At 38.6% G+C, this 113,870-nt stretch overlaps 6 protein-coding genes, 1 long non-coding RNA gene and 2 pseudogenes across 15 annotated transcripts; 6 read left to right on the top strand and 3 right to left on the bottom strand.

Moving 5' to 3' along the window:
• Window positions 1-5,995: 5,995 nt before the first annotated feature.
• On the top strand, window positions 5,996-11,414 carry LOC143847920 (hydroxyproline O-galactosyltransferase GALT6-like). Its single transcript, XM_077356706.1, has 7 exons — window positions 5,996-7,113; window positions 7,533-7,765; window positions 7,859-8,149; window positions 8,237-8,365; window positions 8,467-8,640; window positions 10,598-10,705; window positions 10,796-11,414. Exons 1-7 carry the CDS (start codon window positions 6,264-6,266, stop codon window positions 11,000-11,002), a joined length of 1,992 nt encoding a protein of 663 aa, XP_077212821.1. The 5' UTR covers window positions 5,996-6,263; the 3' UTR covers window positions 11,003-11,414.
• A 2,531-nt stretch (window positions 11,415-13,945) lies between these two features.
• Window positions 13,946-16,230, top strand: LOC143847912 (thaumatin-like protein). Its single transcript, XM_077356699.1, has 3 exons — window positions 13,946-14,041; window positions 15,332-15,601; window positions 15,701-16,230. Exons 1-3 carry the CDS (start codon window positions 13,975-13,977, stop codon window positions 16,147-16,149), a joined length of 786 nt encoding a protein of 261 aa, XP_077212814.1. The 5' UTR covers window positions 13,946-13,974; the 3' UTR covers window positions 16,150-16,230.
• A 2,839-nt stretch (window positions 16,231-19,069) lies between these two features.
• Window positions 19,070-26,783, bottom strand: LOC143847905 (beta-glucuronosyltransferase GlcAT14B-like). Its single transcript, XM_077356692.1, has 4 exons — window positions 25,841-26,783; window positions 25,670-25,745; window positions 25,435-25,550; window positions 19,070-20,162 (listed from the first exon to the last, which is right to left on the bottom strand). Exons 1-4 carry the CDS (start codon window positions 26,415-26,417, stop codon window positions 19,648-19,650), a joined length of 1,284 nt encoding a protein of 427 aa, XP_077212807.1. The 5' UTR covers window positions 26,418-26,783; the 3' UTR covers window positions 19,070-19,647.
• Window positions 26,784-32,390: 5,607 nt separating this feature from the next.
• LOC143847898 (HIPL1 protein-like) lies at window positions 32,391-48,436 on the bottom strand. Its single transcript, XM_077356688.1, has 7 exons — window positions 48,063-48,436; window positions 47,790-47,947; window positions 41,707-42,498; window positions 41,334-41,550; window positions 39,408-39,586; window positions 33,196-33,437; window positions 32,391-33,064 (listed from the first exon to the last, which is right to left on the bottom strand). The coding sequence occupies exons 1-7, from the start codon at window positions 48,142-48,144 to the stop codon at window positions 32,665-32,667; spliced, it is 2,070 nt and encodes a 689-aa protein (XP_077212803.1). The 5' UTR covers window positions 48,145-48,436; the 3' UTR covers window positions 32,391-32,664.
• A 4,738-nt stretch (window positions 48,437-53,174) lies between these two features.
• LOC143847892 (putative sugar phosphate/phosphate translocator At5g11230 pseudogene) lies at window positions 53,175-54,626 on the top strand (annotated as a pseudogene).
• An 8,255-nt stretch (window positions 54,627-62,881) lies between these two features.
• LOC143860105 (uncharacterized) lies at window positions 62,882-69,709 on the bottom strand. 9 transcript variants are annotated; one of them, XR_013239602.1, is made up of 6 exons: window positions 69,537-69,709; window positions 67,976-69,166; window positions 67,778-67,862; window positions 67,527-67,588; window positions 66,618-66,716; window positions 62,882-63,455 (listed from the first exon to the last, which is right to left on the bottom strand). It is a non-coding gene; the product is annotated as an uncharacterized LOC143860105 (long non-coding RNA). The 9 variants fall into 9 exon arrangements; XR_013239594.1 differs by lacking the exon at window positions 62,882-63,455 and adding an exon at window positions 63,490-64,199; XR_013239592.1 differs by lacking the exon at window positions 62,882-63,455 and adding an exon at window positions 65,813-66,512.
• A 3,173-nt stretch (window positions 69,710-72,882) lies between these two features.
• Window positions 72,883-76,104, top strand: LOC143860094 (LOB domain-containing protein 27-like). The gene is made up of 2 exons (XM_077370619.1): window positions 72,883-73,906; window positions 75,850-76,104. The coding sequence occupies exons 1-2, from the start codon at window positions 73,218-73,220 to the stop codon at window positions 75,947-75,949; spliced, it is 789 nt and encodes a 262-aa protein (XP_077226734.1). The 5' UTR covers window positions 72,883-73,217; the 3' UTR covers window positions 75,950-76,104.
• Window positions 76,105-82,068: 5,964 nt separating this feature from the next.
• LOC143860089 (LOB domain-containing protein 27-like) lies at window positions 82,069-85,094 on the top strand. Its single transcript, XM_077370605.1, has 2 exons — window positions 82,069-83,090; window positions 84,812-85,094. The coding sequence occupies exons 1-2, from the start codon at window positions 82,402-82,404 to the stop codon at window positions 84,909-84,911; spliced, it is 789 nt and encodes a 262-aa protein (XP_077226720.1). The 5' UTR covers window positions 82,069-82,401; the 3' UTR covers window positions 84,912-85,094.
• Window positions 85,095-95,072: 9,978 nt separating this feature from the next.
• LOC143860081 (LEAF RUST 10 DISEASE-RESISTANCE LOCUS RECEPTOR-LIKE PROTEIN KINASE-like 1.5 pseudogene) lies at window positions 95,073-97,128 on the top strand (annotated as a pseudogene).
• The last annotated feature ends 16,742 nt before the right edge of the window (window positions 97,129-113,870 follow it).

Below are 113,870 nucleotides of genomic sequence, written 5' to 3'. Positions count from 1 at the left end.
TACAAGAAAATGGCATGTGATGGGGCCTTGGGATGCTTCCATTTGTTTTCCTTTTTTTTTTGTTTTGGCTGAAGTAGGCAGGAATTTATTAAGAAGAAGAAATAGATTCCTTGGAGATGAAGGGAAGACCCAAAGAGCTAAAGCGGCAGACCAAAACCAAGACCCAGTAAAAGTAATAGAATATAAAAATCGACCAAAGACTTGAGAGACCCAGAATAGAGAGAAGACACATACAACCCACGAGGCCACGACCCAGAAAAAAGTGGAGGAGAAAACACATTCCTTTGATTTAGACACGGGTGATTCTATCTTGGGGAGGGAACTTCTCATCAGTGGTTCTACTTTCCCATTGATTATCAAAGTAAGACTCTAATTTTGGCTCTATTCTGGAAATTGATATTCATTTTTTAATAATGACACTTTTTACTTTACTAGTGGTTCATCAGCATAAAAAAATAATAATCATATATGTTTGTTTTTTCTATCAACATGGATCAGTGCTTATATCTTGAGTGCCTGTGCAAATGCCATCAATTATTTTATTTTGTTTCGAAGATGATCATTGCCTATCTATTTTAAATTATGACATGATAGTCATATTGAAGAGACTTGCAAAGGGTTTTCATTTGCTTTATGATCATATAACATATGTAGTATATATACTATTATATATCAGACTCTTCATGAAATGTATGTTTGCTGACAAGCATACTATTATATTTCAGATTTTATTAAATGTTATTTTATTGCAAATAAGTAGAGAAGTGAATAAAGGTAAAAGGGAATAGTGGGAAGCAAAATATCCTTTTGAAGTTATTTTAATGCATATAAGGATAGAAACCCTAAACCCTAAATCAAAGAGAATGACAAAAAATGTCTTAAAAGGGTTACAATAAAATGAGTAATGCTAAATTCAATGCTTAATATCATTCAATAAATAAATTGATGGGATGCAAACATCCTTCCCAGAATGGGCAAGCAATCTATTTCATGAAAAAAAAAAAAAAAAGGTACACCTAAATTATTTGAGAGATGACACAAGAAAATGACTCTAATTCTTCAATAATAATTGATGATAAAAACTACTTCAATATGTACCATTCACTAAACAAATTGGTAGGAAAATGATATACTGCACTCCCATACTATGGTGATGAATCTACTGTATTTGTAAACTTATCTAATTGAGGTAAGCCTGAAAGTTCTCAAACTCAACAATCAGATAAAACAGGGCCTTGTGCCAATCTTATTGATTTTCTAGTGAAGTTTTAGTACATAAATACTACTAATATGCATCCTAACATTTACCCACTAATATAAAATTTTAAAAGCCAATTTAGAACCAACATAGCAAAAAATATGAAACCCAAAACATGTAAAAGTGTTAATAAGTTCATGTAATTAAATCCCTGTGTTGTCTAAGACTCTTTAACGTGTGCCTATAGCAAACATGAATTATTATATAAATCTCATTTTGGTCAGTAGAAGTCTATGTCTAGAATCATAGCAATGTGATATCTCTTTACATGGATCCACCTGGTGTAAGCCCATGTAGTGAAGTATTTTTCAATAAGCCGGTAGGGGTCCCCACCAAATCCAGATTACCTATTTAAAATGTAGAGAAGTTTTTTTCAAAAAGTATTTTACGGCCTACACCAAAGGATGATCCAAACCGTCCATTTGATCATTCCCATATGATGATCCCGTCCCTACGATGTATAGAGGACTGACATATTTTGGAAACCTCTATTGATCACTGGGTTGGGATCATCCTATGGAAATGATTTTTGGCACACAACCTATGGTGTAAGTTCGTATAGTCAAATATATTTTAAAAGTATCGTAATAAGGGACTATAAGGGCTTATTTTGATAATGACACCCTGTCGTGCTTTCAATGGGAAATGTGAAATGTCTACGGGGAATCGAAAGCAGAATCAACACAAGACAGCAAGCATGTAAATCCTTCTATTGATCATGACACCCATTATGAAAGCAAAGGAGTGTGGATATCATTTCTTCAGCCTAATATCACCAATTAAATATTTGACGGACCAGATTTTCCTCACCAAATGACCAATATATTAGCCCGCTTAGATAATATATAGACGATTTAACTACACCCTTGTATTGATAATGACACCTACTTTTTTGAAAAATAAGGGACTATATCATTTCCACAAGATGATCCCAACCCTTCGATCTATAGAGGTGTCCAAAATATGCCTTTCATCTATAGATTGTAGGCACATGATTTTTGGTACACACCCTATCTATGATGGGGCCTTGCAAATGAATGGTTTGGATCACCACAAAAAATGTGGGAGCCATGTGTTTGGGCACTCAAGCTCATATAAGCTTAAATGAGCTCAAGCTTACGAACATGAGTTTTTTTAACTTTTTATACAGTGACCATCCATCAAGGTCATATAATTTCTCTAAAATGGGCTGGTAAAAAGTTAAAGAAGTTGGTGAATATAAATAGGGAAATGTTATCCGCACTACTGTATTTTGATGAGGGCACTCCTCACTTTATTAAAAGTACGGTATGGCCCGCACCATAGGATGATCCAAACCGTCCATTAGATGGGCCACGGCATAGGTTGTGCCCCAAAAATCATTTCCATAGGTTAATGCTAACCCCTCCGATCTTAATGTTAGAGGGTTGATCCTAAACCTCTATAGATCGGATGCTAACCCCTCCGATCTAAATGTTAGAGGGTTGATCCTAAACCTCTATAGATCGGAGGGTTAGGATTAACCTATGGAAATGATTTTTGGGGCACAACCGGCCATACATACTTTTAATAAAGTGAGGAGTGCCCTCATCAAAATATAGTAGTGCGGATAACATTTCCCCATAAATATCCACAAATTGAACGGTTAAGATTATCCTATAGAGAAGAAAAATGCTTGTATGTATATAAACATCCACAAATTGAAAGATTAGGATTTCGGTGAATGAAGGAATAAATAAGGGCGGTGATAAATTCACCCCCTACTATTCAAAATGGATTGTACAACCCACAACATAGGATGATCCAAACTGTCCATTTGATGGGACACATATTAAATAGGTTTTGCCCAAAATCAATTCCATAGGATGATCCTAGCCCTCCGGTCTATAGAAAAACTCCATATAATCAAACTTCTATAGATTGGACGGCTAGGATCATCCTATGGAAATGATTTTTTGGGGCACAACCTATTTACATTGTGACCCATCAAATGGATGGCTTGGATCATCCTATGGTGTGGGCTGTCAAGTCGATTTTGAAAAACAGGGGTGAATATTGTAATAGTCTAATACAAGGAGATGAATTTATCACTCGTGATAGTTTCGATAAAGGAAGGAAAATAGGTGGCAGGATACGAACAAAAAGGCATTAAAGCAGGATACAGTTGGCTTGGTAAAAATCGGTGTGAACTGCCAAGACTATCCTTAAAAGGAAGCAACAATTTTGTTCAAAAATCATTACGGGATGAAGAAAGTGCCATGGGATATGAATGGATTTTTTGGCAAAGAGTGGAATGAATTGGTAAGGATTCAGACTTTGACGTGTCTGGGCAAACATAGTCAAAGTTTGGAGTTATCTTTGAGAGACAAAATAGGGAATTGCTAGGGTATTTATTGCCCAAATTGAGTGCCGAAGACCCTTGGGCTCTGTTCACTTGTTTTCCCGCTACAGGAAAGGAAAAGAAAGGAAAGGAATCTGACGTGGCAAAATGGAAAGGAAAGAAAAAGAAACAGTGATTTTCCCCCGCTTTCTCGCTGTTCACTTGCCCAAAGAGCGAGGGAAAATCACAGTTTCCTTTCCTTTTCTTCTGTGAAGTAAAGAGGAGATTGCAACATAATAGAGAAATCTGAACCCTAGAGGGTACATGAAATCCAACCAAGAAATCCGACCCATGAAATCCGACCCAGAAAACTACAGATCAGAACTTTCGGTTCTTAAAAATACATTTCTGCAAAACCCATTTCGCAAAAATGAAGAAAAGAAACCCTAAGAAGCAAAAAAGAATGAAATAATCAGAGCAGAGAGAGAAAGAGAGGAGATCAGTACCTTTGCCGGAGTTTGATCGGCGGTGAAACGAGCTTGGTGGACACGAATGGATGACCGGAGAAGATGAGCGAAGAGAAAAAACCAACCTTACAGTGCAAAGAGATAAAAGAAAATAAATCCACCTAAACACAGCAAAGAGAGCAAATAGAGAAAATCAAAGAGAGTAAAGAGACCAAATACGATGAGACCCTAGATCGAGAGGAGGAAAATAAAAAAATCAGAGCAAAGAGATACCTTACTGGCCGGAGAAGAGGTAGATGGTGAAGACACGATGCCGGAGTATGATCGGCAGTTAAATGGGCTTGCCGGAGGCAACTTGCTCGCCTGAGAAAATGAGATGGTGGTGAGGGGTAGGGTTTCTTGGTTCGTGGTCGAGAGAAATATGAGCGCGATTTTTTTTCTCTTTCTCGGGAAAATAGGTTTCCTACGCTTTTAGTCGGAAAATATATCGCGACTTTGCGAGAAAATTCCAATTCCACATCTTTTTTTTGACTTTCCATGTCAGTATTTATTTTCCCTCGAGAGAACAAGAGAACGGCGAGAATTTAGCTTTCTCTGGAAAAAAAACCACGCTTTCTTTTCTTTTCCTTTCTCGAGACAGCAAGTGAACAGAGCCTTAAGGAAAATCAGAAATGTCAATGCAAAGGTATTGTGCTGGGCTGTGGGACATAAATAGAAATAACGCAAAAGTGAGGATGACTTTAACCCCTGATTGCATGTCTCAATCTTGGGAATGATATCTCAGTGTTTGGAAGGGAACCGTAGATCATCTAAGTTGTCCTACTAGATCAACGGTCCTGATTACCTGCGCACGTGTCATATGTACGGATATATTCCCTGTATTTTCTGAATATTGACCGGCTGAATATTGGATACAAAGTTTGAGTCATCATGTGTGAAAATTGCGTAATGTGATGACCTTTTGATAGGATCTTCATGTGGGCCCTCTTCCAGTCTTCCTTTTTCTTAACAGACTTTGATCTTCATGTGGGCCCTCTTCCCTTACTTAAAGCTCAATCCGAATTCCCAAAGACCAACCCGAGTTGCACCACTATAATATAAATGGAGAGGGAATTATTTTTTATAGAAATGTAAGGACAAAAAAGTAAATTAGGGTCCACTTATTTAGATGATCAAAACCGTTCATTTGCCATACGGGATAGAGAGGGGCTGACACGTGGCACCACCACGGCTTAGAAGATTCCGACGTCTCAATCTTATTTATTTTTTTGCCATGTAGCAATCTATGGTGGGGTCCACAGATGGATGGTCAGGATCAGCGATCGGACTCTGGCGAAGACCGATATTTTTCTTGTGTAGATTTATTGAACATTCCGAATGCATATGACAGATGAAAATTGCCAATTTAGCCGTTCACGAATAAGACAAGCGGTTTTGAAATAGCTGACTCATCATTCCACCACTGCCAACGGTCTATAGAAAAGCTTCCTAAAAGTAGACTGAGGTCTAATGACACTGCTAGGCCCACTCGCGAGCACAACTTCTATGATCTCACATGCAAAACATACCGTTGCACATGTGGGAGCCACCTTGATCTCAATCACTCTAGAGAGAGTGGGAGTAGCAATCCTCTCAAACCTTTTAATACATATTAATTAGATGTAAATATGTAATTATGATACTTAAATGGTACATAAAATATTCAATTACCATAATTAAATAATATTAATAATAAAAAATATATAAAAAAAAACAGGAAATCACCACCTGGCAACTTCACTTTCCAGATTTCCTTCCTAGTTGAACGAATTCAATGAAGAGAATGGCTCCAATTTTGCTACAAATTTCCCTTCAAGTAAAGGGAGATGATTTTTTCGCCCCACTGTAGGATTACGCGCTCCCCTTGTCACGTGAATTGTGGCAGACTTTAACGATTTTGGACGTCAAATCACGTAACAAGGGGGGCGCATAATCGTAGGCGGGAGTTTTAAAAAATAATTGCCCAAGGGAAAAGATCTCCTTCTCTCTGGTTTCACCTGTCCCTTTCCTTTTTAATACTTTGAAATTTCCGCAACGATCAAACCCCAAACGGTTCTCTCTTCTTCCTTCCCATATCTCCCAATCTAGGGTTAGGGTTTCTTCAATCTAGGCCTCTAGGGTTAGGGCTTCTGAAGAAACCGAAGAAAAACCCCCTAGTATAATAAAAAAAGAGAAATTTATTAGGGTTAGGGTTTTGAAGATGAAGAAGGAGAAGCTAGATATGGTTCTGTATATTGGTCGGCAGAGATTTTTCCAGATTTTAATTCCCTTGTGTTTGCTCTACCTAGTTCTTATGAGCTTAGAAATCCCCTTTGTATTCCACAATAGCGAAAAGATCAGTTCTAATGATCCTTCAGTTGAGTTCCTCACTGATTCCTTTACACACCCTTTTCATCTCCAAAGCAAAGAGGAAAGGCAAGAATTCGAAGCCCCTGTTAGGCCTCGCAAGGTTCTTCGCGGGGCTCCATTGAAGTCTTATTCGAATCAGCAAAAGGGTAATTACTCCATGGTTTCTGGTCTGATTTTCATGCCGAGCTCCGGTCGATTTTCGGGGTTTTCAGAGCTGCAGAAATCTGCGAAAGAGGCATGGGAATTAGGGCTAAAATTGTGGAAAGAATTGGAATCAGGGGTTGAATTGAATAAAGAGAAGAAGACTGAGAATCGTACGGAATCTTGCCCTCCATCAATCTCTCTATCAGGAGTTGAATTTCGAGATCGTGGGAGGATCATAGTGTTGCCATGTGGGCTGACGTTGGGATCGCACATTGCGCTAGTGGGAAAGCCTTTCCCTGCTCATGCTGAGAATGACCCAAAGATTTCGTTTTTGAAAGAAGGATCGCAGTCGGTTATGGTGTCACAGTTCATGATGGAATTGCAAGGGTTGAAGACTGTTGATGGAGAAGACCCGCCGAGGATTTTGCATTTTAATCCGAGGTTGAAGGGTGACTGGAGCGGGAAGCCTGTTATTGAGCAGAACACTTGTTATAGGATGCAGTGGGGATCTGCTCTCCGGTGCGAGGGGTGGAAATCTAAGGCTGATGAAGAAACTGGTAAGTGTATTTCTTTGTTTTGTATGGTTAGATATATAAGCTTGATTTGAGTATTTGGTTTAGTGCTGAATTTTCTATTTTAATTGTTTTCTAGACAATTCAAGTCAATTCCACATGTTGGCTGTATCGTTTATTGAGGTTTTTCAAAACCCAATTGTCTAACAAAGTAATAAACTTGCCAATTACACCAAACTGTTGGAAATTCTAATTGTTTTCATAGCAATTCACATTAGTTTTACCCAATGATTGTATGAATTTTATATTTTGTATTTTGTAACCAGAATTTTAGCATAATTTTCTTTACAAACTTTGCCACTTCATCTTCTCAAAGTAAACAGTGTGTTGGTACTGAATCAAATGGAAACCTTATGCTTGTGTGAAATGGGGCGTCAAAGTAATTCTCAAGATTGAATGTGCAGTTGACGGACTAGTAAAGTGTGAAAAATGGGTCCGTGATGATGACAATCGCTCGGAGGAATCGAAGACAACATGGTGGCTGAACAGGCTAATAGGTCGAACAAAGAAGGTCTCAATTGACTGGCCTTACCCTTTCGTAGAGGATAAATTGTTTGTCCTTACTATTAGTGCTGGCTTGGAAGGTTATCATGTCAATGTCGATGGGAGACATGTCACCTCTTTCCCTTATCGCACTGTGAGTACTGAGTACAACCATCAAAACCTCTGGATTGGTAATATTGGCAATCTACAAGTTTGAATTGTTTCTCATCTCTCGTAATATTTGCAGGGATTCGTGCTCGAGGATGCAACTGGGCTATCATTGAATGGTGACATTGATGTCCAATCCATATTTGCTGCCTCCTTACCCACATCACATCCAAGTTTTTCCCCGCAAAGGTATCTCGAGATGTCAAGTAAATGGCAGGCCCCACCTCTTCCTGGTGGCCCTGTGGAGCTCTTCATTGGCATCCTTTCTGCGGGCAACCATTTTGTGGAGCGAATGGCTGTGAGGAAGTCTTGGATGCAGTCTAGACTAATTAAATCTTCAAGTGTGGTGGCTCGGTTTTTTGTTGCCCTGGTAAGGACCACTGTCATCCATGTGTTACTTGTTCAATCTCTAATTTAGAAAAAACTAAGCTTTTCTTTTTTTCATTGTTATGTAAAGCATGGAAGAAAGGAAGTGAATGCTGAGCTGAAAAAAGAAGCAGAGTTCTTTGGTGACATTGTTATAGTGCCTTACATGGATAGCTATGATCTTGTGGTCCTTAAGACTGTTGCTATCTGCGAGTATGGGGTGAGTGTAACTACACTATTTGGAAGTCTGATGTGCATATGCTTCACCTATGTAGCCTATAAGGATTATTAGGATGTGATATAGTTTGTTCATTTGCACAGGTTCGAACGGTATCTGCAAAGTATATTATGAAGGGTGATGATGACACATTTGTCAGAGTTGACTCAGTGATTAATGAAGTCAAGAAAGTCCCCAGTGGTAAAAGCTTATATGTTGGAAACATGAACTACTACCATAAGCCCTTGCGTTATGGTAAATGGGCTGTGACATATGAGGTATGTGATTACATTTAGGTTATGTAACCCTTACAATTAAATGGATTTTTATTGTAGTTCGTTCATTTATTATGTTTCTTTATTGGAATCTCATATAGTATGTATAATGCATATAACTTTATAACAGATATACGTATCTGATATAGGGTCTTGCATTTCTTGATTGTTGATTTCTTTCAACTGGTTTTGTACTTATCTTCACCCTGTTTACCATGGAAAGAGTTTTTCATTTTCCATTCACAGTGTCACTGATCAGATTCTTCAAGTTCAAGTCTATGCTTATGATGCATGAGTTTTGGACTTTTGGTATTATAACATTTCAATTGTGTTCGTGAAAGGTGATTTTGGTCAAACTAGAATGTCAATTCTCTGATAGGAAGCAAAATAGGAATATGTGTAGGTTTAATGCACAAGCGGAAGATAGCCCTTCTAAATTCGGATACAACAAAGTGACCATTTACTAGTTTTTCTTGTACAATTCTGACACCAGCAACCTACTTCTTTAAGAAAACTGTCCAGTGTAGAAATTTAGTGAAAACAGAACATATCATGTAGAAAATACTGAGCATGCTGTTAAAACTTTGCTTGAAGCTATGCTTGAATCTTTTCTTTCTTTTTCCTGTTTGGCATATAATATAAGAAACTGATGGTTATTATTATAGAAGATTGTGCAACAACTGTAGCCTAGTTTTTTATGCTAATTGTGTGGGGCACTCTTTCTTGATTGTTAGAGCATTTGTGTTTGTGATCCAAGTTATTTTGCAAAACATATCAAATGATATTAGCGTTGAGGCCCCTTTCAGTAGTGAATGCAGTAGAAATAAATGCATTGTTATTACCATTAAAAAAAATGCATTATTATTGTCAGCCGGGGGCTCCTGTGAAATGATAAGTAATACCCCATGTATTGACACTGGCCTGAGGGAAAACTAATAGCAGTGCGGTTTCGGTACGAAGCTTTTTCCTGTAAGCATTACACCAAAGTTCTACTTAAATAAGCACTTTCTGTGATACAGAAACTGTGGAAATTGTTCGTACCATGTATGCCGTCTTCCTCATGATATCAAAATTCTGTTTTGATCAATGCTCTCTTCACTTCATTCTTTCTGACATTAATTAAAATGATGAATGTTATTATGTTGGAGCTTGTCTCAAGCAATGCAGCCTAATTCTTGTATTAGTCACATGTCACATGCATAGTTTTAAAATATCGCTATTTCAAAATATCATGATATATTGGAGGTTTAAAATAGGGAAATGATTTCAGTGCTCCAATGTTTTGATGAAGATGCGCGAGGCATCTTGTCATGTAGTATTTAAAGGGCTTAAAAGAGCTTTTTGAGAACTGTAATATTTCACTGAAAACCCTTTAAATACTACATGACATAATATTTCACTGAAAACCCTTTAAATACTACATGACAAGATGCCTCGCGCATCTTTATCAAACATGGGAGCGCTGAAGTCATTTCCTTTAAAATATTGTGATATGCCGATACCGATATTGTCTATTTAAACCTAGTCACATGGGATTCATTGTTTTAATTTCTATTAAATGAGTTCCTATTCCCTATTCAATTTGCTAAAAAACAACGAACTATATAAGCATTAGACTTTTTATTCCAACAGTTTATGCTAGGAAGCATATCATTCCTTACTATCTTGTGATGTTATGGTACACTATCCAAAGTCTAAATAGTTCACTGAGGTTAAACTCAGGTGCAGGAGCTTAAGGCTCACTTAACACTGAAATCAAATTCAGGTGTCCTGATAAATTTGAATGCTGTTTCTCTCGGGATATTAAGTAGCTGTCAGTTTCATATGCCAGTGTTCGAATAATTTGATCACCAACTGCACGTCAGTTTGATTGCATTTGTATTTGGTTCCTCAAGATTTGGCATTGAAAAGTGTTTCATATCTTCTTGTGTACCAAAGGATTCCTTTTGGTGTATTTCAGGAATGGCCGGAAGAAGATTATCCACCTTATGCAAATGGTCCAGGCTACGTCGTATCATCAGACATTGCACACTTTGTTGTATCAGAGTTTGAGAAACACACATTACGGGTATGACACACTAACTTCTTCTGATCTTGCTTTGCTCTTTCTAACCAGATGAAAATGGTTGTTGGTGTTGACAAATCGCTCTAAATGCAGCTGTTCAAGATGGAAGATGTGAGCATGGGCATGTGGGTGGAGCAGTTTAACAGCTCAGAACCCGTAGAGTATGTACATAACTTCAATTTCTGTCAGTTTGGTTGCATTGATGATTACTTCACGGCACATTACCAGTCACCTAGACAGATGCTCTGCATGTGGGAGAAGTTGCAGATGGGAAAGCCTCAATGTTGCAACATGAGATGATTAGTTGTAACACAGGATGTGAATTTTGCAGTCATAGCCAGAATCGTATCAGCGGTGTAAATTTCTGATAAGATGGTGGGTTGTATGACTAGAGGTGCAACTTGGGTCGGGTCGGGTTGAGCTTTTGCTAAAAAATGAATTGGAATCAACCCGAACCCGACCTGATTTTATGGTTAAAGCTCAACCCTAATTCCCAAAAATCGACCCAATTTGCGCCCCTATGTATGACCCCCCTGCAATTCATTCATTATTTATTTCTGTTTTTTTTTCACCTTTTTGTGTAGAATAGTGAGGGGAGGAGGAGGAGGTTGTTCACTGGCTTGTATGGGTAAAGAACTTCCAACTTCTTATGCTTTTGTAATCTATTACTTACACTATAGAGGCAATGAATGGATATCATTAGCTTGAGAAACTAGTTGCATTATCCCCATATACAGGGTTCTAGGGTTCCAATGAGATGGTGATGCATTAATGTGTTAAAAGCTTTGCAAATACTTGTTCCTTGTTTTGATATACACTCTTCTTTATTTTGAACTTATTTAATTGGGCTGTTGACAGCTTAGTTGGAAATTTTGGCACCCAGTTTGAGAGATTTTGAATAAAGAGGTAATAAAAGACACTGCCTGCCTAGTGGTCCTTGTGGATGGTTTAGAACTTTAAGGAAACACAAAGCAATGAGCTAGCTTCTATGGGCAAAAAGTCTTCCATTTAGATGGTTAGGATTGTCAGTTGAGAGGGGCTATGGTGGGATCCACCGTGCAAACAGTCCTGATCAAGTTCATTCTTAGGAAAAGACAAACACAAGAGGGTGGAAATGCGAAGGTGGTAATATCATTTTCTGTGGGAAATGGGCTCCTCATCATGCTGGATTGTGAAGCATATATTCCCATTTCCATAAGAAATCTATTACTATTAAAATATGTAGGGGATCGAACCCAGTTGCACCCGTGAAAAATGTGTACTGACAGTATGTTCTAGCATATGCCTTGTCCTGCTAGCGATCTTAAAACTCAATAAAATGAGAGAGAAGAAAGTTTTAATGTTATATGCTTAGTTAGCTCTCCCGCCTGGAAAGATAGTTCCTTTTATAATCTTTACAGCCTCTACCACCTAAAGAAGAGAAAGATCTAGCACCACTTAAGATGTCCTTATAGGTAGATAAATTAAGTTTATAGTCTTATTTGCAAATGGGGGCATTACGGCCACGTTTAGAAGCCATTAAATAAGGTAGATATAAAAGTATGGAATACACTTTTCAAAACGGAACTTCTGTCTGAAGATAAAGAAGAAAATGGAAAAAGCCATTATTTAATAAAAGTCGTTACCCGATGCACGTGGTTTAAGGGTGATTGTGTGCATCATATGGATTAGTCCCGCCCTAAAATGGGGTGGGGATACGTTATGCCATCAAATAAAAGTATGGAATACACTTTTTAAAGATAAAGAAGAAAATGGAAAAAGCCATTAAATAATGTAAATATAAAAGTTACAAGTAGACACCCCAGTGGTTTCAATTTGTGTAAGGTAGACCCCCTCAGTTGACGGTTCGTCCACATATTGAAGGGTTAGGATGATCCGATGGAGCTGATTTTTTTGGCACACCCTATCTATGTCAGGGCCCATCAAATGAACGCTTTGGATCATCCAAACAATGTGGGCCCACTGTGTTTTTGGTAGTGTTTGGATTCGGATAAGGGGTTAGGAGGGGTGTATGGGGTCTTAGTGTTTCAAAAGAGGGGGGCTACCTAATACAAATTGAAACCAGAGGGGGTCTACTTGTAACTTTTTAAACAGTAGGGGATAAGTTGAATGTGTCATAAACCACAGGGGGTCTAACTGTATTTTTACCATAAAAGTATGGAATACACTTTTCAAAACGGAACTTCTTTCTGAAGATAAAGAAGAAAATGGAAACAAACCTTGATTTGGTCATTTTTAGTGTTATCTGAGCTTATGGTAGGGGTGCAACTCGAGTCGGGTTGGATCAAGTTGAGGCCAAACCTAACCCAGCCCGAGATAGCATTCCCTCAACCCTAACCCAACCCAACCCAACCCGAGCCTCGGATTGAGGATGGTCAACCCTAACCCAACCCATCTAACCTGAAATAGGATCGGGTTGAGTCGGGTTGGTTTAGGTTCAACTTGGGCCAAATAGAAAAATACAATAACCCAAAGAAAATCAAGATAAAATTAGAGGACGGAGGCCGGGTTCGGAACGGGTCGGTTGCCAAGGCCTCAACCCAAACCTGAAATTAAATCAGGTTGGCTTTTCCCAATCCCAACCCAACCCGAGGAAATGCCAACCCAAACCGAGCCAAAATCAGGTTGAACCCGTCGGTCCGGGTTGAGCCGACTCAAGTTGCACCCCTAGCTTATGAGGATTCGTGCCCTCTACTTTGTTTTCTTGTGCACATGTCACGATAGTAGATATCGTCTATTTTTACAAAACGGGTTTTCGTTTTGTTAGCATCCCTATAAAAGTATTAGGGATTTGCTAGGGACCAAATTGCAGAAGGCATTTCGCAGATGGTCTGCCGCATGTGAGACCAGCCACAGAGGCTCACTTTTCAGCAGAGTTTGTCATCATTCACGAGGTGGCTGGTTAGACATGCGACAGACCATCTACGAAATGCCTTCTGCGATGGTCCCTAGCAAATCCCAAAGTATTAATAAGTCCAAGCAACTTTACTAAAATTTTCAGATGCTTCAAATGCCATTGATACTTGACTTGTACTCTAAAGTATTGTTTGAAAGTGTCCATAATAGTATTAGCCCATTGGCTTAGTTTGCCAGTGAAGAACAAAATAATATATAATTCTAAGAAACTTCACATGACTCTGCGTGTCTCCAAAGAGAGTCAATCTTTTTAGAACTTGAAGTACAATGCAAGAATCACACCACTATTTAACATTCCCTACTACAAAACCCATTAACACTACCTTAACTTCTTCCACTCCAAACCCAAATCCCAAATGAAGCAGCCAAAGCGATTCTCCGTATCCTTTCTGCTTCTCTTCTTATGCCATTTCCTTTTGTCAGGTAACATTCCATTTCCTTTTGTCAGGTAACATTAATTAATACATATTATAATATGGAAATGATCCCCGCACTTGTTTTTTTTTAATGGCACTCCTTCACTGAACACTGTTTTCAGTTTTGACTAGTTATTGGTAGGACTGTCAATCAGTCCGAGCTTGGGCGGGCCTGAGGTGCTCAAGCTCAGCCCATTACTATACAACGGGATTCGGGCAGAGTTCGGGCCTGACTAAATTAGAAAATTTACTTGCCCAAACTCAGCCCAAACTCCACAACGTGCTTCGGGCCGAGTTCGGGCTTGCCCATCACGTCTTATTTTCTGCACGAGAAAAGACTATAAGGCAAGCACAGAAAAGCCAATTTCATATAAAGCCATTAAACTTGCTGGCTTTTGCATGTGAGAAAAGCCACACCGATTGATTTTTTGCCAGATTTTGTCTTATTCATTTAATAAATCTGAGGTCGAACTATAGCCTATAGGATACGATGATCCAAACCGTTCATATGGAGTGGGCTAAAGAGGGGGCCAATTTGTATACTTCAATAGTTTGGATCATCATATTAAGTGGGCTGAAGAGGGGCAAAATAAAGGAAAACAAAAAACCTATTTAATGTCGAACTATAGCCTATAGGATATTAATGTTTAAGTAACCTATTTAATTAATATCTACTGATTTTTAAGGGCATAACAAATCTTGAAAAATTATATAGTAAATATATTATAGGGCCCGGGCCTATAACAGGCTGGACGACCCTTGATCAAGCTCAACCCAAATTAGAGCTCGGGCTTCAACTTTTGACCAAGCTTGGTTTGGCTTGTTCTCATTTTAACTATGGGCGGGCTTTTAGCTGGCCGAACGGGCAGGCTTCGAGCTTGCCCATCCCGATTGACAATCCTAGTTATTGGTAGTTTGGGGCGGATTATAGCAGTCTTGTTAACAGCTAATTAGAATGTGTACGATAAGAAAAAGAATTCCATTATTAAAACAAGGGTGCAGATATTAATTCCATATAATCTGGGAAACGCATTTGGTTAAAAGAAATATAATGTCCGTGAACAAGACCTTATATAAAGAACCCAACCCTAATCTCAAGAATACAGTTTCACCCAAACACAAAAACCATGATTTCCTCCTGACTAGATACTCCTATTATATGTTCCTACTCTTATTATATGTTCCGCGGTTGTGTGCCTACATTATGTTAGGGCCCTTTGGGCCCATTATAATCACAAGGGGCATATGACAAAATCACCTTCCCTTGAACTTACAATTGTAAAATTTGTGTTTTCAGGTTGTACCATCGGAGAGTCGGTTGCATTCTTCGTGAGTAACAAGTGTCCATTCCCAATATGGCCGGCGATGGCATCAAACGCCGAATATCCGGTGATAGCAGATGGTGGCTTCTTCCTCCCATCGGGACAGACACAAAAATTCCACGCTCCGCACACATGGAGTGGTCGACTCTGGGCTAGAACTGGGTGCAACTTCAATTCTACTTCCAAACAGCCCTCCTGCCAAACCGGTGACTGCGAGGGCCGGCTCGCATGTAACGGAAGCATAGGTGATGTAGCAAAGAAACTCTTTTGTGGTTGAGCATTGCTCTCATTGTTTAATTGGCCATTCTTCCTCAAGTTCTCTTGTTTGTTTTTCCTATCAATAGGCCTCCCACCGGCGACATTAGTTCAAGTCTCATTGCAGGCGGATAAGAGCAAACCAACTTTCTTCGATGTAAGCTTGGTGGATGGATATAACCTCCCAGTCTCCGTTTCGACTAAGCCACTTGCACCCAATTGCTCTATTGGGGGATGCACGAAGAATCTTAACACAATGTGCCCACAAGAACTTAAGGTGGCAGGCCTAGATGGTAGTTCGGTGGTTGCGTGCAAGAGCGCGTGCTTGGCGTTTGATCTGGACATGTTTTGTTGCCGGAATTCTTATGGGGTGCCGGAAAAATGCAAGCCAAATATGTATTCCAAGATGTTCAAGGATGCCTGCCCCTCATATTTCAGTTACGCCTATGACACTCCAGCACCTATGATGAGTTGTTTTTCTAAGGAGTATGTGATTACCTTCTGCCCTTCTAAATGGGGTGCTCAATTTGCCATGTAAGATTAAGGCTTTTAATGTGTAAAGAAAGGAAATAAAAGTTATTGCTTTGATTATTGTAGTTTCATTGCTTGATTTGGCATTCATGGATTTTCTAAGAGGGGTGAGAATACAAAGCAGGGTGGGGCTGATGAGCGTTAATTTTTGCAATTAATCTTACTCTTCACTAGACCTGGCAAAAGCAACCCGTGCCCGTGGGTCAACCCGACCCACCCGCAAATTTGCGGGCACGGGTCTGACTTTTAGTGACCCGTCAAATTTAACCCGCGGGTTGACCCAACCCGCAAAAACACGGGCCGGGTCGGGTCAACCCGCGGGCACCCGCATTTTTAGAGTAATTTTTAAGAATTTATTGGAGAATGCTATCAGCACTTGGGAAATCATCCTATGGAAATGATTTTTGGAGTATAACCTATTTTGGCTATGGCCCATCTAATGGACGGTTTGGATCATCCGATGGTGTGGGCCATACCATACTTTTAATAAAGTGAGAGTGCCCTCAGTAGTGTTGATAACATTTCGTTTTTTTTTTTTTTTTAATAGGTGGTAATACTTTGTGCAAAGATCGCACATGGGCGAAGGTTCCTAGCAAAAGTAAAAAGTAAAAAAAACTAATCATTACATAAAAGTAAAATAATGAGTTATAAAGTTTTAAATGAAAAATTACGGATAAATGGTTATGAAGTTATAAAATTACGAGAAAAATACAACAACAACATGTGTAGAGTTATTCCAATTACGGGAAAAACTTTTACGGTGCGGTCATATCACGTCAAATCAGGAGAATTACAATCCCATATTATATCATATTATATTTGCGGGTGACCCGCGGGTTGACCCGGCCCACCCGCGAGCCGCGCGGGCCACCAAATTTCTGACCCGCAAAAATACAGGTCACCAAAATTCTGACCCGTGTGACCCGCACCCGCACCACCCGCAGGTTGATCCGGCCCGACCCACCCGTTTGCCAGGTCTACTCTTCAAATTGGATGTCGAGTGTTACATCTTTTTGTTAAGAACCCATTCATCTGTGGGGCAACAATTGGAGGGAGAGGATCATTTTGTTGGTGGATCTTTTTCATTATGGCCCATTCAAGGTAGGGCATGGCCCTTGTTCAAGATTTTAGTTGTGGTTTCTAGAAAAGTTGAAAAGCTCCAACGAAATTTCTTATAGAAAGATAAAGAGGAGAGGAAGAAGCAGAAACATTTGGCAAAATGGGAGACTGACTGCTTATCGAAGCAAGATGGAGGTCTTGGCATTGGCAACTTGAACAAAAAGAACAAGGCTCTCTTAATAAAATTAAAGCATTTTGGGGGAAAAAAAGAGTGTTGTGCAGTAGAGGAAAATTGGTGAAATAGAGGACTAGAAGTGTAGACTTGGGAGTGATACCTTGCTTGGTTAGGGTCTTTTTGTCCCCCTATTTTTCGAGCCTCTATAGGATTGGAAGATTGTTTTATCTCTTAGGTGGAAAAAGCTAGCAATAGGCTAATGGGCCTCGACCACAAGATAAGCAATTTTGTCTAGGCTTTCTTGGAACATCCGTCTCAATACTGTGCGAATTAAGAGTTTTGGGATTATTCTATGAGTAAAGGGTTCCTGCGCTCGAGTGCAAAAACAGGAGTGGGCCCACATTGTTGGGGAGATTCAAAGCATTCATTTGGAAGGCCCTTTCATGGATAGGGTGTCCACAAAAAATCAGCTCCATTGGATCATCATACGGTGTCCATTTGGTACACACCCCATCCATGATGGGTCCTTTCAAATGAATGCTTAGGATTACCCCAACAATGTGGCCCCACCGGTGTTTCCCACACTCGAGCACAGTTAAGCCTTTCTCTTATTCTATTGATGATATTCTCAGAAATTAGAGTTTTATCACGATGGGTAAAATTCCGACACTTGAAGCTTGTCTCCATTGGAAATCTCCTCCTTTTTAAGGCTCATAAGCTCAATGTTGAAAGATGCTCTCTTAAAAGAGTTTTTATATAATGCCCGACCGTGAGATTTACAAGGGCTATGTGGCAAACCACGCAGCCCTTGATTTTTGATCCAAAACACTCTGTTTGACCAGATAAAAATCAAGGGCTAGGTGGTTTGCCACCACCTAGCCATTGTTACTTTGACGGCCGGGCATCATATAAAATCTCTAAAAGAGTTTTTATATAATGCCTGACCATGAGATTTACAAGTGCTAGGTGGTTTCAAAAAACCACCTAGCCCTTGATTTTTTATCTGGTCAAAACACTCAAAAAAGGTGTGTTTTGACTGGATCAAAAATCAAGGTCGGACATCATATAAAATCACCTCTTAAAAATCTTTCCAAAAATAAGAGGGTATTAGAGAAGCCAAAAAAGATTACATCATTGTTCACTATTTTTCAGGTCCCATTGGCATTACATATTTGGCAAAATAATAGGAATAGGCACAAAAGAACTGTTATATAATGTGGCTGTTCTCCACGGGGATAGAAATCCTTGGACAAGCTGTTCTTGGGACTGGGCTACCCTACTTGGTTAGTTTGAACTGAGCTACCTTGCCCATTGGGGCTGTTCTAGACGTGAATGGAGGAGGATAGCAAGCCTACGAGGTTGTTCTCCGTGGGGATAGCAAACTGAGGTTTATTTTATCCTTCGACAGGCTTGCTAACTTCTGTTCACATCGAGAACAGCCCCAGGAGATTACAAGCTAGGATTCTTGCTACCCTACATTCACGCTAAAAACAACCCCAATGGGCAGGATGTGCCGATGTAGTAGCCAATCTCAAGAATAGTTTATCCAAGTATTTCAACCCCTGTTGAGAGCAACCCCAATACGAACTTTATTTTTTTCTGAAAAATTGCCTTCAAAGAGCTTTGTCTAAACATCTGAATGCAAAAGCAGCGTGCAAATCACACCATGAAAAATTCCAGAATAACCCCAATAGAGAGATGAAAAAACAATGAGACATAACAGATAATTTTAGCCTAAACAATGAGATATAGGATAGGAATTGGGCATAAACAATGATACAAGCGATAAATTGGCCACAAAGCAACAATTTACCTTTTTCGTGTTTTAGTTTTCCTCCATGCAGGAAACTGAACATACAAGCATCAGCACCAGTTTGTGACAGAGAGCTGGGAGCCATGAAACCATAGAACGAAGAGTTTGTGTAGGAGTTTGGACCACAGAAAACAAAGGGAGACTAGAGCTAATGTCACTCCCTTCCTGTAAGGCCGATGCAAGGGAGATGAGTTCCTTCAATTCAGTCCCCAAAATGTACCATATATTATATTACACCAGTAGAATCCGAATATCCTCCGAAACCCACACTCTTAGCTCCCCCCTCTGTCGTCCTTTCTTTTATTGTGCCCAAGAAGGGATCTTTATCCGTGGTAAAAAAGATCAAAAACAGGTTGCCCTGCTGCTGCTTCATATGAATATATATATAACTACCAAACTGTGATGACCTTCCATACTGCTGATATGAACTGCAACTTTGTTGTCTCACATCTAGCTTACTACTGACACTGTCTTGGACGGAAGCTCTCCTTCGAAAGGAGCGAGACGGTTAGGCGCTCTAGCCTTGCAGCCCCAGGACCTGGCTTTAGGACGGTTGCATCACCCACGACCGAACACGGGTCAGTTTTATTTTCCCGTGGTCCAATGCACCAGCCACCCGGTACAAGCATGCCTTGGCCACGAAATAAGAGTTCTGCATCAATTTTGTCAAGTACTGGGTCGTCTCTATGGAACTTCCTTGCAAATGGTGCATTGCTATCAATCATGCCGGACATGTCACTTATAGTGAGGTAGTGGGGATGTTGCTTGGGCGGATTGTCCCAGGATATAAAGTGTAAATCATGGTTGACGGTGGTGTTGCGGAACTCTTGTGCATTGCAGATGACGGTATGGAAGTAGCCTTCTGGTGAGGATATGAAGTTTGCATAGTACATGAGAACTGTTCGTGGAAGGTTGTCCCATCCCCATATGCAGTAATCGATGAAAGGCCGGGACAGTGCCATCCAAGCAGAACCTGTCATAGAAGTATAGAACCAAGCGCCTAAATTTCATATGATATATACAAACAAATCACATGATATATGAAAAAACACCCCATGCAAAAGCACAAATCACTGCAATTGAAGGGGACTTGAGTGGAAGTGCTAATAACGATTGATGGCCCATAAAAGGCTAAACCAGAGGCAAAATTCTCTCATGCCACCAACCCAAAAGAAGTTTTTCCCTCCTTTTTTCCCCATGGGTAAGCGATGTGGTACAATCTTACATAATTGATGTTTGTGACCCAGGGTTGGAGCCACAACATGAGACAAAGAAATGTAGGAAAAGTATTGTTAGTGAGGGGAGTTTTGATGGTGATGGGGCCCATTTCAAGGCTGCTGTTCGTGTGGAAGCTGTTTTGATGCAACTGGGGCCTACTCTGATGTGCTGCAGTTGATTTATTACCAATAGTGTTTTATTTTGTTTATTTCTACTGCTAAGTTTACCATAGATTAGTATGGACCATCATTGGTTTAAGTAAGCAATATATGTTTATGATTTGCTTTGGTGGAGTGTATTAGCTATAAAATTCGTAAACAGTAAAGTGAACAATAACAAAAAGGTCTAATTCTATTAGAACTCTATTAGGATAGCAGCTAGGGAGGTTGTATAATATGTGTGTGTGTGTGTGTGTGAACAAAAAGTTCTAATGGGACAGCTGAAGAGTATTTTGTGGAGGATTGGAAGCCGAGGAGTATTTTGACCAGGTAACCACTGTGGAAGAAGTTATTGATTACAAGGAGATACTAATGCATAGAAGGGTGTCGTTAGTTGCTTTGAGGCCGAGGTTGTGTGGCAGCGCGGTGTCAATCGATGAAAATTCAAAGGACACAATTGTTACAATCACGGTTTTAAATTTCGGCCGAAATACCGAAATTTCGGATTTCGGCCGGGGCCGAAATAAAATCAAGAAAGAAGCACAATGTAAAGAAGTATAAGAAAGTACAATGACCAATCTCTCTCTAAGGACCCGACTCTATGTCAATACCACATAGAGTTACTTGGTATTATTGGTCCCATGCCGATATGACATCCCATGCATAAGACACAGTTACTTTGTTGTGCAGTTCAATGATGTTGCCTACCAAATATCATTCTCTACATTAATGAAATGAAATGCAAATAATAACATATTTCCGTTTTCTCTGTTGTTTCAACCATTTCAATCGAATTTCGGGAATTTCGATTGAATTTCGGGATTTTCAATGAAAATTTCGGGGAAATAATGACGTAAAAGGAAATCATGTAGATTTCGTTTCAGTGGGGATGAAAATGGAAGCATTTTGATCATTTCAGGTAAATTTAAAACCATGTCCCTTCCTCCTTTCTTCTTTCTCCTTTCCCTTCTTTTCTTTCTCTCCCATTCTACTCCCTGCTGTCAGCCAGCACACAAACAAAGCTGCAGCTGGCAGCCTTGCACCCCCTTCCTTCCCCTCGTTTTCCCTCTCTTTCCTTCTTTCCTCGCCCTTAACCTTTCCCTCTTCTCTTGACAGTTGTAGCAGCTGTCCTTCTTTTCCCTCTGTTGCGTCACTGCTATTACACCAATGGTTTTAAATTTCCACCAAAACCGACACGAAACGACCGACATGTTTACGTTTCTATCTCCACCGAAACGATATCAAGATCGAAATACATACCAAAACCAAAATTGCATTAGTCATCTACTGTATCTGTATGTTTTACATAATTATATTTATATGATTTGCATGTGAAATGTGATGTATGTATTATGTATAAATATAAATACGAATTTCATGTGAAATGTGGTATGTAATGAATTATCAGACATGCATGACTACACATGTCGCTAAGCATTGATATTCTTGTATTATGACTTAAACCAATATGGATGGCTGTCTTACTTATGTGATGATCTGTGTGTAAGTGATTATTCTTGTATTTCCTAAAGTTCCATCTTAAAATTCCATTATTTCCATATGTTTCCATGATTTTACAGGATTTCCATTGAAATTCCCAACCGAAATCAAAATGTTTATGTTTCTGTGGTGACCGAAATCGAAACCGACACCTCCCATTTTCCTCCCTTTTGTCACCATTAAATCTGTTATTTTTAACAGCCTTTCTTCTTTGTCTTGCCCTTGTTGTTATAAGTGCAGTTACAACTTACAACAGTTTCTTCTTCTGTATCCCTATCTAGCTGCTGCCCACTGCTGTTCCATCTTACTCCTCAACTTTCCCCATATCCTAGAAGCTGGAACAGTGCCTTCACTAATCGTGGCTACAACTATTGCTCCAGCAACTTTCGGAGGCTCCTACAATATGAGGTTCGAACCTGAAGCCTACACAAACAAAGTAATGGTTTCCCATACACCCTGCTTCATCATAGTTTGTTTTACTGCCTTTTTATGAGCTTCATCATTGAATTTATAGCCCAGTTTTTCTTGGACAGACTCTCCACATTACCATATCACCATACCCTTTGACTCCCCCACCTTTATCCCATCACACCTAGTTACTTTGGGCCATAGTTGGATACTTTATGATGTATCAGTTTGTGGATAGATTGTTCAACCCTTATTTCCTATTAATTATGGAGATGTTTTCCTTGGTTTGATTATATTGTTTGCAACCTACTTGAACGAATTTGCTTCTATTAATGAAATATTTCAAAGGCTAGGAGTCTTTGTGAAAACCTGATTGTCTTTTGACTATTATTGGCTGTTAATTATGTTATTTGAATGTGTGATAATGTTTACTGATGTTATAACCCATTTATGCTCCAAAAGTTCCCAATAAATGACTCGTGAACCCTAAATTTGCACCAGTTTCTGAAGCCCAAGTAAAAGCTAAAGCCATTGAAGAAATTCAAAAGAGTGTCATTTCGACCTCCATTTCTAGGCAGCAATAGATCATCTTTCTCTCCAGCCTCTAATGTGCATCAACAAGGTCATAATCAATGTAATTCTGAGGCCTCTAACCTTACAATAATAATTCCATGGAATCAAGGATCCACAAGCAATTTGGTCCAAAATAGTTCCTAATAGTCTCAATGTGAAGTGTTTTCCGTGTGGAAAGATGAAATAGATTTCATCTTAATTTCCTCAAGCTTGACAACAACTCCTAGCACAAGAAGAAATGGGACAGCAAGTCAGAGAGAGAATTTGTTGAAGACAATGGAGGTGTTTCAGAAGAGGAAGGTAATTCTCTTTATGAAGAATCTCATGACTCTTGCTTGATTAGTAGGAGACTTTTCTATACTCCTAAGGAGAAACGACATTGGGTGATACATACATATTCTCTAACATGTGTTCCATTGGAGGACATAGCGCCAATATTATCATAGATTCAAGAAGTTGAAAGAATGTGATTTCTCAAGAGGCATTGAAAAGGCTCAACTTTAAGATGGAAGCACATCATCAACCATACAAGAAAGCGTGGTCGAACAACTCCAATGAGGTAAGAGTCAACGTGAATGCATGCCCTATTTTTCTTAAGAGAACTTGGAAATTTGATAGGAGTGCTTTACATATGATGGTAGAAAAATGTGATGGAGTTGTTTGATAGGAGTGTTACAAATGATGGTAGAAAAATTTGGTCTGATGGAGGTCAGCTAATAGTCAGGCGGACAAGCTTGCTAGAGCTGGAGTGGACAAAACTGCGATGGAGTTGTTTGATTTTCTTCCTCCTTGACTTTATTTGTTTTTCCCTTCTTGTTCAATAATATTGACCCATTTCTAACCACCTTGGTGTTTTTTTATTAATAAAATCGCGGCCACTAGAATAAGACAGTATGTAAACATATTTGAGCATACGAAAGCATTTTTTCCAGTATGGTGCAACTTATTGTAAGACCCACTCGAGAATAAAGACACCCAATGATATCACTTACAGAGTTACAGGGAAAAGAGAAAACATATCACACGAAAGGCTGCTTAGCTGACAAAGAAGACAACTTAAACATGTAGCATCCATCTGCAAACATACAATAGCTTCTACATCCTTTCACAAGAAGTCTTAGAAAGTTGATTTCTATATTGTTTTGCTCAAGGTTAAAATACATGTTAATTAACTTGGACAAGCAAATAGTAAAATATATGCGTCTTACACAAGAATCCGTACAGTTACGGTTTGCATATGCTCTTAGGTAATCAAATTCAATTATGAACCCCATGAACAATGAAAGAAGAATATTTTAAACGCTTCATGTGCAAAGGAGTGGTCATAAAATTCTTGTGTTATCTAAATGCATTTGCAGCGGCAGTTTTGTCCTTCTCAACAATCACGGTTTTGAGGCATGGCCATTAATGTAAATGATGGACCAGGTTTAGCTCTCTGGAGTCTGGACATTAAAATAACTGGAAGTCTGGACCATCCATTCACAATCTAAAGGCCAACAGTCCAGAGAAAGGGTAATGATAAAAAAATAGACATGGATAATGGTAAAATAGAAATGAAAAGAAAAAAAAAAGAAGAAAAAAATTAAGCCTGTGAAATTAAATTGAGTACTTTTTATTTAGCAGAAAGCGTGCGATCTGCTAAAGAAATAGGGGGAATCAAATGGGTACATCAAGAAAGCAGAATAAAGTGGAAATGCAGGCATAAAAAAGTATGGAATAACTCCTAAGACAAGTAAGTGAAATTAAAAGAATGACTCTAAAATGTCAGACATTAAGATAACACTGAAATAAGCCTGGTTAAATTACTATTAAAAAAAAAAGACCTATGATTAACTAAACCACACACCCACAAACTTGTACACACAAAAATTAAAGAGGCTTACGGATGGAGAGCAAGGCAAAGTACACCAAGGTATCAATGAGTGAAGAAAAGAGTGTTAAAAACTCATCAGGAAAGTTTAATGATCTTCCCCTTTTGCCCATGTTGGGTTCACTTGTGGCAGAGGGAGAGATGTTAAATGTTATAAAATGGGTGCACTAAAAGAAATCAAGGGTTTGAAATTATATCATTCATATAAATGAAATTCAAGACTTGGTGTCCGTCCTAGATGACATTGCCTCATGTTTTAAGAAAGGCAAAAAAGTTGCTGATTCTGTTGAAAATTGAAGGGATCCTGAGGTTGATATAATGTATCAGGGAGTCACTTTACCTTCCACAATGTAAATTCCCTTCTATATTTGCCTCTTTAATAGCAAGTTTCGTACTTATCAAATATAATAGGAAAATAATTCTAGGAAGAAGAAGGAAAAGCACAGAATTGCCACCAAAAAAAAAACAAGAAGGAAAAATAGCATCCGGATCAATAATAAGTTAAACCAAAATTTCACCTGTAAAGAGTTTGAATGCGGTAGGAACACTTCTTCTCTGTGTAATCCAGAAAACATCAGATTTTGTTGTCATATACAACCCCGGATCAATAATAATTGGCTTCGCACGTTGAAATCTATAAGAACCAAACCAAACTAATCTCAATTCCCTTGAAATTTAACAAAAGAATAAAACCTAAAAATCAAAAAGACAAAAAGGAAGAGAACCCCAAGTAAGAATGACAGATTCACATACTCCTTCCAGCCAATGTCACTGGTGTGATCAATGAAATTGAGATCTCGAGGAAGATACGAAAAAGCGTGCAAAAGATCTAAATTCAAACAAAACTACATATATCAATCAACTGTCAAATTCACAAAAAATCAAATTAAAAAGGAAATTGTCTCCAACATCCAAAACACTCACCATCTTGAGTTACAAGGGGGTAATCAGAGGCACTAAGATTGATAAACCAATCCCAATCCCCTCCTTCCTTCAACAAAATAGCCGCAGCGTGAAGCGTATTAGCAACCATGGTAGGACCCCTATACGTAACCAGATTTGCCCTAGTGATCATCCTCACATTCCCAACTTTCGTAAAGACAGGATGATGGGTAACAAATTCATACAGATCACTTCTCTCCTTTGGAGGAGATTCAAGATCAAGATGAACAACATATCGATTAATCGGATGGTAAAGAGCGAGGAGGGTCCGTTTTAGCATCTCGCCATCGCCATTAGATCCTGAGATTAGGTAGGCGAGGCGAGGGGGTGGTGGGAGGGTGGAAATTGGGGTAACATGGAGCTTGGATTCAACGAAGATGGGGCTTCCAGAGGCGGTGTGGTAGGCGAGACGGAAGGGGAAGAACCCTAGGCCGTCTGGTGTGACTAGGGTTGTGAAGAAGAGGAGAAGGAGGGAGACTAGTGAGCCTATGGCTAAAGGTAAGATCCATTTTCTTTCCATGTTTAAAGCTCTGAATGGGAGAAGGCTCATGCTCTTCATCTCCTCCCTCCTCTATAACTTCAATTTTAGAGAATTGGTTTGGTTTTGCCTAGGGTCTCGACATAGATGGATAGGAATGTGATCTGGAAGAAGAGAGAGAATTGGGTGTTTTTGTTAGGGTTTTTGGATTTTTGGGGGGATTTGAGCAGTGTAACGGGGAAAAATTAGGTGTATAGAAATCTGATCTGGAAGGAGAACAGAGAGGGAAATTGAGAGAATTAGGGTTTGATTGGAGTGATTTGGAGGTTTTGAGGAGTGTACGAGAGAGGAGAAAAAATATGAAGTTCTTGTCTGACCTTTTTCTTTTTTTGCTGGTTTTTGTATGGCGTGTAGAGAGACGTGGTGGTGCAGTTCGGTCGAAGAGGCTATTGTTAGCTGTGGAGGACTTTATTTTTTCTCTCTTTCTCTATTTTATTCAACCCCCTCTTTTTACTTTTTGGCACCCCCCACAATCTTTATACGTTTCTTTGGTGTTATTTTATTGGTGAGATCGGTATCTTGGAAGTTGGAATGATCGTCGTCAAAGACACGCTCGAATACAGGTTGACGTGGGTTAGAGTCTTACTGATGTGAAGCACGTTGACAGAATTGAGAAAAATAGGGGAAGGGGAGGATGGGAAGGAGAAGAATGGATAAGCTTGATTTGGACCTACCCAATTTATGAAACCATGATCTGGGCCCTTCATCTAAGAAGAGACCCACCAAAACCAGCAGATGACTTTTGATCCAAGTCATTTTTTTTTTCCAAGAAAAATAAGGGTGACCAATACTATAGCTGGAGGCAATTTTTCAATAATCCTAACCATTCATTCATTGGGTCCACTCTGTTGATAGATCATCATTGAAAAAATGGAAAATCTTAACCCTTGATTAATGTAGATTTTCACATTTTAGTGTGAAAGATCGTGGCTCCTACACTCTTTCTTGACCCGTTGTGCCATGACCATATGCTGGGCCAAATGCAATTGAGAACACCTTGATTAGATGATCATAAGCCCATGATCCATCAAGTATTGTTTAAGGTTCTGCCAAGAAGAAACCATTGATTTTTGTAGTCCTTTTATCTTATGAATGGGATGTCCATTCGGCATCCGACATGTGGATCGCCTCGTAATGTTCTACAATATCAACGCCCTATATGTAACATATGTCTCAATGGGGACCCTCCACTGCTTAGTTGTTCTCACCATGGTCCCAAACAAACTATAAATACAAATAGCATCAGGTAAAGGGGTTGTTTCACTACAAATCAGACTTCCATTCTTTTTGTGAAGGGATGTGATTAATCTCAACCCTTGGCTAAAGACTGGAAGACTGATTTATGGGTGGGTCACTTAGTCGTGACTCGTGACTAGGTGAAACTCTATGACGGAAATGGTATTTCCACGGCCTTTCCCAGCATTTCCACTCCCTTAGTTTGTCTTTTTCCTGCAAATAACTCTTTCTAAGAAAGTACAAACAAATGGGGTAGGCCCACATTGTTGTACTGGGACTTGGAAGCTTGTTGAAAGCCAAGTCCTCCCACCTGGTCACCTCGTGCTTATACATCTCCGCATCGTTTTCGTAGAGCCAACGGGGTGGAAGCTTGTGAAGGGCAAAACACCATCTCGCCCTAGGTAGAAACGACCTTGAATCCACAAGGATAAGGAGAAAAATATTTAACCCACAAGGGAAGATAAAAAGAATTTTATTCAATAAAAGATAAATTGTACACTTACATACGTCCAGTATTTATAGATTTCTCCTAACTTCTTATCCCTACACAAACCAAAAGATCTCTCCCTATCAAACTCCCTCCCAAAATCTCTATCTAATCCACTCTAAGGACAAACATATTTCTTTTTAAGTAATCCTAATACAAACCCAATGATCCTATGGTTAACATCGGCCGCACCACTGATTGTGGAGATGTGAGAGCTTGGGAAACTACACACGGATCGTGGGGATTGCGGATGACAACCGTTGGATCACCAGGTTTGCTGTAAACATCCGGCCTCGTCCCTGTGGCCTTACGAGAAGCTTCTCATCACCACAACTTACTACGATAGATGTTGTTGAAGACAAAAGAAGAGAATAGGAGAGGAAGAACAACTTTAGGCGGTTCTTTTCATGCAATCTTATTCTTACAATAAGGATAGGGAACAAAAGATACTAACTATTGGTAAGACATGGATGCTTAGAGTGAAATGTTGCATATAAAGTAGTGACTTGTATATGTAAATCTGGTGTGACTACTGGTCCCATTGTAAATTTTGCTGGTATGAATATATTTGTCAATTTAAAAAAAAAAAAAAAAGTATTTAGTTGTGTGAAAATTTATTTTAAATAGGGACTAAGTAGTAGTTTAGGTACATAATAATAAGGCGCATCTTGTAGAAAAACCCTATTTGTATGATGTAGATACTTTTATTTTTTACTTTTGCATCATGTTAGATTGGGGCTGGTATAGACACCCTTTAAATAAGCCATGACACCCATGTCAGTTTGCCATATACAATGTTACTTAGTAAAGAAAGTAACAGCAAAGCAAGACTGACATGATAAGAAACGCCTAAATTTTTAAGTTTCAACCAATTCCCTAGATAAAATTAGTTGTTTAGGTCATTTTAAATTGGCTATCGTCAACCCTTATTTAGGTCACCTATTAAATTGGCTCACCTTAATAAACCGAAGGGCTGAAAGACGGTTGACCAAACACCCTCTTATCTACTGCTATTGCTATTGTCAACCCTTATTTAGGTCACTTCCACTCAATTTCTTAGGGAAATGATACCCCCACCCCCCCTAACGGTTTCTGTGAGAATGGTTCACCGCTTGAGGATAAATTCACCCTCTTTAATGATTTTCTTTGCCTTTAAAACTTACGTTAAGGGGGATTTTATTCGTCAGAAGGGCAAATATCATTTCCCTTTCTTTATTTTTAGGGAAATACTTCTTTTTTGCTTTTCTTGAGATACGTACCCGCTTCTTTTATTTTATACACAGGTGTCACCATAGAGGATCCTGTGTTTTTTTTACAGCACAGGATCCGTTTTCCTAGCAAGCCTCATATTTTTAATAGGGGTGTAACTTGGGCAGGTCTCAATTTCAGCTCGTGTTTTGGTTGGCATTTTCTTGGGTTGGGTTGGAAAAAGTCAACAGATATAATTTCAGATTGGGTTAGGGTTGAGGCCTTGGGGATCCGAGCCTAACCTCGGTCCTCTAATTTTAATTTATTGTTTTTTTCTTGTTTTATTTCTATTTCTGCCCTAGACTAACCTGAACCGAACCCGTCTCAACATACCTGATTTGGTAAAAATTGGTCAGGTTTAGGATTGCGAGATTTAAACACTTGTTGGTTTAGGGCTGACCATCCTCGACCCGAGGTTCGGATTGTAGGTTAAGGTTGAGGTAATGCTATCTCGGGTTGGGCTAGGATTGGCCTTAACCCTACCCAACGTGGGCTAAGTTGCATACCTAAATTTTAAGCGCACACATTGGTTCAACAGCTCATTAGAATTGCAGCTGATAGTGAAGTAAGAATAATGATATGGTAACCGAGGGTAGAACTGATATTTTCCCCTCTCTTTTTTGGCTTTTTGTTTCCTTAAAATGGCAAAACTAAACCTATAAAATAATCTAGTATAGAAGTAAAGAGGGAGTGCCATTAATAAACAAGGTGAGTGAATTTATTAGTTCCCTACATGGTTCTGTATATCCTAATTCCTAAGCATGGTTTTAAATCTAGGTTTCGGTATGTATTTCGGAATTCACCGAAACCAAAATTTCAACCGAAATTATGAAATTTCAGTCGAAATCCGGTACACCAAAAAAGGGGATATTTTATTCATTACCAAATATCGGCCAAAATTTCGGAAAATACAATATTATTTAAACAAAATTTGAATTTAGCTAAATTTATTTCGGCCGAAATTTGGTAAGTCCGAAATTTCGGATTTCACCGAACCAAAACCGAAATTTAAAACCATGATCCTAAGGCTGTCGTGGCTGCGCATCTCTAAGGCCCTGTAGTCCAAAACCAATTATTAGACTCAAAATTAAACGGCATTCTTCAACTCTTTTCAATTTCCATTCTATAAAGACTGCTAAGCGGAATTGTGCGGCAAGACTTCGCTTTATTCCGAAAAGACAGGTCAAGAAATAGGCAGAATGTGCCGTGTAAAAATGCCATTTTCCATATTTTTTTTCAATACCTTTTGCCTAGCAAGGTTAAAGGACGTACCAATTCAAAGTTCTTACCAATAGGGAAATTAAGAAATCTAGCAGCAACGGGTTCTCCTTTGGTGAGGATTGAGGAAAACCAAGCGCCCATGAAATATAACCAACACATCTGGTGATATATTGGTAAAGGAAATGATATTTCCACCCACTTTCATTCGTACTGATGATAAAGAATTAAAGATGGCCTGCAATCTAGAGAATCTGCACATCACATGTGTAGTCGCAGAAACCATTAATGTAGAAACTTGAAATCATTTTAGACCTCTAAATACGGAGGAATGATAGACTGAAGGGCGCCCTTGCAAAAAACCAATTACAAGGGCGGCCCTATTGGTACACCTTGTGGGTGTACATTCATTGGCACTTTATTTTTTTATTTGTCAATGCCATTTTCACAAATTTCTGTACCCTAATAAATACACTTTCTTTAGATGGACCCATGGGGGCGCCCTTGTAATTGGTGGAACACGTTAGGGTACCATTAAGGATCCTAACACAACTTCATATCAGATTTATCATTGGAGTTTGTCTTAAGATCAAAACATGGCAATGCAAGAGTTGGACTGGCTCTTCTCGAATCGAGCCGTTAGGAGGTCCGGTTGCCTTGAATCAACCTCTTTCTTCCTCTTCTCTCTTTCGATTTTGTTTATTTGCGTTACGGCCTATTAAGCATGTAACATGGACCAACAGGTCACTCTCAACAATCAACCTTCAGGTGAGTCCCACTCAAAGAAATGTATGAGGCGACTTAAAATGAGAATGAAGGGTTACGAAAGTCAACAATTTAGTTCTACGGAAACTAAGAGGAAATGTGTCGGCTAAAAAAGAGTGACCCTATGAAAGCGATAGCCCTTGATATCATAAAATCGAGATCCTCCCGTCTAGAAATTGATTTTTGCACCTCTTTCCTTAAACGTTATTATGGCACCCCTTTCCTATTTTATTCATTTTCACCCCTAATATTGATATCCGCACCTCCACTTTGTCTTGTTTCAATTCAAACCAGCCGAATTGTTCGACATACCCCTCTTCCCCCACTACCATTTTACCTCTCTTTTACAGCCGAATTGTTGTCAGCCTAATATTGAACAAATTTTAAGTTCCACCTCAAATTGATAGTGTTTCTTTCAATTTGAGAATGAATTTTATATCCCTTTATCTCGTATGTACAAATGAATTTTACGTCACTTTATCTCGTAAAATTTTCAAAAGTTTATAAAAAAAAAAAAATACAACACATTTTTTACACCCAAATCAGGTGACATATTTTACAGCGTAAAATCAGGTCTCACAAATTTTAAAGTCTCACATGTTATCATTGGACTCCATTGCTATATCATTAAGGCGTAAAGAGGGCTCCAATTAGCTACTCCAAGAACCAAATCAGCACTCCACAAGCTTCCCACCTGTGAAATTATGGGACTCAACCATGTATCATGGATACCCTGCTGAACACAAGTGGGTCCCATTGTCTCCTCTTGGAGTAACTTATTTGACACTGTCCTAGGGAAACTAAGCAGTCCTTTAAAATAAATCAACTTAGGAATTGGGATATTGGAAATGTAAAATAAATGGTTAACCATAGGCTCATAGTCTAAGAATTGAGAGACTAGTCCTATAATAACTACCATGTCTAGGGAGGTAAGAAAGACAAATTGCACATAGATAACAAACAAAAATACTATGTGAGAGTCCCAAAAAAAAAAAAAAAAAAAACTTGGTACTAAAACAATACTTCCCTCTCTAGGAATGTAGATAATCCAATGGCCTTGTTGATTCTTCACTTGTACAGAGTATCCTCAGAATTATACACACTCCATAAATCCTCAGAATTCCACTCAAGCACTCCATAAACTCTGCTAAATGCTTGCTAGCCACCAAGTCCAAGATACAAAAAAAGCATACTCTGGTATCGAGAGTGACGATTGCATGTGTTTCTTTGCTGCCCATTTCTCTTACAGTTGAAACTTTTCCAAACATTTATCGAACCGACACAACATGTAGAAAGCCCGATCTCTCAAAGAGCTTACAAGCCAAAACACAATAGAATTAGGATGGGAGAGAAAAAGAGCAACCATTCCTTTTGCAAGTCTTTCATTGGCCATGCAGATGATGGGGAAGGTATGGGAGATGGAGTCCCACTAGCCGAGATGTTTTCCAAAGAGCAAGTGTAATTGCAGCGACTTGGAGGGACAATTCTATATACACCACTGCTTGTTAAAAGATAAACATCCTTTCTGTTGTCCTCCCCAAAAGAGAACACGTAGCCCAAAGCGGGGAGAGGACTTCCAGCTATGGAACTACATGGTATCGGAGAGTTTTGAGTGCAACTGAAAGGAATCATAGCGCTGCTGAAATTTCCACTGTCTGGGGGGTTTTCTATACCAGACCATATATAACTTCCATACAAATCTCCATACAAGTACCTGGAGTTCCATACGCAAAACAGATTTTAAGTCAGGCCAGTTCAAAACCAATCAATCATATATAGGCATGAGAATTCTTAAGTTTTCATACGACTCGAACTGGTGTTCTGATTTAATGGAACTCCGCTCACCTTCCGGTCATGCATGGATCAGTCGTAGAGCGATAAACATAACCACCAGTGATTGAGGAAGATCCTTCTTTTGGATTCACGGTCGAGTGATAGTATCCCATTATCGGGAAAATGGCATTTATGGATCCAGGAGCCGTATTTCCTCCAGGAGATTCCAAAGGAGTGAAGAGATTATAGCCCTCGTAAACACGCCATCCATAGTTTCCACCCTTTAAGATTATATCCACCTCTTCATATGTGTCCTACAAACTCTAATGACCATAAACTTCAGAAGTACTTGGCATTTCAAATAACAATAGTTCGTCAACCGTAAATTTCAACTCTAAATGAGAATGGGAAAAATTCGTAACAGCATGACAAACAAAGTGTTCAAATCAATTGGTATAGTCACCATCAACACAGAAGCAAGTGTAATACTGTATATGTTTGAATATGATAAAACATTATGGATGCAGTTGGAACACGATAACAGAAGAAATGAATATCTGATATTGTTCATGAGTAAATGTATGACATAAGGAATAATAATAAGACAAGAACGATGCTTTTGGTCCATTGTTGGAGTACATGAATGTATGGCTCAACTGAATCTAGATGTTGTACTGTATTAAAACTGTATTATTCTTACGGTGCTGGTATAGACACCCAAAAATTAGGCACCACATCCATGCCATCCTATATGTAAAAAAAAATTAAAAGCAAATCAAATAAGACACTTCCATGGTGCTAAATGCGTACATATAATAGGAGTGTCAATACCAGTTCCCATTAACTTATTATACCTTATATGATTAGAAGGGATTTGTGAGGCAATTTCCCGGAAAGCCATTTCACAACTCACTTTTGTAGGAGAGAATAGACGGCCATTCTCTCCTGCAAAAGTGAGTCATGAAATGGCTTTTTGTGAAATTGCCTAGCAAATACCTAAGTAGAAATATCTAAATTCAAAATAATTGTGCATGATTTTTTGTCAGTGTGGTGATGTTGAGAGGCCACAGAACAAATAGTGTGACGGATGTAGCCTAGAAAGCAAGTTATGTGCATCTATCAGCCCTGTTTAGAAGGTTTATGCTTAAGTGTGATACAGCAATTACTGTCTTTAATTAACCTTCCTGTGGCCTTCATTGCTCAATGTATGGATAAATATATTTTTTTTCATGAAAGTGCTTTCGGCCTAAAGATGCATTAAGTGTGGGGAGATGTGGCATCGGGCTAATGAATGCAGGAAAAGTGGCCGAGAGGGGGCGAAATGCTTATTGTTGTTAAAGTATACAAGATTAAATAACACCATCTCCAATGACTTAAGCTTTTGGAGTAATTGGTTGTTTAACATGTTATCAGAGCAAAGGTCTTAAGTTCAAAACTCCTTGATATTAAAAATCCACGTGTAATGGCCAACCCAAAAGAGGGGCCACATGTGCAATGTGTAGGCCAACCCTAAAAAGAGGGGGCACATGTGAGGGGGAGTGTTAAAGTATAAAAGTTTAAATAACGCCATCTTCAACGGCTTAAGCTTTTGGAGTATTTGGTTGTTTAACAAAGATGTGGGTGCCTTAGTGGAATACTATGCACCAGCAGTGTTTGATGCCTATGATGATGATGTTGAGGAGGAGATATTCTATAGTGATGTAGGGGAAGCACTTGGGCCAGGAAAGTGTTTCTGATGCTGAAAGACGAATTTGGCGTTGACTAGCTTTGCAATAATATATTCCATACTACTTGCACGATTGGGGAAAAAGTATGTCAAAGGTAATTGACAGTGGCTCATGCAAGAATGTGGTTTTTGAGGAGGCAGTCACCAAACTAAGAAACATCCTGGCACCGTGGCAACTATAAGTTGGCATGTTTGAAGAAGGGTAGTGAGGTAGCCGTGACACAACAATGTTTGGTTCATATTTCTATACATAGAAGATACAAAGATCAAGCATGGTGTGATGTGGTGTATATGAATGACTCTCACTTGTTATTAGGTAGGCCATGGCTGTATGATTGTGAAGTGACCCACAAAGAGATATAATATTATAATTAGAATTTGTATTATATAGTAATAGAGATATAAAGAGGAGATCAAAGTACAGACCTCAACATCCTAGAGTGCATCGATGTTATGTAGGATTGGGTAGATGAGAAAGATGTTGTTCTCAACAAAAACGAGTTAGGTTGGCAATTTGTGGAACAACCTAGTGTTGTTGCTACCAACGGGGGAGAGTACGAGGACATCGATGATGAGGCTCAAGGTGGTGGTGGTGTTGGTGGTGGAGATGTTGATGAGGATGAGTGGGAGTGGGAGTGGGAGTGGCCAAAGTAGGAGGAATGGGAGAATGAGGCTTCTAAGAGACTTCAAATTTGATAACATTTATGAACTATTTCATACTTGGAACTAATTAATGTTCTACAATAATTAAATCTGGAATTTGGTTATGTAAGTTCAGGTTCTATAACTATTTCATAATTTTTTATTGTGAGTGAAACTCAATTGACTTGCGATATTAATTAGGCTCATTTCATGGCTAGACACATTTGATAGATGTTTTAAACATTTAAATGTGTCTATTTGTTAAATTTGGTTGATGTGATGGTTTTGTGAACACCCAAAATTTTGAGGCCCAAAATACCCTTACTCCAAATTTCGTGCCCCTTTGAAAGGGGAGGGTGTTTTTGTCTTTTGAAAACCCATTAGGGTTAGGACTTTTAGTAGAAAACTATAATACATCCTTTAGGGTTCTGAAGAACATAACTCCAACCCTAATCGTTTCTGCAGCCGTAGAAGAGAGAGAGAGAAGCAAATCGAAGGAGGCGAAGATCGAGGCCAAGAAATCGGAGACGCGAATCGAGGTAAGAAATTAAACCCACGTTTATAATTCGTAGGTGTAATTAAAGAAAACTAAAACAAGAAATTGAAGGATTGAAAATAAGATTAAGATGTCGGGATGATATACGATAATCTAAATGATGAATCTATAGGTCCCTAAGAGATTAAGAACGTGTATAGAACCCTAAGAATTTAGTTTTGGACTTAAGCTTAGATTAATTTTGGTAACTAGATCTGAGGATTTTATAGCGTGAAATTGGATTAGATGGATTCCTCTCATCGATACGAATCCAACGGATCCGACCTCGAGCGAATTGGAGCTAAAACGGGAAAGTTATGACCTATAGAAGTTTTGGAAAAATCGGGGACGAATCTTGAATTTCGAAAAAACCCAGTCTGTGTATGAGGAAGTCCGAAGAATTGTCCAGACTTCCGACCGTCGGGCGTCCGAAGATTTTGAGTGGGTGTCTGAACACAGGAACGCAAGAGGGGTTTTTTCTGGAAAATCTCAGAGGTGTCCGAAGGAGGCATCCAGACTAGGGCTGCAACTCGGGTCGGGCAGGTCGGGTTTTGGAGAACCCAACCCTACCCGAGAAATATCTCGGGTCGGGTCGGGTCGGGTTTTTTTTCGGAAAAGCCACGATTCCCAAACCCGGCCCTACCCATGATAAATCTCGGGTCGGGTCGGGTCGGGTCGGGTTTTTTCACGTTGACGCAATTTTTTAAGGAAAATTCTTGTTTGGCAAGGCAACTCAACTCATAGAAGTAGAAATTACACTCACAGTACACTTGAATCAAACAATGATGTAATTACACTCACATTACACTTGAATCAAACAATGCTATAATCAAACAATGTTGTAATTACAATCAAACAATGCTGAATCAAACACTTGAATCAACTCAACTAATAGAAGCAGAAATTACACTCACATACAATAACAGAAGGTGTGTGGGTTTTCACTTTTAACTTTTAACTAACAATAGAAAAAAATGTACATACTATAACTTATGTAACTCGGGTCGGGTCGGGTCGGGTCGGGCCCCTTCAAACCCGGCTTGACCCGAGATTCATGCGGGCTTTTGAATGCTCAACCCGGCTCGACCCGAAACCCATGAAACCTGAACCCAACCCCGGCTTTTTCGGGTCGGGTCGATGCGGGTCGGGTAAAACCCGGCTCGAGTTGCAGCCCTAGTCCAAACGCAGGAATTTGTGAACACTTTGGAAATTCATAACTTATTCGTTTCTTGTCCGTTTTAACGCTCTTGTACTCTACGGATATCCCGGAAACGTGTTATTTCTGTTAAAAATAGTTTTAAGAAGCTTTGGAAACTTTATAATAGTGATAATTCTAAAATACTAAAAAGAACCCTAGGATGGGTTACCGTGTCTTTTTCCGATTGGACACCAAAGGGTGTCTTGTGTCAGTGGAAAGGTATATATGCCTAATAGGACTGATATTAATAATGGAACTCATGGAGAATGTTCATAATATTGATTGTAGGTAACCAAGGTGTCCTGTGAAAAGGATTTCAAACTTCAATCGAGGTGAGTAATAAGGGACTATACTGATGGGTTACCCCAAACCCTTTTGACAATACTCTTATTGTTCACATGCCTTACTGTTTGAAAACCAAATTCAGATTATTGATTATTGCATCCTATTGAATGTTGAAAACCATGATACCTTATAGATTGAGACTGTACACTCATTATGAACCTTTTTGAACTACATGCTATTGAATACCTAACCCTTTTGAATTACCGAATCAGTTTTTCTTAGGATGCTAGTTTATTTCTAGACCCTTAGCCACTGGGGGAATGCATAATACCTTTGGCACTTAGATACCATTGGCCAGTGTAATTACTCTCATATAGTGGACAGATATCGAATCAATAAACATAGCACTATCGATGTCTCAAGATACTCTGACTTATCGAATTTGACACCTATATCGAATATTGAAATTGAATGATGCCTTATTTCTGAAATTGATGCCCATTAAACTACCAATTACTGTTATCATTGAATGCCCTATTGCCATTTGACTATTGTTGTCTTTGAAGCCATATCTGTTAGTGTAGTTTCTTATTATCTCACATGAGCGCGTTTAGCTCACCCTTATTTAACAGTTTCAGATCCTGCGGAGTGATTCCAACTTGAGGTTGGAGCGGAACGGGAGACTTCTGGAAGCTCCAGTTATTTGCTTTATTTACATATTTAGTGAGTATTTGCTTTTAGTAGGCATTGGATAGACATAGATTTATTTTATTTCAGTATTTGGGATGAGAGGAGACTGAATTTGATGTAATAGACTAGACATATGTTGGTTGGATAGTTATGAATGATTAAGAATTATGGATCTTAATTTATTATGGATTGAGCATGGTTCTGTTTTATCATTAGCGTTGCATGCTTGTGAAGGCAACTTTACAGGTATGTGGCGTTGTCACACCTCTAGGCCTTGTGATTGTAAATTAATATGTTTGTGAGTGGCTTGGGGCGTGACAGGTTTCCTCTTTTTTCCGAGTTTGTAGCATCTTTTCTAGAATGGAACACTATAACGGGATTGGAACACGGGATTGGAACACTATAACGAGAAGAACACGAGAATGTTTCATTTTGAAGAAATCAAAACAACTAAAGCGGAAATAACTAAGCTACTGAGACAGAATTTAGATGATGATAGCGATCTAGGTTTGTTATTTCCATTTTCCAAGAAAAAAAAGCATGGTTTTGACACAAGACATGCTGGATTAGTTGGCTGCAAGAAGATTCATGGGTTCCAAATGGATTATGTTTGATCATTCTAATGAGTAAGATATCCAAGAGGACCTAGACTATGTGTTCCTTGATCATGTTCGTCATATGGTAGCCTAACTATGATTGAGACCTCATGCATGGGCTTTGTCAAGACTCAAAGGACCTCTGAGGGATGGATTCCGCTTGAAGTAGAAAAGGTCCAATCTCAACTAACACTTCAAGAGTAGTTGAAGTTATTATGTAGTGATCACCTTATTCTTTAGGTAAATATTTATATTGAGTTAAAGATTTATACAGTGCTCTAATTACAACTTCTCCAATTATTTCTCTGGTAATTGTTATATTGAGTTGACCTTTTGTTTTGCTTAACGGGAAATTATACTTCACATTTCTACTTCTCATGCTAAAATCCACATAAAACTGAACGAAGTGTCACAAAGAAATGGCATAAAAACAGCCTCGAACTGTAAATTGGATTAGATTGCAAAAGGTGGAGTAACATACTCATGCAAATTGTCAAGAAGGATCCCATTTATGATTGTGCTTTGAGAATCTAAGCCCAGTCACTAGAAAAATAAGCATAGCAATATCTTAAGACATGTGAAAGGGCATTAGAAGGGAAATAGTATTAAAACCTCGCCAACATCTGCACAGAAAAAGTAGGATGGCCTTTCTGAATCAAAACTGCAACGCCATGGATTTCTGAGTCCTAAGGCCCAGATTTCAGGCTGAAGTTCTTTATCTTCATTAACTGGATTATCTCTTGGAATTGAATAATTTCCCCACATACCAAGATTATTTATTTGCACTGCACCTGGAAATACATGGCAAGGGAGGGAAAGACATGGTTTAGAAAATAAAAGTGATAAGCTAGGACACTAAATAGGCATCCATTAGTACTTGCTTGATAAAATAAAAGTGAGAAATATTCATCGATGTCAATGAGTACAGTCAATGCATGCAGAATCAGTAATAAGATACACACAAATATATATATATATATATATATATATATATATATATATATATATATATATATATATATATATATATATATATAGATAGATAGATGGGAAAACTATTTCTGAGCTCGAGCGTCAAAAACTCATGTGGGCCCACATTTTTGGCGTGATCCAAAGCATTCATTTGAAAGGCCCTTACATAGATAGGGTGTGTACCAAAAATCAAGTCCACAGGATCATCCTAACCCATCCAAAGGTGGAGGGGAAATGGATAGACACTGTTTCTCCACAAATATGCCCATTTTCCCTCCACAAATGGAAGGGTTAGGATGATCCTAACCACAAATGTTTCTGAAATTGCATCCCCTGTTATGTATAACAGATTAAATAACGCCATCTCCGACAGCTTAAGCTTTTGGAGTAACTGGTCGTTTCACATGGTATCAGAGCAAAAGGTATTGGGTTCAAAGTAACCTCCCTGATATAAAGAAATCCACATGTAATGAATACTCCAAAAGAGGGGCCACATGTGTCACGTGTAGGCCAACCCTGAAAAGAGGGGCCACACGTGAGGGGGGTGTGTTAAAGTATAACAGATTAAATAACACCATCTCCAACAGCTTAAGTTTATGGAGTACTGGTTGTTGTTGTGAGTCCGTACTGGTTGTTGTTGTGGGTCCATCCCCATGTAGTAGGCCCCACCCACTCATGCAAGTCTCTTAAATAAAAGTCGTGAGTGGGGCGTTGTGGGTTTCAACGTGTGCAACAAACAGGAAAAAAAAAAGCATGAGAGAGGAGAAGAGAGAAGAGAAAAAGGAAAGAGTTTCTCTTGGTTTATCTAGAGTTTTGCTTTGGGGGGGCAAATCCTAAAGGGGTTTCGTCATCTATTGGAGATTTAAGTCTTTGAAGGGCAAGAAAGAAGAGGGAAAAAGAAGCCAAAACCTAGGATTTTGAAGTGGTTCTTGGAGAAGAAGAAGATCTCTGACGCTTGGTTCTTTGAGGTGGGAAAGCGTTCTCTTTCAAGGGTTTTGTGAGGTAACCCATATTTCCTCCAAGATTTTATTGTAATTCTTCTATTTTTGTTGTCTGTCTCAAGTTTTGGGAAAACTTGAGAAGAAAGACTTTGTATTCCTCTTTCCTTAGTGGATTTCTCTCGGATTTTGTCCCGTGGTTTTCCCCTTCACACCAGAGGGTTTTCCACGTTAAATCTTGCGTTCTTGATTTGTGCTTGGTAGATTGCTATTTTGTGCTCTGTGGGTTGTTGTTCTTGACTAGTTTTTTGATTCACGGGTAGAAGGGGAAAAATTTATCCGCTACGGTCTATCCGTGTTTCCCCAATAGTTTTTCCACAACCCCTTATGTAGGAAAAAGTTAACTCTCACCCTCCTCATTAATTTCCACTAGACCTGATTAATTTCTAATGGTAGCGAGGGTTGAATATTTATGTAAACTCACCCTATTTCATTATTTCAAATAAGCTTCAACTAATAATGCATAATGATTTGAATATTCATGAGATCAAAAGTGAAATAGATATTGATAATAATAATAAAACAATGATACTCCGCTTAACAGATTCTTATCAGTCTTGATACTCACTTGGTATGTTATCTATGTCAAACCGCATAATCTTTCCAAGCAAGGATTTTTTATTTTGGGCAAAATTATAAGGATCTCCTTTGTTTCCACCATCCCCCATCATAAAGTACAAGTATCCATCAGTAGGTCCGAAAAGAATCTGCCCAGCATGATGAGTTGTAAATGGGAGGCCCATGGTAAATATCCTTCTTACTTCTGATGGATTGGAACTTGTTGCCTAGAAAACAAATTAAGACCAAATGTTAGCAGAATGCTAAAAAAAATAAAAAATCCTCTGGTGAGAGTCGTCACATATTATATGAGAAAGTCTGCTAAAGAAATATAGCTGGAAAGATTAGTCAGCGGTTTCTCGAGGAAGCATATGGATGTATACCGAGGAAGGCGTTGATGTGGTACTGTTAACAGTGAACTCTGCAACAACACTTTGATATTGGCATGGCGGGGAACCATTATCAGAACCTAACTTTGACGGATCACAGCCCACATCTGAATTACATGCACATCTTCCAGAACAGGTCACTGAGGCAGACTTATCACAATTGAAGGAAACGAAAAAACGTCCATTTTGCAAAAAGTCTGGATGGAAAGCTAGACCCATTAGTCCAAACTGAGTATCGAAATGTACTTCATCAGTTAAATCCAGAAAGGGATTGGACTCATCAAGCTCTAGAGTTCCTCCCGATGCCTCTTCAGGAACAGTTGCCAAAAATATCTGACCAGGTTGGTTAGACAAGAAAATACGATTAGACCCATCGGGATGAGGAACCAAGTTAAGGTAAGATCCATTCCCAATTTTCTCAAGGCACATACCGCTAGGAGGAGGCGGAACTTGAGTATTATTTAGGGAAACTGGCTCTCCGTCAAAACATATCGAGTCATTACTAGAAGACCCACCAAATGCTTTACAAAAGTCAGTTTCTGACTGCCAGTGATCAGTGAGCTTGGAAGAAGTAGAATTAGAAACCAGTCCAGCACTTCCTTGTAATGAAGGTGCAAATGGAGAATTCAAAATATATATGTTTTGGCAAGTATCCCAAACCTTCGCACAAAATCCATTCAACGTACTATTGGATGAGTTTACTGGAACAGTTGAGTTGCACAGAACAGGAGCAGGCCGGGGCTGTGATTCAATTGTAAATAGCTCTGCTGAAAACTTATCACATTCCTGCATGCCACAGTAGAATAAAGTATCATAGGGTTGAATAGTTTTCTATAAGCATAATGCATGCAATGATAAAACTAACGGTTTGATTGGGGTATCTAACATATTAGGGCAATAACTGTCCTCGTGTTCATGTTAACATCAAGGCTAATCAACCTCTCAGAAGGGTTTCAGATGACTATCCACAGATACTTTTACAGACACAAGAAACAAACTTGCAATCAGAAAGATAAAACATTCAGGAAGTTTTTTCTCAAGTGCATTATCGACAAGTTATGCATAAAACTAACAAGGTTATGGATAAATTTATACATCTTTTGATGATATTGATCACTGCTCACAAATTTTATTGCTTGCAGTTCGAGACGGGGAAAAATGTTGGCTTTTTGAATCTGAAATTTTTTGGCATACTTTTTCTGAAGTACTTAGAGACAGAAAATTTCTGAAACTACATCATCGGGAAATTCCGTGACACATTCAAGTTCGAATTAGACCCACGGAAGGAGTCACATGGACCACCCTGAAGTCCAAACCACCACCGTTAGATTGGAAATCTCTAACTATCTTGAATGGTCACAATCTACTAGAATGTTCATTGGAAAATGTCCAAGTTAGGATACCTCAATGGGAAGATCATTGAGCCTAAGAAAAATGACCCCAACTATGAGAATTCAGAGTTTGAAAAACGCACTGTTACGTATTGGATGCTACATTCTAAGCAACCTAACATCAACAGGAGTCTTCTTTTCTTGTGAACATCAAAGGATAAGTGGGGTACTGTGGCACAGACATACTCCCATAAGTATGACATTGCCAAATTCTATCAACTTCATAAGGACACAGCAAATCTCACCCAGCGGGAGATGATAGTTGAAGAATATTATACCACTCTCAAAAGTAAGTGGGAGGAGTTGGATCATTACCAACCTATCGTATTGAGCTCAAAAAACATGAAGAAACAAGTTGAGCAGAGACGGATTTTTGAGTTTTTAACAGGATTGAATCATGATTTTGAGTTACGGCCTTACGGGGGGTCAAATTCTTGGGAAGGATATACTTCCACAACTTGAACCTACCTACAACTACATCATAGATGAAGCTAGCATCGGACACAACTCTAAGATGATTCGAGGTATTGTGGCCCAACCTGAACGAGCAGCTTTCGTTTCCAACTCTAAGATGATTCGAGATAGTCTCTTTCATGACCTAAAAATGAGGAGTCATGAAAGTGGTGGCAACTATGTCCTGGATCCCAAGGACCGTCTATTTCTGTTGCTCTTCATTTGAAATCAGTTACAAATAAAGATCAGGTAATACTATGCCACCATCACCTCGGTCACATTTCTTTACCTAATATGCGGATCTGTTTCCTTCTTTTTTTTAAATCCAATAACGTAACCACTCTTCAATGTGAGACATGCCAGTTATTTAAACATTGTTGAACTTCATTCTCCTTTCACAGTGATAAAAGTTTAATTCCATTTCATATCGTGCACTCTGATGTTTGAGGGTCGTCCCTATCGGTTTATATATTTGGCTATTGCTATTTTGTATATTCCATTGATGATTGCTCAAGAACCACTTAGATTTATCTTATGAAGACTAGAGATAAAGTTTCTACCATTTTTCAGATCTTTCATAAGATGATTAAATTAAGTAAAACCAATACTTAAATTATTTCCTTGGGCAATGGAGGTGAGTATACATCTCACAACCTCCAGAGTTATCTTGGGGAGAATGGTATTGAGTTCCAAAGTTATTGTCCCTATACTCCTCAATAAAATGGAGTTGTAGAGAGGAAAAATCACCATTTACTTGAAGTCACTAGATGTTTACTTCTAGGCATGAATGTGCTAAAATCTCATTTGGATGAAGCCATTATTACTGCCTCCTACCTACCCCATCAACTGTAAGCTTCGTGAATCCTCAATGGGAAATCTCCACTTCAAATTCTTAAGCCTCAAACCTCCCTATTTCCTATCATACCTAAAGTTTTTGGTTGCACTTGATTTGTTCATATTCTTGGTCAGAGCAAGGATAAGTTGAGAGCTCAAGCTATCAAATGTACCTTCATGGGATAATCTCATTCTCAGAAAGAATATAAGTGCTAATCCCCAGATAGCAAGAAATGTTATGTTTCAATGGACATGACATTTCATAAGGAAATTCCTTATTTTTTCTTTAGCTGGAAACATATTCATCTACATGATGTGAAGAATGCATTTCTTGACAATGGCCTACATGAGGAAGTCTGCAATCTGCATAAACCTTACACCTGAATTTCAGCCTAAAAGGGAGACAGGAAAACTGTGTAGGCTAAGGCAATATATGGCCTCAAAACAATCTCCTTGTGCATGGTTTCAAAGGTTTAGCTCAGCATTGAGGAGAAGATTAGGTTCAAGCAAAGCTGTGGAAGTCATTCTGTCTTTGTTAACAATGATAGAGGGACCACCATGATTTTGGTAGTGTATGCAGACGGTATAGTCAAAAGTGGTGACAACAATAGAGATATCTAGAAATTAAAAAACTATCTTGGAAAAGTATTTGAGATCAAGGATATTGGTCCTCTAAAATACTTTCTGGGTATTGAGGTAGCAAGCTTGAGACAAGGCATCTTCTTATCTCAACAAAAGTATGTTCTTGACTTGCTGAAGGAAACAAGAAAGTTAGGGGCAAAACCAGAATTGCCCTATGGAGCCAAGTCATAAGCTAGATGATCAGCAAGGAGAGTTGAAGACAGATCTAGGAGCATATTAGAGATTGATAGGAAAAACTTATTTACCTCACAATCACTCTTCATGATATTGCATACGCCGTAAGTGTAGTTAGCAGATTCATGCACCCAACTCGATCTACCTGCTTGGAGGTAATTCATAAGATCCTGGAGCATTTGAAGGGAACACCAAGAAAAGGTGTTTTATATGCCATAAGGGAGACACCGCACAATGGAAAGATATGCGGATGCAGATTGATCTGGTTCTCCATAGTTTCAAAAACTCCCTCGCATCCAGGGGCAGAGGCACATATAGCATGGGGGTGGCCATGGCCGCCCAATGACTTGCAAAATCCCTTTTATAGTACTGATCCCTTGGCCAAAAAATTAGTGGCTTAGCTAGTTTAGTTTAAATTCCTGGCACCACCCCTGCTCGCATCATCGTGAACTCCCCCGAGCTGACACCATTTTATCTTGGCTGCATTATTGTCCGAGTCCACGTTTTGCCCTACAAAGTCAGTCAAAACTCCCTTGACTCTCTCGAGTTATAACCGCTCCAACAGAGTACTTTTTTTTTTTTTGAAATGGTGAAAAATATCATAAAAAGAACAGGGGGGGACCGAGATGGACCACACCCGAGAATACAGGAAACAAGAAAAAGAAAGAAAAATTACAAAATAATACTCACGGAGGGAGAAAATCAAACCGTTCCAATTCCGAACGACTAACTCCACCCCTAGCCAAACCATCCGCCTCTCCATTAGCGGACCTCCGCACATGATTAAACACAATACTCGAACCCGAGATTAAATCCTCTATTTCATCAAAAATAGAATAGAATCTCCATGGAGGCAACACCGCCCTACTTAACCACCGAATCACATTGAGTGAATCACCCTCCACAACAGAGTACTTAGCTGCATCAACTACATACTCGACCGTGTTGTGCAGAGTCGACTAGGATTTGCTCTGGTCGCATTTGACCCGCATCCACATTTTGAAACACTATGGCACTGATCATTGATCTATTAGTGGCTATTGCACCTTCGTTGGAGATAATCTTGCCACATGGAGGAGCAAGAAATAGGTTATGGTTACGAGGTCTAGTGATAAGGCTAAATACAGGTAGCTCATACTACTTTGGAGCTTTGTGGCTCAAAACTCTTTTCGGAGAGATGTGAGTTATAGTTGATAGACCTATGAAACTTCATTGTGACAACCAAGCGACAATATGTATTATCTCAAATCTTGTTTCCATGAGTGAACAAAACACACTGAAGTTGGCTGTCACTTTGTCAGTAAAAAGGTGGGGCCAAAAATTTTACAATTCATTATGTTTTTTGAGAAGATCAACTAGCAGACAATCTTACCAAAGTCATTATGCGAGGACATTTGCAACGTATTATTTGCAAGCTAGACATGCACGGTATCCATGCACCAGCGGGGATGTTGAAAGTGTGCAAAGGTTATGTATCTGATATGGGAGGACCATAGGCCCACGCAAACATGCCTTATAAATGAATAGTTTTGGCTTTAATATTTACTAGGAGGGTTAAGTGATAAACACAAGAGCACCTTTGTGTGAGTGGGGCCCACTTACATTAAGGACGGTTTTTTTCCCTTAAGCCACAAAATGAATTAAGGGTGATTCTAGGGTTTGAACACCCCACACCCACCCCACACACATGTGCGCGCACAACTCAACTCAACTCAACAAAGCCTTTGTCCCAAACTAGTTGGAGTCGGCTAATTGAATCCTTTAGAAAAAAAAAAGAATTCTTTTTTTTTTTTTACATGCACGCTCACACACAAAAGAAAAAAAAAATTGCTGTCCACACTGCCTCTCTCTCTTTCTCTCTATCTCTTTAATTACTTTCTTCTTCCTCATAAGTATCAATTTCCATCAATTATAACATTTTCTTCTCTTTCTTTGTTTCCTTCTTAATGGTTTAGTTGTTTAATCCGATGCTTAGGTTATCTACATGCATCCAGTTATGCAACTTTGGGGTTTTTAGTTGGCTACAATTAGAAATCCTAGGCTATACAAGTGCATTTAATTGCCTTTTTTTTTTTCAAGTAACCGAAGTGAAGACCACCATTTCAAGTAAGTAGAAGTGCTATCAGAAGCAGATGCTGGATTGTGGTAGGCGGTGTACCCTTCTTTGAAAGTTTCTGATAATTTTGATAGGTTCATGATTAAACAAAGAACTCATGGATCAAACAAAGAAGCCGAATATTTCAATGTCAGATTGTAATCGAATTCTTGATCGGCAATGGTTGGCGAATCCAAATTTCAAACTTTCATTAAAAAAAATCCAAATTTCTAGTATAGACAACACAGAACTCATGGATCAAACAAAGAAGCCCAATAGTTCAATGTCAGATTGAAATCGAATTCTTGGTCGGTAAGGGTTGGAGAGTCCAAATTTCAAATTTGCATTAAAAAGACTTAAAGACCCAATTTCAAATCTTCATTAAAAAGTCCAAATTTCAAATTTCCTCATTAAAAAAGTAAAAATTTCAAGAATAGACAGAGGCATCCTTCAGGAGACCAAAAAAAGAAAAAGAAAGAGGGGATTACCGCACAAAGGATGGCTTTGACGAGGGATGCACAGTCCGGATCAGAGATGTTCATATCCCCAAACTTTTTCTGCAAACTCAAATCTTGCTTGGCATCACAACAGACTGTCCCATTGTAAGGACAGAAGGCCAAAGAAGAATTTAAAGTATAGGGTGCCCCTATTCAGAAAAGAAAAAAAAAAAAAAAACCCATCAAGTAGCCAAGTAATAGAAAATCAATAAAAGCATAAGAAATGAAAGAGACAAAAAAAAATAACAATAAAGAGAAACCCACATGAGTTAGTGCATAATGGGTAAGCCAAAGCAGACGAAAGTAGACATGAAAGATACAACAGCAAAAAAGCAAGAAGACCCATCTCAGAGCTGGATAATGGAAGAAGAACAAGTTCCTTGTGCTACCCTTTCATTGCCATCTTGGTCTGGGTGGTATTCAAGACATTCATAATACAACCATATCATTATACAATTCAAGGATTTATTTCCCGTTGACCCTTTATATTAAAAAAGTGCTCATTTGGTGTTGAAAAATCGGTGCTGGATTTAAAAAATACAGCTCTCTTTAAATTCTAAATTCTAAATTCACACCCACTTGATACCAACAACCAAGTAGAGAAAACCAGGTCACAAGTGCTCGAGGGTGACCCCCCCAAATCCCGTAGCCATCCGATGGTGTGTTTTGTCATTAATTTAAAAATAGTCATGGAGTTTGACTGGGATTCTTATAGTAGTGATGACTGATGAGATATATCCAAATTGGGTGGGAGACAATAACTGAAGAGTTGTCCTTATTAATGTTACTTTACGACCAACTCAGGATGATCCAAACCATTTATTTGATGGGCCACAATGTAAATAGGTTGTGCCCCAAAAATCATTTCATAGGATGATCACAACCCTACATTCTATAGAGGTTGCATAAGATGTAGTTTCTATTTAGATCGGAGGGCTAAGATCAGCCTATGGAGATGATATTTTGGGACGCAGCCTATTTACGTTTATGGCCCATCAAATGGACGGTTTGGATTATTTTATGGTGTGGTATGAGCGGGGTCTACGTTGTTCAAAGATGGGCCCACCAACTGTTCTTGTGTGTGTATGGAGAGAGAGACCGGTCAAATGGTGGGAAAGTGACATATACGTTAAATCCCAACGTTTAACGTTAGCCAGCCATCGGGTGGGGGGGGAGATCAGCGCCCATCTTCTTAAAGATGACTTAATTGAACCCATCTCGTGTTCACATTATTTGGTCAGAGAAGACAAGGCAGAAAGTCACTTTTACAATCAATAGTAAAAAGCAATGGTAAAAGGCAATTTTTGCAGTCTAATGGTCAAGGTGACCCTATGATATCGTTTCATTCCCGAATGGACATTTCATTTGTAAGAGAAAAGACTACACAAATCAGAGGTTTAGTTTTTTCTTGATTAAATACTAAGGCCCTGTTTGTTTGAGATTATGACAGCTGATTGTGAGTGCCAAATCAATTATTGGACTCAAAATTACATTTGAATTGGAGTCCAATAATCAGTTTTGGCACTCACAATCGGTTGCCATAATCTTAAATGAACAGGGCCTACATGATGCATGATCAAAGGCTTGTGGATCAAGGGCCAGGATCATCTGATTCAGGTGATTTTAATAGCAGTTGGGTCGCCTTATGCTTGCCGTTTGGATCAACAGATCTGATCATGGAAATGAAACTGAAGTAGGGCCCAATAAGTGTTTTAGCATTTTCCTATTTGGTCATGTTGGGTTGGTAAAAGTTAGGATGATGAAAAACAAAAGGCAAACATCTGAAGCTAGCTTTCAAACGTGGAAAGTGCTAACTTCCAAACATGGTAACAAAGATGAGGACTTTGGATGTGATTCATGTGAACCCTCCTCCATCTTTAGGCTCGTCTTTTCATTAAAAACTTTCTACTCAATGCTTTATTCTCACCCTCTTTTTTGTCCTTTCCACCCCTTTTCATTCGTTGTCGACCCAATACAAGATTATTTTTTCTAAAAAAAAAAGAAGTGACAAAAAACCAACATATAGAAATACTAGTTCTAAAATTCGAAATCATAATTCCATCTTAGGCCCTGTTTATTTTGGAATTTGAGTCCAAAACTGCTTATTGAACTTAAGATTGCATTTAATTATGAGTCTAGAACTGCTTACTGAACTCAAAAATTGCGTTTAATTCTTAATCCAATAATCAAATTTTCACTCACTCAATTCTCAACATCCAAAAGCAGTTCATTTCCTCTACATTATACGACTGTATACAAACATCTTGTGGGGAGTTTGATCTACTTGATGATGACTCGATTAGGTAGTGTGTCCTGATACTCATTGCTCTACTACTGCAAGTTGGTGTATGTTTCTTGGAGATTCATTCATTTCGGATAGGTGCAAGAAGGAAGATGTGGTTGCTAAGTCATCCATCAATGTCTTCAGATTTTAGTGAGATTGTCTCTGTGTCATTCTCTTAAGTTATGGCATTCTTGTTTTTACTCACACTCCATTCTATTAGAATATTAAAGGCTTGTTTTTATTTTATTTTGAGAACTGATTGATTTTTGGACTCACATTTACGTTTAATTTTGAGTCCAATAATTATTTTTGAACTCACAATTGATTCTCAAAATCTAAAACGAACAGGGCATATGATTCTTTGCCTTTCTCTCATATTTTGGTATTCATGTTTCTTCTCACACTCAATTATTCTATGGAAGTAAGAAGAGTATCATTCATGTCTTTGACGAGCTAAACAAACTATATTGAGGTAAAATTGGCACTATATACATTAGTAAACTACCCGAAAACATTGTTCAACCCTATTATACAACGGATTGAGCGTCGGTTGGCCACATGGAAGCGCCGTTTGGTATCCAAAGGAGGTAGATTGGTGCTTATAAAGGATGTTCTCTCTAATATGCCGATTTATTTTCTTTCCCTTTTTCATTGTCCCGCTTCTGTTGCTAAGCGCATAGAGCAAATTCAGAGACGATTTTTGTGGGGTGGTTCAAGGACTTCCAAGGGGGTCTCCCTTCTTAAATGGCGTCTAGTCTGCTCACCAATTAAAAATGGAGGTTTGGGTATCAGGAGAGTCCAGCTCTTTAATCAGGCCCTTATGGGCAAGTGGTTGTGGCGATATGGAGACGAACACTCCTCTTTGTGGGTTCGGGTCATTGACAGTAAGTATGGTTCAACTCATAGGAATTGAGACTCCGTTGATAATTTTAAAATCAAAGGAGTCACTGTATGTATGGAGGGACATATTGCGTTTGAAGTCCGTATTTGCCCCTGGAGTGCGCTTCCGAGTCTATAGGGGGGATCGCATTCGGTTTTGGCAGGACCCTTGGTGTTCGTCCCATTCTCTCCAAGTTTTGTTTCTTGCCTTATATATTGTATCTTCTCAGAAAGATGCTTGGGTATCGGAATGTTTTGCTCGGGTACAAGGGCAAGTGGAGTGGACTCCCAAGTTCCGCAGAGCCTTCTTTGTTCGGGAGTTAAGCGATTACAGCGCCCTCATATCCTTATTGGCCTCATGCTTCATCAAGTCTTCGGGCGTAGATCGTCGAATTTGGATTTGGAATCCGTCGGGGATTTTCTCCGTTAAATCTTTTTATATCCATCTGACCCCCACTCTAGTGGAACATGCGTCCTCCGCGGTTTGGCGCCACGCGTGCCCTCCAAGAGTTGCTTTCTTTGGGTGGTCGGTTAGCTGGGGACGAATTCAGACGATGGATTTCTTGCGGAAGCAAGGAATGTGGCTGGTGGATCACTGCCCCCTATGTCTATCCGCCGGGGAACCCATCAACCACCTTTTTATACATTGCCAGGTTGCTTCATATATTTGGGGTCATCTCTTTTCTAGATTTGGAGTCAATTGGGTTGCTTCCAATTCTATGGCCAAATTTATTCGGAGTTGGGACTGGGCTCCGTGGAAGAGGAAAGGTAGGATTTTGTAGAAGATGTGTCTCTTAGCATCCTGGTGGTTCTTGTGGAAAGAGCGGAATGCGCGGGTCTTTGAAGGGAAGGCCCGGGCCCCATATTGGATATATATACAGGTGGTAGCAGCGGTCATCTCCTGGGCCCGTTCACTTCCTCTTTTTCGGTTTGTTTCTGCGTATGCCCTTTGGGAATGGTGGTCCACCATATGCATGGAATCGGTTACCAAAGTGAAATCTCGGCCCTCCTGGTCCCCCCCCCGCCGCCGAGGTCTCTGAAGCTCAATTTTGACGGTTCCTCTCTCGGCAACCCAGGAGCGGGTGGAGTGGGGGGGTTGCCCGACTACCCGGATGCCGAAACAAAACAAAACGACGGCTAATTGAGTATTGATCCATTCATATAGTAGTAACTAGGAGAAGGCATCAGTTCCCAATCATACTATCACAGGGGGAGGAAGCAAGCTATGTCGGAATCACAAAGGGGAAGTCATTTGGGCCTATTCGGGGCCTCTTGGATTTGCCGACTCGACTGAGGCGGAGGTTAGAGCAGTTCACAGTGGGATTCTCTCCATGCCTCGCTTGGAGTGCGATAGACTGATAGTCGAAGGCGACTCCGTAAATGTTATTCGCTGGCTTTCGGGAGCCGCTTCTCCCCCTTGGCGACTTGTGCCTTTCTTTGAGGAGATAGAGGATAGAGCAAAGGGCTACTCCATGATATTTCAGCATGTCCAGAGATCGGCCAATGTGGCAGCCGACTCCCTGGCTAAGAGCGGTGTTTCTCGGGCCGAATTGGAGTGTTTTGACTATCTCCCCCCTTGAGTTATTGTTTTGCTATTTTCTCTGCTCATTGTTCCAACAGGACCATCTCGGTTCTTCTTATATATATATATATATATATATATATATATACATATTCTGTTGCCTTCTTCAAAAAAAAAAAAAAAAAAAGTACATACTGTAGTACATAGAAAAATATAAAATACCTACTCAAGATGCAACGAACAACTCTTGAGAAAAGTGCAAAACAAAGTGGGCAATGCCATTATCAAAATGGGACTTGCTAGCAGCTGACTTTTGCACGAGAGAACAGCTTTTCACCAGATTTTGTCTTATTCATTTAATTAATCGGAGGTGGCTGTTCACTCGGGCAAAATTCAGGCAGGCAAAATATGAACGTTACAAACTAGAACATTTATTTGCAGGCCATTACACAAGGAACATGCGACCGAGACTATAGATATAGTGGGCCCATCACCAGCACAAGACGTTGACGAAAGAAGATCTCCTGCATTTGATCAAGGCCGGCACACGATCATCTCTGTCCAGCAGGGGAGCAGAAATTCTTGTGGTCCACCAATTCAACGGTCTAGATTGATACTCACACGCGCCAATGGGCCCACTAGATCCTTTAGCATATACTTCAATACTTGTCATATACTCATGGCAAAAGAAACAAGTGCAAGAAAACACAAACTCCAATAAGAAGATATCTTCTCTTCCCTTGCAAATCTCACCTCCTTTCCTTTTCTCCTCAACCCCCTCCTTCAAATCCCCCCAACTCTCCCACTAAATTAAGATCTGTTCTTCCCTCAAAACCAACATGGGTAAGGGAGGATCTCTGAACGAGAGCGTACTGAGAAAAATCCTTCTCAGCTACGCCTACGTTGGCATCTGGATTTTCCTAAGCTTTACAGTTATAATCTACAACAAATACATTCTCGATCCAAAAATGTATAACTGGCCATACCCAATTTCCCTAACCATGATCCACATGTCCTTCTGTTCTCTCTTAGCCTTTGCCCTAGTCCGAGTCTTCAAAATCGTCGAACCCATCTCCATGACTCGCGAGTTATACCTCACTTCAGTAGTCCCAATCGGAGCCCTCTATTCTCTCTCCCTCTGGTTCTCAAACTCAGCCTATATTTACCTCTCAGTCTCCTTCATCCAAATGCTCAAAGCCCTAATGCCAGTTGCAGTTTATTCATTGGGTGTTTCCCTAAAAAAAGAGGTTTTCAAACCAGATGCCATGGCTAACATGCTCGCGATCTCGGCCGGAGTAGCAGTGGCGGCTTATGGCGAGGCGAGGTTTGATTCTTGGGGTGTGATTCTTCAATTATCCGCCGTTGGATTCGAAGCGACTCGATTGGTATTGATTCAGATCTTACTCACTTCCAAAGGTATAACCCTAAATCCCATCACTTCTCTGTACTACGTTGCGCCTTGCTGTTTAGTCTTCTTGGCAATTCCTTGGATCTATGTTGAGTTCCCTCTCATTAGAGATACATCATCTTTCCATTTGGATTATGTCATATTTGGGTCGAATTCGTTCTGTGCGTTCGCGCTAAATCTCGCCGTGTTTTTACTGATTGGAAAGACTTCGGCGCTGACTATGAATGTTGCTGGAGTTGTTAAAGATTGGCTTTTGATTGCGTTCTCTTGGTCGGTGATTCGGGATATGGTTACTGGGATCAATCTGTTTGGGTATGGGATTGCTTTTCTGGGTGTTTGTTACTATAATCATAGCAAATTGCAGGCATTGAAGTTGAAAGAGGCTCAGAAGAAGAGTTCCCAAGCGGCTGATGAGGAGGCTGGGTTGATTTCGGAACCCCGATCTGGACGGGAGGTTGTTGACTCTCCCAAGGATGATGACTCACAGGCTTGAGTGCATAAGTTGGTGGATAGGGGCAAAAATTCTCGATCAGTGCTGTCGTTTGCTGTATTAGGTGATGGTTTTGTTTCGTTAGATTTAGCTTAGGATGCTAAAGTTGTCTTATTTACAGGGAGTAAATTATATGGATGGACCATCTGATCTGCACATGGAAGTATTTTCCTATTCTGAATTAGTTATATATTTGACCCCAATCTTTTGCGGGCTCTCTAATGGAAAATATTAGCTTCTTTTTATATGGATTTTGTGCTCAGCTGACACATTGTACTTAAATTGCTTGAAATTTTTTGTGAACTCGTGATTGTTCGACTATGCAATCTTGTTGGGTCTTAATCAATTATGCCCTATTGTAATTCTATCAGTATTTTTATGTTGTTCTTGGCTATTGACCTTGTTTGGGTGTCCTGAGATATTCTCGTGGCTCGCCTCGCCTTTCCATGTCTTCATATTGTTTGGAGTGATGCCTTAATGCTGATTTCTTGGATACCTTTTTTCATGGTTTACATATCATATGTGGCAATTGGCCTTCCGTATGGGAAACTTGGACCAGAGTCACTGCCAAGAGCAAGCTATGTTACTAAAGTGGTTCTTCCTCCTTTGAGGATTTTCTTCCATTGCTCATTAAAAAAATATTGTTCGCTTACAATTGTTACTTGTAAGGGTAAAAATTTTGTTGGTTGGCTAGTGGTATGATAAGGGGTAGGATTGATTTGAAGTTGTTCCATCATATTGTAGATATTTTGAGATTGAACTAGTAGGTAGGCTTTTTACTTTGTTGGGGGCCATACCTTCAAGAGGGGTCTTAGATAGGCGGATTTGGAATTGTTCTGAGTTTTTCTATATAGCTTTAATAGGGTTGACAAGTAACAAATGTGTCCACAAAGAGGTTGCCGTCCAACACTCCTACCTTCATCTAGAATCATTGCTATTTGTTGGATTGCAGGTTTGGACACAATATTGACTGTGGACGATCTCATTCATCAGCTATAGTGCTTGCAAAACCATTGCATCATGTGCCGTTCTGCAGAATAATTGGTGCATCACCTGCTGATTCACTGCCCAAACTTTAGTCCTTTGTTGTTTCTCTACTAGAGATACAATGGGTGATGCCAGACTCGATTTCATCTCTCAAGAGTGCTTGGTCTTTCTCCCTTCTTCATAATAGAGGTAGGATCCTTTTGGAAGATAAGTTTGGTGGCTACATTATGGTTAATTTGGAAGAAAAAAAACTCTCTTTTTTCGAGGAAAAGGAATTACGTGGACATGATCAAAGTGAATTTTTTTTGATAGATCATTAGTTTGTATTATATGCTTTTTGTGATGTGCGTTGACGAGTCAAGAAGATGTTCGGAATATTTTTTTCTTCAGCTATCTTAACAAAGAAAAGAGGGCGAGCCTTGGCACAATGGTAAGGTTGCTCCATTGCACGGGTTCGAGTCACGGAAACAACCTCTCTGCAAAGCAGGGGTAAGGCTGCGTACATCTAGCCCTCCCTAGACCCCACAATGGAGCCTCGTGCACTGGGCCGCCCTATCTTGACAAAGAAAGAAGAAACATAGTTTTGAAGGCCCCTCCAAATATTTCAAAATTGGACTTTGATGGTTCGAGTATTGGAAATCCAAGTTCTGCTAGGTCTTTCTTCGGACTTATTAGAGTAAGAGATTCTAGCGAGGTGGGTTTCTTGATTTGCTAGGGTAAGCATGGCTAAGGCAAGTTTGTGAGGATTGAGCCTCTAGCTCAATGGTAAAGGCTATGCTCTTCAACCTAGAGATCGGCGGTTCAATCCGAGCTTACCTACTAAAAAAAGGTTCAGATTTGGGAATAATTTAGTGAAGTAAATGTTTGCAAGTTCAGAAGAACTTGAGTAAAATGGCATTATATATATTTTCTGTAATGCAACACAAGTGGGTTGCATCTTATCGGTGAACTGCATTTGCTTGCATTATGAGATTTGATGATTCAATTCCAATGTCCCACTAGATTGATTTTTAAGGAAAGATGGATTTCTTGCTAGGTGACCAAACTTTTTTTTTTAATAGTAAAGCAAGCTTTCATTAAAAAACAAAAGGAAGACCGAGGTAGTCGACCCGAACAGTACATAAGAGAAAAGAAAAGGAGCAAAAGAGATAATACCTATCATGGAGGAAGCAAATCAAACATATCCAACCCTGGCTTATCTACACCTTCCTTAGTAAGTCTATAAGCTACACTATTGGCGGATTTCCTGATGCACTTGAAAATGATCCGCAAACCTTCCATTCGATCTTGGATTTCATCGAAGAAGCGAGCGAATCTCCATGGAGGAACGATAGAACCCTTAAGCCATCTTATGATGTTGAGAGAATCTCCCTCAACCACCACCCGATCTAGACACTATCCAAATATTTTATACCTTGGTAAACAGCTTGGATCTTCGCCTCGGTAGAATCCGCAATCCCAATAGGCCCAGAATAGGCCCATATGACCTCACCCCTTGAATCCCTTAGCACCCCTCCAATACCCACCGGACCTGGGTTCTCTCTATTAGACCCATCAAAGTTCAATTTTAGATATCCTTGAGCTGGGGGCTCCCAATCTTGAACAATCACAGAGTGATGAACATCACCATTGCAAATCTCCCTCCAACCCTCCCATAGGTCATAGGCGGAAACAACCCTAAAGGGGGGGGAAGGACCCTCACCCAAGATATAATTAGGGTAGTCACTTTTATGAACAAGGAGGGGGATTTAACACGGCCATTAAAACTCTCAAATTTCTCTCTTTCCACAGCACCCACAAGGTAGCTAAAAAACTCATATTCCAAAGAATTTTACTTTTTTTCTTCCAAGGGGCCGCCATCCACTCCTCCAAAGAGGTCTAAAAGGTTTGAAGGGAAAACCCAATAATTCCAAACCTACAAAGAATTCTGCTCCACACTTCCCGTACAGTTTTGCAATGAATGAAAATATGATCAACCGAACCCCCTGCCATTATGCACAAGGCGTAGTAGTCTACTATAAGCATCTCTCTTCCGTAAGAAATCTACAGTCTGCATCCAACCAAGTAAAGCAGCCCACCCGAAGGAACAAACGCTGAGAGGATCGGGGATCTTCCACATTCTAGCTTCTCTAGAGGGCACAGAGCATGGTACCAGCTGATGGTAAAAGGATTTGACAGTTTACACTCCAGTAGAATCCCATATCTAAATTCTTTTGTCCACCCAGACGGTTTGATCTTACACCTTTCTAACATCTTAAAACTTTCCACTAACAATAATTCTCTGTCAAAGAAGTTTCTTCTAAAGACTGGCTTCCATAACACCCTATCCCCACTCCTATTGAAACACTCAATCACCATAGCCTCCTTATGCGTTTCAACTGGAAAAAGATAAGGAAAAATAACCTTTAAAAGGAGCCGAGGAGCACCTGCACTCTTTCCAGAAACTAATGCGATCCCCAGAGTATACTCTAAATTTGACTCATTCTTTGAATCTATGACTCATACACATGATGTTGTGCCAAACAGTTACCCCAGGCCTTCTGAATCTATCAGAAGGGTCCCAATGGCCAGGAGCTGCTCCGTAATATCTACTCTCAATCACCTTGGACCATAATTGAGATTCCTCCTCCCCAAATCTCCATAGCCATTTACCAAGGAGTGAATGACCAAACTATTCATCATTTTATTCAAAAACTCTGTGATTGATTCGAAAAATTTGTGATTTATTTCATGAAAAAAAAACTTCTCTTGAAAATTTGCAAAATATTCACGGTTTTCTAATATTAGCCGTATGTACTTGGTAACTATGCTTTATTTCTTGTGACACCTTGCCTATCTGTTCTAGTTTTGTTTCTCCTTGCACTTTCTGGGAAAAAACCCCAATCATTTGCAGGGATGCAACTAATGACTTTGTGGCTTCAAGCCAATGAAAATGAGATCGAAGCATTGGATCATAATTCCACTCTGATTTAAGTTTATCTTTGAGACAGAAGTAGTTAGTTGTAAACAGCTATAGTAAAAATTATTGGTAGATGGACTTGTCAAACTTTTATAGGTTAGATTAGTTGCTTAGTTATTCATCCAGGAAGATGAAATGACGATTATGATTAAGTGTACATGGCAGTCCCCTTTCTGTGTAGTCTTTTTAGTTGAGAAGTCTGCTTGTGGGCTGAAACAGGCCACCAGGTCTTGATTTGCGAAGCTTATTGAAAAAATAATCCAAGTAGGATTCGCCAATATGTGGTTTGACAATCTTTATGCTGACCACATCCTTTATAGTTTATAGTGATGAAGTATTGAGACTAGATACGTTGATAAAATCAGGGCAATGGTATTTTAGTGTTGACATTTCCTATTGTATTTTTCATAGTAATTCAAATATCCACAATCAGTCGGTTATGGTCCTCCCCTTTTGCTTTACTTTTCAGATAGTGGTGTCAAAACTACAGTTAGAAAGACATGTTTTGCATAATTAAGCATATGATCTATGGGTCTAATTAGAATTATTGAAATTTATGGTCTCATTATGCGAAGTCGGTATGGGACCTTGTTGGTAGAGAATCTCAACTAGAGTTCTGGTGCGTCCTTTGAACTGATAAAACAACCCTACTATACATTGGAATCTTGTGGTGTTGTCATTCATGGTAACTGACAGATTCTTTGTATCTTGATTCGTTTCCTAAGTTCTTTAGGTTTTGTCTTGGAACAATTAGTCCCAAGCTTGGGATTTTGAAAGAAGGAAATATGTGAATGCGGTTATCTAAACTGTTTCTTAGAAAATAACCAACAAAATTTTTCCAATGGGAGTTTCTATTTTATTGGACGAATCCAGCTTGGAGTCGATGTAACCCCATGGGTTTGGGAACATGCAATTTCAGATCTCAACCCTATCATGTAAAAGCTCATTTCAAGGATAGAAAACAATAAGGGAAATTTGTGGGTTGTGCCTGTGGAGCCTTTTGAAGTAAAATTTTTGGATATAAATACATAAAAAAAGTTGAAGAAAATAGTTACTCCTTGGGTTTCTAGGATTGGAATTCGCAACTTATGTTTTTAGGGGAGCTTGACTTGATGATACAAGAAGATTGACAGGCCACAAAGATCAATGACAACTAATTTCCACTTTATGGCAAAAATCCTTCTGGGCTGGTTTTGCAGTTTGAGGCTCAAATTTAGGGCATTTGATGGTCATTTATCATTAAGTCTTCAAAAAAGTTAAGGTTTTTCAAAGGATTGCTACAAGCCTACAACTATATCTGGACCTGCTGCTTCTTGTGTTCGGTACAGATTCATATTTCAGTCCATCTATCAGTAAGACTGTAAGAGCACTAGAACTTCATGGAACTTCATGCTTTCATTCTGTTAACTTACCAACTTCTCCAAAAGCTTAAGCTATTGGAGAAAGGCGTTATATATCTTTTATACTTTAACACCCGCCGCCCCCCCCGTGTAGCCCACTTGGCAAACACGTGGCACATGTGGTCCCACTTTGGGCCGACCATCGCGTGTGGATTTCTACTATCCGGGAGGTTTGAACTCAAGACCTTTGGCTCTGATACCACGTTAACAAACCTTCTCCAAAAGCTTAAGCTGTTGGAGAAAGGTGTTATTTATCTTTTATACTTTAACACTTTTTTTTTTTTTGCTTTTGGAGAACTTGGTTAGTTAACATAGCTCTTGGATCCTCTAGCTTGATCACAAATCCGTGCACTCGTCCTCCGGCGGGTGGCCGATTGAGCCGTCCGCCCGGCCACCATCTAATCCCCACTACCGCTCGATCTCTACTTCCCTCTTGCCTTATCATATGAGAAAAATGCATACTCCCATATTTGATATGCACACATCCTCTTGATAAAATAAAATAAAAAGAAAAAAAAAATTCCTTCCAATGTCCCAATTTTTCTTTTTCAAAGTTTCGTATTTGCCGCAAGCCATTAATTGCCACCAATCTCTTCTTCTTCTTTTTCTCTTCTTTGTTGCCCATTCCGGCATTTGTCCATGGTCCGACATTGGTCCATCATGACCCATTTCTTGCCCATTCCGGCATTGGTCCATAAGGACCCATTTCTTGCCCATTCCGGCAATCTTGCCCATTCTGGCATTGGTCCATAGTACCCACCATTTCTTGCCCATTCCGGCATTAGTCCGTAGTGACTCATTATTACTCGCCCATCGAGGCTTGAGTCTTCTCTAGGATCTATGATCCATTGGCTTTTATAAGCCCTCTTGGCGGAAGCTGCGTTTCATCAACAACATCAGGATATTATAACATCAGGGGATATTCATCATCAAAATTCGCCAGCGTGCTCAAATCATAGGATTCTATTTTCCTATGGGAATTTCAAGTGGAGGTTTTTATTTTTCATATTGGGGATTTTTATTGTAATCAAACGTATATCGATATCCATATACGTTTGAGGGGGCATGTTAGAATATGTGAGATCCACCGTTGGATTAGGTGTAGATCTCACCGTTAGATCTTCTTGTGGGAGATTAGGCAAGTTGGTTAAAGTATAAAAGATATATAACGCCTTTCTCCAATAGCTTAAGCTTTTGGAGAAGTTGGTAAGTTAACATTGTATCAGAGTCAAAGGTCTCGAGTTCAAACCTCCCGGATAGCAAAAATCCACATGCGATGGTCACCCAAAGTGGGACCACATGTGCCACGTGTTTGCCAAGTGGGCCACACGTGCGGGGGAGTGTTAAAGTATAAAAGATAAATAACGCCTTTCTCCAACAGCTTAAGCTTTTAGAGAAGTTGGTTTGTTAACACATTCTTTTGACTTATTTATTGTTTGACATGGGTGCTATGGTTATTGAAATTGTATTGCTGCTCAAGTTAAGAGTAATATATTTTGTATGTAATTAGGACTGTTTTAGTGAGAGTTTCAGTTCTCATCTCTCTCTCTCTCTCTCTTGTGTATCAATTATATTGCTGCTCAAGTTAAGATTCAACACGGTAGCATTTACTCTACATGGGTCTGCATCATCTTGCATTTAGTGGTGAATAGTTGATGCCTTTGGGTTGTTTGCAGATATCAATAGCTTGGAATCATGTTCGTTAAAGATGTTAGGATTTCAAGGGTTGCTTGTGGGTATTCCATAACTGTATGCATATGTGAACTGTTTTAGTAAAACAGCTATGGTCTACACATGACATTTTTTTTCCGAATTTATGACCAAGAAGCACAAGCACAGAAAATTTGAGAGTAGCAAGTCCACATGAAAACCCATTCTGGTAGTACTAAAATATTTCTCCTGCACGCGTGTTTTTTGAGACAGACGACTTGCTTGGTTTTGTTGCTAAGTAATGCTGTCTTATATTACAATTTTTACGACGACAAACCCGAGCCTGCCTAGCTGTATATTTGTAATATCACTGTAGATAGTAACACCAGTGTTTGAAACTTTGACATGGATAAGAACTCGGACAAGGTGAAACAGAGTCCACTAGAACAACTCAATGATTGACATGGTCAATTTTCCATTAACTGAAGCGAAGCAAAGGGGTGTTTCTTGACTCAGTGGGGCCAAACTTAGACTCAGGTGAGAATTCGGCCTAGGTAAAACCTAGTCGAGAAACATAATGGATGATATCAAGCACAACGATTTATTTTAATACTCATTGGAACTCGAAATATTTCGTTTGATCATAGTGACTCAGTTGGTTTCGGACTATGGAATCTTATAGATGTGATCTTTTTTCTCAGGATTCACAGTCAAATGTCTCATGATTTGGTGAGTCTTTTTGGAGAGAGTGGAAATCTATAATTCCCAATCATGCCTATACCTGAGTTCATCCTGGCATAATTTCTGATTATCTATGTCATTAGGCAGATCTTATTGTCAAATATTAACAACTAGAAGACTGCTTTTGAGGATCAAAAGGGGATCCCTTTGCTATTGGTTTCTCCTTCCTTTCAAGCATTGCTAAGGCCCTGTTCATTTAAGACTATGACCACCGATTGTGAGTGCCAAACCGATTATTGGGTTCATAAGAGACCTCCCAGGTCTTGATTAACAAAGATCACCTATGCATGCCATAGTTGTGACACATACACTGTGATCAGATCCCTTGCTTTGATGGGTCCCAGCAGTACCTAATGGACCCTGGTCCCATTCCAAAAGGGTTGTGAAAATCCTGTTTTCTCAATCAAGACCAAAATCAACAGGGCCCAAATCAAGGGTTTACAATAATCAGGTTGTGGTGGCACCGATTGTTCTGACTGGTATGGAGGTGGCCTCCAACTTAAATGACCCCAATTACTTACTGATTTTGATTCACATAATACTCTAATCCCTTATTTGAGTAGAATTTTTTTTTCTGAAAAACAATATGAAAAAGAGCCAGCTGGGTATATGTTTTACTCCTAAAAACATGTCAAAGGGTTTTTTACTAGCTGGAAAGATCAGTACGCTGCCTAACTTTATCATGTTACTAGTAAAAGTGTTGCATGTGCGCCTGCCACTGAGGCATGCAATTCTTCAACAGAATACTGACAACTTAGCTGAGAGTTCAATAACACCAGTCAGCTTGCTTAAGCTATCGGAAATGCATGAACTAAATACATGAATTAATAGAAGAAATAATAAGGGGGACCTACGACCGAGATGGTCAATACAAATGATACATCAAAGTGAAACAAAAACAAGAAGACCCTAATGAGGAGGAAATAAAAAAACCTTCAAAACTGCCCTTGTTTTAGTATCTTCTTGGCCTTCTACCACATATCACATCTTCAATGATAGTTTGTTCCGCAGTATTCAAATGATACCCTTTTTGGTGCTCTCAGAACCAGCATATCACCGGCCATGCAAAAAGTTTTAGCAGGTCAATTCAGTGTTTAAAAACTCCTTGACTCGACAAGGAACTCGCCTGAGTTGACTCCTTTTTGCCTTGGCCGCGTTCTGCGTTGCACCACACCCGCATTCCGCATTTTGCCCTACAGAGTCAATAAACTCTTTTGACTCTCCACCGTGTCAACCACGTTCTTGGTCGCATCCGCGCCGAGTCGACAAAGATTTTCTTGGCCGCATTCCGCATCACATCCGCATTTTTAAACACTGGGTCTATTTGAGAGAATGCCCTGCTAACATAAAACCAAAAAGATGAATAGAACTGAAGCAATCGGTTCTCAAATTATTTAATTATTTTGTTTGTTTTTTTTTTTTTTGTGTGCTGACCGCCCATTGAGCTAAACTGAAATTAATACAAAAAACAGGGGTTAAAGCAATTGCTCTACAAAATTTAAAAAGCACACAGAAACAATTGCTTAGTATACGAAACAAAAAAAACAATTAAGCATGATGGAGCACTACATTAACCTCATCTTATGAAGAACTACATGAAATCACTCTAAAGCAATTCCAACATTTGGAACTTCAAATACCAAGCACCAAGGTTTATACTCCATTATACACATGGATGATTGAAAGAAAACATTTTCTAATGATATCTTTAATTTACTTCCGCTAAAGAAATATTTGGAGATATAAATAACTGAGGTTGTCTTTGAGCAATCTAAGATGACTTCATTAACTGAGCGTTCTTAATGGTCCAAGTCCTCTTGAGCAGCCACACCCTGATTGAAACAAGAGACATCGGAACCTTCAATAATTTGAAGCGGGGCTTGTTGAAGAAAATCAAGCATCTGACGTTGTTCTCTGTACCAATGCAAAGTGTAAAGACATAAGTAAGATGATGTTCTTGATTGATTGTATTCTACTTCTCAATTGGTAATTTTACACAGGCCCTTATTATATCCTTCACAGATGACCTCCCCACAATCATCTCCGAAACAGATTATTCCTCTTGATTGATCCTCAAAGACCTGCCCATCAGAAATTCAAGGAAAAAAAAATCTATGAAAACCATTCGATAAATATTCAGTTTAGTACCACTCTTAAATGGAGTTTGGATTTTGGTAGAAAACCAAACCTTATTGACAGACATTGACCTGCTCAGGGTAGTATATTTTCTGTTGGGTGGCATGTGACTCTAATAAAGCATGAATGATCTAGTCACATGATTCTTGTTGATACTAATTAAAGTTCTAATTTTGTCGGTAATCCGACCACTAAACTCTTACTCACATTTTGAGTCCCAAAAAGGCAAAATGCTACAAAATCCATAGATATACATGTTCGAGATCTTAAAATGATCTTCGAAACCAAACATTTTAGAAAACGGATTTTTTTTGAAAAGTTGTGTTGTTCAGAAGTTCCTGCATGACCTTCTACATTTTGACTTAATTACTAAGGGTCCTTCAACTTATTTCATTTACAAAAATACTGCAAAGTTGGCTACCAATTTCAAGTGCATTGCTTGTATTTCAACACATAAAAAATATTGAAATGGACAAAAGAAGAAAGAAAAAAGGCATGTGATCACAATGGCATAGTTATTGAAGGCATAGAATATCCACCATGAAAAGGGAAGCTTGGAAATGAACACAACATCACTTAGATGCAAGTAACTTTTCCTGCACACATAAACACAGTTTAACCATTATATGTATTTGTAGACCAATCCTTCTCTTACAGTTTAAAATATTTGTTATTTTTTCTAATATAAAACATGCCTTAATGGTTGCAACTGGTGTAAGTTATAAGTTACAATTTAATAATTAAGTTTGCTTCTTTGCAAGTGGCAAAAAAAATAATCTTGGAAATGAACATCACATTACTTCGATGCAATTATGTTATCTGCTGTTAACGTACCAACTTCTCCAAAAGCTTAAGCTGTTGGAGAAAGGCGTTATTTATCTTTTTTACTTTAACACTCCCCTGCACGTGTGGCCCACTTGGCAAACACGTGGCATATGTGATCCGACCATCGCATGTGGATTTTTGCTACCGGAGAGGTTTGAACTCGAAACCTTTGGCTCTGATACCATGTTAACTTACCAACTTCTCCAAAAGCTTAAGCTGTTGGAGAAAGGTGTTATTTATCTTTTATACTTTAACATCTGCAACAGTAAAATATGCTATTTTAATAATTATATAATGTGTTTAATTGATGAGCTCAATTTATTAAGATAGAACTTCTCTTATCCATTTACTACTAAATATTGACAAAAGAATATGGTAATTATAATTTAGTTCCTTCCCTTTTTAAGTTCTGTTCTTTTTTCAAAGGAAGGAGTTTGTTGTATGGTTTTGGATTTTCATCAAATCAAAATTACTAAAGATTGGAATCGTGGGCCATTCCATAATAATCGGGCTTTCCTTGGGTGCTTCTAAAAGCCCATACACAATAAGACATGTTGTAGCCACCTTGAGTTTCTACCCGTTTATTAAGGGAGTGGGACTTTGGCAATCCATAGTTCAGGAATGGGTCAAGTCTTTACCAAATAGGATAAAAGAAAGGAAAGAGCGGCTCAGTGCACAAGGCTCCCGCCATTGCGGGGTCTAGGAGCTAGATGTACGCAGCCTTACCCCTGCTTTGCAGAGAGGCTGTTTCCGTGACTCGAACCCGTGACCACCAGGTCACGGAGCAACCTTACCATTGCGTCAAGGCTCGCCCTGAATGCAGAAAATGATCAAAATCAAAATAGAAAGCACAGAAGGAACTATTCCACAGTTCTCCTCCTCTTTGACTTGTGTACCTTCTTCTATTGCATGTTTGTATGCATCTAGTGTGAGTGGGAATTAAAGATCCAGAATGTGGAGTATTTCCTCATCAACACTACATGAGAAATTCAAATCAAATCACCATCGTAAACCCTAGTTTGTATAAAATTAGGTAATTACTTGAGATTAGGATAAATTAGAACACTAATTGTTGAACAGAACAAATAAACTGGATAAGTTGTAAATGTAAAATGAATAAAACAATTAAACTACATAAGTTACAGAGACCCTTTATCCCAGTAAAACAGCAACAAAAACAACAGTAATATAATAACAGGAAGAGCACTAACAACAAAAAAGGGATAAGAACAGCAGTCCCCGCATAAAAAAACCAAATAAAATTGCTAGAAGATTTCTGTTTATTGTTTTCCATCATTTTACTAAATCAAAGCCATGAATTTTTAAACGCATTTGAGGTTTCATGTTCTTCTCTTCTCGGGTATACAATTTCTGTTCACGGTTTTCCACCGTCTTCCATGTCCATCTAAAAAAGGGCTCTCTTCCATTCCTCTCTAGATGATATCCAAACAACATTTATGAGTAAACTAAACAATTTGAGGCTGATTCGTTTTCTTTTTAGGAAATAATAATGAATCAATTAAATTTTCTCAACTTACCATCCTTCCATTAGGAGGTGCATAATGGGCAAGCATAAGAGTACTCAAAACCCATTTTAGGAAGTAAAACAGGTTGTTTTCCACTAATACCAACTCTCTCTTGCAAAAGAAAAGAAGAAGAAAGAAAACGTAAGTTCCAATGAGAAACATTTGGAGCACATAATTAGTCGATATGCAAAAAAGTACTACTCTTTTGAAGGCTGACTCTGCCCTTAATGTATATGTTTCTAGAGATATTAAAATCTTCCATCCAAACTTCAGAATAAAAATTACGATTAAGAAAAATAAATTAAAAAAGAAGAAGAAGAGCATTGGAAGTTGAAGCTCTTGTGCATGTTCTCCCGCAAAGATTTTCCTTGCAATTAGAAATTGGGTTTTACTTGACATGAGAAGAACACTTATGAGATGGGCTGGAAATAATCAAAATGAACACACATCTAAGAGTTTTCTCACAATGGCCCCAGAAATTTCCATGTAAAATCATATTCGAGGAAATGACTCCGGGATATGAAATTTCCATGTACAGTCATATTCATGGACATTTATAGAAATCTATTTATCTGAGACTTGCAGCATTTGGAACAATTATATGCTTTCCAAATCTTTAGTGCACCACGAAGCACCTAAGTTTGTATTGAGTTAACAGGAATGCCCACTTTGGATTGTTGACAAAGATGATAAAACTGTAAAAGCTGACAAATGAAACATAAATATAAATATTAAAATATGTTATAAAAATTTATAATCATTATATTATAAGCAATACTCAAGAAGATTACAAGAAAATGATGTTGGTAAGCAGTAGTGCATTGTTTCAAGCTTCTCCTTCCACTACCTTTTTTTTTTGCATGCATGAGAAATTTTTGAGTAAGAAAATTAGAGAGGGCTAAAAAGATTTAGCGAAAGTACCTGCAAGAACGTTTGCTCTTCCCGCCATTGCTTAATGGGCATGCCTTTCTCTTCTTAGAACACTGAGCAAGAATAGCATTAGCAATCAATCAAGGATTACAATCAATCTAACAAATTTTGATTAAAAAAGTGGCACTCTTAAACCATCATAAAGTTCCCGTTGTTCACAAAATCATAAACCAGCATCCTATAGTATCAAATTCATTATCATGGACGCACAACAATTGGACTAAAAAAGGCAGTAATCATACTTGCGAAAGCTTCTACTTTGGCTCTAAATTCCTTTTCAGCCTGGGCACTATAAAATCCAATTCTCACAAGAAGCATACAAAAATACTGTCCAAACATCAAAGTAGAACCAAATATTTTCAAATCGTATGAAGCATTCAAATTATCCCTTTTATGATCAATTAGAAAGTAAAGTGATTCGAGGTTGGCATAGAACTTACAGATTATTGAGCAGCTTTTTGACTGCCACTTCAGTTTCGTTAATCAGCCGCCCCTTATAAACTATTCCATGCCCACTCTCCCCAAGGACATTCTCCTTCGAGAAACGATTAGTCACAAACTCAAGATCCCTCAAAGTAAACCAGTGACCCCATCCAAGATGTAAGAATTCAGGCAGACGAATCAAAGGTGACTAATACAAGTCCATATGAAGAAGATGGCTTCCAAATGTTCATGGTAACCGAGCTTCCTTCTTCCCCGAATGTGAGCTCCCCTGCTGATAAACCGAGCTGCATTGGCTGATATTATCAACATCACTTGATTTGCTCATACTCTGGAGCCATAGAGTTGATCACCGCAACTAATTACGTTGCTAGATTGCATTACTTGATTAACCATAACGGGAAGTTTTCGATCACACAAAAGCTAATGATAGCCATTATGTGGACCCCCCAGATTATGCTTTAATGTGATAGGACCTAGCCAAGCAAACTTGTTTTATTTTAATAAAATTTCAGGGTCAACATACTCAAATGCACTAACATCTCTGAATCCTTATAAAATGATTTATCATGTATACTGAGAACCCCTTCATGGGCATTGGGAGATAAAAGAAAGTGTAGACCCGCATTGTCGACTTCTGTCTCATTTGAAACATTGGGTATTTGGGAAACGGCAAACTTGCCCAGCATCCTCCTTGATTTCTTCAAAGATGTTGCCCATATAGATAAGAAAGTGAGAATTAACACAATGAATGCACTGACACAGATGTTGATCACAACCCACAATTTCAGGCCAAAAAATGATGTCTTCCTTGATAATTCAATATTCAAAAAACCACAAGATGACATTTCTGATCCAGAATAGAACATGTATGAGGGACTTTTAAACTCGCCCACTACAAAACATAGTTAAAGCTTTAAAACCAAACAAATTGTCGACATTGGCATGGTTAGGATATACATCTGGAAATATGTAGAGAAAAATCTAGAACAATCAGGTTTTTAGACATTTATAAATGGCCATGCAGCACTTGAACTCTTTCATCTGATATGGTTTGAGATTGCAAATGGCCATGCATCACTTGTTGTTTTGGCTACAGACTTGGTGGGGACTACTTCAGGAGTTTCAAAATTCCAAAATGTCAATATCGTATCCCCTTCTTTAGAGGCTACTGTGCATCCATCTGGGTTCTGAAAATAATTGAAAAAAATCAAGGAACAAAAGAAAACCAAATGCAAATGGAAGAGAGAGAGAGAGAGAGAGAGAGAGAGAGAGAGAGAGAGAGAGTTGAAGAAATCACAAAGCAAACACTGAAATATTTGTGAATCAATATAAAAAAGAGTGGTGATTATATCTATCAGATTCTTATAAATAATAAAATAAAAAATAACAAGAAAGGGGTCGAGAGCATCTATGGGCTCGATTAAAGTAGGAATGTAATGGAAGGAAAAAAAATGAAGGAGGTGTGGGGCAAAAGAAATGAACTTACGTTGATAATTCAAGAGTTGCAAAATCATTTCGCCCATACCAAAATAGATTTGGTTAAAGAAAAATGTATACCTCGTCCTTAATTTCTGCATGTTTTGTTGTCCAAGTAATCCCAATCAGAAAAATGTGCCAAACGAAAGAGATAAATGCCCGAGGAGAAGTAGATGTGAAAAGAAAAAGAAATGAACTTCCAGCAAAAAAAAGGAAAGAAAATGAACACTCCAGCAAAAGTTACCAGAAGAAAGGTTTTGGCTCAGGGAGAGAAGACGGGAAGAGGTTTTTGCCTGAAAAACAGGAGAGGATTTGGCTGAAAATGACGCGTGGGTTATCTATGGTGACACATGCGAGATGAAGTTTTGTTTGAGGGACAGGTGGTGGGAGAAGCTAATCCAACTCGGGCGGAGTTAACAAGGGGCCAAAATTCGTCTCATTCCGACGCGTGGGTTCTCTGCTGGGTTTGGGGGACAAGTGATGGCAAAAAACAAATCAAGTGAAATGACCAACATACCCTGTAACAATAGGGTATAGAGGGAACATATTCTAAAGCGTAGGCAAGATACAGATGGTATTATCAAGGGTCAAACCAGCTGACGATTTTTTCAAACTTCAGGATTTAAGAGTAAGGGGGCATTTACTGTCCCAAATACCCTCACATGAAAGGATTTACAGGTCAAGCGTTTTGAGAAGGCAGCAGGACACAATAGGCATTTTAGTCAAATATACACTTTTAGAGTCATAACTCATAATATGGATAGGAAGGAGGAAAGTAGCTAGGAAATGGCGAAAATACCCTCAAGTAATGGGACTTGATGGGGAGATTTTCTAAAGCAGGGGCAAGGAATTTTTGCAAAAGATGGTTGACGAAAATACATGGCTATAGGCATTTAGAATAGTAAGGATATTCCCAGCAATGTGGGAATTTCTGCCAATATTTATCCTCATTTATATTGCTACATGAGTTAAAGATCCTTTGTTTACGAGCAGATGGCTTCAAACATGTTAAAGAACCACTTACTCCAAAAGCTTAAGAACCACTTACTCCAGAAGCTTTAAGGCATTAGAGATGGCATTATTTGATCTTTTATACTTTAACACTTGTCCTCACGTGTGGCCCCTCTTTTTAGGGTTGGCCTATAGATGGCACATGTGGCCACTCTTTTGGGTTGGCCATTACATGTGAATTTTTAATATCAAGGAGTTTTAAATCGACTTTGCTCTCATACAATGTGATACCATGTCAAAATGACCAATTACTCCAGAAGCTTAAACCATTAGAGATGGCGTTATTTAGGGGCCGTTTGGATACGCGGATTTTAGAATTTGGGATTTCTTCAAAATTATAGCTAAGAGACAAGAGAAGAAGCGGACCGGACGTCGTTTTTTACTCGTTTTTGACTTCTCGCCCTTCTTTCCGTTAACAGGAGAGTAGCAGATCATCCCATATTTTCAGGTTTTAGAAATCTTAGGATGCAGGAGAGATTTTTAAAACCTGAATTTTTTCACTTAAAATCCAAGAAATGTTGTGAGGAAAGCATACATCAGCTTGATCATGAGCCCTCTTTTACATTATTTTCAAACTAAAACCTGGATTCTAAAATCTGCGTATCCAAACTTATTAAAATTCTTGATTTTGCTCTGTTTGATCAAATATCAAGGGTGGTACTTCTATCGTACCACCTTTATGTGTTTATAGGGCCTCATGATATAATTTCTCCTAGGTGATTGAGGGTCTGCAGATGCAACAGACCATCCGCGAAATGCCTTTTATCCTGTACGCTACCAAATTCCTAAAAACATTATTAATCCATAATCATCAATAGTAGTTAGAGTTGATAATTTTAAATGTTTTTTTTTTCTAAAATTTAGTGGGCCACATGTTTGGATGATCCAAACCATTCATTTGCTGGTTCGGTCTTAGATATGTCGTGTTTCATAAATCCTCCATACGGTTATCTTGACCCTCAATCTGAAGAGGTTTCAATAATAGGCGATGTATTTAAGTTGGCGCCGAATAAATGAATGGTTTGGATCAACCCCACAAAATCATAGGATTTAAAATCACTTAGAAGCGCTTATTTACATCGATTAATGGATTATACATGAGTTTTTATATGGGGTCCACGCATGCATTTGTTTTTAAAATGTAGTGGGGTCCACATGGTTGGATGATCCAAACCATTCATTTATTGGGCCCCAACTTCAACATTCGGAAAACCAACCTCGTAGAATTATCCTAGAACTCCGATCTTATGAGGGTTACACATTACAGACACCCTCGATCTGTCTTCAGATCGAGGGTAAGGATCATCCTATGAAAAGATAATTGAGCACAGCCTATTTAAGTTGGGGCCCAACAAATGAATGGTTTGGATCATCAAATTATGTCGTCCCACTATACTTTTTTTTGGGGGGAGGGGGGCGGAATTGACACCATATAATATCTCCATTATACACATAAAAACTAGTTGCAGTCCTGTGCGATGCACGGGTCGAAGAAAAATTAGTATTCTAAAAAACTATCTATAACTCTCTCTCTATCTACGGAATTGCAATTTTTTTTTTTTAATTTCGTGTCTCTATTCATAGAAGTCCAATAGGCATTACTCTCCATAAATATAGCGTGTATCTATCTATACACACAACTTCTATGTATCGTCTCTTTTAAGACAAAGAGAAATATACATGCCAGTTCTGTGTATAGACCCTTAATTTTAGGCGATATTTCCATTCCTTGATTTTAGTCTTTTTTTTTCAAATTTAAAATAAGAAGCGTATTTTACTATTTTAGGAGATTTAATCTGTGAAGAGATATTATTTTAATCAATCCTTGATTTTTGGCGATTTTTCCATTCCTTGATTTTAGGCGTTTTAAAGTCCGGGTGCCACATCCCTTTAACACGTTTTGAAGGTTACGTGTGATAGAGGAATACCTGTGAAACGGTGTGCTACATCCCCTTAATGCGTTATTAAATTTTGGAATGCAGTGGGGGTGACACGTGGCGCAGCCTCAGCTTCCCACATTCAGCTAATCAGAGTTAATTAGAAAAATTAGTTTAATCAAAACTAGTAAAAAAAGTCTAGGGTTTTATAAACCACAGAGGGAACATTTATGGTACAAACAATGGAGAAATTGAGCTTCCCCTCTCTTCTCACATTCGTTGCAGCTCAAAAGCTTCAAATTCAACATCCAGAGATTTTGGAGTCTTGGGACTGTAAGATAGACTTTCAATTTCCTTCAAAATTTAGATAAATTTGAATGAGTCTGGGTTGTTGCTTATTGTTTCCAACGGATCCACACGTGTCCCCCTTAAACATTCAGATGTATTGATATTCCACCCCTTAAACCTCGGATCTCCCCAAACCCCTTTACCTAAATTTGCTGCTTTTACTTTTTCCTATTCATAGCCAAATCATCAGAGATCATAACAATGAATCCGTTTCGATTTGCAACGACCCTTTCCCCCTCTCCCTTCTTCTCACGTCTCTCCTGTCTCTCTTATTTCCCCACCACCCCTCATTCAATCCCAGCACACCCAACCTAGAAAAAAAAAAAAAAAAAAAACCCAATTGCCCAATGCAAGCAAATCTTCTTTATTCAATCTCCACAGACCCAATTCAATTTATCCCTATTTGTTCATTCTCTCAATCAAAACCCAATTACCCAATTCAATCAATTCTTCTTTATTCAATCTCCACAAACCCAATTCATTTTAGCCCTTTTTGTTCATTCTCTCAAACTAGTACCCATAAAAAATGACTGTGAAGGGTGGCACGAGCCAAGCTTGTGCAGCGTGCAAATACCAGCGACGAAAGTGCGTGGTCGATTGCCCGCTCGCACCGTACTTCCCACCTGACCAGCCTAGGCAATTCCAAAATGCTCATCGATTGTTCGGCGTTAGTAACATTCTCAAAATCTTGAAACAATTGGACGCAAATCAGAGACTCGAAGCAATGCGATCCATTGTATGTCATGCCAACATTCGTGAGAAATATCCTGTTAATGGTTGTCTAGGCATTATTGTCGATCTCCAGCTCCAAATCCATCACACCCAACAAGAGCTCTATGCCGTAAATGCCCAACTTGCTATGTGTAGACAACAACAAATCTCATCTCCTTATCATCCTTCATCTCAGTTGCAATTGGCAACTACTATCAGTAATAACGGTGCTTTTCCACTGTTCCAAAATCATGATCAGCAACAACCATTTGATGGAATTCCTATTTCCACCCACCAATCTTTTCCTAATGCTAACACCACCAATGGTAATGGTAATCTCAATACTGATAATTTGAATCCTTTATGGGTTCAAAACGCTCAGTCCCAATACGTTGTCGCAGCATCGCAGCCTCATGAATATGATGAGATCTCTCCCTTCTTCGACACCATCACCATCGATGACAGACAGTCATTTATCGACTCCAAAGAGACTTATGAATCAAGGTACTTTTTTTGTCTATTGCTCTGCTTGTTTCTAATGTGATAGGAAACTAATAATTACACCCTCTCACACCATGTTTTGATCATAGTTAGAAAACATATAACAAGAAAAAATGCAAAACCAAAAGATGGGATTAAAAAGTCTCTAGCACAAAAAACAGATAGAAATGTCATCGTCGGGTTGATAAAACATGGTACAAAAACATTTTTAAATACATTAAAAAAAAAATCTAAAATACTTTTAACTACACACCATCAAATTGTAAAACCCAAAATAATAACCCATGAGGCTTCAGTTCCTTGTCTACGGGTTTGTTTCCTAATGACGTGATTGATATCCTATTTTTTAGATAAGGAAATAAGTGATTAGTAGGATAATGTAAGAGTGCAAGTAGAAGAAAGATTGATTATTATGAATTGAAAGCAATTTGAATAATGTGATAATTGATTCTTAAATAAAAAATATATTGTTTCCTTAAGATGAGAATAGACAGTGCATATGCAAATACAAGAAAATAAATAGATGGATTGAATATGGGTGAATTTGTTAAGTTTTGAATGTAAGTTAATGTTACTTTGAAGTTTTCAATGTATAAACTAATCAAAGTAGTGTATGATAATCAAATAAGTGATATCTCTTTGGATCACATTATATAAACTACTGGTTTAACAAATGCAATCGACTAATAATTGCCACTATGGGATCCTAGTAAAGTTATACATGTAGAGCAGATTTAGTGGATAGGGGGATGAAGTAAAGTTATATATGAAGTATATATTTCAGATAGTAGTAGCCGATGACAATTTGAATAAAATGATCAACCCGAATCTGACAAGACAAGATCAAGTTGATTAGCATCAAATCTGGATTGGAAGCAACTATGGAATATTGTCTATTAAGCAGTCTTATATGTATGCAAAATAAATCAACAGTAAATGGCGAAGGGGATAACTAAAAGAGTTTACAAAGAAATTAGGATAAGATTGGTTTGATTGTAATGGATCTAAGAATCAAATGGAGTTACGATTTATCACTCTGTAATGAGAAGAAAATATTTATTGTATATTCAAGTAGTGGAGTCGAAACATGGGTTTTAGAAATAGATGACAAAAAGCAGAGGTTTGTACTGTGGAGAATAGATCAGGTTAATGTGAACCTAAGCATATAAAATATTTTAGTTAATTATCTACCAAATTGTGATCATGGAAATGGAATTTAAAAAGAACCTAACAATTTAACTCAAAAAATCGAACACTAATTGTTGCTAAAAAATCTGACATAAATTATAATCTAAGTGTAAATTCAATCCAATTTTGTTATATGAATAATATTTTTATCAGAAAATGAGGATTACTTAATGAGGAAAATCAAGCACAAATTATGCTATTAGGGGTTTGATAGCAGAAATTAAATAAGATGAATGAAAATCACAGTTAAGGCCCTCCCCTATTGTCGAACCTTGATCGGATGATGAACCGGTGTAGCAACATGTTGAAGCAGATTGAGGTGGGTTTTTGAGACCCTTTTTGAAGACTGTCATGGATGCGTTTGAGTGTTGCTGCCCCAATATGGTTGTGAGAAACAAATATTTGAAGTGATGTAATGAAGAGCTTGTATGATATTTTTTTTGTTTGAAAGGTAGAGCTTGTATGATATTGTTGTTTCTTCCTTGCTGTCGCCCTCAGTTTTTATAGAGGAGCAAAGAGGGCAACAAAATCCATTTGGGAGATTCTCCGGCTGATCATTTCAAGTTTTTGAATTCTGTGACACATACACTCTTCTTCTTCATTTGAAACTTCCTTTGATGCTTATCAGATCTCTATGGGATATTCTTCGTTTTATGAAATGCTGATGTTAAACTTTCTTTGATGCTTATCATATATCTGTGGGTGACTATTTGATTTATGAAATATTGATGATGTGTTTTTTGTTCCGATATGAGCAGCTCGGAGTCGTCTTTGAAGGATACTCAATCAATAGAGCATGTGTCGGAGAATGAATTGAATAGTGTCGCTACATGCTTGACCCTCACCAGCGTCAATTGATGAGAAAGCTAGAGATAAGTACATAACGAGAAGAGGGCATTAAAATTTCTTTAAAATTATTCCTTTTAGCATCATTTTTTCCTATATTGACTTGATCTATTGAATTTCACAATTTTGAAGACTAATAAAAAGGCACAATTTGGTGTATTTGATCATTCATTTCTTCCCAATAAAAAATAAAGCTGGGTGATGTTTGAGTTCTCTCTCTCTCTCTCTCTCTCTCTCTCTCTCTCTCTCTAGGACGCTTTTAGAGGCGAAAGGCCATGGGGAGATACCGCCTGTGATCCATGGATCTCCGATCTGGAAACCGTATCCAAGCTCCGTGGCTAGTCTGCGCTCTTTTGACTTTTCAAACTTAGCGAACTGAAACTTCCGAGTTATATGATGAAGATTGTAGGCCAAATAAGAGGCATATTTGCCCATTAGAATAAATTTCCATGTTATTTAGTTTCTAGGATTCTTATTTCCATGTTTTTAGTTTTTAGGATTTTATTTACATATTTTTAGTTTAGGACTTTTATTTTTCATGGAATTTTATTTCCATTGTCTATATATAGGCCACATGTATTAGGGATGTGAGGTTTTTGATGAATAAAGATTGATTGGCTTCTCTCATCTACATGTTTCTTCTCCTCCCTATATTCCTCTTCTGCTCTCTAATCTCTTCTTCTTCTACTTCTATTTCTCCTCTTCTTCTAGTTCTAGTTCTCCTCTTCTCTCCTTCTCTTCTTCTATTCTTCCCTCTCTTCTCTTCTTCTTCTTCTCTTTATTCCATTTCTTCTATTTCTCTCTCCCGGTCCTGCATCAGTTAGTGGAAGAGGTACCTCGTAATGTTATAGATAATTTTGATTCCGAGGGGCTGCAAACTCAAACTCAGCAACTTGAATTAGTATTCCGATGCAGGATAATATGGTCATTAAGATGTGGAATGATTCAGTGCGTTTCAAAGTGCTCATTAGAAATATTGTGTTTCATTGTATGACGGGGATCTTGAAAACTTAGGCCGCATTGATATTCTTTTTCTTCTACGTCATGATGAGTGGAAGGTAAATGACAGTGATATGTTTAATGGCTTGGCAATGGTATGTGACTTAGTGGTTTGCATAGTGTCTATTCTTGACTTGACAACTGTGTGTAAATGACAGTGATATTTGCTTTCTCCTTGTTGCTTTCAACCATTGAATTGTGATTTGATGAATTTTTACTCTTCACACAAGTAGATCGTAAGCTAAAATTTCAGCAACCATAGGTTGCTACTGAAATTTCAGCTACGGTTGCTGAAATTTCAGCAACAATGTTTACGTCTTGACTTCTATTACTTCTAAAACAATATGCTAATACAATGATTTGTTGCTTCTGTGTCTAAGAAATACCAATGGCTTTCCTAGTCCTAAAATTTTTGTAGGCCCAAAGTTATGTTGTTTGAAGCCTTTTATGTCTTACAAAGAGGGTGATGGTAACAAATACGACCCGGAAAAAGTTTACGCGGGAAACATTTGCTTGATGATATGTAGTGGGACGGACCCACACCTTGTATTTTTACTATGGTAGCACATGTGACCCACTAACTAGGCGTACGCATTGCTGAAATGTGAACATTAGTATTTGGAACTGATATTGGATCCCACAAAAAAGCTTTCTTTATTTGGTCCAACGTGGGGCGACAAACCCCTGAGGGGCTGTTTGGATATGTGGGTTTTAGAATCCATGTTTTAATTTGAAAGCGGTGTAAAATTCTGGATGTTACAATTTATTATCCTGGATTTTAAGTAAGAAATTCAGTTTTTAGAAATCTCTTCCCAATCCTAAGATTTCTAAAACATGGAAAAATGGGATGATCTCCTAGATGGAAAGAAGGGCGAGAAGTCAGGAAACGATGGTCTCCTTCTCTCGTCTCCCATCCAGGGATTTGAGGAAATCGAAGATTCTATTGAATGTTAAATTTTCAAGATTTCAAAGTAGTGTATTTCTTGATGACTAACACGCAACTTCAGACTTCACCCCTGTTGCTCTACAATTCCGGCTGAAGTCCTTGCAAGCGCTAAAAAGTCCATGGGAGTCCCAAGTATTCAAAGTGCAAGTCTGTGAGAGTCGCAGGTAGTCTGCTAGTCTGCACGACTTTCAAAATCTCTCATCACTTAACCCCCCCTAGAGGATTCTAAGTGACTTTACATAAAACTCAGGAGGAGATTCACATGGACTATTGGACAGATATCCAAGATGGACTCCCCATCCTGATTTCATGAGGCTAAATTTTGATGGTTTGAGAAAAGCTTTAAGAGCGACCTTAGATGGGCTTCCTCGGATGCTGTTCAACAGACTCTTGGCGGGTCTCTGGTGGATGTTTTATTAGTGGAGGGTGGCTCCTTTAATATTGTTGGATCGGTTACAGATTGTTTCAACCACCCTTTAAAGATTTGCAGGGTCCGGAGTTTCTTGACGTAGTAGAGGGCCACTCAACAATTTTTAGCATGTTTTTTAGTATGCCAATGGTGAGGCTAATCGGAAGATAGGGAGATCGATACTTTTGACCATACCTCTCTCCCCCATGGGTGTCAATGGACCCTCCGAATCCGAACCTTAATAGACATGATCTAAGCACATTAGAAGGATCCATGGACAACATAATTTGGATCCTCTTCGTAAGATCTGAAAAATTTTGGATTGTGATCCAGACATGGAAAAAAAATCCGATGGATAGTGTCACGATCCGAAGTCCTTTTACTAAAATACCCTCAAAATATTTCTTATATTAAATCTTAAAGAAGGGTATTTTAATAAAATGAACTAAATATTGCTTAGCTTACGATTTTCCACTTCCCCGGTGCCTTTTCCAGACATTTTTTTCTCAATCGTTTTTTCTTCCTGTAAACTTGCCACTCACCCTCAACAAGGATTAGTTACTAGAAAATTTTATCATCACACACCCTCGAACATTGGAGTTCTTTTCAACGATAAAATCCTACTCTTCATCAAAATCATGGGTTGTTATTAGGTATATTGACTAATTCTTTTCTGAATTGTGGAAGTTTTGGTTTTCATTTCAAATGAAGAAAGCTGAGATTTTCTGTTGTTTTGTAAGTAGGACCTACTAGGACACTCCGATGGACGGTTCAATTTGAATTGGATCGTGACTGGGACACAAGAAATAGGATCCGAAGAACACTCCAAATCCGATCTGACCGATAAGGGATCTGAATGAATCGTGACAAAGAGATAGGTGGATCCGATCCGAAGTGAATCCGATGACCCCCACCCCCCAACACCACTAGGATTAATTAGTCACTATATCTAATCCGAAGTGGATTAGATATAATGACTAATTCTTTTTAGAATTGAGGAAGTTTTGGTTTTTCATTTCAAATGAAGAAAGCTGAGATTTTTTGTTGTTTTGTAAGTAGGACCTACTAGAACACTCCAATAGATGGTCCGATTTGAATTGGATTGTGGCTGGGACACAAGAAGTAGGATCCGAAAAAACGCTCCAAATCCGATCCGACCGATAAGGGATTTGAATGGATCGTGACAAAGGCGTAGGTGGATCGGATGACATCCCTACTCTACCCCCTTCACGCCACGCCACCCACTCTCTCTCTCTCTCTCTCTCTCTCTCTCTCTCAATCTTTTGTTTTTGATATTTTATGTTTCTTTTCCTTTTTCTGTGGTGTATGACGTGACCTCCATTATGGTTGTTGATTGCTTCTTAATTTAATTTATTAGCCATTCAAAAAATAATATTATCATTTTGTATGGACCCAGTTCCACGTGTAGAGTGATCAAGTTCATGAATATTGTTAGGAAGTCCATTAATATGCAACCATCCAAACTGTTGATTTTTGCAGGTCCCTATCTCGAAAATGGTACCTTTGTTCAGGCTCAGTCATAGATCCAATGGGTTGCCCTGTGATGACCCATCGGATCAAAGGTCCCGATCACCAAGTACCTATGCCACGTACCACGTGTGCATATGTACTGAGTCACGGTCCTTTTCATCAAAGAAAATACATATCCATTGACCTCAATGAGAAAAACTATTAGACATTAGGTGTGGGAGATTGAGAAAGAGAAGACAAATGGACATGCATGTTATTTTTTAATCGATCTGTCACTGTTTTTTAAATTGTCAAATTTGAATCAGAAAACATTTTCATGGAACCGTTGTGGTTATCAAAATATAGAAATTACTAATTTAAAGTACTAAACCAGTGCCCTTATTCTTTCAGATGTGACTTGAATGAGATGACATTGGTGGTCCTCCCTTAGTTTTATACTTAGTAAAAATGCACGTGTGATGCCCGTGCCATCCATTTAAAATTGTACATACCACATTATAGGTTAATCTAAATCGTCCATGTGATGGAGCATAACATCAATAGGTTGTGCCTGTAAAATCATTTACATAGGCTGATCCTAGCCCTCCAATCTATAGAGGTTTTCATGATTGTTGTTCCTCTTAAGGTGCCCAGAATTCGTCAATATTTTTACAGGTGTCATGCATTCGTAATATCAACAATCTGTGATTTGACCCGCACATAGTGAAAAAGGAAAAGTAATTTTTTTCTTCATCGTTAGGGGTGCAACTTGGGTGTCAACCTGACCCAGTTCGGGTTGGGTCGGGCCGAGCTGACCCGATTTGATATGATACCAATTGTTGAGCACCTCAACTCAAGCCGGTTTGTTTTGGATTTTGAGAACCAGTAGCGAGTCACCAATAATCTGTTTTTAACTCACAATCGATTCTCAAAATCCAAACCAAAGAGGGACTAATAATTAACAAAGGGAAATATTATCCGCACTACTATATTTTGATGATCACACTCCTCACTTTATTCAAGTACGGTATGGCCCGCACCATAGGATTATCCAAACCGTCCATTGTGGACTGTGGAGACTATTTCAATGTTGAAAAAGAAAAACACAAATATGCAGAACTTCTTGAGGTGGAACCCAAATTCGGATTTCGGGTGGGATCGGGTTGCCCGACAGCCCAACCAGACCCAACCCGATTTCCAATTGGGGTTGATTTTTCGCAACCCAACCCAACCCGATTCACCGTATTTTGATGATCGTACTCCTCACTCTATTAAAATTACGGTATGGCCCGTACCCTGTGTCGGTACCTTTCGTATGTAGATTATGATTTTACCCTGAAATAATTTCTCATAGAGATAGATGCAGTCTTGTGCGATGCACGGGTCGAAGAAAAATTAGTATTCTAAAAAACTATCTATAACCCTCTCTCTATCTACGGAATTGCAATTTTTTTTTTAAATTTTGTGTCTCTATTCATAGAAGTCCAATAGGCATTACTCTCCATAAATAGAGCGTGTATCTATCTATACACACAACTTTTATGTATCGTCTCTTTTAAGAGAGTGAAATATACATGCCAGTTCTGTGTATAGACCCTTAATTTTAGGCGATATTTCCATTCCTTGATTTTAGTCTTTGTTTTTCAAATCTAAAATAAGAAGCGTATTTTCCTATTTTAGGAGATTTAATCTGTGAAGAGATATTATTTTAATCAATCCTTGATTTTTGGCGATTTTTCCATTCTTTGATTTTAGGCGTTTTAAAGTCCGGGTGCCACATCCCTTTAACACGTTCTGAAGGTTACGTGTGATAGAGGAATACGTGTGAAACGGTGTGCTACATTCCCTTAATGCGTTATTAAATTTCGAAATGCAGTGGGGGTGACACGTGGCGCAGCCTCAGCTTCCCACATTCAGCTAATCATAGTTAATTAGAAAAATTAGTTTAATCAAAACTAGTAAAAAAAGTCAAGGGTTTTATAAATCACAGAGGGAACATTTGTGGTACAAACAATGTAGAAATTGAGCTTCCCCTCTCTTCTCACATTCGTTGCAGCTCAAAAGCTTCAAATTCAACATCCAGAGATTTTGGAGTCTTGGGACTGTAAGATAGACTTTTCAATTTCCTTCAAAATTTGGATAAATTTGAATGAGTCTGGTTTGTTGCTTATTGTTTCCAACGGATCCACACGTGTCCCCCTTAAACATTAGATGTATTGATATTCCACCCCTTAAACCTCGGATCTCCCCAAACCCCTTTACCTAAATTCGCTGCTTTTACTTTTTCCTCTTCATAGCCAAATCATCAGAGATCATAACAATGAATCCGTTTCGATTTGCAACGACCCCTTCCCCCTCTCCCTTCTTCTCACGTCTCTCCTTTCTCTCTTATTTCCCCACCACCCCTCATTCAATCCCAGCACACCCAACTTAGAAAAAAAAAAAAAAACCCGATTGCCAAACGCAAGCAAATCTTCTTTATTCAATCTCCACAGACCCAATTCAATTTATCCCTATTTGTTCATTCTCTCAATCAAAACCCAATTACCCAATTCAATCAATTCTTCTTTATTCAATCTCCACAAACCCAATTCATTTTAGCCCTTTTTGTTCATTCTCTCAAACTAGTACCCATAAAAAATGACAGTGAAGGGTGGCACGAGCCAAGCTTGTGCAGCGTGCAAATACCAGGGACGAAAGTGCGCCGTCGATTGCCCGCTCGCACCGTACTTCCCACCTGACCAGCCTAAGCAATTCCAAAATGTTCATCGATTGTTCGGCGTTAGTAACATTCTCAAAATCTTGAAACAATTGGATGCAAATCAGAGACGCAAAGCAATGCGATCCATTATTTGTCATGCCAACATTCGTGAGAAATATCCTGTTAATGGTTGTCTAGGCATTATTGTCGATCTCCAGCTCCAAATCCATCACACCCAACAAGAGCTCTATGCCGTAAATGCCCAACTTGCTAAGTGTAGACAACAACAAATCTCATCTCCTCATCATCCTTCATCTCAGTTGCAATTGGCAACTACTATCAGTAATAACAGTGCTTTTCCACTGTTCCAGAATCATGATCAGCAACAACCAACTGATGGAATTCCTATTTCCACCCACCAATCTTTTCCTAATGCTAACACCACCAATGGTAATGGTAATCTCAATACTGATAATTTGAATCCTTTATGGGTTCAAAACGCTCAGTCCCAATACGTTGTCGCAGCATCGCAGCCTCATGAATATGATGAGATCTCTCCCTTCTTCGACAACCTCACCATCGATGACAGACAGTCATTTATCGACTCCAAAGAGACTTATGAATCAAGGTACTTTTTTTGTATATTGCTCTGCTTGTTTCTAATGTGATAGGAAACTAATAATTACACCCTCTCACACCATGTTTTGATCATAGTTAGAAAACATATAACAAGAAAAAATGCAAAACCAAAAGATGGGATTAAAAAGTCTCTAGCACAAAAAACAGATAGAAATGTCATCATCGGTTTGTTAAAACATGGTACAAAACCATTTTTAAATACATTAAAAAAATATATATAAAATACTTTTAACTACACACCATCAAATTGTAAAACCCAAAATAATAACCCACGAGGCTTCAGTTCCTCGTCTACGGGTTTGTTTCCTAATGACGTGATTGATATCCTATTTTTTAGATAAGGAAATAAGTGATTAGTAGGTTAATGTAAGTGTGCAAGTAGAAGAAAGATTGATTATTATGAATTGAAAGCAATTTGAATAATGTGATAATTGATTCTTAAATAAAAAATATATTGTTTCCTTAAGATGAGAATAGACAGTGCATATGCAAATACAAGAAAATAAATAGATGGATTGAATATGGGTGAATTTGTTAAGTTTTGAATGTAAGTTACTGTTACTTTGAAGTTTTCAATGTATAAACTAATCAAAGTAGTGTATGATAATCAAATAAGTGATATCTCTTTGGATCACATTATATAAACTACTGGTTTAACAAATGCAATCGACTAATAATTGCCACTATGGGATCCTAGTAAAGTTATACATGTAGAGCAGATTTAGTGGATAGGGGGATGAAGTAAAGTTATATATGAAGTATATATTTCAGATAGTAGTAGCCGATGACAATTTGAATAAAATGATCAACCCGAATCTGACAAGACAAGATCAAGTTGATTAGCATCAAATCTGGATTGGAAGCAACTATGGAATATTGTCTATTAAGCAGTCTTATATGTATGCAAAATAAATCAACAGTAAATGGCGAAGAAAATATTTAATATATATTCAAGTAGTGGAGTCGAAACATGGGTTTTAGAAATAGATGACAAAAAGCAGAGGTTTGTAGTGTGGGGAATAGATTAGGTTAATGTGAACCTAAACATATAAAATATTTTAGTTAATTATCTACCAAATTGTGATCATGGAAATGGAATTTAAAAAGAACCTAACAATTTAACTCAAAAAATCGAACACTAATTGTTGCTAAAAAATCTGACATAAATTAAAATCTAAGTGTAAATTCAATCCAATTTGTTATATGAATAATATTTTTATCAGAAAATGAGGATTACTTAATGAGGAAAATCAAGCACAAATTATGCTATTAGGGGTTTGATAGCAGAAATTAAATAAGATGAATGAAAATCACAGTTAAGGCCCTCCCCTATTGTCGAACCTTGATCGGATGATGAACCGGTGTAGCAACATGTTGAAGCAGATTGAGGTGGGTTTTTGAGACCCTTTTTGAAGACTGTCATGGATGCGTTTGAGTGTTGCTGCCCCAATATGGTTGTGAGAAGCAAATATTTGAAGTGATGTAATGAAGTGCTTGTATGATATTTTTTTTGTTTGAAAGGTAGAGCTTGTATGATATTGTTGTTTCTTCCAGTTTTTATAGAGGAGCAAAGAGGGCAACGAAATACATTTGGGAGATTCTCCAGCTGATCATTTCCCAATTGGAATTCTCTTTTAGTTGTTTTCAAGTCACCAATCGATCAGACTCGATTCACTATTGATGATGTGTTTTTTGTTCCGATATGAGCAGCTCGGAGTCGTCTTTGAAGGATACTCAATCAATAGAGCATGTGTCGGAGAATGAATTGAAGAGTGTCGCTACATGCTTGACCCTCACCAGCGTCAATTGATGAGAAAGCTAGAGATAAGTACATAATGAGAAGAGGGCATTAAAATTTCTTTAAAATTATTCCTTTTAGCATCATTTTTTCCTATATTGACTTGATCTATTGAATTTCACAATTTTGAAAGATGGTGTATTTGATCATTCATTTCTTCCCAATAAATAATAAAGCTGGGTGATGTTTGAGCTCTCTCTCTCTCTCTCTCTCTCTCTCTCTCTCTCTCTCTCTCTCTCTCTCTCTCTCTCTCTCCTAATGTTAAACTCCCTATATTCGCTGGGCATTAAGAAGGAAGGAAGCCTTCAGAGGCGAAAGGCCATGGGGAGATACCGCCTGTGATCCATGGATCTCCTCCCTCTATTCCTCCTGTTCTCTCTAATCTCTTCTTCTTCTACTTCTATTTCTCCTCTTCTTCTAGTTCTAGTTCTCCTCTCCTCTCCTTCTCTTCTTCCCTATCTTCTTCCCTCTCTTCTCTTCTTCTTCTCTTTATTCCATTTCTTTTGTTTCTCTCTCCTGGTCCTACATCAGTTAGTAGAAGAGGTACCTCATAATGTTATAGATACTTTTGATTCCGAGGGGCAGCAAACTCAAACTCAGAAACCTGAATTAGTATTCCGATGCAGGATAATATGGTGATTAAGATGTGGAATGATTCAGTGCGTTTCAAAGTGCTCTCATTGTATGACGGGGATCTTGAAAACTTAGGCCGCATTGATATTCTTTTTCTTCTACGTCATGATGAGTGGAAGGTAAATAACAGTGATATGTTTAATGGCTTGGCAATGGTATTGGACTTACTGGTTTGCATAGTGTCAATTCTTGACTTGACAACTGTGTGTAAATGACAGTGATATTTGCTCTCTCCTTGTTGCTTTCAACCATTGAATTGTGATCTGGTGAATTTTTGCTCTTCACACAAGTAGATCATAAGCTAAATTTCAGCACTCTCTCTCACTCTCTCTCAATCTTTTGTTTTTGATATTTTATGTTTCTTTTCCTTTTTCTGTGGTGTATGACGTGACCTCCATTATGGTTGTTGATTGCTTCTTAATTTAATTTATTAGCCATTCAAAAAATAATATTATCATTTTGTATGGACCCAGTTCCACCTGTAGAGTGATCAAGTTCATGAATATTGTTAGTAAGTCCATTAATATGCAACCAACCAAACTGTTGATTTTTGCAGGTCCCTATCTCGAAAATGGTATCTTTGTTCAGGCTCAGTCATAGATCCAATGGGTTGCCCTGTGATGACCCATCGGATCAAAGGTCCCGATCACCAAGTACCTATGCCACGTGTGCATATGTACTGAGTCACGGTCCTTTTCATCAAAGAAAATACATATCCTCTTCCATTGACCTCAATGAGAAAAACTACTAGACATTAGGTGTGGGAGATTGAGAAAGAGAAGACAAATGGACATGCATGTTATTTTTTAATCGATCTGTCACTGTTTTTTAAATTGTCAAATTTGAATCAGAAAACATTTTCATGGAACCGTTGTGGTTATCAAAATATAGAAATTACTAATTTAAAGTACTAAACCAGTGCCCTTATTCTTTCAGATGTGACTTGAATGAGATGACATTGGTGGTCCTCCCTTAGTTTTATACTAGTAAAAATGCACGTGTGATGCCCGTGCTATCCATTTAAAATTGTACATACCACATCATAGGTTAATCTAAATCGTCCATGTGATGGAGCACAACATCAATAGGTTGTGCCCGTAAAATCATTTACATAGGCTGATCTTAGCCCTCCAATCTATAGAGGTTTCCATGATTGTTGTTCCTCTTAAGGTGCCCAGAATTCGTCAATACTTTTACAGGTGTCATGCATTCGTAATATCAACAATCTGTAATTTGACCCTCACATAGTGAATAAGAAAAAGTAATTTTTTTCGTCATCGTTAGGGGTGAAACTTGGGTGTCAACCTGACCCAGTTCGGGTTGGGTCGGCCGGGCTGACCCGATTTGATATGATACCAATTGTTGAGCACCTCAACTCAAGCCGGTTTGTTTTGGATTTTGAGAACAAATAGTGAGTCACCAATAATCTGTTTTTAACTCACAATCGGTTCTCAAAATCCAAACCAAACAGGGACTAATAATTAACAAAGGGAAATATTATCCGCACTACTATATTTTGATGATCACACTCCTCACTTTATTCAAGTACAGTATGGCCGGCACCATAAGATTATCCAAACCGTCCATTGTGGACTGTGGAGACTATTTCAATGTTGAAAAAGAAAAACACAAATATACAGAACTTCTTCAGATGGAACCCAAATTCGGATTTCGGGTGGGGTCGGGTTGCCCGACAGCCCAACCAGACCCAACCCGATTTCCAATTGGGGTTGATTTTTCGCAACCCAACCCAACCCGATTCACCGTATTTTGATGATCGCACTCCTCACTCTATTAAAATGTACGGTATGGCCCGTACCCTGTGTCGGTACCTTTCGTATGTAGATTATGATTTTACCCTGAAATAATTTCTCATAGAGATAGATGTTAGATATCAGCAAAGGGGTTAATGGTAAAAGAGTAATGCTGACGTGTAAATCCTAGATAAAAAGAAAAGAAATTTCTTTTGGATGGGCCACTTCCTACATAGGTTGTGCCCCAAAAATAATTTTCATCGGTTGATCCGAACCATTCGATCTATAGAGGGTTATAGGTTGATCTTAACACTGTCCATGTGATGGAACACAACATCAATCGGTTGTGCCCGTAAAACCATTTTCATAGGTTGATCCTAGCCCTCCAATTGATATAGGCTGATCGTAGCCCTCCAATCAATAGAGGTTTCCATAATTGTTGTTCCTCTTCAGGTGCCTGGAATCTATCAATATTTTGCAAGCGTCCTGCATGAGTAATATAAATTAGTTCTTTTGCCATTGTCATATGTCTTTGACTCTTCTTTGTAGTTTTTTGCCGTAATTATCATAGACAGGTAACCTGTGTCGGTACTTTTCGTATGTAGATTACAATTTTACCCTCAAATAATTTCTCATAGAGGCAAATGTTAGATATCAGCAAAGGGCTTAATGGTAAAAGAGTATTGGCGATGTGCATGGAAAAGGTGGGACACAAGGGGAAATAACGGCAAATGAGTGGAATTATGGCAGTGGGACACAAGCGGAAATAACGGCAAAGGGTGGAACACATTAACCCATCATTTTGCCTTTATATATAGTAGTTAGATTAGATTAGATAGATTGTTACCCTCTCTTTATTTAAGCTACTCTCATTGACTGTTGATTGGATTTGGAATTTTAACAGCTGAAGAGAAAAGTATATGGTAAAGCTAGGAGTGAGGCAGTATCAAAAAAGGGAGTGGAAAATCATCTCCCTTATTTAGAACTTACTTGGTCTATAAAACCCCAAAGTACCATAGTCAGAAACTGGTCATTGGCATAAATGAGAGAATCAGATCTCATTATCTCAATGTTTTATTGGTAGAATTGTAATAACTGTTCTCTTATTATGGCATCTTGAAAAGGAGGGCTCCACCTCCCCACAAAGCAATCCATGATTGCCATGTAGACCTGGCAAACGGGTGGGTCGGGCCGGGTCAACCCGCGGGTGATGCGGGTGCGGGTCCACGGGTCGGGTGAGAAAATGACCCGCATTTTGGCGGGTCAAAATTTACGTGACCCGCGCGGCCCGCGGGTGGGCCGGGTCACCGCAAATATGGGATTGTAATAATTATTTTGATTTGACGGCCTCTATTTTTCCCGTAATTGTCATAACCTCCGGATTTGTGATTTGGTATTTTTTTTCGTAATTTAAAAATTTTATAACCCTTTCTAGGTAATTTTTCATTCAAAACTTTATAGGGAAAATGACCAAATGAAAGGACTTTCTACTGACTATGACATATGAAGAGGGGAGACTTGGAAATAACCAATCTATAGTGATGGTGACTGGTTTGCAAGGGTTTAGGACAAAAATACCCTCATTTTTAAAATATCGTCACCTCTCCCTCTCTCTCTCATGGGATGATCCCAACCATCAATTAGAGGGTCACAATTCCTCTCTCTTTCTCTCTCATGGGATGATCCCAACAGTCCATTAGAGGGCTCTCTCTCTCTCTCTCTCTCTCTCTCTCTCTCTCTCTCTCTCTCTCTCTCTCTCTCTCTCTCGTGGGATGATCCCAACCGTCCATTAGAGGGCCCCAATGCCCCCCTCTCTATCATGGGATGATCCCAACCGTCCATTAAAGGGCCCCAATGCCCCCCTCTCTCTCATGGGATGATCCAACCGTCCATTAAAGGACCACAATGCCCCCCTCTCTCTCATGGGATGATCCCAACCGTCTATTAGAGGGCCACAATTCCTCTCTCTTTCTCTCTCATGGGATGATCCCAACAGTCCATTAGAGGGCCACAATGCCCTCTCTCTCTCTCTCTCTGTCTCTGTCTCTCTCTCTCTCGTGGGATGATCCCAACCATCCATTAGAGGGCCCCAATGCCCCCCTCTCTCTCATGGGATGATCCCAACCGTCCATTAAAGGGCCACAATGCCCCCCTCTCTCTCATGGGATGATCCCAACCGTCTATTAGAGGGTCACAATGCCCCTCTCTCTCTCATGGGATGATCCCAACCGTCCATTAGAGGGCCACAATGCCCTTTTCTCTCATGGGATGATCCCAACCGTCCATTAGAGGGTCACAATGCCCCTCAGGTTCGTGCACCTCTCTCCGGTATCCTCTTATTCTGAGTGAACCTCCTCTCACAGGTTGGTAGTCTCTCCCTTTCAGTTGTTTAAACCCTTAATTTTTTTAGAAATCTATGGTTTAAAGTAGGGGTGGACATGGTTCGGTTCGGTTTTGGGCTAAACCCAGAACCGAACCATATATAATCGGTTCCCTGAAATTGGAACCAGAACCGAACCATATATATATGGAACCGAACCGAACCAGAACCATATATAATCGGTTCGGTTCGGTTCGGTTCGGTTCGGTTCTGAGTTTACCCAACCTTCACCAATGGCCTTGTTTATTAGGCCATGTCCACCCCTAATTTCTAACAATTCATCCATACAACCTGATTGTGGATATTACTCTGTTTTTGCAGCTGTCTGTCTGTAGGCATTGATTGGATGTTTGGGATCATTCGGTGAGACTAACTTTCTGATCATGTCATGTTCACAACAGGGTCTACCAAATAAAGGGTTCAGATCACACTATCTGACATGGGTGGGCGTATATCAGGCCTCTCATGCACTTTTTTATTGTACCATTTTCCATTTTTCTGGCAGTCCAGAGTGTTTATAACTTTATATAGATAGTGGGGTGATTTTATCAAATTGGCGGGGGGTGATTTTAAGAACTTAAGGTGAGGGTCGGTTCTCGGTTCGGTTTTCGGTTCCGGAATCCGAAACCCAGAACCGAACCGAATCTGAACCGGTTCCCGGATTTCGGAACCGGAACCGAACCATATACATATAGAACCGAACCGAACCGAACCATATGTGCCGGTTCGGTTCGGTTCCTCGGTTCGAACCGGAACCATGTTCACCCCTAGTTTAAAGCCTTAAAGTTTGGTTTAAACCCCTAATTTTCCCCAAATTTTTCACAGATTATTGGTTTAAACCTCCAAGTTTGGTTTAGAAATTTAGTTTAGAAAACCCTATATTTTCCCAAATTAGTTGAGAAAACCGTATATTTTGGAAAATCAGTTTAGAAAACTCTATAATTTTCCCAAATCAGTTTAGACTCAAACCAATAAGTTAGGGTTAGTACTCTCTCTCTCTCTTTCAGTTTGGAAAATCAGCAACTAAAACCCTAATTTTTTTTAGAAATCTATGGTTTAAAGCCTTAAAGTTTGGTTATGTTTTTTAGAAATATATGGTTTAAAGTCGTAAAGTTTTGTTTGAACCCCTAATTTCTTAGAATTGTATGGTTTAGAGCCCTAAAGTTTGGTTTAAACCCCTAATTGCTTCCAATTTTTTCACAATTTTTTTTCGACCCACAATTACGGGCAACTTCTTCCCGCCGATGTATTCAAATGATACCGCATCCTTTACAAAGCCGTCGACGTGTAAGATAAAAGAAGCTCTTCGTTCTACCGTTCTTCTGTTTACACAAAATTAAACCATTGTCAAAATAACCAATTGAAAAAAAATCATTCCAATTAACAAGTAAAGCAGCCATTTTAGAATTATACACAACTTCAACCACTACTAAATCTCCATAAAACAACATAAACCACTACTAAGACAATTCGGGCCACTTTTAAACACTCTAGACCACTACTAAGTCATGACAAGGAAATATGAACCACTGCTTACCCTATATAAACCACTTATAAATTCTATAAACCACTGTTAAGCCAATATAAACCACTTATAAACACTCTAAATCATTGGTAATCCTAAATAAATAATTTATAAACACTCTAAGACCACTGGTAAGTCTATATAAACCACTTATAAACACTCTAAACCACTGATAGGGTTATATAAACCACTTATAAACACTATAAACCACTGATAAGCCACTCTAAAACCACTGGTAAGTCTATATAAACCACTTCTTACCCTGTATAAACCATGTATAAACACTCTAAACCACTGATAAGCCCACATAAACCACTTATAAACAGTCTAAACCACTGATAGGCTTATATAAACCACTGTTTACCCTATATAAACCAGTTGTAAAAACTCTAAACCACTGATAAACCTATATAAACCACTTACAAACATTATAAACTACTTCTTACCTTGTATAAACCATGTATAAATACTCTAAACCACTGATAAACCTACATAAACCACTTATAAACAGTCTAAACCACTGATAGGCTTATATAAGCCACTGTTTACCCTATATAAACCAGTTGTAAACACTCTAAACCACTGATAAGCTTATATAAACCACTTATAAACAGTATAAACTACTTCTTACCCTGTATAAACCAATGATAAACACTCTAAACCACTGATAAGCCTACATAAACCACTTATAAACACCCTAAATCACTGATAGCCTTATATAAACCACTGTTTACCCTATATAAACCAGTTGTAAACACTCTAAACCACTTATAAACACTATAAACTACTGCTCACCCTGTTTAAATCATTTATAAATCCTTATAAACCAATTATAAACACTCTAAACCACTGGTAAGCCTTAATAAACCACTAATTACGATTATAAACCACTACGGAGGATTCTTAACCAAAGAAGCTACATAAACCACTTATAAACACCCACTTCAGTACCGGTTTATGGTAGTGAAATACTGGTTAAACTTAAGAAATTAGTGGTTTACAGAAAAATAACAATGATTATAAAGTGTTTAAAGTAATTTAAATAAGATTAAATAGTGATTGAAGGCTTTCTGCAATGGAAGACAGTAGTTTAACATGGAAAACTTTCATTCAAGTTTATAAACATGCCTTATAATGGAAAGAGAGAGGAGAGGGGTAAAAATACACACCTTTCCATTAAATGGAAGCTTTCTGCAATGGAATGGTGGTTTCTAGTGAAGATTTTTAAGATTTCCAAATCCAATAGCGTTTTTTTCCAATATTTGTTAAAAATGGAGGCGTTGTGCAATGCAATGAAGGGTTAGGAAGGCTTTCACATCTAAAAATGAGGTTTTCAGCAATAGAATGGAGCTTTTGGCATCTAACAATGGAGGTTTTTGGGTTTCAAAAATGGAGGTTTTTGGGTTTTTCATACGTACGTTTTTTGGTAGGTGGGAGGAAGAAGAAGAAGAGGGAAAAAGGTGGGTTTTGGGATTTGTTTTTCTCTAAATGTAATCATTTCAAAAAGGTGATTTGATAGGAGGAGAGAGAGAGAGAGAGTCAAGGGCATTTTAGTCATATGCACTCTTAATTGGTGATTTAGAAAATACCCCTCTTGAAATGTCATAGTCAATAGAAACTCCTTCTATTTGGTCATTTTCCCAACTTTATAATTTAGCTAATTTACTTTTTGTGGTGTAATGATTACTTAACATTTTAGCAACATTTGGATGCGCGCATTTTGCATACACAAAGGCCACTTGCCGAGAAATTGCCAAAGGAGAAGCTTGATAGCAAATTCTAATAAAATAAAAACCACATTTAAATGTTATCAACACTACTGGGCACTCTCACTTTATGTATGGCCCACACCATAGGATGATCCAAACCGTCCATTAGTTGGGCCATAGCCTAAATAGGTTATGCTCCAAAAATCATTTCCATAGGATGATCCTATCCCTCCAATCTGAATGTTAGAGGGTTGATCCTAACCCTCTATAGATCGGAGGGTTAGAATCAACCGATGGAAACAATTTTGGGGCATAACCTATTTAGGGTATGGCCCATCTAATGGATGGTTTGGAACTTTGGATAATCCTACGGTGCAGGACATACCGTACTTTTTATAAAGTGAGGAGTTACTCATAAAAAACAAACAGCAGTGATGATAACATTCTCAAAAAGATTAAAAAATACTGTAAAAATGCGGGTGCCCGCGGGTTGACCCGACCCGACCCGTGTTTTTGCGGGTTGGGTCACCCGTGGGTTGGTTTTTGACGGGTCACGGAAACTTAGACCCGTGCTCGCAAATTTGCGGGTGGGCCGGGTCGACCCGCGGGCACGGGTCACTTTTGCCAGGTCTATTGCCATGCCAAACAAAGGGAACTATAACTCCAATTTATTATGGGGCCATTTTGATATAGGGAAATACTATGGAGATTTTTTTCTATGAAAAAATATTTTATAAAAAATAAATTCAAGGATTTATTAGGGTTGTAGTTTTCCTAGAAAATATGTAAATTTTCATAAAAAATAGTTAAACAAGGCCATGTGTGGCAACCATGACGCGATTTTCTCACAAACAAGGAAACATTTTCATGAAAAATGAGTTAAACAAAGCCATATCCGGCAACCATGAAATTATTTTCTATGGAATCTTATTTTGCATAGAGGTGGGAGAGGGGTAGGGAGGCTTTTTTTTTTTTTTTTTTTGATTGGCAAGCTAGACCATTCATTTTCCGGGCTTAGACGGTGCCTTAATATTTTCTCCTCAATAAAAGCCCTTTGCTGTACAATTTCAGTCACCATACACTCTGTCATGGAGATTGGGATATGGGTCGGATGAACAACTACCTATCCTTCTTGTTCTTCTCAAAATAGGCCAAGTAGACTGAGAGGGTGGAAAAATAGTGAGCAGGGGGTGAAAATATCAAATCACTGTGTCGCTGCTGACCATTAATTCAACAGCTATCTTTCTTTTCTCGTCCTTTCAATGTTTGTGTACAAAAGAGACTTTCCTAAGTCATATAATTGTATGGTCGGCCAAAGTAGATGATAAGTAGGTAAAGGGGCTCGTGACTTGAATGAGAAACAGTGAAAGGCATTGACATCTACCTTAATTGTTCGTACTATCATTTCCTGATTTCTCTTTGGCTCTGTTCACTTACGTTTCCGGAAAAGCAAATCCCTTGAAAACAACCTCTTTTTTCCTTGGCAAGATAGAATTCTGGTGTTCACTTGCTTTCCTGAGAAAGTAACAAGCCTTTGTGAAAAATGTCAAATAATGACATGAAAATTACCAAAAATGATGTGGAAATGTCTCTTTCTCCACAAGTGTGGGAAACCAAATCCCACTATTTTGGTCGGATTTACTTTCCCGGAAAAACTAGCGAAAAAAGATGGGCAAGTAGTTTCTCGAGAAACCTTTTCCTACACAGTTTTTCTGGATTTCTTTCCTAATGCCACGTCAGATTCCCGGAAAACCTTTTCTTTTCCTTACCCCGAAAAACAAGTGAACAGAGCCTTTATGTATTCGCTTTTCATTTGCTACTATTATTACTCTGGAAGTTGATAAAGCCACCCCCATTTTCAAAACCCCATAATATGAGGGCATTATCTGGTAGCTTTTTCAAGGTGAGGAAGACAAATACAAGGGGTGTAGCAGCAAATAACAGGGACTGCCATGTTGTCTCCCATATTCCAATGATCCAAAAACTAATATATTTTCCCACTAGAAGAAGAAAAAGAGAGTTACTGCAATGTAAATTCTAATGGGTCAATTCAATCTCTATCTTCAAGTAATAAAGCAATCAAAAAGCAATAAGGTTTCGAAATTCTACAATCCAGTCGGTCTGCAAAACTTGTCGTCACGCCTACCCTTCACGTGAACTTATAAAACCATGAAAACAACAACACAAATCCAAGTAATGAGAAGATAGATCTCTCTCTCTCTCTCTTTGATTTTAATGTCCACAAACAGAGTCCTCTATTATCTTCCTCCTCCTCCATGCCTCCTCTCATTTTCTTCTTCTTTTTCTTCTTTCAATCCAAAGCTAGTCCTCCTCTTCTCTGTCCTGCTTTTCTTTCAAAACCCACTTTTCCATTCTCTACTTCTCGAGATTGCACCCACTCTTGCTTTCAGATCAACTGCTCTACATCACCCCACTCCCTCATCTTCATCAAAAACCTCTCTTTCTTCCTCCTTCACCAACAACCCAATTCCCTCACCCTCTCTCCCTCTTCCATCACCCACAAAAACATATCCCAAAAACACCCCCCAATCGATCTTTCCCAAACCCCATTTCATTTCTCCTCCGCGACTTGCTCCAACCTCTCCCTCCTCTGTAATCTCACCAATCCCCAAAACCCCCATTTACAAGGCTGCCCAATTCCCCCAAATTCAAACCCGGTACAAACTCGCTGTAACTCGGTAGACTCAGTGACAGAGTTTCTCCGATCCGGAATCCAAGTAGAATGGGATCAAACCCACGAACCCTACTTCTCCAACTGCAAAAAATGCGAAACGGATCGAAACTCGGTTTGCGGACTCAACGATTCGGACCCAAATCACCCATTCCTCTGTTTCCGCTCCCATAAACCCGACAGAATCGCTCTCTTTATTACCCTTCTTGCCATCGCCTCTCTCCTTATCGCTGGAGCTTCATCCTTCGCCATGTTCCGTTACAAAAAACTCAAGTCAAAGTCAAACCCAACAGATGAAAACTCAAACGATCCAACGGCTATTTTTCTCCACCGTTACCGATCAACTCATCTCCTCCCTCCAGTCTTCACCTACGAAGAGCTCGAATCGTCCACAAACCGATTCGACTCAAAGCGAAAAATCGGCGATGGAGGGTTCGGATCGGTCTACCTCGGTCAACTCCACGACGGACGAATCGTAGCCGTTAAAAAACTCCACTGCCGCCACGTGGCAGCGGCGACAACCACAAAATCATTTTGTAATGAGATCTTAATCCTCTCCTCAATCCAACACCAAAATCTCGTTAAACTACACGGCTACTGTTCCGATCAACGCGGCCTTCTCCTCGTCTACGATTATTTCACTAACGGAACTCTCGGCGATCATCTACACGGCTCAAAAAGCTTATACAAAAAATGTTCGCTGGCGTGGCAAATCCGAGTCGAGATGGCATTACAAATCGCTCTAGCAATTGAGTATTTACATTTTTCAGTGAGTCCGGCCGTGGTACACCGTGACATAACAACTTCCAATATTTTTGTAGAGAAAGATATGAAAATCAAAGTGGGTGATTTCGGACTGTCCAGATTATTGGTTTTTTCGGACTCTTCTCCCTCTTGTGTGTGGACCGGGCCACAGGGGACTCCGGGTTATTTGGATCCGGATTACCATAAATCGTTTAGACTGACTGAGAAGAGTGATGTGTATAGTTTTGGGGTGGTGTTGTTTGAGTTGATATCGGGTATGAAGGCTGTGGATTTGAGTAGGGATAAGAGGGAGGTGGGGTTGGTGGATCTTGTGGTGGGGAGGATCCAACTCGGAGCCTTGCACCAGGTGCTCGACCCGGTTTTGGTTTTGGAAGGTGAGGTGATGGGGACTGTTGACTCGGTGGCTGAGTTGGGGTTTAGGTGTGTGGCTGTGGATAAAGACGACCGGCCTGATGCTAAGGAGGTCGTGGCTGAGCTTAAGCGGATTCGGAGTCGGACCCGTGGGACTCGGTCTTTGAGTTCCACTTCCGATACAGGTAAGACCCAATTGACTCACATCCGAGTCTAACTCAGTCTCGGACTCGGCTTTTCTTTGGTTGGGTGGTGAGATATATATGTTGGTGCGGTGTATGCGAGCGTAAATCGGGAGCTAGATATACACCATACTTTGGTGTATGCGCGAGTATTTTTGAGTTTTTTTTTTTTTTTATGTACATCTTTCTAGATTTGATGAGTTTGATTAATCTACAAAATGATATATTACGAAGGCCCTATCTATACTGTACATGAGAAATTATGGCAGAGCTCGATTATTCCGGGTGGTTACTTAAATGCTGCTGATATCCGCACCACCAAATTTTGATGAGGGCACTACGTACCTCGTTTGGATGTTGACAGCGCTGCGCCTTAGTATTGTGTAACATCTGTATAGAAGCTAGTTCGAAATTGTAAAACAAAGTCAGCAGTGCCATTATCAAATTATGGTAGTGCGCTTATCAGTCCCATATAAAAACATTATAAATGTAAACTTCTATTTACTTCTATTTAACTATTAAATACCTTGAAATGTACAGACAAGTGTAGATAAGTTATCTACACACTAGCTTAAAATATAGTGGAGGGCATATTGTTTGGGTGATCCAAACCATTCATTTGATTAGCCCTCATATAGATAGGGTGTCCACAAAAAAATCAGCTTTATAGGATCATCCCAACCCTACAATTGGTGGAGGTAAAATAGACGTGTATAAACCTTAACAAATCTGTCCATTTTTTGCCTCCACGGTTTGAAGGGTTAGGATGATCCTATGGAGCTGATTTTTTGTGGACACCCTATCTATGTGAGGGCCAATCAAATGAATGGTTTGGATCATCCAAACAGTGTGGGCCCCCACTGTATTTTAAGCTATTGTGTAGATAACTTATTTACGCTTGTGTGTAGAAACCATTCATTTGATTGGCCCTCACATAGATAGGGTGTGGCTAACTTAGCTACACCGACGCCTTAAAATACAGTGGGCCCCACATTGTTTCGGTGATGAAAACCATTCATTTGATGGGCCCTCACATAGATAGGGTGTGCCCAAAAAATAAGCTCCATAGGATCATCTCAACCCTACGATTTGTGGAGGCAAAAATGGACGTGTAAAAGCCTTCACAAATCTGTCCATTTTTGCCTCCACAGTTTGAAGGGTTGGGATCATCCGATGGAGCTGATTTTTTGGGCACACCCTATCAATGTGAGGGCCTATCAAATGAATGGTTTGGATCACCCAAACAATGTGGGCCCACTGTATTTTAAGTCGTCGGTGTAGCTAAGTTAGCTACACGTATGTGTAGCTTCACTTAACTCATATATATATATATATATATATATATATATATATATATATATATATATATATATATATATATATATATATATATATGAGAAAAGGGTTTAAAGGGTTAAAGTATAAAAGATTAAATAACGCCTTCTCCAACAATGTAGGCTTTTGGAGTAACCGGTAGTTTAATACTTTCTACTATGTAAATACCTAAACTTTTAAGATTTGGCTCTATTTTTTCCGTATGTTTGGATTTCAGGAATTTAATAACAAGTTTGGAAAATATTTTTATTTTATTTTTACTAAATCTCTTTATTTTCCATTGTTTGAATACATATGAAAAAAAAGGTAACTTGAACCAGCCAACACAGTTAAAGCAGAAAATCCTTATCAGCTTCATGATAATTTTATCTATTAACTTTGAGGAATGCTGGGCTCTCCCATTGGCTGAAAGGGCTCTCTCATTTTCCTTACCATTGGATTCTTGTTGATGAACTGTATATGGATAAAGGGGAAAAAGGGTCTGTTGAAGTCATATGCTCAAATCTAAGATGTTGAATTGAGATATTATGTTGGATGTTAAAAGTTAACATCACTGCAAAATTTGAATTAGTGTCTTCTTATGAATAATGTAATTCAATTATGAGAACAATTGGGCAGAAAATCGCTTTTAAAATCAATGGTAATGGGCAATATTTGGGGTCCTACAAGAAGGCTTATGTGGACATGTATGTGAGATAAAGAGGGAGGAAATATCATTCCCCAAAATCAATTGGGTCATCATGTGAGGTGGAGCTTGTGGGCCCGAGGACCCCACTTTTTCTTCTTATTGTGGCCCCACGACCCCGTCTTTTCTTCTTTCATGATGTTGTGACATCTATTACTTCTAAAACAATATGCTAATACAATGATTTATTGCTTCTGTGTCAAGAAATATATATTAATTATATGACTAAGTATGACATAAAGAACATTAGTGGAATCATTGCTACATTAGAAATACCTATGGCTCTCCCATGCAACAGTCCATCCACGAGGTAGGTAGTGCCATTATCAAATTATGGTAGTGCACTTATCAGTATACTCTATAAACTTTATAAATGTAAAATTCCAGTAACCATTAAATACCTTAAAATGTACAGTTCAATATAGTTATTAAATATCATATACTAGTTTCTTTATGGATAGTTGGATACCATATGTAATAGGGGATTTGATAGCATCCATTGCAGGAGGCATTTCGCAGATAGCCTGTTGCAGGTGAGAGTAGCCACACTGGCTCACTTTTCAGCAGATTTGTCTTCATTCATGATGTGGCTGCCCTCACCTGCAACAGGCCATCCGCAAAATGCCTTCTGCCATCCGCAAAATGCCTTCTGCGATGGACGCTAGGAAATCCCATGTTATAGAAATGGAAAATGATATATTAGCCTCTTTTTCTTCCTTGGGTCAGCCTGTTGCTAGCGTCCATTGCTAGGTCAGCCCCTCATTTATTGGAATTGTGGGCCACCCCTGAAGTGTCGTGGCTCCCATTGAATCACCCGCTCATTAAACATGATTCGTAGGCTTAGAGGCGCAGTTGTGCCCCCTTGGAGATTTGCGCACATTTTTTATGAGATCCAGGTCTGTGCAGGCGCTTCCTCCATCATCTTTAACCATGTTAGCAACCTGCAAATACCGAAGCCGGTAAACCAGTGAGGGACGGGGTGGCAAGATTGGATCTCGAGATGTTTGACTCCTTGCCCCCGTGATGGATTTTTCTTTGTGTGTTTTCTCTCTATTGCTTATCTTGTGTATTTTTATTTTTTTTTGTAATTTTCTTTGGGTTACTATCTTGGTCTTCCCCTTATTAATGAAATCTTACCACTCAAAAAAATAAAAAAATAAAATAAAATACCAACCGGATGGACAGACTATATAATTTTGTATAACATTCTGACCAGGGTGGAGCCAGGAATCAGCTAAAGGAAGCGGAGGGGGGGGAGGGGGGGGGGAGGGGGGATGGTTGCCCCCGCCATTTTGCACTTCATGTTTGATTGACGAGGCCCACCATCTCTCCCTAACCAATGCATAAGGTGGAGCCCACAATGTACACCTCATATTTCGATGTAGCGGGCCACTATTTACACCTCATGTTCCGCACCGCGAAAATCATCTCCATAGAATGATCTTGACACTCCAATCTAACGGGCAATCTCATTATAGATTGGAGGGTTAGGATAATCCTATGGAGATTATTTACGTGGCAACCTATTTATATTGCGGCCCAACAAATGGACAATTTGGATCATCCAATGAAGCAGGCCCACAGTTTGAGAGAGAGAGAGAGAGAGAGAGAGAGAGAGAGAGGGGGGGGGGGGGGGGGGGGCGGCATAAAGATTTATTTTTAAAAAAATCCTGTACGGTTCTGCTACGGGGAGAGATTGATTTAGGTGGGGAGAGAGAGGATTTATTAAAAAAAAAAACTTATAGAGTGATGTTATGGGGACAGAGGGTGGATCCGACAATGTAACCTAACAAATCCCCATATGCCAAATGTGTAACCTAACAAATCCCATATGCCACATGGCATATGGGGGATTTGTTAGGTTACATTGTCGGTTGCACTCTCTCTCTCCATAGCAGCACTCTATAGGTTTGAATAATGATATGGAAACGGTTCCACTCTCTCTCCATAGCAGCACTCTATAGGTTTGAATAATGATATGGAAACCGAGTTGGGAAGTTTACCAAATGGCCTAATGACACATTTCCGATCTTTCCCTTGATTTTTTGCTTTTTTTAACGTGAAAATGGCAAAACTAACGTCCCATGCCATGTGGCATATATGATCTTTACACGAAAAAAGAGCTAAGCATATGGAGGAAAAACTCTCTTATAAGTTGCTAACCAAACCTATCAAGTTGGAAAGAATCCCTAATTTTAAGGGGGCAACACTAATTTCAAAGAGCAACTTTAAGAAAAATAGCTAATATTACCTATCGACTTGGGGGGATCCAAAAATGCCCCCATTGGCTCCGTCCATGATTCTGACAGTCTATCCAACTTCTAAATTTCCAGTTGAATGATGGGCCGAGGATGCCATTAAGGCCCATTGTAGGCCCATCTCATTCGGCAAGTGATGGATAGACCTGGCAACCGGGCGGGCCGGATTTGACCCGGCCCGTACGGGTCCGGGTCAAACGGGCCGGGTCAAAGTGACCCGGAAAATTCTACGGGTCATTGACATTGGACCCGCAGGTCACCCGGATTTTTGACGTATTTTTTAAGAGTTTTTTATTTATTTAGGGATTTGCTAGCCACCTTCTCCTGGGCTATTTTTCGGCTTGTAGCCCCTCCTTTGTGCAAAGATTGGGTGAAGTACGGTCTAGGCAAAGGTGGCTAGCAATAAAGAGAATAAAGAGAAGTAATCATTAAGGATTTTTGAAAGATTCTTAAGTTTGAAATGAAAAATTACCGCAAAAAGGTCAAAAGTAAAAAAATTACATATAAAATATGACAATTAACGAGAAAACTACGAAAAAAAGTAAAACAATATGACAATTATAAGAAAAAAAACCGTCTTTTGCACTTTTCTACGGGCACCCGCGGGTCCAACCGACCCGGCCCACTTTTTGCCAGGTCTAGACCCTCTTGAAATGATTTACGGCAACACCGTCTTGGAGTGGGTCCCACTGTTTGCTCCAATGGGAAGGGGGTGTAGGACGATCGGGAGAACTACAGTGGATGACTAAAGGCACATTTGGTTGTAATTCTTCCTACAAATTAATACACAAGTAGAGGGTCCTAGGCTTCTCATTCTATTTCCCAAAATATTGTATTAGCCACAATCTCCATCCGATGGGTGCAATCTTTGCAAGACAGTGTTCTAGCACAGCTACTTTGGTCATTCATTTCATCATGTGAAAAGTGGAGATTGTGGGCCCCACAGTACGACCCCTTTTTCTTCTTATTATGGGCCCCACGATCAGTGCAACCTCTGCGAAACAGTGTTCTAGCTAGACCTCGCAAAAAGTGACCCGGCCCGCCCCTAATTTACGAAAGCTATTTTGATGCCCATCGAGAGCTATTGATTAGGCCCACACTCCTATTGGACCGTGGAGTTATCATTAACTCTTCGATCAAGTGACATCCAAACCCAATTTTGGATCATCCTTTGGTTGGTTATGTTTGGGGCCGATCCAGTACGAATTCAAACCTTAGGATATGGATTAGAATCAGATTCAACAGATGTTGCCACTATACCCAAGTCTTGTCCAATTGATTTCAGAGCATTTGCCCCTTTCCATCCCTTGCTCTCCCTCTACATTCCATGTGCAGTTGTGCCAGATAAATAATATCACTGCTGTCAGAGACTCCCCTTTCATTATAGGAAAAATTGCCAACGGGGGACACATTTTCTGAAAAATTGTTAGAGAGGGACGAAATGGGCTCTAAAAGGGGGTTATCAAACTCTCAAAAGGGGATTATCAACCCTCTCTAACAATTTTTCAAAAGTGTGTCCCCTGTTGGCAATTCTCATATTTTGATCTCCCCCATTGGCAATTTTTCCTTCATTATATGCCAAACAACTATCTACCCATTGTAACTCTTCCCCTAGATTGCAATTTGCAAACTTATATCAATACATGCTATATATTTCGATAACACCACTGATCAAATTTGCATACTTATTTGAATGTTTATGCCCTTTACTTCCTAAACTGCCCCACCCATTAGATTGCAAAATTACAACCTTATTTATGAAATAGATTCTCAAATTTCTGTACCCATTTTTCTCTGAAAATTACATTAAAAATAAAGTCCTTTAACTTTTAGATGTTTTCTTTAATATAATCATCATAAGTTTATTTTCTTTTCTAACTCTTCCTTTACATTTTTTGGAACATTTACCAATGTGACGTCATTTACAGTTATGCTTTAAAAAATGAAGTTGATTTTCCATGTGCCTCTTAAATGTAGATACAACGATTGAATTGGTACCGAGCAACCTTCAAAACAATGCTACTTCCTCGACCTGCATAACGGCACAAGGAAGTAGGGGGGCAGTATGTTGGGGAAAATTGGTATGCATGGTACCGACCCTCACAACCACTTCAATATCAAAACCATCAGTCAATCATGATGATTTTATTTGATGGAAACCATGACTATAATAGAACTATTTTTTAAAAATCTTCTAACCGATCAAACCTAGATAAGCTTTTCTTACTCAAGACTATAAACGTTCCAACCAAATTATTTAATTTTTATAATGGTGAAGTAATTGTCTTATTTAAGCTAGTCCCTAAATCTGCACTGAATTTATAATAGCACTTTGCTCTGTACTTTTTATAATGGTTAGGTGATGGGAACTTCAATGAAGGAGAATGAGTGATTTTTGCATGAGAGATGGACATTTAAACATGCTACATATGCCGCATGTGCCACACCGTCCACTCTATGTTGATGTTTTTCTTTTAGTTGTTTTTTTATTATTTACTTTCTATTTCTGTCATTTTATTCGTAGCCTACCTTTTTAGGCATCAAATCTCATCCGTTTGACGTGTTTTTGATATTATTAGAAAAGTTTTTCAATTACCTATCTAACGGGCCCAAGATTACATGATTTTGATGTGTTTTGAGCAAGTTATGAGTGTTTTTAAGAAGTGGTACAGGTCTATTACAGTAATACTATTTTAGGTAAGTTTTTATCTTTATTTAGCTTTGTTTTAGATTAGATGAATGGTTAATATTAGTTTTTAACTTTAGGTTATCTTCTAGGGTTTCTTTTCTTATGAATACATCTTATGAAAGCAATGTAAAGAGACTTTTGGAATATTGAATAGAATTGAGAATTTTTTGTGAGAGCTATTGTGGCTTAGACTTCTTCTTCTCTTCTCCTCTTGGTGGCTTGGAGCCATTCTTCTCTCATCTCCTCTTATCTATTATCTTCTATTTCTTCATTCAAATCAACACAAACAAGGTTAGTAAATCAGATTTTCTATTTTCTTTGTTCTTAAACCCTAAAACTAAAAAACCCAAAATCCATAGATCTCCCTTGTTCTCCAAGATCTTGTTATGAGAGTTTGAGGGATTGTTTTTATGATTAAACCTTGGCATAAACACCCAATAACCCTAATTTTAAACCCTTTTTTAGCCTTATTGTAATTTTCACATCTTTTCAAACCCGAAAACCCTTTTTAAAGATCCATAGCCCAAACCTACCATCAAATCAGAGCCTAAACCTTAGACTAATCTTTCTTTTACCTTCTAAACCTTAACCTAAGATTTGGACAGCAATATTAAACTAAAATTCCAGATCTGCCAAATTATCAAAATACCCCTATAACCTAAAACTGGACCGTTTTAAGTCTTTTACTGCTGCTGGACTTTTTTTATTTTCTTTATTGGATATTATTATTTTCATGCTTGTGTGACATCTATTTCATTGGTACTTACATTAGCTTTTTGTTCTTTTAATTGGCTGCATGCATAAGCCTAGTTTCAAACTAATCTTTCTATTATCAATTCATTTAACGAATCCTTATCGCTTAAATTGATTTGTATAAGGTTTAGTTCATGCTTAATTACAATCTTTACAATTATTTATGCTATTTAAGTCTCATTATTGTTGCTGCCATAGATTAATTAGGCGTTAATTCGGCCCTAAGTAAGTTGTTAAGTGTTCTTTTAATTTTCCGCGTAAGCCCTAAATTGTCCTAAAGTCTTAATCCCACTAGGAGTGTAGGATTTTTCCTAAATTAGGTATTGTCCTGAATCATTAAGTAATTGTTTTATTTAAGCTAGTCCCTAAACTTCTCCAGCCTTCAGCTTCTCACAGCTTTCCGCACCTAAGGTTCAGATCTTAGTTTTCGGAATTGACTGGTAGCGGGGGAGCAGCAACCATTACTAGGAAACATCTCACCTTAGTCTGAAGCACCTATTTATTGCAAGATTCCGATGAGGGGGTCCATCACCTTATAAAATAAATACTCCAACTGCTGTCCATATAGAACTTCCCACCCCATTGGATCATCACAGATATCCATAGTGGCCTTCGTGGTTGTTCTAAGAGCTCCTTACCTAGTCAAAGGTTGAGTCAAACTGCATCTCCTCCGATTGCTTAAGAAAAGTCGAGGAGACTTCAATGCCTTCTTGCCCAGAGATGTGAGCTAGTAGCCTAGTAGCCTTCCTTTCAATCCTCCCAACCACTTATTAACAATGCAATACACAAGATGACGAACATAAACAAAAGGAAGAAAACAAACAACTAGCAACACCCTCAAGGGGGAAGCAAAATAAAAAAGTACTAACTCCCTTCTTGCAACTCGTTCCCTTGCGAATGTTGCGTATAATGAATGTTTGTTGTCTACCATTCTTCAAAAAATGAACGTTTGTTGTGTACAGACTGTACAAATTGTTTTGTTGATGATCATGTATATAATGTACAGCTGTACACATGAAATGAAGCACAACAAAGCACAACAAATTACTAGAGTACGACAGTAATTTGAAAGATCACTATCATTGGCCATGAGGACATATATTTAGGCTCATAACTTGTATTATATGAGATGTTGTGCCACCATAAATACTCTTGCGGCGTGGAACGTCCTCTTCACATGTCCTGGCACAGATTTAGTTGCATATACTTGATTGTGGTGAAATGTTTCAATGCTACCGGTTGGTCCTGTCAATTGTGATGCATTCTGATGATCATGAGCTACACTAACATCGAACTCCATGTTTGTCTTACAAAATCATATTACACCCATCTAAATCTCGGTCTTCATTGATTTAGATTATTGTTTCTTTTCTTGTATGGCTTCACCAACCTTTTTTTATGTTTTTTTTCCACCAGGCAAAAGGTCTGGAGAGTCCAGAAGAGAGAATACCGCGTTGTAGAATTAGTTGAGATGGCTGAAGAACTCTACATGTAATTTTTTACGATACGGTTCCATACATACACATTCTGTACATTCTGCCTTCCCAAGCCATTTGTTTAAAAATGATTACTGTATCTCCTGCTGGGCGTCGTTCTGCTCAAACTGCAACATATATATTTAGTTAATGAACTATAACAGAGAACATGACATTGGATAAGAGAGAATGGAAGAAATTGATTCACGTAGAAGAACCCAACTAGAACTAGGATTAGAGTCGGGTAGATTCCTTTTACCTTCTTCATGAATTTTTTCTAAATGATTCATTTAGCCGACCCCAACTCGTTTGGGACAAAGGCTTTGTTCAGTTGAGTTGAGTTGAGTTGATCCATGGAGAAAAACAATGGTGTAGTGGAAGCTTTGCCATAACCAAAAGAGAGTATTATCAAAGAGATGTCACCATTCCTTTGCAACAGAATTCGGTTTAAAGGGGGAAATTAACTATATATATATATATATATATATATATATATATATATATATATATATATATATATATATATATATATATATGTTGCAGTTTGATCAGAACGATGCCCAGCAGGAGATACAGTAAATTTTGGAGCTTCCATTACACCATTGTTTTTCTCCATCAATAAAGTCTGTAAATCTTGTTCGGTGAATGTGTACAATTGAAAGTTACATTGTGAGGTGCAACTATTTCTAATATAAAACTGGATTGTATTTTTTTATCCAAATGCGAGTTATTTTTCATGTCTTTGAAGCTCATTCTCGAGTAATGCTGCCTTTGCTTCTGTAGAATTGATTTTACAAGAGCATCAATCTGGTTTCGAACAGATTTGTGTGATTAAGATGTGTGAAGCAGTGTACTCCCCTAATTAATCATTTTCTTGCCCGAGTTGACGAAAAACTGACCAGATAAGTGGGTGCAAATATCATTTCGCCATACCGAGTATGGTACTTGACCTTATGAACAAGGACGGAGCCAAAGGGGGGCAAGTGGGGGCAGTTGCCCCCCTAAAATTCAGATTCCCACCCCCACCCCCCCCATAAAATTAGGGATTTTTTCTTTCCATAATCGTTTTAGTTAGCATTTTTTGGTAAAGTCCTAAAATATAGGATTAAAAAACACTAAGAAATGCTACTTTATTAAAAAAAAAAGACTTTTTAGGACGAAACTACCCCTCAACTTACTTTTATCTTTCTCTTCTTGGTTTTACCTTTTACTCTTTTACTTGCAGGTTTTACTCCGACGCATTTGTGTGAAACGACCTCATTTTCCGGCGATAGAAGCCTTCTTCTCCGGCGAAACATCGTCATTTCTCCGGCATATGCCCATTTGTCTTGAGAGGGTAGAAAGAGTTCTCTAGAGATGCCCCTTTCTCATTTTCTTTTTCCTCCTCCAAATATCCAAAATCTCATTATCTTTGTAAGTCTTTAGGGTTTATAATCTTCTCATTCATCTAGACATTTGGCACTTTCTTTTATTAGGTTTCTCATGCTGAGGTCCTTTTGCTTCTACAAAAGGAAATTAATATCAGTGTATTTGTGGCTTTTGATTATGTAGGTTTGGGGAGAAACCCACCTCTTATACTGTTTGGCCAAAAAATAGGTTACTTGAAGCTAAAAAAATGTAACTCGGATCCAAAATTGATAGCTGAAAGCCAGAAAATCAATAGGTTATTTGAAGGCAGAAATGATAGTTGAAGCCCAAAAAATACTAGTTCAAGCCAAAAAAAAGTTACTCAAAGCCAAAAATGATAGTCGAAGCCAAAAAAAATTATAGTGAAAGGCAAAAAAAAATTTCCTTAAGCCAAAAAACTAGTCAATGCCAAAAAACAAATTACTCAAAGGCAAAAAAAGTTACTTGAAGCAAATAAAAAGTTAGTTGAAGCCAAAAAAAGAAGTCGAAGATATAAAAAATTTAGTCGAAGCCAAAACGTGTTAGTCAAAGCGAAAAAAGAAGTTTGTCGAAGCCCAAAACGTGATAGTCGAAGCCAAAAAAAAAGTTCCAAATGTTACTGGAATTCAAAAGTTTTAGTCGCAGCAAAAAACATGTTAGTCGAAGCAAAAAAATCAGTTATTCGAAGCCTAAAAAAATTTAATCGAAGCGAAAAACACAACGGCGAATGTTATAGGAAACACATTTTTCACTTCGACCAAGTGATTTTTGGCTGCGACCAAGTAAATTTTGGCTTCGAATATCCTGTTTTCGCTTCGAGTACCTGTTTTTGCATTGAAGAAAAGAGGGGGAGATCTCGAAACCCTTTTTGAGAAAGATTTGACTAGGCAGAAGGCTGATGGGTCCAATTTTGTGCATTTCAAGCAAAAAAAACCTTTCAATACCCTAAAAAAATGAGAGAGAGAGAGAGAGAAGGAGATGATGTTAGATGGAGTTTTGAAAAAAGAAATAGAAATATAGAGAGAGAGGGAGAATGAGATTTCAGGCTTACCATGTTACGTATTGCCGGAGAAAAGAGTAGGTTTCGCCGGAGAAATGACGTTGTTTCGCCGGAGAAGAAGGCTTCTATCGCCGGAAAATAAGGCTGTTTCACACAAATGCGTCGGAGTAAAACCTGCAAGTAAAAGAGTAAAAGGTAAAACCAAGAAGAGAGATAAAAGTAAGTTGAGGGGTATTTTCGTCCTAAAAAGTCTTTTTTTAATAAAGTAGCATTTCTTAGTGTTTTTTCAAAACTCGACATTTTCTCGTCATTTTTTCAACTGTCCAGCATGCAACAGTAATTGATCCTTTAAATTAATACCTTCTCTCTTACCTATTGAGATTCTCTCTCATTGATAATTAGTTGAACGGCACCCACAAAAGAAATCTGAAAAAGAGACTCGAAGGGATTGTCCCCTTGTCTTTGTAGAGATTTTTATTTGTTGTGTATACCTAAAGTCCAATATTTTTTCTAAAAGTACTGCAGGCCCATTTCATAGGATCATCCAAACTGTTCGTTTGTTGGGCCAAAACATAAATAGACTGCACCCCGAAAGCCATCTCAATCATAACCCTCCAATCTACAATGGGATTGCCGATAATAGAAACTATAAATCGGAGGGTTAGGATCATCCTATGGAGATGAATTACGAGGTGCAACCTAGTTACATTGTGGCGCAACACATGAACGGTTTGGATCATCCTTTGAAGTGAGACCCATAGCATTTTTTTACTGGACTTCATGCACACACAACATATAAAATCTTAGGATTTATTGGGATATCCAAATTACAAAGCGATCCTTTTTTGGGGCCTTGTAATCTTTTAAATCACTAACATTCTTGGACCACGCAATGGATGGTTGTAAAATAGTGGGCCCCACCCATCAGAACATGCCCCACTATATAAAGGTATGATGTGTAAATTGTGGGCTCTTATGCATGAGTTAGGGGGAGATGACGGGCCGACGTATCAAAACATCACGTGTAAAATGGTGGACCCAACATGTTATACAACCATTCTCCGCCCCCTCTTGAGCAAAATCCTGGCTCTGCCTAGGGGTGTAAATGGATATTCGAAAATTCGATTATCGTCCGCATCCGAATCCGTTTAAAGCGAATATTATCCGGATCCGTTTCAAGCGGATATTATCCGAATCCGTTTATGAGATATCCGGCTCTTAGCGGATGCGAATCTGGTAAGTGGAATATCTGATCCGTTTAACATCCGAATCCGAGAAGTAAATCCTTTTTATTTATTATTAATAATATCCTTAATATTTATATTTAGTAATGACACACTCTCACTTCCCCTGTTCAAAATAGCCCAAACCCATTCCTTTATATATATAAAAAAGAAAGAAAAAACCCAAAGACTACTACCAATACCATCATCCATTCCCACCGCCTCTCTCTCTCTCTGCCTTTGTTTTAAAAGGAAGAAGAGGATCTCATATATTTTAGGGTTTGAGAGTTAATTTTGTGAAGAGAAGGTAGAGGTCTGGTTTTAGGGTTTGGAAAATTTATTCGAGGAGTAAGAAGGAGAAGAAAGATAAAGTGCTGTAATAAAATGTTCGAATTTACCGGATAAACGGATACGGATAATATCCGAATTCGAACAATATCCGACGGATACGAATTTGGTAATAGATATTAAATATCCGTCAAATTCGAATCCGAATCCGAATTCGGATAGTGTATACTGTAATTGAATTCGGATATAGCTATATCCGATTCGAATTCGATCCGTTTACACCCCTAGCTCTGCCAGTGCTTATGACATATGGCTGAAGGATATTCAGACATAATTATTTGATTTCTTTTCAATAAGACTTCATAAAACTTCAAAACTCTGAAAATGTTTTAAAAAAATTGTTTTGTTCATATTTTTTCAAAAGAAAAAAATATGGAGAAGATGAGTATCTCTCTTCTCTCAAAGTTTATTTCTCCTGCCCTTTTGCTCTTTTACTTTCTATTTCTCATTTTCCTTGCTGTTGGACTCTTCTTGTTGAAGAACTTCATTAGGATGAAAGGAAGTGAGGTTTTTTGAAGTCATTTGCTGAATTCTATGATGTGTTGAATTGAGATATTGTGTTGGATGCTAAAAGTCAATATTTATTAGATAATATCAATTAGTGCCTTCTTATAAATATTGTAATTCAATTAAGAGAGCTATTTAGTAGAAAAGTCACTTTTTACGATCAATGGAAAAAGGCAATATTTGGGTCCTACAATGAGGGTTAAACTCCTATATTTGAACCATAGTTTCTTCTAAGTGCATCATATGAACCATAGTTTCAAAACTCCCCTATGTCATCGTAGACTCTCCCGAAAGATTTCTTTATACATGTGCCGCGTTTTTATTCAAGTTCGCAATTTGCCGTACAAAGTCAATCAAAACTCCTTTGAATCTTCAGAGTTACGACCATGTCAATTGGATACTCAATCACAAGTACTGAACCACATCATACTGAGTCGACTAGGATTTGCTTTATCCATGTTCTGACTTGTATCCATGTTTTGAAATACCGGTATGAAGAACAAAATTAGTGTTCTTTATTTGTCTTAGATGGTGGAGAAGACCCTTTTCTGTGAGAGGCAATAATTTCATAACTTTTATAGGGAAATGATTTCAGTGCTCCAATGTTTGATAAACATGCACTCCCATGTTCGTCGTGTAGTGTTTACAGGGCTTTAAGAGCTTTTTGAGAACCATAATATTCCTTTGACAGACATGGGAGCGCATGTTTATCAAAACATTTGAGTGCTGAAATAATTTCCTTTTTTATAAAATATAAGTGACTGGCCACCTGTTCTTGAAGACACACCAGTGTCGTCAACTATGGTTAAATGTGATAGAAGGTTTTGGGGTTTAAAAAACCCCCTAAAATATTGCGTAAAATGTTGAACTGAGGTTTTAAAATCTGTTGCCCATCCAAGATAAGGCTTTTGACAAAGGAAAGAATGGTCTAAGTGGATCCAAAATATGTTGAAAAATGACAAATCTCTTTCATAAATATAATTTTCAAATATTTCTAATAGGATTTGAAACTCCGGTGAGACAAAGTCGTGTATGAGTTTAAGGCCATGTTTGGCACCCATGAAAAATTATTCCACTGAATATTCTTGGGTCCAACCGTGTGAGAGGGCCTGAGAAGGAAGGAGTGGGGGGGAATTGAACAAGCAACAGCAGAGATGACATTAGAAATCCCTAAAAAATAGTGGAAAGAAAATACATATTTAAAATTAGTTTTTTGTTTTGCTTGTTTTAGGATCTTTTCATGAGCCCCTCACTCCTAAACAAGATTTTAAAGTTCGGACTAAAATTTGGATAAAATATTAATTATTTAATTCTTTACAGAATTTCAGCTGAAATTAATTTCGGCCGAAAACACTGACATTTCAAGCCCTTCAACCGAATTTCGGCTGACATTTCGGTTTCGATGAGGACCGAAACTACGCCAGAGACCAAAATTTAAAACCTTGCTAATTTCGGTCCTCCCTAAAAACGAAATTTCATCCGAAATCCCAAAATTTCGTCGGTCCTCACTAGAACTGAAATTCAGCCGAAATCTCGAAATTTAGGCCGAACTTTAGTAAAGGGGCTCGAAATGTCATTTTTTTGGGCCAAAATTTCGGTTGAAATTTTGTAAAGGAATAAAAAATTAATATTTTATCAAAAATTAAGCTGAAATTTCCAAAATTTGGTAAATTTCAGCAATGTCGGTTTTGGAACGTTTCAGTTTCGGTAGAGACCGAAATCGAAATCCGTACTATCCGAAATGTTACTTTATTTCGAGCGAAATTTTGGTCCGAAATTTAAGGGATATCAACCAAAAAATCTGGATTTTATTAATTATTTATTATTTTCCTGAATTTTCAGCTGAAATTACTGAAATTTTGGTCGAAATTTTGTACAAGATAAAATATTACTTAATTTGATTTCGTTGGATTTCGTCCGAAATTTCGGTTTCGGTGAGGACAGAAACGCATTCCGAAACCGAAATTTGAAACCATGCTCCTAAGTACCCTCTCAAGTCTCTCTATGCCTCATCTCTCTGGCAACTGGCCCCACAAATATTCCAGGGATTTTTTTTTCGTAGTGACCAAAAATCGCCTAATTCTCTTTTTAAACGGAAATGATATTTGCCCCCTTCTTTGGTATCTCCACCTCAATTTCTTTGGTTTTCTCAGGAAATGCAAACAAAGGAGGTGGGGATGTAGTCATTATAAACAAGAGGTGAGATTGTGCCCCCCTCCCCATTTTTCTTTCCTTTGAATCGATATACCCGTACTCAGTTATGATGATACTCTATTCAGTTTACAAGGAACTTAATAAATTATGGAGTGCCATTATCAAAACAAGGGACTCAGTAAGGAGTGCCATTATCAAAACAGGGGAGTGCAGATATTATGTCCCATTATCCCCGCCAAAAATAATATTAAACATTTCTGTTTCCTAGTCGTTTGAGCTTAAAACATTTCTGTTTCATAGTCGTTTGAGCGTCTAAAAGACTAAAACCCAAATTTCATTTAGAACTTAAAACCCAAAACCTTTATAAGCTTGAATAACTCTCATTTTCCATCTATCTGCTTGGAGCGACTGATTTTCTTTGACTCTGGTATGAAACGAAAAACACTCAAGTTTCTTCCAGTTCTTTTATTGCTTTCTCGATTCCATATCCTTGGACCGGATGATTGCTGATGTGAGTTTTGCTTTTTGTTTTTTTAATTATCTTACCAATGAATTCAGTTCTAGATTCTCAGATGTGTTTCTTTAATATACAATGTGGATCTTGTTTCTTCAATGAATTCAGTTAATTTAGATTCTCAGATGTGTTTCTTTAATATCTGATGTGGTTTTTGTTTCTTTAATCACTCACAATGAATTCTGTTCAGTTACATTTTCAGATATGTATGCATATCTTTCTCTTTAAAGTTTGATATATGTTTCTTGGGTCTCTGATGGGTTTTGTTTCTTTTCTTTGTTTCTTTAATATTTTACCAATGAATTCAGTTCAATTAGATTCTCAGATATGTTTCTTTAATCTCTAATGTGGGTTTTTTTTTAATCTTTTCCTTCTTTCTTTAGTCTCTTACCAATGAATTCAGTTCAGTTACATTTTCAGATATGTATGCATATTGCATTGTTTTGGATATTTCTATTTAAAGTTTGTTCTTTGTTTCTTTGACCTCTAATGTAGGTTTTGTTTCTTTTCTTTAATATCTTGCTAATGAATTCAGCTCAATTAGATTTTCATGAATTTTTGTATCCTCTCTTTGAAGTCTGGTCTTGTTAAGATGTTGCCTGGAGCAGAGAATTGTTTGACTTGTTTTTCTTGCTTTTCTTCTCTGGTTTTGT

The sequence above is a fragment of the Tasmannia lanceolata genome, unplaced genomic scaffold, assembly GCF_043159265.1.
Source record: "Tasmannia lanceolata isolate RefF3 unplaced genomic scaffold, GAP_Taslan_0.1 ptg000003l, whole genome shotgun sequence".
Lineage (NCBI taxonomy): Eukaryota > Viridiplantae > Streptophyta > Magnoliopsida > Canellales > Winteraceae > Tasmannia > Tasmannia lanceolata.
This window is presented reverse-complemented; position numbering and strand designations above follow the sequence as displayed.

What these genes read in the sequence shown, in the direction of transcription:
- LOC143847920 (XM_077356706.1), top strand. Translation starts at nt 6,264, where the DNA reads ATGAAGAAGGAGAAGCTAGATATGGTTCTGTATATTGGTCGGCAGAGA. An exon ending in TAAGGCTGATGAAGAAACTG is followed by an intron (nt 7,114 to 7,532) that starts GTAAGTGTATTT and finishes TTGAATGTGCAG; the next exon opens with TTGACGGACTAGTAAAGTGT. An exon ending in TTGCTATCTGCGAGTATGGG is followed by an intron (nt 8,366 to 8,466) that starts GTGAGTGTAACT and finishes TCATTTGCACAG; the next exon opens with GTTCGAACGGTATCTGCAAA.
- LOC143860089 (XM_077370605.1), top strand. Translation starts at nt 82,402, where the DNA reads ATGACAGTGAAGGGTGGCACGAGCCAAGCTTGTGCAGCGTGCAAATAC. An exon ending in AAAGAGACTTATGAATCAAG is followed by an intron (nt 83,091 to 84,811) that starts GTACTTTTTTTG and finishes CGATATGAGCAG; the next exon opens with CTCGGAGTCGTCTTTGAAGG.
- LOC143847905 (XM_077356692.1), bottom strand. Translation starts at nt 26,417, where the DNA reads ATGAAGAGCATGAGCCTTCTCCCATTCAGAGCTTTAAACATGGAAAGA. An exon ending in AGTGACATTGGCTGGAAGGA is followed by an intron (nt 25,551 to 25,669) that starts GTATGTGAATCT and finishes TGGTTCTTATAG; the next exon opens with ATTTCAACGTGCGAAGCCAA. An exon ending in CGCATTCAAACTCTTTACAG is followed by an intron (nt 20,163 to 25,434) that starts GTGAAATTTTGG and finishes CTTCTATGACAG; the next exon opens with GTTCTGCTTGGATGGCACTG.
- LOC143847898 (XM_077356688.1), bottom strand. Translation starts at nt 48,144, where the DNA reads ATGGGTCTTCTTGCTTTTTTGCTGTTGTATCTTTCATGTCTACTTTCG. An exon ending in TCAAAGCCATCCTTTGTGCG is followed by an intron (nt 42,499 to 47,789) that starts GTAATCCCCTCT and finishes TGTGGCATGCAG; the next exon opens with GAATGTGATAAGTTTTCAGC. An exon ending in TGACATAGATAACATACCAA is followed by an intron (nt 39,587 to 41,333) that starts GTGAGTATCAAG and finishes ATGTATTTCCAG; the next exon opens with GTGCAGTGCAAATAAATAAT.
- LOC143860094 (XM_077370619.1), top strand. Translation starts at nt 73,218, where the DNA reads ATGACTGTGAAGGGTGGCACGAGCCAAGCTTGTGCAGCGTGCAAATAC. An exon ending in AAAGAGACTTATGAATCAAG is followed by an intron (nt 73,907 to 75,849) that starts GTACTTTTTTTG and finishes CGATATGAGCAG; the next exon opens with CTCGGAGTCGTCTTTGAAGG.
- LOC143847912 (XM_077356699.1), top strand. Translation starts at nt 13,975, where the DNA reads ATGAAGCAGCCAAAGCGATTCTCCGTATCCTTTCTGCTTCTCTTCTTA. An exon ending in ATGCCATTTCCTTTTGTCAG is followed by an intron (nt 14,042 to 15,331) that starts GTAACATTCCAT and finishes TTGTGTTTTCAG; the next exon opens with GTTGTACCATCGGAGAGTCG. An exon ending in CGCATGTAACGGAAGCATAG is followed by an intron (nt 15,602 to 15,700) that starts GTGATGTAGCAA and finishes TCCTATCAATAG; the next exon opens with GCCTCCCACCGGCGACATTA.